We start from the raw sequence: 126,402 nt of genomic DNA on the forward strand, positions 1-126,402 counted from the left end.
TTACATGTTAAAACACAGTCACTTCATTTCACAATAATTTCTGTGGAGAGCTTTAACATGTCCTTCTGATGTGATAATGTGATAATGCGCTATACCAAATGATCCTTGCATTATTATTAATAATAATAAGTTTAAATTTCATTTTTGCCTTATAACTACTTTTGAAGAAATATTATTGAATGCAGTCCGTTTCACACTTATTTGAACATGAGAAAGGGGAAATATTTCATAAATTTATGTAAAACGTATCTAGCAATAAAAAAAGTTACCAATGGTTTAAAAGTTAAATAAGCACTGCTATTTATTTCAGTCCCTTATATACAACATATCAACAACAACTTGCATTTATATTGCACCCTTCAAGCAAGGTAGTGTCTTCGTGCGCTTAATATACAATAAAATTCAATTACTGTTCTAAGTGGACAAAATCAGTTGTATATAATCAAACTTGCATCCAAAAGAAATAGTTACACCATCACAAATGGGTTTGCAGAATAAATAAATTGGGCCTTTTATTTAAAAGGGTACCTAGCTTACAGCTGTTCACTTAAGTTGGTACCTAATTGAGAATAATTCTGTTGAGTGAACAGAAACGAGACATTTTCTTTTTATTTCCACTATATTCACTCCTACTAACTGAATTAGTAGGCTTAGCCGTAAATTCCTGTTAATGTATTAATTTTTGCTTCTATGATATGTTTATTACATATTCAAGCTAAATTACACAGCTACCTTCTGTCCAGCAAAATTGTGTGACTTTTATTGTTTTGAACATCTGCCCAGTTACTAAATCAAAAGTAATTTTCTGAGTTTAGTTCAGCCATCTGCTGAAGATGATCATTACAGAATTTAGAGAAGTTAGTTTTTGTGACACTTTACTGAGAATATGGAAATTCTTTTCGAATATAGCAGGGCTGAATAATTAGAAGTTCAAATGCTTTGTCCTATCTTTGTCGTGTTTATTAAAGGAAACGGTTATCATTGGCTAGCATACAATATTGCTCTACATCTTAAAACCCCTCACACTCATGGGCCAGTTGTAAGAAAATAACATAAACAGGGAATCCAAAAGGCCATCTGGCCCAATAAGCTCGCTCTGAATACAGACTGACCAATATCTATTCCCCCAGCCGCTTCCATTGAATCTCCTGGAGGGAATGCTTTGCACAAATTAACCTTAATCAAATAATTAGCTCACCTCCCCAGCAGTACAGATTCTATAGTGCCAATACAGTATTTTCTTAACTGAGTATACATATTCCTACAATCACCATTCCTGAAAACGTGTTGAGTGATAATGAATTTCATAATAACAATAATAATCTTTGCATTTGATATAATGCCACATCATTGTGATTTAATCTCAGGGACCTGATTTCTAATTGTCTCCTCTCTGCTAATTTCGATGTGTACTGTATGAAATGGGCAGCTTCAAATAGGTTGCTAATGGGTGTTAACGCACAATAGAAAACTGCCCATAATTTAGTATTAATTAGCACCTAGTTGGCACTTTCATTTAAGAAGGTCATGCTTATGGTTAGTATGGCGAGAGGAACGTCTGCGCTGATAGGTGTCACAAAGAGTCACAGGTGCTCTTCTGCATTTAGGATTGAAGAACGTACTTGGGGCAGATAAATGAAGCTTTATTCTGCATTTGGTCATGTTATCTGCATTTGGCCTTGTCTTCAAATGCCTCCACTCCCCTGCACCCCCCGACCTCTCTGATCTCCTCTCTCCTCAAAACAGTACCCGTTGCCTTCGTTCCTCCGGGTCTGGCCTCCTCCTCGTCCCCCGAGTCCTCCGCTCCACCCTCGGCGGCCGTGACTTCAACCACTATGCCCCGAGGCTCTGGAACTGCCTTCCTCACTCCCTTCCCCTCGCTCCCTCCCTTCCTATTTTCAGGTCTCTGCTGAAGACCTTTCTTTTCGACCGCGCCTTTGGTCACCTTCCCTCCCCCTCCCACTGGCTCGGCCCCGGGATCCGTTACTGTGAAGCTCTGAGACGCCGTCTGATGTGGAGGGCGTTATATAAATCCAAGTTGTTGTTGTTGGTGTTATACCAAACCTGGAAATGCTTGGTGCTGACAATGCGTACCTACACTAGAAAAAATGTGTAGCTCCTGCCGGCACTGACAACCTTCACTTTGATGGGCATGATAGATATTTTTAAAATATACTGTAGCACTATATCCTTATCACCTGCCTAATTAACATATTTCTAAATAAAAAAAACTCCAGCAATATTCTCTAGAACTCATGTAACAACCTGTGTCAATAATAAGTACGTTACTGAATTTAATAACAACAAATGTACATTTGTATAGTGACATTCACGTTGCGAGGACTTCCCAATATGCTTGGGAATGGAATGTTAAACGATCTTACAACATGAATTGGTAAACTGTTCTTCCTTAAGACTTTAGGACGTATTCATAACTTGTCTGCATGTACTCTATTTGCATATTGTGTATACTATACTGTAGTATCGGATTGGGATTTTTCAGTAATTAGCCGTATTGTACAAACATAAGTCTTAGATAAATAATTAAACTGTCACAAACAATCAACAAACGGGAAATGTTTCAGAACCATTTGGATTGGTTAGAAAAAGATCTTGCACTTTTATAACATAGTAGCATTACAAAGTGCTTCAAAGTAAACACTGTCTCCAACAAATAGTTGCAGCGTTGGAGGAGCCATCCTTTGCATAACTCGTCCTTAGCAGGAGGCAATAAGGTACCAACTGCTTGAAGGAGTTCAGCACATTAAATGAATACTAATGGAAAAGAAGAGGTTTCTCTGGTGTCTTGGCCAACAATTGCTCGAATCAATTCATGTCTGTTTGCGGGATCTCACTGTGCACCAACTGGCTGTTGCATTTGCCTACAAAAATAGTTATTGTAATTAAATGTCAATTTTTTTTTAGAAATGTGCATGTTTCAAGCTCTATAACAGATGCTTGTGACCTTAACAGAGGCTATTTAGAGCCCACGCTCTTTGGTTGAACTATTACATCCAATTGGTGCTAATTAGTCAGAAAAAAACGACCACCATGAGAAAATAAAATCCAGATGTAGCCTCCTCCACAAAAACAAGGCACAAAGTCCTCTAAAAATAGAAGCACCCTTTTCAGAACTTGTGGTCCTGTGAGGCTGTAAACGTTTTAATTTGCTTATTAAGTTCCTTTCAGGTTGATTTGTCAGTAGTAGCCTTGCTTTCATTTGCCTGCATCTAACTTTGTGTATCAACTATACACACTTTGTTCAAACACTTACCCTGTGGATTTACTTGTGACATCTAAATATTTGGAAATATATCCACCACCAAAGATCAAATAAGTAGATGAATCTTTTGGATCATAATAGAAATCCTTATTAATAATAATCCTTGCATTTGATGCAACGCCTTATCATGTCGTCAAAGAGCTTTACAGGAGTTGCTATAAAGTGGAGTGACTGTGTATTTTGTGGACAAAATGCATTTGATATAGTGCTTAATCCAACTGAACATCAGCAAGACCGAGGCCCTCCTGATTGCCTCCGCACCTCGGGCGCAGCATCAGCCTCCACGGCTGCACACTCAACCTCACTAAGTCAGTCAGGAACCTGAGTGTCTTGTTTGACCCTGAACTGTCCTTTCGCTCCCACATTCGCACCATGACTGGCACTGCCTACCACCACCTCTGCAACATTGCCAGACTCCGCCACTGCCTTACCACTCAGGCCCCCAAACCCTCACCCATGCATTCGTCACCTCAGGGCTCGATTACGGGAACTCCGTCATCGGCCTTCCCAACTCTTCCCTTCACAATCTGCAGATCATCCAAAACTCTGCAGCTCGTGTACTCTTACGCACCAGGCTCCGTGACCCCATCACTCCCACCTTCGCCTGACTCCACTGGCTCCCCATCCCTCAGAGGATCGAGTTCAAGATTCTCGTCCTCACCTTTAAGGCTATACATGGCCTTGCCCCCTCCTACCTCTCTGAGCTGCTGACTCCCTACCAACCTGCCCACTTCCTCCGTTCATCGGGCTCCGGCTGCTCCATGTCTCCCGCCCAATCCGCCCTACCATCGGGGGCCGGGCTTTCAACCTCTCTGCCCCCACACTCTGGAACTCCATCCCGCGGTCCCTTCGCCTCGCTTCCTCTCTCGTATCCTTCAAGGCCGGTCTCAAGACCCTTCTATTTGACTGTGCCTTTGGTCTGCCTCCCACCTCTCTGCATTCCCTCACCCCTCCCCCATTCTCGGGCCCCGACACCTGACTGTCCAGCATCTTGGAACATCCTCCCGACGTGAAAGGCACTCTATAAATGTCATTTTGTTGTTTGTTGTTGCTGTAATCACGTCGTGGAAATGCCCAAACTTGCTCTCAGTATTTACGGTACAACAACCACAACTTGCACTTACACAGCGCCCTCCACACAGGGCATCATCTCAGAGCTTAACAGTTTGGAGCCTGACTCCAAGCTGGGGGGGAGGGGGAGGTGGCCGTAAACATGGTCGAAGAGGAAGGTTTTCAGGCGGGACTTAAAAAAGCGGACAGAGGGGACAAGGTGGAGGGATCGAGGGAGAGTGTTCCAGAGTTTCAGGGCGTAGTGGCTGAAAGCACAATCTCCGATGGTGGGACAAAGAGTGCGAGGGACGAGCAGGAACCGGGGCCAGTCGAGCAGAGGCACTGACCGGGTGGTGGATTGGGGGTGAGGATGGAGGGAGGGAGGTGCCAGGGAGTGAAGGGATTTGAATAGAGAGTGAGAGGATGTTGAAGTGGATGTGTTGGTGATGGAGAGCCAGTGGAGCCTGGGCCAGAGTTGGGGAGATGTGGGTAGGGAGTTTGGTTCGGGTCAGTATGTGAGCGGCAGAGTCTGAATGAGCTGATCTTGTGAATGATGGAGATGGGGAGACCGCGAGGAGGGGGTTGGAGTAATCCAGGCGGGAGGTGACAAACACATGGATGAGGGATAAGGCTGTGTTTGGGGTGAGGTGTGACTGTAAGGTGTATTTGTAGGAGAATATAAGAAAATGCAGATTGTGATGTGCATCAAGTGAAGGAAAGCCTGAGATGGTAAACATATTGTTCATCAGCCTTTCAGGCAAAATTTTACGCAATACGTTGTTTGATTAGATTGGTGGGGTTCATTCCTATGCGGTGTTTATTGTTTGTAAATGTGACCATTTCTTTTTTTTTGTCCCGAAAAAGATCCCATTCCAATAATAACGAGGATCGCACAATCCGCTGGAGCTGAACTGACCGCAGGGGAGGGCGGGGCTCGGACTGTCGGGGGATATGGGAGAATGATTTTAATGGCTGTGGATTCTTTAAATGAAGGGAGAGGTGTGTGTGAATGTGTGTATTGTGTGTGTGTGTGAGAGAGAGAGAGAGAGAGAGAGTGACTGAGAGAGAGGGAGAGAGAGAGAGAGCCCCACGCGTTTGGATTGGGATGGACAGTGCGGCCATGTGGCAGCGACATCCACTCCCCAATGCGAGTCTCACCTTTGGAAAATGAACAAAAGCCATTGATGTTGGAGGATTCGGTTGAATTGCTCGACAAGAAGTAAGTGTTTCGCTTCTCCTCTGGCGGTGACACTTCAGTTTGTGCAAAGCAGATGTGCGTTTATTGCAATTATTGGGCTTTTATGATTGACAATAAATGTACATTTGGTCTATGACAACGATCAGGAAGAGTGGGTTTTGTTTTGTTTAAACTGAGGATCTGGTCGCCGGATGGGCAATAGACTGTGTGCGATTGATGTTCAGGATTTTGCTCGATTGCTGTGAAAAATGTGTATGGTTTATATATCAGAAATATTCCCTGGTACCCGAACGCTGATTGAGCTGCTTTGAATGAGCTCTTAGGGCAAAATCGTTCAGAATTTCAATTAAAATGCCAATTTCTTCCTTAATTCCTCATAAAATATACAGCAACTTGCTTTTTTTCGCCGGGTGCATAATGTACAAATCCCCCCCCATCAGCCCTCCCCACTTTCCTGGGTTCAATCCACTCAGTGACTGATGTGCGTTAATATTATTTTTGAATGAGTGGATTGGATTTCAAATAGATCTTTGTAATAGCTGAGCACAGACAGACACACACACAGACAGACACACACATAGACAGACACACAGATAGACAGACACACAGATAGACAGACACCAGACACGCAAACACACACAGACAGACACAGATAGACAGACACACACACAGATAGACACAGACAGACACACACACAGACAGACAGAAGCACAGACACACACCAGCAGGTGATTTGAGGCATCTACAGATGTGCACAACAAAGACTATTCGGCAAAGAGGAATCATGGTGAAAATCTCCAGACACAATTTGTGATGAAAAAAAGTGTGTGAATTGTGCAGCTCCGACTCTCACAAAAACGTTGAATCTCATCATCTTTTTTTGAAAAAAAACATTGATTCACACATTTTTTTTCACAAGTATCGATCACAGCGGCATTTATTGTGTTGCGAAATACGTTCTGCATCTTTTATAAGGTTTACAATCGGGGATTTTTATCATATTCTCCTGGAGGCAAGAATTCATCTCAGTAATGGAAGATGATGAACCAGAACGAGTGTGTTTCTGTGTGTGGTGTTTTGTGTTCTCTGTTGTGTGTGTTCTCTTTTGTGTGTGTTTTCTGTGTGGTTTCTGTTGTGTGTGTTCTCTGTGTGTTTTCTGCATGTTTTCTGTCTGTTGTGTGTGATTCTTAGACCAAAACCTTTTCCTATTTACTCAATAATTTGTCTCTTATTGTGTGTTGGCCAGTGGCAGCGCCTGACTTGCTGGACCCGAAATCTGCGACTCAGAATGCTAAACCAAGGCTTTCCTTTTCTACGAAACCTATAGTGTTAACCCCAGGGGATGACAGCGACCTGACCCCCACTGTGATGAAATGGAAGACAGTCTCGGCTATTTTTCTGCTGGTGGTGCTGTATTTGATTGTCGGGGCCACTGTCTTTAAGGCACTGGAGCAACCGAATGAAAGCAGTCAGAGGACCACTATTATAGTGGAGAAGCTGGAGTTTCTGGAAAAGCACCTGTGTGTGGATTCCATGGATCTAGAACTATTGATCCAGGTAATAAAATAATCTCCTGCTTAAACTGTGATTGCGATCTGGTTGACGCTTGTTTCAGGAGGTTATGCAATGAGACATTGCAAGTATGTATGAGAGAATACATTCCACATGGTTAGCTATGACATCCAGGTACTTTTCATCGAGAATTGTTTCGAGAGGTTTTCACTATTGTTTTGGTACAACCCCAGCTCAGGGCTGAAATGCTGTCACTGTCCAGCGCCTTGGGACATCCTCCCGACGTGAAAGGCGCTTTACAAATGTAATCTTGATGCTGTTGTTGTTGCTTTACCAATAGTTTTATTGTGCATATGATAAATACCGAGGTGTGATTCAGCCTCACACAGCGTCACCTGGAGTCAGTAAGTTGTAGGTTCAAGACCCACGACTGGACTTGAAATCACATAGTAAAGCTGAGGCTCCAATGCAGTGCTGGGTGAGGCGGGGGTTGTTGGAGATGCCGTCTTTCAGGTGACACGTTTAAACAAAGTTCAGGTGGATGTTAAAGATTCCATGGCACTATTTGAAAAGAGAAGGGCGTTTCTCCCTGTGTCCTGGCCAACAAGCCCCCAAATAAAAATAATTGGTCATTCGCTTCATGGCTGTTTGTGGGACATTGTTGTGCGCAACTGGCTGCCACATTTTGTTCACAAAATACACAGTCCAAAGCACTTTGGCTTGTATTCCCTTGAGTTTAGAAGGTTGAGGACAGATCTAATTAAGGTATTTAAAATGAAAAAGGGATTCAATAAGGTAGAATCATAGAACTGTGAATCCTACTCTTTCTCATTGTTGTAGTCTGGCATAATGTCCTCAGTCAGGATGAATGGAAAGTGAAACATAAACTATGGTATTAAGAGGATACTTTTTAAACTGTCATTGTATAAAATATATTTTTACACATCTGACACCAAGAGAATGAAGCTCTTAGACAGGGAGCCTGGGAGTACTATCTCGCCAGCTTTTTGGCCCTCGCCCCAATAAAGCCCTCCTTGCTTCTAATATTGCATTCACAATGCAACTTGATTTGCCACTGATGTCATGGAATCATTAGAAATTATATGTTTAGAGACATGTACTGAATACAAAGTAAATGTTTAGGTTTAATGTCAGAAGCTGAAATGAAATTCAGTACAATGTTTCTGCTTCTCTTCTGAGCAGTCTGCGAGCTAATTATGAAATGACCACACCACGAAACACTAACTACCGTATGGTACACTTATTACGATAGCAAACTACAGTGATGGCCTGCTGTGTAAAACTGAACCTTGAGGTTTAAACATGCTAATTGAATATGCAACTTAATGGAGATCAATATCAGGCCACAGAACTCAAACGATGTAACGCGTTTTATTGTTAAGCGCTCCGAGACGCCATCTGGCACAAAGGATGCTATTAAATACAAGTTGTTGTTATTTTATGGGTCACCACTGAGTAAAAATTGGACTTGGAATGAAGATGATGCTTTAAATTTAATAATTAATTTCATTAAAGGGATTTTAAAATAGCAATCACCTCTAATTCTGTCTGGAGAAACGTGAGACTCAATGTTTTTGCATTAATTGGGTTGCTTTGATGTACAGCCCAGGTCTGTCGTGTAAAACACTACTAAATTTGAAGGTTAGGAAAGAAGAAAGCTAAATCAAGAAGTATTACCTAGCTGATGCAGTGCTTGGAATTTAAAAGCCTCTAGGATCTTTGATGGAAGGAAGCCATAGAGAGATAAGATTGAGATTCCTGAGGTCCCATGCAAGAATGAGTTACATAACAATAATAATAATCCTTACATTTGATATAGAGGCTTATTTTGACTTCGAGACATCGCACAGCGCTTCATGTAAAGCTGTAAAGTGAATTGACTATATTTTGTGGTGAAACGCGGCAGCCAATTGTGCACAGCAGTGTCTCATAAATAGTCGTGGATTGAATGATCAAATTATTTATTTATTTACTTATAATTATTTGGGGAGGACAAGTTTGCAGGGCAATGGAGAGAGAGTGGGGGAGTGGAATTGACTTGGAAGTTCTTTTAAAAGAACCGGCATAGACACAATGGGCCGAACGGCCTCCTTCGGTTGTATAATTTTATGATTCTATGATTCTATTTTGAAGGGATTGTTACCCCTGGAAGGGATTATAGACTAGGAAATGATCAATGAGATTGATGTGTGGAATGGCATACATACTTGTAGTCTAGGAGGACTTATGGAATGGGATAAATGACCTACTCTTACTTTCTTAAGGTCGGAAAGGTTCAGTAAAGCATTGATTAAAGCAATATCGATAAAATAGAGAAAGAAAACAAAGAGTGCATCGGAAAAGAAAGCAAGAGAAAGAGAGGATAGAGTCTAAAGGTGAGAGATGATGAATGCAGAGCGGTTTAGCAGGAAAAATAATGAATGCGGTTGGCTGATGAGTGGGAGGAATGTCATTGATTTGGAAAGGAGCAAAGTGGGAGAGTCAGAGCTTTAGGAAAGCCTTGAGTTGACCTAAATAGGAGTCAGAGAATGAAACACCAACTAAGGCAGCGCTAGAATGATTTGATAGGAAAGCAGATAACATGGTGACTATAACTATTAAACTGGTGAATGCGGAGTGGAGTTATCAGTGATGATTGGAGGTCACTGACATGGAGAATGACAAGATATGGGAGAAAACACAGTCCTGGAGAATAGCTTGATTTGAAGAGGATGAACCATCCATTATAAAATGTGGTCATAATTGACACTACAATTGAATTAAAATGAATTATTCAGTCAGCAAATATTTGGATGTTTATTTACTAAGCAAATGGAATTAAATTTCTATTAAATTCGCAAAATGTAAACTATATCGCTCAGCAAACTATATTCAGCAATTACATTACCTAGGACCCGATGATTGAGATCACTATTATGAAAAAATTGTTACATTTTGTTGAAAGAATTTGTTTTTTGAATGCATTGTCTCAAGTTTCACTCACATGCAATCAAAATCCAATCCAGCTGAATGCCTCTAGATGTGTGAAGGATTCACAAGACTGCAGGACAGAATTTCTTAGGGTTTTTTAATTATGAAATCTAGTGGGGATTCAGCAATTGGAGGAATCTGACACGCATTATACAAACCTAAAAGAGCTTTGCTTCTCAAATAAATTGTTACAGATGCATAGGAATTTAGGCTCAAAAGAACATTTAGCTCACTGAGCATGTGCTGCCACCAGTTATGTGGCTCTACTTTACTTACTACCACCCCATAATCCCATTTCTCTGCCTTCTTTTCATATTCTTTAATATATCTACTTCACTAATGTCTATTTATAAAGGAAGTGTCCTCAGCAGGACTTCCTGTTGCTGCAGTGAATGTGAAGCACGCAGAAAGTGATGTTAGCAGCGCCTCCTCCACATAGCATTTATGTACGCAGCAAAACGCGGCAGCCAATTGTGCACAGCAGCGTCCCCACAAACAGTCGTGGATTGAAGTGACCAATTTATTATTATTTTTTTGAAGGAATTATTACCCTGGAGAAGCAATCCGACAATCGACTAACAACTAGGTTCCTACTTACTGCTAGGTAAACAAAGGCGTGTTGAGTAAGCAAACTTGCCCAACGTTTCGACATGCTTCGGAAATCGAACACAGGTGTCTCGCTTGCACTAGCCCGCTTCTAGCTGGAACCATTGAGCTACAGGACTCCACTGTACGACTCACTCACAAAGCAGCCTCTAAAACATTGGACGCAGCTGATCGTACTATAATAATCATTGCTTGAAACGTCATCTCTAAATGCACCAGTAGATGCCACCATTTGCATCTACGTGGACTCTAAAGCTACAATGGCACTATTTGTGGAATCCTGTAGCTCAGTGGTTAGAGCACTCGCTTTGCAAGGGAGAGTCGTGAGTTCAATTCCAGGCAGAGGGCGAAACCTTGGGCAAGTTTCCTTACTCCACACAGAGCCTAATAATAATCCCTCCAAAACCAAAAACAATAATAAATTGGTCATTTTCAGTCTATGACTGTTTGTGGGACATTGCTGTGCGCAATTGGCTGCCGCGTTCGCCCACAAATATACAGTCAATTCACTTTACAGTGTGTTCTGTGAAGCGCTTTGGGACGTCCTCCCGACGTGAAAAGCGCTATATCAAATGCAAGGATTATTATTATGCTTCAATGATGTGATAAGGTTCTATATTAAATGCAAGTATTATTAGTATTATGTACTTCTAGTGGTTGCTGCAATGTAGAAGTAGGTTCTATCTTGGGGTTTATTTGAGCTTAGGCACTTTGTGTGCCTGAAATTTTGGTTTATAGAAAGATTATGTGCCATCATTTCACTGTTACTGAAAATTCTGAGTTATGGATGTTTCAGCAATGCTGGCGATAACTCTCTGAAGTTTTGTTGTAGAAACAAGAAAAGATGGTTTCATTTTGTAGTATTTCTTGACATGGAGCAAAACCAGGAACACAACTCATACAAGTCAGCTTGTGCTGGATTCACCAACTGCGTTATAAACAGAGTGTTAAAAAAAAGCCGACTTTAGGTTGTCAAGTCACCTCTGAAGCCACCTCCTGCATTCCTATGTGCCGGAAGCCTGCTATGTTCCTTTGCCAGTGATGCACCTTGTGTGTAGGCACGTGCACAGTGAACAGGACATGGCATGAGTTGCGACCTGATGATCTGGAAGGCGCCTTTGTTTTATTGCGGGTAGACATTGCCACAAGCCAGGTGTACTGTGCTTCCTGTTGATGTGAAGACATAGGAGTTCTTTAAACGAGTCAGCATTCTACCAGAGGGCACTAGAACTGGGTACTTCTTCAGCTAAAACTATTTTTAAAAAAGTGAATAGGCAAGTTTCTCTGAATTGGATCCGATTGCAGTATCTCTTCAAGAACATAACAATAAAAATAATCCTGTTGCAAAGTGTGAAGCAGATCAGATTGGGCTGCAATGAAAAGTGGGCGGGGGGAGGGGCGGGAAAGGAATACTGTATGGGCCAAAATTGCAGTACAATGAGTCTTTTACCACAAGCATTGTGGTGACCACCCCCCCCGCCCCTCCCCCAGGTTAAAAGTGCGGTTCACTGTTCTTACCAGAGTTTTGGATGTGGAATTATTAACTGTGATAGTATCATACGTTGAATTCCCTCTCTGCGTCCCGCTTCCACTTTAACTACAACCAGTAAAGATTTGCTTTTTTTTAGAATAAAGAACATTTGGAAAACCAGCCAAGTGACATTTTAGTAGATGTAAACCTTTGTCATCTCTATAATCTCCATTCCTCTTCATTAGTTCATTACTGCCTTATTGTTTGGTATCCATTACTATGTATATACTGTGTTAATGTGTTTATGAGATGAAGTCAGACAGGCAATATTTCCTGCTGAGGTCATTGTTATTATGTTGTGCTCTTTTCCAAATTACCTTTTCCTTCCTAATTATTGTGATCTCACTCATATAACAGGAGGCAGAAATGTTTGTATATCCAAGTGCGTAGCCACAGGGCACATTGTGATGGTCACTCTCATGGAAGGTCATGTACAGAAGCAGTTTTTTTTATAAACCTTTTATGTAATGCCACTGTGCATATACTTAAGACATTATACATTAGAATCAACAAAACCATATTTGATATCACTTCTCTCAGATTTGACCTTTCTGTTTGACTTGTTCTAACAAAATAATAGTTGCTCTACTGAGCATTATTTGGACCTCGCAGTAAGGATTGTCATCCACAGGTCTGTTGACAGCGCAATGATTACTGTTTGAGATGTACATTTCCAAAATGCAGTATCACAATAACTGTAGAGTTATTAGCTGAGCAGTAAGGCATTAGCTAAACAGTTCTTGTATATTCTGTATTGTAAAGCCTTGAGATATAACACTGTCAGTGCGCACTTCTGATCACACTCAAGAAGTTCGTACAATTCCTCACAATCATGAAGCTTTGCAGCGAAATCCTGTTGAGACATCTTGACGATGTGATAAGTCACTGGATAGAATACAATGATTATAATAATCATTATATTATATCAGTGACATCAAATGATCATTTGTATTTTACAAACATTATTAATATTCATAACTTAATTGTATATGAGATACTTATATTGTGAATGAACCGTGTTTATCATATCAAGAGCTCCACTACTCCAATTACAGTCAGACCCGGGTTGTCTATGATTATTAAAACTGAATGTTTTCTTTGATGCCGAAATTGTTTCCATTATAAATATACTGGATATTCTCATAGCCTTGTGCCCTTCGTCCAAATTAAATCAATGTAATACCATTCAGCAAATCTTTATTTTATCTGCTCAATAAACTGAAAGAGCTGCTCATTAGCCTGAGCTCTCTTAATCCTTCTTCCAAGACTTCAGAGGCTCCAAATTCCCATGGTCATAATAATAATAAAAGTAATCATCCTTGCATTTGATTTAGTGCCTTTCACATTGTCAAGACGTCTCAAAGCGCGTCACAGGAAATACTGTAAAGTGGAATCACTGTATTTTGTGGGCAAAATGCAGCAGCCAATTTGCACATAGCAATATTCCACAAACAGCCAAGGAGTGAGAGACCAATTTTATTTGTGGGATTTATTGGCCAGGACATCGGAAGAAATCCTCTTCTTTTTACAAATAGTACCATGGGATCTTTAATGTCCACCTGAACAGGCAGACGGGACCTCGGTTTAAGGTCTTATTATAATAACAATAATAATAATCCTTGCATTTGATTTAGTGCTTTTCACGTCTCCTTGACGTCTCAAAGTACTTCACAGGATAGAATGTAAAGTGAATTGACCGTATATTTGCGGGCGAAACGCGGCAGCCAATTGCGCACAGCAGTGTCCCACAAACAGCTGTAGTTTAAAAATATCAATTTTTTTTTGTTTTTGGAGGGATTATTATCAGGCATATAGAGTAAGGAAACTTGCACAAGGTTTCGCTCTGCCTGGAATTGAACCCAGGTGTCTCGCTTGCAAAGCGAGTGCTCTAACCACTGAGCTACAGGACTCCAATTATATGAAGGATGGATTAAAGTCACCTTAGCCTTAAAGTCACCATCTTAAAATCTAACACATGCAGAACTGACTGAAACTCTTGAATTCACTCTTGATTTCTAAGTCAGTTTTCCACTGTTCTTCTTAAGAAAGCTTGTTTCCAAAATTGAGGCTGAATTTAGGAATTTTCCCAAATTGTGTATGGTCTTAAATTTGAAAATAACCATCTTAAGGCTAAGATCATAAAGGTTTCAAGCCCCAGGCTTTAGCTTCATATCAGAAGAGATTATCGAAAGTATGTTCACACCTAGATTTCTGTGGCACAGAAGTGGTGCGTGTGTTTGAAAGTTAAACAGATAACAGTACTGGTTTTCTGGTGGCATTCAGTTGGAGGAATGTTTGAAGCAAAATGCCCTGCACAACATGTACAGCCTAAATAAATCTGTCCTTTTCTACTGACTAGGCCCCAGTGCTACATGAGCATGTGCACTGATCGCAGGTATGTAGAAGTTGAAGTGTTTGACTGTTATTCGCTGCTGAAATGCTGATGGTTTTGGGAAGAGAAAAATCATCAACAACAACAACTTGTGTTTATATAGCCCCCGTCACGTGGAGTAGCATCTCGAGCGCTTAAGGGTGCCAGGTATGGTCGGAGGTGGGCGATGTGGCAGAGGTGGAGTAAAGCAGTTGTGTTCAGGGACTGGATGTGGGGTAGGTAGGATAGTTGTATATCAAATCTGACACCTAGGTTACGTATAGGTTCAATAAGTTTAAAGGATGGTTCTGGGAGGTTAAGGAGATCAGAGCCACATATGAGAAGACGTTGACAAAGAGTATGGCTTCTGTCTAGTCAACGTTCAGCTTCAGAAAGTTACGCCTTATCCAGATCTTGATATCTGACAGGCAAGAGGACGACCCAATGTGATTGTCAAGTGTTTCACACCACTGTGTTATAGATTTCTATGATTCTGTGATCCAGAAATGTACGTAGACACAATGTAAATGGAAAGGCACAGCAGCAGAGTTCAATGATTGACTACAGGAGTTTGAGCGCTCAGCATGTCTGCAGTAACAACATGATTGTGAATAGCTTATATAGCTTCTCAGAACATCACAACCTAGCCAATTTGTGCCTTCACTAGTGACTTTCCACGAAACACTACATTACACAAAACAAATTTTGTGTCTGCACTTTTTGCAGGGCAGGAACTTAAAATTACTGTTTGCTCAGCCTCCCTGTTTATCTACTGTTTTAGGCTATCTGTGACTTTCACTATGGTCGATAATGGCTGGCACATCACACCAGCTTCAGACACTGAGTCAGATGCAAAGCTTACATCCAAACTGCTTGTCACTGACAGAAGTACACAAATTAATCCAGCAAGACAACAAACAGGGCACTACAGGGATGATCCCAGATTGTGTTCAGTTGATCTTTTCTGTCCACAGAAACAAAGTGGAAATGAAAGATACCAACAATTGTGTAGGTATTTGCTTTCTAACATGCCACATATTCCCTGCTTAGTTCAGTGAAACACCTTTCCTTCAATCAATAAAATTCTGACCTTTTAAATGGGGGATTTTTTTTAGTACAAAAGGGTTTAGCTGTTAAGATCAACATAGAATTGTTTCTTGAAACTGGAAGATGAGAGAGAAACGTTTGCGATCTTGACATTAAGCTTTTAGATGCTGTTCAATTTGACGCAGCTTTGTTTTGCCAAGTTTCATTGTCTGAAACCATCTCTTTGACTAAGCCTTCTTTTTGAGTAGTGCCTTGGGATCTTAACGCTAGTAATTTATTACACACAAGTGCCATGTTTACAATACAACACAATTTACATTTATACAATACATTTAACATTGGGAGGACGTCTCAAAGTAGAGTTATCCTCGCTCTCAGTAGGTATGGTAGTGATCCCGGACAACTTTTTTTGTTGATTGGAAGTCACTTGATTTGTGGGCTTTCCTCACAGATGGGAGAAGATCTGTTGCAGAAGAAATGTTGTGATTCAATGCATGAATAATTCTTGCATTTGATACAGTGCCTTATCACATCTTCAAGACATCTCAAAGTGCTTCACAGAATATACTGTAAAGTGAATTGACTGTATATTTTGTGGGCGAAATGGGGCAGCCAATTGCGCACAGCAGGAACTCTGATAGATACGATTGTTTCCAGGATAGGGCAATATTTCAGATTGCACCTTAGTATTAAATGAGGGGAAAGGATTGCATTGGTAGTACTTCAGAATATTTTTGAAAATATAAGCAAGGTAATACGGTTAACTTTGCTAGTCCTTCTATATCTCACATTGGATCCGATTTGTAATCTTCTTTAAAGAAAGATTTTTATGACTTGTGTATCATGATCTCTTTCACATTTCAGTAACACACTATTAACATTTGTTATTCTACTCCATGGGTGACTCACTTTTATCTTTGGAATTCATGATTGAGTGAGAAGAATTCATTGCACTGAGCTGTGACATTATCATTCATACTCTTCAGGGAAGCAATCATTTTTATTTCAAATGTTCTTCAGTTACAGTGTTTTGTCAAACATTATTGCTGTAATAATAATCCATACGTTTGATAAAACGCCTTTCATGTCGGAGGATGTCTCAAAAGTGCTTCACAAGATTTTATTGTAAAGTGGAGTGACTGTGTGTTTGTAAGTGAACACGGCAGCCAATTTGCACATAGCAGTGTTCCACAAACAGCTGTGAAGTGAATGAACAATTTTACGTGGAGGTTTGTTTGCCAGGACACAGGAGAAACTCTTTTTTTAACAGTGCCATGAGGTCATTAATGATCATTAATGTCCACCTGAACAGGCAGATGGAACCTCGGTGTAATGTTTCATTCAAAGGATAGCACCACCAACAATGCAGTGTCAGCCAAGACTGCGAGTGCAAAGATTTTCAAACAAGCAGCACTGAATGCACAGAGAGTAATAAGCAACTGGAATGAGCAACCAGGCCACAAGATTCATTTATGAAACAATTTGATTCTGGAGGCAGAAGATGGTAATGTGGACATTTAAATTGTCTGAAGGGTGTTTTAAAGATCCTGTCTAACTGCTCTTTCGGCGCTATTATATTGGAAGTTATCTTAGTATTATGCATTTTTAATTACACTAAATGCTTGCCCAGAGAAGCCATTACCCATTCTGCCTTCCCCCACATCCGCAACATTGCCCACTTCTGCCACTATCTCTGCTATCGGGCTGCTGAAACCCTCATCCACACTTTCATTATGTCCAAGTCTGACTATGTTCTCCAGACTTCCCAACTCCTCCCACCACAAGCGTCAGATTATTCAGAACTCTGTAGCTCATGTCCTCTCCTGCACCGATCACCCTCATCCTTGTCCAGTTTCACTGGCTCCCCATCCCCAGAGGACCGAGTTCCAGATCCTTATCCTCACTTTTGAAACCCTCCTCATTCTTGTTCCTCCCTAGCTCTGCGGCCTATTAAAACTTCAGTCTGCCCGCTCCCTCCACTTTGCAGGCATTGGCCTGCTCCATGTACCCTTGCGCTGCCTGGTCCACTATCGGCAGTTTGGGCTTTCAGCTCACACTCTAGAACTTCGTCCCGGAGCCCCTCCGCCTTGACCCTCATTTGCCTCCTTCAAGGCCCACCTCAAGACCTTCCTTTTCGACCATATCTTCGGCCATCTTCCCTTCTCCACCTCCCTTGCTCTCCACCACTCTCTATTACCCACTCAAACACAGGTGGAAACCCCTCATTGTCCAATGCCTTGGGATGTTCCCCCAATGTGAAAGGGTCTATATAAGAGCCATTTGTTGTTTGCTGTTGTTGGAGTCCTGTAGCTCAGTGGTTAGAGCACTCGCTTTGCAAGCGAGAGACCTGAGTTCAATTCCAGGCAGGGCGAAACCTTGGGCAAGTTTCCTTACTCCACACAGAGCCTAATAATAATCCCTCTAAAACCACAAACAATAATAAATTGGTCATTTTCAATCTACGACTGTTTGTGGGACATTGCTGTGCGCAATTGGCTGCCGCGTTCGCCCACAAATATACAGTCAATTCACTTTACAGTATATTCTGTGAAGCGCTTTGGGACGTTCTCTCGACGTGAAAAGCGCTATATCAAATGCAAGGATTATTATTATTATTACACTAGAAAGTGCTGACAATTTTACGGGAGGTTTGGATAATTCATTGATGATGGTGGAGATTGGCAGTAGGAGAGATACAAAAAATATTTAGAAATAATTGGGTTAGAACAACAGCACTCTCTGATTAGAGAAGAGTTGATCAATAACAATAATTTTTAGATTCCAGGTAGAAAAATGTCCTTGCATTTTTTAACTACTTACAAACTGGACATTGTATTACGTAGTGAGAAGTTGGGAGTCTCTGTTGGCTAAGGATGAGCTGGTAATGATAACAAAACAGTGCACAATCTCCACTTGAAATGTGTTCTTGTTCATAATAAATAGCTCCTGTAAAGCAATAACATTTACACCTCCAAGAGTTGGAAAAGAACAATTTAGAGAGGAAATTGTTAGGTTCAAGGTGGAGGATGATATGATATACTGGAAATCATGTTCTGAATTATCTCCTCCTTGCTTCATTGCCATGGAAAATCTATTTTCAATAGAAGTGAAATTTCAACATGTGACAGACCCTAATATACACACAACAGATCAAAGTGTTTGGCTTCACCTCACCCACTTGAATGGTCAGCGCAGATCTGATACTGTATATATGCTTCTAATGAATTTAAAAGATCTGTGTTTAATGTGGAAGTGCAATTCCAGGTCTGTCAGATATTGAGTGGAATGGTTATGTGCTAAGTATTCAATTGACTACCTTGTTGACAGCAGAAATGATAGTGGATGCAAGCCAGCATGATCCTCAATTTAAGGGCAACCTTGGATAAACTTGCCACTGATCTTCATCAATTTTAATGAGATTCAACTTGAACTCATGGTCTGTGAGATGTGATCTGGCAATTGTCTGAGATCATCCTGCATTCTTAACAGGAAGCCTCAATGCCTTGGGATGTCCTCCCAACGTGAAAGGTGCTATAGAAGTGTAATTTGTTGGTGGTGTTGAATAGCCTTGTATCTGGCCAGGGCCAATTCCAGTACTCACTTTGTGTGCGGGGAAAGGATTGGCTGTATAATGTGTGTGGGAGGTGTGAAAAGAGACTGGCATTGAGGGGAGGGAGAGAGTTAGAGGGGTTAGTACTAAGGGGAGAAGAAGGGCTAGGAATGAGAGGAGCAGAACTACAGTATTTATCTTTTGTATTTCCTGTTTATTTTGGTTTATGAACTTTGGACAAAATATGTTTTATTGACAATGCGTATGACACTCTGACGGCATACATTCTTTTGGAAGCAAAAGGGGGAATGGTTGTTTATTGGAATTGTTGAGCTTCATGTGAGAAGGGTAACAAACCATCAGGGATTTGTCGTGAGGCCATGCAAGCTTATTAACACCACCATAGGCAAAAATCAACTTAAGTAATTTATTTTGTAGAAAACAATGCTGCCTTTGTGTAATCCAGAGAGAATTGGATCTAAAATTTGGCTTATTACTTGATTTGATAAAAATACCATGTTATTGCCATCTTAAAACTATAATAATAATAATAATCCTTGCATTTGATGTAGCGCTTTTTACGTCTTTTAGACGTCTCAAAGCGCTTCACAGAATATGCTATAAAGTGAATTGAATGTATATTTGTGGGCGAAACACAGCCAATTGCACGCAGCAATTGAAAATGACCAATTTATTATTGTTTTGTTTTGGAGGGATTGTTATTAGGCATGTGGAGTAAAGAAACTTGCCCAAGGTTTCGCCCGGCATGGAATTGAACCCAGGTGTCTCGCTTGCAAGGCGAGAGCTACAGGACTCCACCATGCGACCATGGTACCATGCACTACCATGCGATCCTTTGGATGAGACGTTAGACCAAGGTCCTATCTGCCCGTCAGGTGGATATTAAAGATCTCTTGGCACTATTTGAAAAGAGAAGATAATTTCTTTCTGGTCAACAGAAGCAAAATTGAAGCGATCTAAAGATCTGACAAAAGGCTAGAAAGCAAAACAGTATAAAACATGGTGATTTTTTTCCCTCAAAATTTGGTACTGAAATGAATCGGGCAACTTTAAATTGCAGATGTTCTTGGCTAGAATTGGTTAGGAAGCAGAGCACTAGACCTAATCACATCTTCTGGTCTATCACTGTCATAATATGACTGAAATTAATTCAATACATGTAGGGCGACTGTGTAAAGATCGTCAGTAAACATTGGACTCTGTCTACAGCAGTGTTTCTCACACACTTTGATCTTTTTCAGAAGCAGATTATTAGAGATATAGCTGTTTCTCTGTGTTGTGCAGATTAACATTGTCCACGTTAGTACATGGAAGCTTACGTTTTAAACCGTAATGTAATTTTGTTGTTGTTGTTATTACTATGAGATTTGTAAGTGGAATTACCTAACATGCTTAAAAACTGGGTGCCAAGAGAACAGTGAGATTCATTAGCCATTTGATGATTTAGTCTTAGATTCTGATTTGATTTACAACATGACTTAAGATTTTAACATGTTTCATTAATGTACAGGTTAGGGCAATTTTGACCAAGGTTTGCTCTGAGTTCCCTGAAAACGTTAAAGGAAGAAGCTCACTGGAGGAATCTAGGCCCAAAATAATGAATTGAATACATTCAACTTCACTGGATTTAAATGTCAAAGTTCTGTTGTGTGCTTCTGTAGGTCAGTTCATGACAGATACTGCGTGTTACAAGAAGTTCCATTTCAGTGCCTCCCTGAAATAAGAAATAACAGATCGAACAAAGGCATCCTTTCCTTTCCTGCAGCCAGTTACTAATCCATGTCCATTTCCTATCCTTGATACCCACTAACATTTAGTTTACTAAGGAGTCTCTCATATGGTACTATATCAAAGACCTTTTGAAGGTCTATATGCATGTTATATGGCTTGCTGTACATTGTCCAGTGCCTTGGGACATCCTCCCGACGTGAAAGGCACTATACAAATGTAATCTTGTTGTTTACATCTCCCCATGAGGTTGGTCATAGAAGATTTATTTGACTTTTTTCACAGACACTCTTCAACTTTGTTTCTGATTATTAATTCTCTTAAAGGTTTCTAATTATTGAAGTAAAAGGCACAAGTCTCTGTGGTTGTCAGGTTTGCTTGTCACTTTCTTGAATACGGGACCCATAAGCAGTCTGTGGGGAACTCCCCAGTGCTTACCCTATTCCTTCAAGATGTCACTCAATATGATGGGGAAGAATGTTCAGCAAGATGTAGCTGTAGCTGTAGTCCTGTAGCTCAGTGGTTAGAGCACTTGCCTTGCAAGCGAGAAACCTGGGTTCAATTCCAGGCAGAGCGAAACCTTGGGCAAGTTTCCTTATTCCACACGTCTAATAACAATCCCTCCAAAAAACAAACACAATAATAAATTGGTCATTTTCAATCCAATTCATTTGTTTGTGGGACGCTGCTGTTCGCAATTGGCTGCCGCGTTTCGCCCACAAATATATGGTCAATTCACTTTACAGTATATTCTGTGAAGCGCTTTGAGACGTCGATAAGATGTGTAAAGCACTATATCAAATGCAAGGATTATTATTATAAAAAATGTTGCTGCACAAATGTTGACCCACATGCTGGGATGTCATTTTTCCGATATTTTCAGGAAATGCTAAAAGCTAAACGCAGAGAAAGCTCCACAAGGTGCATTTTGCTCCCCATTCATTTTCGCCCTTCGCAGATTTTTTAAATCAACCCCAAATCAGCCCCTCAAGCTGACAGAGGTAATCTCCGTTTTGCACATTTCTATTGAGAATATTACAATTCATTGTGATTAAAACAATATCATCTTGTCAACACCCTTTCTTACCCTTGAAATTTTCATAATTATGAAAGTTGAAGGGCAATAATATTCTGGAGAAGTTGCCTACATCTGTCTGTTCAGGTTTGGGTGCTTAGGATCCCATGGCATTATTTGAAAAGAGAAAGGAGTTTCTCCCAGTGTCACAATCCCCCAAATCAAATTGTTCATTCACTTCAGAGTTGTTTGCTAGAATTTCTGGGTGCAAATTGGCTCCAACATTTGCCTACAAATACAAAGTGACCACTTTACAGTAATTCGTGTGAATTGCTTCAAACGTCTCAACAATGAGATAAGGCGCCATATCAAATGCAAGTATTATTATATAACATGTGGTCACATCACTGTACTTCAAATAAACTTATTTTTGAAATGACTTGACACCTGTCAGCGTGATAAGAATATATATCAAATGCAACTACTGTATTACCAATTTTATGTTTCAACCGGGTAAAATAAACAGATTGTGTAACATATTGAAAGGCAGCTGTGCATTTGATATCAATAAACAAAGCAACTTTATTTTACCTTGTGTTATAAATTGAGAAAAACAAAAATGATTCAAATTTTTAACCTTAATGATAATAATCCTTGCATTTAGTATAACGCCTTTCGTGTTGGGAGGACGTTTCAAAGGGATTCACAGGATTTATTGTAAAGTGGAGTGACTGTGTTTTATGGGTGAATGCAGCCCTCAACTTTATACACAGCAATGCCCCTCAAATAGTTAATAATTAGTGGAAACAGAAGGAGCATTACAGTGTGTGCAAGTGTTGTCTTGCACTTCGAAACTTGCATTTTAATTTATAAATACAGGAAATAGAGAGGGTGAAGGACTCCTGAAATAGTTGCTAAGACATTTCAGACTTGAAGAGTTAATTCAGGTTCTTTGTATTAAGAGGTACATTCTATTTTGCACTGGCTTTTGAGTACAGGAGCTGCTGTCATGCCTGGGCATTTGGTGGTGTCCTTGTGAGATTTGGGTTAAAGAGAATGACCATGGTACAGTAACTGAAATGAGCTCTTTATACAACGGGCTATAATTGTTGAAATGCCACATCACTGACTCGTAAACTCAGCGAGGCATTCATTTTCACAGCAAATTTCCAGGAAATGGAGTCTTTTTTTTAAAAAAAAATTTGAAATTTAAGTAATTTTGTTCTTGACAAGGAATAGAAGATAGCATTTGTTTTGAGTTCATGTTAAAATAAATGTAATAAAGAGGAAAAAAAGCAGGTTGTTTAATTTTGTGACAGCAGAATAATAAATACTCATGATGCAGGAACTTCTTTGATATCAATTAAGTTTAGTATTGGGTTTCATTATTATCCTTGGTATTTTGTGGCAGGTTCTCAGTTCTACATATTTTTGCACATGCTGGCAGTGTTTTGTTTTGCTTCAACATCTATGTGCTCCCTTTTGGTGACATCATCCGCAGACATGGGGTCAACGTCCACATGTATGTGGATGACACCCAACTCTATCTCTCTGACTCCACCCTCGACTCCAGGACCATTGCTGTCCTGACAGACTGTCAAAGCCCACCATGGTCTTGCTCCCCCCAACCTCTACGACCTCCTAAACCCCTACCATCCTGCCCATTCCCTCTGTTCAGTGGGCTCCAGCCTGCTTCACGACCCCACCTCGCCCACTCCACCATTGGCAGGCAGGCCTTCAGCCACTCTGCTTCCCCTTCTGGAACTCCACCCCTCAGTCCCTCCACCTCACCCCCTCCATTGCCTCCTTCAAGACACATCTCAAGACCCTCCTCGCGACTATGAGTTCGATCACCCTCCTGCCCCACTGCCCTCCACCCTCCCCGATCCCGACCTCCAGCTCGGGTCCGACACACTGATTCTCCAGCACCTTAGATCGTCCCCCGACGTGAAAGGCGCTTTACAAAAGTCATTTTATTGTTGTTTGTATCAGGACAGATACAAATTATGGTATCACTCTCACTTTTGAGTGAGAGGATTGTGGGTTCAAGGCCTACGTCAGAATTTGGAATCACATAGTCTAAGCTGACACTGCAATGGAGCGTGGGGGAGGGGGTGGTGTTATGTTTTCAGAGGTGCCGTACTTCAGATGAGACGTCAAACTTTGATCCATCTGTCTGTTCAGGTGAATGTTAAGGATCCCAAAGCTATATTTGAAAAGAGAAGGGCGTTCTCCTGGTATCCTGGCCAAAGATCCCACAAATAAAATTGCCAACTCACTCCATGGCTATTTGTGGGACATTGCTGTGTGCAAACTGGCTGGCCGTTTGCACACAGTACAATCAATCCACTTTACAGTATATCCTGTGAAGCGCTTGAGACATCTCGACAGCATGACAAGGTGCTATATCAAATGCAAGGATTATTATTATCATTGTGCCTTTTGTGTATACACATGTATGTATATGTATATATACCTCAGGCAGCAAAACCACTTGGCTGTTCAAAACCAGTGTAGTGAAGCAAAGTGGGAAGATGATGTTTTTTGGCCTATCAAACATTGCTTTGAATCAGGGCCCAAAAATAAAACTCCTCAAATAGTTCCAACTTGGGGTGTTTTATTTTTAAAAGTCATTTGAATACTGTTTAGAATGTGGGGGAGGAGCAAGATGGGATCTGCCCATTGGGCTCACACGGATGCACGGTCAATGTTTGAACCTAAATGTGATCATATTACCGAAAATGTTCAGGTTTGAGGCTGTTAATACTGCATAATGGCTGTACTGCTAATCTGTGCAAAACACGGTTCATACCATCGTTCCTTTTATTCTGTTTGAGTGAATTTTCATCTTGTGGGATACGCTGATGAAATATGTCTGCCTTTGAGCTAATTCTCCTGTTTCATAGTATTTTTGTAAAAAAAATTTGCATCTTTTGCTTATATGATATCTGTTGACATGTTTATGTCAAGGTTTATTGACTTTTTGCGCTGAACTTTCTACTTCAGTAAGTAAGTTCTCACGTGGGTTATGTAAGTATTATATTTGTTTGAGTCTGTTTCGTGCAGGGGATCTTAATTAAAGATAATACTAATGAAAAAAACAAAGGAGTGGTTCGGAGAATCATTTTTTGTACTCACATAGAGGGTTATTAGGACATGAAATGTTATTGCTATTTTGTGAATAGTTACTGGTTCAATAACTATTCACAAAATAGTTATTGAACCAGAATCTATAATAGATAAACATCTGAAAAGGAAAAAATATAAACAACTACGGGGAGAAGATTGGGACTAAACAGACCAATTACAGAGAGGCAACACAGGCACGATGGTCCAAATGGACACCTTCTGTGTTGCCAAATTATATGGTTCAATGGCGCTTCTCGGATGTTGTGCCTGCGTCTGTGCTAAAGGAAGGGGATCAAGCCTCCTGAATGTTATCTGTGTCTAAATCTGGGCTTTAACTAACATCAGATCTGTGGGCTCAACATTCTGAGGGATTATCTGTAATTAGTTCTACCCAATGGCATTTTCTGGAGAGTGGCCGAGGCAATAGGTGTAAACGCTTGAAAAGTTGTCCAGACCGCATTGGAAAATTAGTTGTGGAGCCCAGGTATCCACTTGGTGTGAAAAGTATACTGACACCCATGGTTAACATCAGCTCAATGTACCTGCTTCTCATGAAATATTTAACCACACAGGAGCGTCGAACAGCCTTTCACTGAAAGATTCATCTCTGCAAGGAGAAATCAGTGAGCAAGCATGATCTGTCTGAGGCATACTCCATTCTCCCCTCAGGCACCATCCTCTATAATCCGAATAGATTAAGTGCATAAATTTTCTGAAATAAAGCACCATTAAGATCAGTGCTTTCATTTTATTACAATCTTAGCTTGCAGCTTCTATTTCGAATACACCTGATGATCAGGTTATTTGTTCAATGCAAGTGATTTGTGTGCTCTTTCTGACTGTTATTGAGGAAGAACTTTTAAAACATTCAAGGTATTCTCCATTCATGTGAGAAATAGCTGCTGGAGTTTTGTACATAGCAATGTCAAGCACCTTGTATGAAATATACTTTGTGCCCTTAAAAAGGAAAAGTATCCCATTTCCCACTTCTATCCTTCAACTTGATTATTATTTGCCCACAAATATAGTGAATTCACTTTACGGTATATTCTGTGAAGTGCTTTGAGACGTCTAGAAAACATGAAAAGCGCTATATCAAATGCAAGGATTATTATTATTCATTATAATAATCTTTGCATTCGTTAATAAGGACTGCAGTAAATTCCTGATAACTCGACCCTGGCTTAATTTATCTAGTACTTCAATCAACATGCTGTCAATATTTATACATTTATACATATGCCTAACTTGCCAATCTGGATAGCACATCATTGAGCCCTTTTCCCTTGGAGTGGCAAGTTATCAGAAGTTCATACTCTATCATGTCAAAACATTTCAAAGCATTTAACACTTAATTAGTGAGCTGTGAAACGATTGCTTTTGTAGGTATAAACAGCAATCAGTTTGCAAGGACCCACAAATAACCATAAAATGAATGACCAATTTATCTGGAGAATTGGTGGCCAGGACACCAGGAGAGACTTTCTTCTCCTTACAAATAGTGTGTTGTCATCTTTAATGTCTACCTGAGCAGGCACGGGAACTCAGTTAACGTGTCATCCAAAGGATTGCATCTCCGACAAAGTAGCACTCACCAAGTAATGCAGCCTAGATATAGACAGATCAAATCCCAACAAAGGGTTTGAACTCATACCCTTTAGATCTAGAAACAAAGTGCAAGATGCACAGAAAGTCAAAATAATGTGTTTTATCTTGATACTGAGTATCACTGCATTAAGAAATAAACAGTATTGATATTTCTATTTCTCACATGATGGTGCCTTATTTTGTGAACTGAATCGAGCGTGAAGTAAATCTACAGGTCACCATACTGCACTGTGCGTGCACCTTATAATTTTAATACACTTGAAATTGATCCGTGGCTTTCTGTGTTGGTGCTGCGTAGACTTCATAACGCACGGAATGAAAGCCAGCACAAATCAAGCCAAAGATTGTCCTGACATTCATTACCCCATTCTTGGTAACACCATTACAAAATGATAACTTTGATGTACGGTATTATTAAATTTAATGTTAATTATATCATTGGACTTTACATCCAGTTTGTATTGCTGGAAGCAATGTGGCATTTCTTCCTGTCTTAGAGTGATCTGGAGAGGAAACTGAGTCCTTGTTTTTCACTCTCACATTTGGGGTTGGGAAAGAACTGCAGGCGTGCACCTAAGAATGAATGGCTTTTAAAACACAGGGCAAAGGAGGGTATGTTAAATTGGCATGTTAACAGTGCATGAGTGGTAGGAGTCGTGGTGGAAAGAGGGCGTGGGGTAGATGGTCTGGGGAGTGCAGAAGGGGACGTAGGGGAGGAGGATTCAGCCAAGCGGATATTTTCAGACACGAAGAAGTCCAGACTCATTTGGTGTTAGAAGTGAGGATGGAAGCAGCTTGGCGGGGTGGTGGGGGGTGGGAGGAGGTAATGGATGTTTTTTGGCCTCCAAAATGATTTTGGAGTAAAAAGCAGTTTTGGCCTGCGACAGGTGAGGAATAGCTGCGGAGATACTCGAGCCACAGCTGGCAGTGAATTGTGAGGCCGGGGATTTGTGTCATCTGCGCTCGAGCATCTGGGTTTTTGTTTTGAGGGAGCGGAAGTGACTGTTATACCAGGGGGGTGGGGAGGTTTGGAGACAGCCCTGGATTTCCGGGGGGGCAAGGGAGTTGAGGTTTCAGATAGATGATCGTTTAGCAGCTTGACAGCTGCATCAGGATCCCAGCAGGTGGAAGTCCAGTGGGAGAGAAGGTCCAAGGATGAACAAGCGTTTGTGAGGGACTTGGGCGGAAGCTTTTTCGAAGGGTGGAATTAGATGTTGGAGGAGGGCGGGGCAGTTATAATAATAACTTGCATTTGATACCGTGTCTTTCCTATCAGGAAGATGTCTCAAGAGATATGGGAGGAGAGGGAGATGAAGAAGTGGCCAGAGATGGCTTTGTCTGTAATGGACAGACCAGAGATGTCTAGGCCATGGGTGAAGCACCACAATATACAGTAAAGCCTGTGAAACACTTTGAGACATCTTCCTGATAGGAGAGACACTGTATCAAATGCAAGTTATTATTATTAATAAACTGCAAGAGTAAAGTTGGTTTTGATGGACATCCAAACACCAAAACAACAAATAATAAATAACTTGAATTTTTAATGCACCATATCGAGTCAAAACATCTCAAAGCATGGAATTCTTATCTTGATTTGGATACTCTTAAGCATCGTGATGGTTTCTGCATGTGTCAGACACCCTGCTGCCCCGCCCCCCCAAAAAAGTCCCAAACCAATAAGTGTTAATAAATGTAGTGACTGTTTGGGTAAGCAATACAACAGCCAAGATCCCCCAAAGAACCATGACATCAATCCTACTATTGTCACATGCATTACCTTGTACCAGTGCTTTATATTGTGGTCATACATTGAATTACCGCAAAGAGGATCAACGCACATCAGGTAGGAAGATGAACTCAGGGATGGAAGCGGCATAAGCGACATTACTGCTGAAGCAAGCACCAGGAGACATCAAAGAATAAGAACAATGATCAGGGAAATACAGAGAGGTGAGGAATGAGGAGCAATTAGACATAGAAACATAGAAAGGCGAGGAGAATGAGAAGCACTAAGCAGAATTGGAAAAATAATGATTCTTCCTGATTATTTGTAAATTTTGTTTTGCCCATTATTTGTTCCGATTGCAATTTATTTCCAAGATTCAAATGCTGCTCTCCTTTAGTCGTACCACATGTAACACAGCTCCTAAATGTAATCATTTGCATATTTGAATGAGTCCTGGAAATTTTAATTCATAACAATTTAAAACAGATAGTTGTGACCACTAATTAATTTAGATTAATAAGACCAGCATTTATTTAGTTCTTACCAAAGTTAACTTAGATGCCTGCTGATCACAGATATACTGAAAAATATTATCCCAACGTTAAGTCTGTGCTAACAGACTTTAACAACCAATGGACTGGGTGCTAAAGAAATCCATTTTAGTTAGTGTTAATATGAACTATGTCTCAGTGGATGAATATTTCATGTTTCTCTCAAGCATGAATATTTCATAAATATTTAATCCTTGAGAGAAACATGCTTCTAGCTTTGCTGGGCTGGGACCAACATACCCTGGGAATTAAAAGTCTCTTGGAACTTTTGACAAGAAATGCTGCATTTTTAGCTCATATACCTGCAATCTGAAAGAATGCAGCACAATCACATATGCTCTGACATGAGTGGGCCTGAAAATTAAAATTTCCCGGGACATATAAATTATCCGCAGGGTGGTTAGAGACGCCCAAGTGGAGATTTGGTCTTCTGAAGAGAGTCAGTGAACACGAGTGGTTCTGACAGACTAGAAGCAGACAAATGTAATTGCTGTATTCAAGTCTTACAATTAGAGACCTTTTAGCCTGACTTAAGATATTGGAAAACTAATGCAATCAATAGTACGAGGCAACATGTAAGTGTATCCATACGAAGACAAGACTGTAGCACTTGTAGGGGGTAAGACTCCTCTTCCAGAGGAGAATATTGAGGTCTATTGCTGAGGCTACAAATCTACTGCTAACTCTCGTAGCATTCTTGAAGATTTCCTGCGTGAGTATTTAACTTCGCCGGTTAGAATACTAATCATGTCTTACTGCTCCTGCACGGCTGCTTTTGAAAACTTACCATTGTTCTTTTGAAATTCACAGAACGTTGTGGAAGCTATAAGTGCAGGTGTTAATCCAGCAGGAAATTCTTCCAACCAGACCAGCCACTGGGACTTAGGCAGCTCCTTCTTCTTCGCTGGCACAGTTATTACCACCATAGGTAAGAGATTTACAACAAAGCTCAACATTCATCTTTCAGGGATTGTGGCCACCTAGGAGAGATTTGCACGAGAGTGGGATCTCCAGAGGCTCCTGTGATTAATATATTGCAGGATTAGCAAAATGGTCAAACGTGCTGCTGGCAGATTTGTTTGAAATATGAAGAGCTCTATGGAAAAATTAAATGGTTATTATCCTTCCCATACAATCTGGGTCTCACACAATTACTTTTAAACATATTGGACCCGTGGACCACCTGAGCCAGTCAGATACTGACACACATAGACACAGGCATACTTGAATCATCTTACTGATACATCCTATAATCTATAATTATGCTGTGTCATGACACTCTCTGCCTTGCCCCACCTCCTCAACATTGCCCGAATCTGCCACTGCCTCACCCCTCAGGTGGCCGAAACACTCATCCATACATTAATCACGTCTCAACTACGCCAACTCCCTGCTTGTTGGCTTTCCCAACTCTTCCCTCGACAAACTGCAGATTATCCAGCACTCTGTAGCTCGTGTCCTCTCCCACACCAGGCTCTGTGACCCTATCACCCCCACCCTCGCCCGACTCCACTGGCTCCCCATGCCCCAGAGGATAGAGTCCTCACCTTCAAGGCCCACCACGGCCTTGCTCCTTCCTACATCTGTGACCTGCTAACCCCATATCAACCAGTCTGCTCCCTCCACTCAACAGGCTCTGGCCATCTCCATGTTCCCCACCCGACCTGCCCCACCAGTGGCGGTTGAGTCTTCAGCTCTCTGCCGCCACCCTTTGGAACTCCATCCCACAGACCATTTGCCTCGCTTCCTCCCTTGCCTCCTTCAAGGCACGTCTCAAGACCCTCCTCTTTGAACCACCTTTGGCTACTCTACACCCTCCCTGGCCTCCACTCTCCCTGATCCCAATTCCCCCCACACCCACCACCTCGCTCGGATCCAAACCCCTGACCACCGCCTTGGGACATCCTCCCGACGTGAAAGGTGCGATACACAAATATAATTTTGTATTGTATAATGTCTGTCTTTGCATCATAAATTGTCTACTGACTAACTTTGAAATGCCAAACTTGATAAACATCAACCTTCAATAAAGCTGTATTTTTCACTGGCTGGTAGATTATCACCCAGTTTTACAATGACTTACTGCTCTTGTGTGTGTAATAATAAACTCCAGGCAATAGTACCACTTGCTTCCAAATTGAAAACTGATGAAAGGTTGGCAACAAATGGTGGGGAACGCGGTGGGGGGCGAAAGCCCAGTGATTATCATTATGTCACTTCTTTTCAATTAGATTTTTTTTATAAGGGCATAAAAAGGGATGAGTCGCGTCAATAGGTAGGATATCACCATATGTTTTCATGATAATAATTTTGATTTCAATACTCACAGCAAAAGTTCCAGCTAATAAAATAAATAATTCTAGATTCAAGTTAGGATGAAATGATCAAACTCATATATTCAGAGCATTCCAGCTGGATTTAAATTAAAATTTTAAAATGTAGTTTGTAAGTAATGGAAGATAAGGCGATAAATGTAAACTGAAACAAATATGCCAATATTTCTGGGCACAGAGGGGAAGGGGAAGGAGTGGTGTTGTTTGTGGAGGCAAAGGAGGCTGAGCTTAAATAGTAGATGTATGGGGATGGATAAATATTCTATAGATTTTGTTTATCTTAGGATATGATACATAGACTGGATAGTTTGATGGATGGACGGGGTAGGTTTTGAGTGAATTCTTCAATTCAGTCTTAAATTCGATTCTTTTTAAAAACAGTTGTTTGGAGATTAAGACTGAATTGAAGGCTTTTCTAAAATTGTGGAAGATCTTAACATTTTAAGACATTATGGCATTACTGACTTAGTGGAATTTTGGGCCTCCACTATAGAAACCCAGGAAAAAGGAAGGGAATGAACCAATTTCCTCCTTGGAACATTCAACAATGAGAGTTTGTTAATTTATTAGAATCTTGCTGATTTCTTCCCTTGTGGTTAGTCATTTACTCGACTTTGTAAACAAGCTGCAATTCAAGAAGCAGTTAGAACTGCTCGAATAGGTTGCTCATTGCTTCCTTGCTGTGAATATGCCCTGTTCATGCTGATGATTCCAGAGGTTTAAATTGCAGTAAATGTTAAGCCACAATTGTAAACTGTTGTAAACTGTATTGTATGTTTAATGTATCTATTCAATTACTTTTAATTTTATTTGGTTTGATTTTGTTTTTGTCCTAGGATTTGGCAACGTGTCTCCGAGTACTGAAGGCGGAAAAATATTCTGCATTATTTACGCTTTGTTAGGAATCCCACTGTTTGGGTTTCTGCTAGCTGGTGTTGGTGACCAACTAGGGACCATATTTGGAAAAGGAATTGCTAAAGTGGAAGATGTATTTCTTGTAAGTCTCATGTGTTACGCATTGTGCTACACAACAAATGTATATAAAACAATTGCATATTTTATAATTCATAAGCTGTAGCAATACATTTTCAAATCTCCTTCAATTTCAGCATTAACTCTGAATTTGCAAGGTGTTTTGCAGAGCATGTACTTCCTTCTCAAACTTGCAATGGCTTTTCAATTTCTACAAACAACATTTCTCTGCTCACCTTCCTTGTCCAAAGATATTTGGCTGGCGTTCCACCGGGGTCAGGCACCCTGCTGTACCTCGCCAATTGGTATGTGAGCTTGGCAGTGAGTTCCAGCAGTTCATTTCCCACTGGGTTAATAAAGCTGAACCCAATCTAGTCCTAAGTAGCAATCAACTGGAGGGTGAGGACTGGCTGAGTTCTCTTTCCCTAACCTGACCACCGAGAATAGTCACGTGCCTCCATGGCAGCTTATCAGCAAACTCAAAATAGACTAGAGATTGAACCTGGGACCTTTCCAGTCTGCTTGTTTCAGCTTTTCGTTGGATAAATACGATGAATCCTTTTGAATGCTGGAACAGAACAATTTGCTAAACATAAAAAGGGAACATGTCAATAATTTACCAAAGTGCCGAACCATAAGTGTTTTTAATCCCTTTAGGTTTTAGACTCTTGAAAAAAATTGGACTTCAATTGAGCAACCAAACATCAGCTATCTTTTAAAAATGATAACAATTCATCATTTTTAATGCAGCGTTCATGATGCGAGTACGATTTTTAAGTTGTAGTTGATTTATTACAATTAGCTTACACCATATGGTTCTTTAGTGCACAAGCTGCTACCAGAAGAAGTGGGTGGACAAAATGTATGAGAAAGCATTTGCAGCTTGTGGATAACTTGGTGGACTCATCAGATGTTCTGCAAAGGTAGTAAATCATCGATGTCAAAGGAAAGAAACAAGCTACAAAAGCTGGGAATTTTTACCCATTGCAGTTTAATTTCATGCATGCTACACGTCTCTGTTTACCTAGCACTGAGTATGGTCCCTAGCTGGTCACTGGTTATTAGTCGTTTGGCGGATCACTAATGGTTAGTAATAATCTTTCAGTCACTCAATCCACGACTGTTTGTGGGACGCTGCTGTACGCAATTGGCTGCTGCATTTCGCTCACAAAATATAGAGCAAATCTCCTAAAGGTATTGAATTAGGTTGTTTTTTGGTTCTGCAAGTGTCAGCATCTATCCATTTTTCACATTGGCACATGGTCAAGGAATTATTGGTGGGAACTTTTTAAACCATATGAGTGGGGGTGGAGAGGTGGACAACTGAATGTGAACCTGCTCTGACCCATTATCCATTAGCACAAATTTTCCATCAGGGAAAATGCTTGGTGTTAAATCTGTCCTATTCTGCCCCCTCGTAATCCAAGATTGCTCAAGCAGATTGTAACAGTACTCCGCCACCCACCCCTCCCATGAATCCAGCTGAAATGTCTAACTCAGCCAAGAAACTAGGAATCTGCTATCTTTCTAGTCTGTATGATTCTGTTCCACTGAACCACTGGAAGCAGCCTATTATTATATTTGGATTATATGATGCAGACATTTTTTCAACGATATTAAAGGTTCTTTTATTCGATAGGTTTTAAAATTGAACTGCGAAAAGCTGGTCTAAGTGTAGAAATGAAAGCTCACATATCCTTCCCTACAAGTCAAGGTGAATCTGGGAAGGGAGGAGGGAGGTTGGGGAGAAGTATTTCAGAGAAAAGTCCAACTTAAACTTGATAAAAACGAGAATATTCCTTCCATTTTATCTTTTAAATCCCAAATAAAATTTTCTGAATTCTACGTAAAATCGTTTGCTCTGAATAATGTGAATTTTGATATGCTCAAAACAAAATTGACAACAGAAGTGCATGGTTTAAGGTAAAACGTCAACATCTTGAATTCAATTTGGCCATACCAGCCACTGAAATGCTGACCTGTCTTTTACTCTTATTTGTCTTGAACCCTTCTCAAAGTCTTCCTCATCCACATCCAATGCAACCTACCAAACTGCACATTTCCACCACAGTCTCGATATAAGAAAATATGAGAAGAAACCGAGTCTCAGGCCTGGTTCTAAGCACCATTCAAAGTTCAGAGTTGAACGTTTGCAGGTACACATGTTTGTTACATATAAAGCATGATCATGTTAAGCCATATTAAATCCAAGGGATACCAAAATAATTTATTGTACAGCATTGGAAATGTGCCAAAAAATCAGGAAATTGCATATAAGATACAAGTTTACATTTATGTAGCTCTTTTCACATTTGAAGGATGCCCATAGGCTCTTAATAATTATGGTTTGACACAGGACCTGGGGGTATGATCCGAGGGGAGTGGGGAAGAGAAAGAGGACTGAAAGTGTGGGCAAAGAGGTATTATCATGCTATTAAGATGACTTTTCATTTTGTTTTTAAAAGTAGTTTTCCGAAAATAAAAATAAATTATTGCCCTTTCTGCTTTCGTGAGCCACACATTTGTACCTTATTATCGCTGCCATTGTCATTCTTTCTATCTGTCACTGACTGACATTGATCCAAGGTGAGACCAGTGCTACTGACTATTTTTTTCCTAACGATGGGATATTCCTCCACCAATGGCCATTGCTCAGAGAGTAATTAGTGACTTATAAACACAGCGTGATGCTGTGATGGGAGGAGGAGAGGGTTGTGTTCATTTTCCCTGATCCACACCTTATGCACTTGTTTGATGCTCGTTTATTCCTTTTTATTTTAACTTGGAGCTGCAAACCTGCATCTTATCTCGAGGAGAGNAAAAAAAACTAGATACAATTGATTTGGCACAGTCAGTATTATTCAGCAAGAATCAAAAAGAACATTGACCTCCCTTAAGGTAACTGTGCTGGGGACATTGCTTCAGATCTATGGTTTTGAATGTACGCCTCTTTGACCATACCTAGTGTCACCTCGCCTTTATTCCCAGCTCAGTCTTAAACTACAGAATTGCTAAGTGCTCTAAGACACTACATAAAAGCAACTTCTTGTTGTAAGCTTTCAACACACCCAAAGATTGATGTCCCAAAGTCCAGGTAGTTTTTCCAGTACAGTTTGCTAAATTAGTGAACATAAGTTTCTTTCCCTTTTACTTTATCCTTTTTAATACTAAAATTCAAAGATATTTGGAAATCTAGAAGTCTGCATTATTTCATCCCATCGTGATTTCTAAAACTTGCCAAATAAACAATAAAACTTTGACTGAGAAGTGGGTAATTTTCAATGACTTTGTTTTGATTCTCATTTGTGTTAGACAATCTGTTTGCAAAACCCATCAGTACATTATTTTACAACACTTGCTATTAGTACCCTGCTGCTATGATGAGCAATGTGAATTCTATTGTGGCTGGAGCCACAGGAAGAAAGATTTTATTCTAAAGGAATCCTTGTTGTTTAATTCTTGAGTTTCTGGTGGTTGAATGCGGGATGAGTGTCCAATCCATGATTGTTGATGTTTTGGTTAGTGTCGTTTTGTGTTTCACCTGTTAACTCGTGAACTGATCTGGATGCTGGCACCTGTATCTGATTTGAATCATTAAACAACTTACGGTGACTGTACACTCTACATTCTCTGGCAATACATTGAGAAATGTAGCTTTGCTCCAACAAACAATAAGGTGAAATTCTGCTGGTTGGTAATATGACTAATTTTGCCTGCTTGCCCTTATAATAGAGGAAAGTCACCAAGGTTGATTCCTTTAACAACTAGTGGAGTACCATTCCTTTAGGCAAGTTTGTGCATTGAATTCTTTTGAATTTGAGAGCAATTCTTTGAGTTTGATAGAATGTGAATACGTTTTTCACATTCTATAGACAAAACAATGTCAAAGTTTCCTCTCTGTTTCATCTTAAAAAAAGAGAAAAATAACTGAAATTAACCTGTGGAGAAAGTTGAGCTAAAAAAAATCTTAGAAAGCTTATTATGTTTTGAGAAACAAGTCGCTGTCACATTGTGAAAAGTCAATATTTCAGCTAAAGTTACAATTTGGCTGTTTAGAATATACCATTCCCAAAGTGGAGAATATTGCATCCTAACAATTGTATGACAGCTTTGTATGAGCATGTTTCCATCTATTGTGTCCGTAGGTTTGCAGTTCCATATTCACCATTATCTGGTTAATGCCTTTGCTATTACCTTGCTTATCTTGTGGGTTTCCAGCTGGTGGTTGCTTTAAGCTGGATGCGCAGCAGAAATAATGGAGTATAAATGGCCCACTCTGAAGTCTTACTGGAATTACTATAAAATGTGAGCAGACACCTATAGAGGACAGAGAATAGGAAGAAATAATTATGTTTTTTAGACTTTTTTTTGTTCTGTTTCTCTTTTTCAGAAGTGGCAAATCAGCCAAACCAAAATCCGTGTGATTTCCACAGTTATATTCATCCTGTTCGGCTGCCTGCTGTTTGTAGCAATCCCTGCCATCATATTTAAGCACATAGAAGGTTGGACAACACTGGAGTCTATTTACTTTGTAGTGATCACCTTGACAACAATTGGATTCGGTGATTATGTGGCAGGTAAGACTATTTGTATCAACTGATTATGAAATAACATTGCCTGTATTTTTCCCAGTCTATCACCAGGGCGCATATTGGTACAATGGAACCTGATTCTGACTTGATGGATTGTGTCCATAAACTTAGACCCCAACTTGAATTGAACTGAGGAAAATTGGCCAAAATTCTGGGGTTGTCAGATTGCCACTAGCATAACTTCCTAGGCATTGTGCGTATGTGTGGTGTGCAGAAAAATAACATCAATGGCTATCTGAGGACTTGGAAGATGTATTTTTTTAGCAGGGAAGCTTCACAAGGTCACAAGATTGGATAGGCCAAGGGGACCTTCTTCACACAAACTAATCTCATTCTTCCAGAACACCCACTCTACCATCCCCCCATCACACATCAGGCAACTTTTTAAATGAGTCCAGTGTCCTGGCCTCAATTACCTTTCCTGGCAACCTGTTGCAGATTGCAAGTCAGCACTTGGAAGATGCATGTACTGTGTTTCTGGTATAGCACCATATTACAGGGTGACTAAAACGTTGTGAAGCTACCCTATTATCTAAACAAAAAATATCATTTATTTAAGACTTATTGGACATTTTAATTGTATTATGACTTTTTGGTCACCTTGTACATCCCTGCTTTAATTGGACCCATGCTAAACCATAACCCTTATACCAGGCTAGCCTGCAATTGGTGCATTTCGCTTCCAATATCAATGGTCCTTTAAACATGGATATCGTAGAATAATTTATGGACACACAATATGGGGGATAAATTAGATTTACAATATTCTGGAGCTGATAGTCATCAAATCTAAAGCGTTATGAAGCATCATTAACTTGGATACTCTTATTTAAAATGACTAATTTTGAATCCCCCTAAAATGTTTCACGGGAATTCTAAAATGACCTTCTGATGAATTAATTATTTGTGTTTCACCTTGGTAAGCACTGTCTCCGCTCTTTGCTCCTCAGTCTCAATGCTGCCTATTTTCTCAAATTAAACAAGTGTTTGGCTATTGCTGTAGGAGGTAGAGCTTTGCCACGTTCTTTTGCATGAGTGAAGTTACTCCACAAAATACAACGTGAAATAATGAAGAACGATGTCTGGAGGTGACACTTGCTTAAACGCACATGGAAAGAGTGATGGAACCATAGAATTTTAGAGGAAAGAAACACGTTCATTCCCTCGTGCCTGTGCTGTTCTCTTTGAAAGAGCAATGCATTCCATCCCATTTACCTGCTTTTTCCTTATTCACCTGCAAATTACTACTTTTTATATTTCTATCTAGTTTCCTCTTGAAAACTAAAAAGTATCTTGCTTCACTGCTGCTGCTGACTGGCCATTCCACATCTTATCAACTCTTTGTTTAAAGGAAATCCTCTTAATCTCCTTGTTGCTTCATTGTTAATTAACTTAAATTGATGTCCTCTTATCAATCACCAGTAGAAATAATTTCTACTCTTTTAAAACACTCAGAACTTTAAATACCCTCATCCTTCTGTGTTCCATCGAAAACAGACCAAGTTCCCCCAGTCTCTTCTCACAGGTTTAACCACTCAGCCTTGGTAGGAACCTAGTAGGACTACACGAACGTTCCATGGAAAGGGTGATCTTGATGAAATAAAACTAACATATTTGGCTCTTTCGGCAACTGAGAGAATTATTTGATAAAGTGATAGCTGGTATTGTTCATGTAGAATGAAGACTGCTGAGTATCCTGGAGATTGTTTTGGGTGATTAGACTACGCTGTTTCTATTTTCTGTGAATTATTGTCAATTAAAAACCTATCCTTCTAAGTAAGATGAGTGAAGATTAATTTGCTGATACAGTGTAAAGTAATTAAGTCATTTGTTTGATTTGCTATGTTGTAACTAATAGCAGCTCTGCCACCAATAACACATGTAAAATAAACAAAGTGGCCATGTTCTCTTGTAGAAGATTCTTCTTCAGTGTCCTGGCCAACAATCCCCCAGATAACATTGGTCATTCACTTCAAGGCTGATTTTGTGACATTGCTGTGTACAAATTGGCTGATGCATTTGTCTACAAATACACAGTCTGTACACTTTACAGTAAATCCTGTAAAGTGCTTTGAGGTGATTCGACGACATGATGATTTGTTATATTCCTCAATGCTGCCCTGAAGAGTCAGCCTGGACTCTGAGCTCAATGTCCTGATATAGGGTTTGTACCCATACCCTTCCAGCTCAGAAGGGAGAGTGATAGCTAGCCTGACACCAACTGAGCCAGGCTGAGGCTCTACTCAGTTGTTGAATACATTCTAATTAAATACTGTCCTTTGAAATGAATATGTACAGATTTCTATACTCTGAAATAGAATATGCTGCCACTTTACAAAAAAAAGTTGACTGTGTCAACAATGTTGACTATTCATCTGGCACAACAAGGTTAACTGGCTTGACATTGCCATGTAGGAGGATGTCATCTCTGTCTAAATAGAATTGTGGTGATACAACTGTACTTACAATTTGTGACACTTCTGACATGTTGTTTGGTCACTCAACAAGAAAGATTAGTGAATGCTAGAAAAGGAGGCATAGAAAAGGCATTTGGGATAAACTAAAAGGAATATTAGAAAAATCAAGAGTACCGATTGCAGCAAGTAGCATCCAAAGGATTTTTTTGAAACTATCATATTTGCAGCACGATATTTTAGAAACCAGATATGTGCTCTAAGAGATAATTTACAGAAAGACGTTATTAGAAGATCAGTTGTATTTTCATATCAGTCTTCATCAATAAAAGCTAAAGCTAGATTCCAAATGCTACCATCTTGTTCAGAAACACCTGATAGAAGTAGAGGTTAAAGCAAGTGGTATGCAAAATGTTAATTATCTGTAGTGATAATTATCACACCACATACAATATTTTCCTCTCATAGGACCATACAAATTTCGACACAGAAGCAAGACATTTATCCCATTGTCTCAATTTTGTTCTATCCTACTCGATTTCAAAAAAATCCTGCTTTTTTCTGCCTATATACTTTCATATCTACATTATTTAAATGTTTGCCTAATTCTCTTTTTTCTGTTGCAACTGATTTGACGCACTCCGTCCCTAATAAAAAAACTTCCGGATTTGTTCTTCGGTGAAGGATAACTATTAAACATTGAAGTTATGAGCAGAGCTCAATGAAGGGAAAATCAAAGAGAAACTAGGAAATAAAACCAAGGAACATTTGAAATAATTTTTAGGCCAACATAAAGGCAGAAAGAAAGTACTTTTCTGTAAAGATAAAGAGAAATATATCAAGGACAAGATCAAAATTATTGAATGAAGAGATCAAACCAATCTAAAGACCAAACAGGCAAAATGTAGTGTAGACTAATAGGTATCATACAAAAGGAAATTGAGGTTACCGAAAAGGATTATCAGAGAAACTATGAGGGAAATAGAAAAGCAGAATGCAGCAAAACAGGATCCAAAAATGNTTTTTTTACTCTTGTTAAAGACTAGATAACATTGTCCAATACACAATGGCTCAGCTTGCTGCTCTGTCATAAAATCTATGAGCTACAGCTTGGCCCAACATATTCTTTTAATATTTTTTTCAGGAGGGAGCCCCGCTATTGATTATTTAGATTGGTACAAGCCTGTGGTGTGGTTCTGGATCCTTGTAGGACTTGCTTACTTTGCTGCTGTTCTGAGCATGATTGGAGACTGGCTTCGAGTCATATCAAAGAAAACCAAGGAAGAGGTGTGTTGTACTTCATATATGTATGTTATTCATATAGTATTTTATTCATTTAGTATGTTATTCATATTGAATAACAATCGCTCAGCGAATACTGGCCTGCTTCATGTCCCCTGCCTGTCCATCCCACTATTTGTTGGCAGCCAAGCTTTCAGCCATTCTATTCCCACTCTCTGGAAATCCCAGAACCCCTCCAACTCACTTGCCCGCTCCCTCCCTCTCCTTATTCAAGGCATGTCTCAAAATGCATCTCTTTGACCACACTTTAGGTCACTTTTCTCCTCTCAGTTCCCACCCTGAGCTCGCGTGCCCATCTGGCATTGCTAAGCCCTTTGAGACATCCCAACCATGTGAAAGGCGCAATATAAATGTCAATTGTATTGTATGTTATTCATGTTCATATTTATTCATATTGTAAAGCATTACTTTTTTGTCATTACGTAGAATCTGAATTATCCGTTCACTGAAATTGTCATTCCAAAGGACACATAAAATATTAATGCAATATATTTATTCTCTTTGCATGCATTCTCTCCACAGCCCTGGCTTTAATATTAATTATGATAGAATTCCAAATGATCCACTATTTAAAAAGTAGTTGGGTCCTTCAGATTTTCTATTGGTGAGCAATTTTAGGATTTTGTTTTGACTCAAGTATTTCAGGACTCAACTCCAGTATTTAGAATTATAAGCATGGTTTTATTGGTGTGATATTATGCATGGCGTATCTATTTGAGCTTGTTGCAGAAAGAGCAAGGACAAGACTGAGCAATATATATTTTATATGTACATATTTTAAATTTTAGTAAAGCATTTGATACAGTATCAACAACAGCAACAAAAATGACACTTGTGTATCGTCGTTCTCGTCAGGAGGACGACCCAAGGCGCTGGACAGTCAGGGATCTGAACCCGAGCTGGTGGTTGGGATTAGGAGAGATGGAGAGCAGGGGTAGGAGGGTGACCGCAGATATGGTCAAAGAGGAGGGTCTTGACACAGGTTTTGGAGGGAGCGAGGCGGAGGGACTGTGGGATGGAGTTCCAGAGGGTGGGGGCAGAGAGGCTGAAGGCTCACCCACCTGGGTGGTTTGCAAAATTATAACTAACTAACACATTTGATTAACTAATGTTGTGCTGACATGGTATATGTTCAGAATTATTTAGTCAAAATATTTTCATTCAGCACTATTGGAATATTGTCACAGTGGTATAATTTGTTTGGTAATTGCTATTTTACAACTGTGAAAAACACAAAGAATTCACCATATGTGAATTAACATTGTTACTTTACATGTTAATTTATATACTAACATATGAAGGAGCAATCCTTCATTTAGCCTAAATATTACTTTTCTTTTTAAATAAAAAATCTATGCGACCAGCTGGGGTCAAATTCCAGTGATCGGAAAAGTTACCTACGGTGGTAGCTGGTCCTTCTTATGGCATTTTCCCTTTATACTCAAGTCACTCTTTACCAGTCGAATGTCTCACTCTTATTGATATCTTCACCACCTTTACTTTTGATTTTCTTTTATTTAAGTTTGAAAATCATCTTCCTGGCCCAAGAACAAGAGGCATTGTGATCAAACACATATTTTAAAAATTCTTCTTGGAACTAAATTATATTGATGATGTGCACTTAAAATGGGATTTCTCCACTATAAGAACAATTTGAGGTCTAATATGCGATTAGTACCCAAAGGATTCTCATTTAGTGAATCCTGGATTCACCCGGATGTGCCTCACATGGACCAGCTGGGGCTCCGTTTGGGCTCAATCTCTTTTCCGACTTCTCTAAGCGGAGATTCAGGGATCAGCCGCAATTTCAAAGTCATTGTCATACAGAAATATACAGCCACTGCCCTCTATGATAGTATATCCTGTGAAACACTTTGAGACATCATCCTGACATGAATTATAAAATTCAAGGATTATTTTATTATTATTTTTGTTTGTATTGACCCACATATCGAAGACTCCCATCCACCAACACTTCTGCAAAATAATAAAATAAAACAAACAGATTCCTGACAAAAGTGATAGAACAATTAAACGTCTCTTACAATTGCAATTGTACTTCAGTTATAGTACATTACCATACATTGTTTTGATAACTTAGTGAATATGATAGGTAATAAACACTTAAAATGGCTGCAGTCTTGGCAGTTCATTTTAGAAGGTGGTATTTATACTTTTATGTTTGTGCCCTTGGTTTCATTATTACTAGTTGCTTTTCCCTTTTTATATTTGTAGTGTTTTTACTTCTCCCTAAGTTATATGAACTGTTGATGTATCAGTCTGTCGTTGGCAGAATGCCAGGAACAAGAACAGTATTCAAAGAATTTCTCTTTGTTCTGTCTCAGTGAGATATCAGTCTCTCATGATGTTACGTGAGATATAAAATGAGTCTCTTTCGACTCAGCAACTAACCAGTTCATGGTCTAATCTTTTTGATAGACCAAAACCTTATTCTGAGGCAAAGCAAAATTATTTTGAGACATACTCCAGAGGCCCAAAGTTTCTAATGGCCTTCATGTTAAAACCTTAAAATGCATTAAAATTTGTATTGGTATAGAATTTTAGAAAACTCTTAAATTCAGTCCTAAATTAAAAGCCGGTTTTCCACATTTCTTACAGAAAGTTTAAATTTGTTTAAAACAGTGCCGCGAGACTCTGTCATGTGTGGAGTCCTGTTATATAAGGCAAGTTGTTGTTCTTAATACATATTTATAGCTATTAATGTCAAAACATATTGCAAATGAAATGATTTAAAATGAAATTAAACATAAATCACCTGCCTCAGATTAAAAAATGTTTTTGGGAAGGATCTAAAAAGGAGGAAATCGTTTTCCTGGAGTCTTGTGCTGCCAACTTGTAGTTTGTGCCAATATTAATTTGCACTGGCATTAAATAAGAAACACTGCTAATGTTGTCCCGATTGTGCTCCTCAGTCACAAGAGCACATGCTGAGAATCTCCGTGAATATATGGGCTCTGTTATTGTCAAATTATTTGTTCAATCATGATTGATTCTATAAACTATACTAAAGCACTTCCTCCTGACATAAAAGGCGCTATACAAATGTAAGTTGTTTTGTTAAAGGATGATTGCAGATCAACTAAATTACATATAACGAACATTCCTCCTCCATTTTCACACACACACACACACACACACACAAGTACACATTGGAAAACCAACCAATTCCCTTGCATGAAATTGCAATTTATGTAATAGTGTCACATAGTCTAAGATGACACTCCAATGCAGTGCTGGGATTTGCTGCATTATTGGAAGTGCCGACCATCGGATGAGGCATTAAATTCAATTCAGGGATGGGGTGAAACCTTAAGCAAGTTTACTTACTCCAGATGCTTCTGTTTACCAGCAGTAAGTAGGAACCTTGTTGTTAATTGATTCACGGATTGTTTTTCAGAGGTAATAACCCCTTCAAAAAAAGATTTGGTCACTCAATCCACGACTGTTTGTGGGACAATGCTGCGCAATTGGCTGCCGCATTTTGCCCACAAAATATACAGTCAGTTCACTTTACAGTATTTTCTCTGAAGCGCTTTGAGTGATCTCAACGATGTGATAGGGTGCTGTATCAAATGCAAGGATTATTATTATTAAATTTCCATGAGGTTCCGTGTTCCTGTCCAGGAAGATCCCTTGGCACTATTCGAAAAGAGAAGGGAGTTTCTCCCATTTCCTGGCCAACAGCTACCCCAAATAAAATTGGTAATTCACTCCATTGCTGTTTGACGTGTGCAAAGTCGGTTGCTGCATTCACCCACAAAAATACACAGTCACTCCTCAGTCCCACTTTGCAGTTTATCCTGTGAAGCACTTTGAGGTGTCTCGAAGATGTGATTGGGTGCTTTATGAAATGCAGAGATTATTATTATTTTTCTCCAGGTTGGAGAGATTAGAGCTCACGCTGCTGAATGGACGGCCAATGTCACAGCGGAATTCAAAGAGACTCGCAGGCGACTGAGTGTGGAAATTTATGACAAGCTTCAGAGAGCCACGTCCATCAAAAGGAAACTGTCCTCAGAGATGGGAGGGCAGCAAGCACAAGAGTTAACTCCAGGCAAAAGAACATTGTCAGTCAACCTGATGGATGAAAGAGACACTCTGCCAACTCTGTCAAAAAATGGTAGTCTTTATCTTAATGGCTTGTGCCCTCAGTATACTAGTGGAGAACTGTCAGTTATCGAAGACATCAAGTGAAATCAAGTGGAAAATATGAACTGTAACAAACAATTGAACTCAAAGCCAAAAAAGCAGACTTTTTTTCAAGGAAAAAAATTCTCAGATTAAACTGTCACCAGATAATATCTTTCCTAAAAACACAAGGTCACAAGGTAAAGGTGCTGCAAGAGAATGTAGTCTGAAGCTGATTAACTTCCATTTATATTAGGTTTGGTTTCAGTGTCAATCTGCTATGCTGCTTTTACACTATAGGGAATCAAATCAGTGCCTTAACTTTTTGGCAGGAGCAGAACCTAAAGCTCATGCACTTTGCATGTCTGCATGTCCATTTGGGATTGTTATACATTTCTAGCCGGAACCTTGAACAAGATTGTAAAGAGGGAAATCTGATGAGTCACAATCACCAGGTTGAAGCTGAACTCAAAAGAACATCAAAGCAACACTCATTTAGATGCACTAAAGTCACAGGCATTGCAAAAAGGTCCTTTGACAAGTACTGTAAATTACAGGAATTTAAATGTGTTTTGCACTTGGATGAAAATCTGCGGCGAAGCAGAGAAGCCTATGGAAATATTCAAAAGACCATCTTGCATTCGTGAAGTGCAGTTGCTATTAAGTTGTCTTAAAACTGCATACTAATGAGAAAAGTAAAAGGTACATTATTAAGAAATTGAAAATCCATTGCACTTTTTAAAAAAAATGTTTCAGCATTTAAAACAGAATCATATATATTGTAATAGTCACCATAGCTTTTACCTGCAGATCATTAATAATGCAATTCTAATTCATCATCTATTGGTATGTACACTTGCCACACAAAACCAAACCTCCCTGGTTTCATTTCTTGGTTGTTTTACATTTGAAAAATCATTTCCACAGGTCATATAAGCCACGCAGTGTTGGCTAAGGCAAAAGTGGTTGTTGGTTAATACGTACAAACATTCCTGAAATGCAAAGAAAAGGATAACTTCCAACTTATGCTTTTTCTCTTGTTTGTCTGAAGAAGGTAGCAGAGAATCATTTCATATCTTTATTACGTGACACGAATAAACGTTGCTCTGATGTATGTTTCATATTTAGATTCAAATATTTGTTACATTTGGATTTTTGGGTGGATGAATTACACTAGTGTAGGAACTGACATTGAGGTCTGTCATATGCCAATTACTAAAAATAGCAATCTTTTTGCTATGATTTTATAATGAGAAAGCTGTAATGAAAAGATCACAAGATTGGTCTGGATGAAGAAGCCCCTTTGGCCCATCCAATCTCATCTCTGCAAAACACCCAACCTACTGACCCCCATCACTATATCAAGCATTTTTTTTAAATGAGTCCAGTGTTCTGGCCTCTACCACCTTTACTGGCATCCTGTTCCAGTCGTTGATTGCCTGAATATTTAGTGATCAAAGTATGATAGACCCCATGTGAAAATGCCAGATCCAATGTGTGGGCATTATCAGTCTTCCTACTATAATGAAAAAGCTGCTGGACTTATAAGCTACGTAAAATAACCCTTGTTTACAAGGATAACAATCCAGGGGTTTATTTTGCTCTGAATGGAACTAACATCAGTCTGAATGCGATTGAGACATTAGCTGAATCCTATTATACCCGCGAGTGCCAGGATGGGCTAGCCTTGAATTCATCAGTGAGAGAGGTCATTGCCCATGTTCAATATTGAGTAGACGGAAACCCATGCAGAAACACAGCACCATGTAGGAAAAACTCTTAGCTTGGTTTGGATACTCTTAGGTATGGTGATGGGTTTCTGCAGATGTCAGACATCCACCTGCCCGAAAATAAATCTTGAAAAATGGTTTTCTGAAGTTCCCAGCCACCAAATTTGAAAATCACCCCATTGCACTAAAATGCAAATATTTGAAGCATATCTTTGACTGTCTCCGGGGCATTTTCACGTCAGGAGTTCTGCTTAAGTTTTAAGAGTCTTCTGAGAGATTTACATCATTTCTAACCCCAGAAAGAAAACAGCACTTAGCGGGAAGTTGCAAATGTTGTAATGTTGTGTGAAAAGACGCACATAAATAGGTTATAAGTTCCGAAGTGTACCATATGACAATTCACATTTTGCTTGAAAAACAAACTATTGCTTTTATTACATAAAATGACATTTAAGATGTTATAACCATTCTTTTGCTTTACAGTACTGAAGTCAAACATATAGGAATTAGTGGCATGTATTTTCTCTATGCTGTTGTCATATTCATTTTTGCTAATAAAATGTGGGTGCTTGAGAGAGCTTGGTTAAGAGAGGTTAACAGTGGATTATTTGTGCAATTACCAGCTGGATTTATGTAGTGGCCTTTTTTTAAAAAATACGCAGGTTTGTATAACATTGGAAATAATACTGTTTGCAAAATGTTTAGTATTTATATTTTAAAACAATTTTCATTTATTTTCCTTGCATTTCTGTCATTGCCATATATCCTCCAGCCTGGGTTGTCTGAGCATCGTGATTTCTCCATGTCCACTGTCAACCTGGGATAAGGTTGGACAATAAGAAGAACAGTTACCATCACTAATACAGATTTTATTTCCTCTGTCCAAGATGGAAGGCCACATCCCTGCAGGGCTCTCTATCGCAAGGCAAGGCTGAAACTGAGGTAGACTCGTTTGAGTGAGAGATATCCACGAGAGGCTCACCCAGTGCTTTCTGAGCACCGAGTGAAGCACTCAATCACTAGCTACCAGACTGCCAAGAGTGAAGGCTTCCTGGTTTTCAGAATTCTTTCAGTAAACCAATACTTGTGACACAGTCAGCCAGTGCCTGTATTTCAGAAAGCTACTGCAGAGCCTAAATGATTCAATGAACGTTTGTTTCAATAGTAAAAATGAAAGCTAGTATAAAATTCCATGCACTTTTATTTTTGGTCAGCCAAGTGTCTGACACATGCAGAAACCCATCACCATGCTTAAGAATATCCAAACCAGACTGAGAGTTTCACATACTCATTCCATCTTTTCCTGGAATCTTCCCTGTGTCTGGAATGAATTATGCACTCTCTCTCTCTCTGGAAGAACACACCCTACTTACCTAATTCTGGAGAGGTGAAGGTTGGCAAGAACCAAGCTTCAGGATAGCAGAGTAACTGTTAAAACCACATAGTTTGCCATTGAAAGCACTGTCTGGCAAGCTTCCTGCTGCCTGTCTGTCCAGAACCATGCTGTGTGTTACAGCTTTGACTTGCAGGAGCTGAGTAGGAAGAATTCCTGTTCCCAGCGACTAATATGTTTCTTCTTTAGAGTGCAAATCGTTCCTTTGCTATTGTTTTAGAAATCCAAATAAAATAAAATGAACTCACCTCCTTTCAGGTACAAAGAAACAATTCCCTGTTGGTGACAGCTCCACACTCTTATCAAATCTTTGCTGAAACCACCCTGGTAAATGCACAAGATCCACACTCAATTATTTCAAAGCTACCTCCAGTGTATTGGAATAATTTTCAAGTCACCACCCACACTTATCAAGGTTTAAAAAGAATGAAGATAGTCAGCTGCATATATTTGGTTATGTACCAACAATTAGGTTATGAAATTACAGAAACTAATGTCATCTGAAAATATTTACCTGTCTGCAATATTTTTCCTCTTTACTGTTGTTCAACAAAGCTACTTGATGTGTGGGCGTGCATGCTCTTTTGGTAAGAAGACTTTTAATTTATGTTGGCATATGTTTAGAATTATGTAGGTTTGTTGCAGTAATCTTCTTAGTGGGGAAATCTGAGAGGGGATTAATATTATTAGCCAAATATGTAAACTTGCTAGGATGTAATCCTCAAGAATACATCGCATTGAATACATATACAACTGCTGTCATCCAAGGCCTTGTCTTTCACCATGCAACCCATGCAACAACTGCATTAAAAATGGCAAACAGTTTCTGTTTAATTCCATTCAGATAGCAAGGATGTAATGTAATGTAGCTCACAGATATCTAACTATTCATACTGTTCTATACCTCACAGTTCCAATTGGGTAACTTGATATACCAAATGGTTGTTGGGGGTGGGGGGAGGGGGAGTTATTTTGATTGCATGAAGAGTAGTGGCCTTATAGGAAATAGCGTGTGATTTTTGCATTGTGAGCTAATTCAGTAATGCGTAAGTAGGGTTTCTGGAAAGCAGAGTAAGTGTTAGGATCTATTCAGAGGAGCAGTTTACATATAGAACAACCCTGTTTACAACAAGGTTGAAATTATAGTCTTTGCAAAACTCAGTATGAGTCACTACTTGCCACTTATAAATTTGGGATTTGAAAAATCTTGAATCACAAGCTGGCAAAGTCTGCAAAAACAGCCATTGAACAAACATCCGTAGGAAAACAGTTTGCAAATTCTTTATTTTCAACCTAATGTCAAAGACTGATTTTAAAAAAATGCTGTGTATATCACATTGGAATAGATCTCTCTGGCTGTAGAAAATGATGAGGACATTTATGCTTTTTGGGAAACAAATGCTATTCTCTCATATGAAATGCTCTTGGACTGGCTAAAATTAATCTAACATATCTAAGAAATGTTTTGGGAAGATCTTCAGGTCAAGGGAGATCTCCAAACAGAGGTCCACGTTTCTGAATTCCTAAAATTACTGATAGACAGGTGTTGTCTCTCTCTTATCTCTTAAGGTGGCCTTCATAGTAATTGATCATCATCACTTCCAATAACCGGAAAGCTTTTTTGGCTTAGTTTTTATACAGGTTTTACCATGGATTTCTCTCTAGGTATCCAGAATCTGATCACTCCCATCATCCAGTGCCACCAGAAGGAAAAAACAAAAAGGTGAATGTTGCATTTAAAACATAGCTCCTGTATTCATTGTGCATCAGTTATGTTAGACTGCTGACCTCTTTATGTGCCAAACATAATCTGTTCATTTTTGAATGGCTGTGTTCAATTTTTCCATGACTGTAAGCCATATTGCTTTATGTACTTTGCTTATAACTTGATTGTTCCATTCCAATTACCGCAATTAAAAAACTTTGAAATGAAATCTTGTGATTTCATAAGTACTGTAGATATTAAGGCAAAGTTTTCTGCCATGGATGGCATAACTCAAGCTGATGTATATAATAAATGCAAAGCAGTTCTGTAAAATATTTAGGGATCATTTTTATTTTACAGCCAGAAATTCCATTTAGTTTTAAGGACAATTTGCCTTAATGCGTAAGAGAGGCAGATTTGTGAAAAATTTATGAATTCAGCTTTAATCTGAACACAGTTCCTTTCTGAAAACTGTAAACATTGGCTCTAAAATAGGACAACAGTTCTGCACAATCTTACATTTAAAGATAATGTGGTTTTACAGACTAAGAATAGATAATGTTGTCCTCTGCTATTAAAAATAAGCCATATTTAAATATTTATCATTCAAGAATTAAGTTATATTGAGCTAGCGTCTTTGAATTCATTATATTCATTCGTAATTCATAGTGTCTTTCATATCAGGTGGATGTCTCAAAGCAATTCACAGGATATACTGTAAAGTGAAATGATTGATTTTTGTGGGCAAACACAGCAGCCAATTTGTGCACAACAATGTCTGACAAGCAGTTGTGTATATATATATATACTATTATTTAATGGCATTTTCTCTATGGTCGTGCATACGTCTTTATAGCTGTAAAGTTAGTGTTCCAAAGAGTTCAGTTTTGAGTGTACAGAGTTTAATGATATGATAAAGCATTAACTGTTCACCCGGTGATTCAGAAAATGTATTAAGTAGCTGAGCCATACAAAACGGATAGGTCCCAGATTCATTCTGTGATTACAGGGCTGAGTCGCACATTCTGGAGCAGAACCAGGGACAAGAAAATCATTGTGGTCTTTCATTTTAAAAAATGAGTGATGATAATTAACAATGAAGACACCGCTACTGCTAAAATATGAGAAACTTAGAAGGAATTAGAAAAGGCAATTCAGGCCTGACTGGTTCACAGAGTTGTGGCCTGTGGCACCAATATGTTCAGATCATTTCTATCGCCCTCTTGACTTCTTCTATAATTCGCACAAATAGGCTCTAGCAGAATTATTTTAACTTGAAGCAGCAATGGTCTGTTGCTGGGAGCAGGCATTTGGTCCCTGACAGAAAGACAATTAATATTCATATTTTTAGGAAATCCATAAGCAACGGAGCTGTATTCGTGGCTGGAAGGTAGCAGATTTTGTCCTGTTATTCACAACAGATTGAGAAATCAGTCTGCAAATTAAACAGGTCAGTGTAACATTTGCAATGGAGAAAACAATTGAGAGCATAATGCTGGAGGTTATCGATAAACATCCAAAAAACAGGCTGTAAACATCAACATCTATTGGATTGTAGTCCACTGGAATTCCTTGAGGAGGTACTGAAACAGATGGATGAGGGCTATCTTATGGAATGGAGCAGACTCCCTGAAAATAACTGGGTAAGTGCTGTTGGTTGTAGCAGGAAATCGTATTTTGTGGAGGGAAGCAGATAAGGCTTGAGTAGTGGATGTGGGCTGGGTGAATATTTGGGAGATTTGCTTGCTTACCTCTGGAATTCAGGAAATATTTATGTATATGTACATCAACAACAATACAACAATAACAACTTGCAATATATAGTCTAAACATTCAGAAGTAAGTAATCCTGTCACTTTGGATTTTCTATGCTATTTTGATGTCTTGATTGAAGCTTCACATACTCAGTTCTGCTTTTGTACTGAGTACCTTATTAAGATTTTGAGATGATGCAGGAAAATTCAGGATCCCTGACCAAACAAATGTAAAAAAAAGTACAACATTATGCTAAATAAAATTTCTTTCAGTCGCTGAATGGAATCATTAAACATTTTAGATCTAGCCTTACCCACCACAGTCACTGCTGAAGACCAAAGAGCAGGCAGAAACCTTTCTAAAAGACTTAGAGCTTTGTCCCACATGCAATGCACACAAAGTAGTTTACTGTGTACTGCATTATTTCTGGTTGCAAGAAAAATTGTCTTTCCCCCAGATTTAATCTGTAAAATGTGACAAAGGTAACTTGATGTTAATTGTTAATTCACCTATTCTACAATGTCTCTTTGTTGTATAACATACACAGTTACAATATATTGGAATAGTGGCAGGAAATACATGTTAATGAGAATATGCAGAAATTCAGAAACAAGGGTTTGTTGGTAAATTAGATAAATAACCTATATATTTAAGCAATCATAAATGTGATCATTTGAATCTTTGAAGAAAATCAAGCAGAATCATTAATAATGATCAGCATGATTTTAAATGAAATTGTGGGTTAGAACACTGTCCATTCACTTTGTCGATTTGGATCTGAATGATGGGTTGAATGTCGCCTACTAGCTTACATACAAATTTATTTACCCTTTTCAGGCCTGGAGGACATCTCAAAGTTCTTTACAGGATTCACTGTAAAGTGCAGTGGCTGTGTATTTTGTAAGCCAATTAAAATAGCTAACCTGCACACAGCAATATTCCCAAAATAGCTATTAATTTTTAAATGGGGAATGTTGGCAAGATGCCTGGGAAATTCGCTTCTCTTTTCAAGTAGTGCATGTGATCTTTAATGTCCACCTGAACAGGAAGACGAGACCTCAATTTAACATCTTATCTGATGGATGACACCTCCAACAATGCAGAGTTCTGACGTGAGACTTGAACCCAAATCCATTCTGAGATTATCTTGGAGGTAAAGGACAACCCCCGGCTTCTCTTTTCCACCACTATCCGTCTCCTCTGTCCATCTTCCCAAACCTTGCCTATCCTCTCCTCAAACTCCAACTGTGAGGAGATGCTGGACATCATCAAATCTAAAATCGAGGGGATACGTACAGCCACCTCAGCCCTGTCCACAGCCACCCCCACATCATCTCTCCCTCATGACCCACCTCCCACCCATCCCCCCCTATACTCCTTTGACCCTATCTCTCCCTCCTCCCTCACCACGACTGTCTGCAAACTCAAACCCACCATCTGCTCCCTTGATCCCATCCCCACCTCTCCCGTCTCCCAGATCCACCTTCTGGCCCCTCTCCTGTCCGATGTCATCAACTTCTCCCTGTCCACCGGTTCAGTTCCCACCCCCCTAAAAACAGCCGTCATCACCCCTATCCCGTAAAAATCTTCCCTGGACCCATCCCTCCTCTCCAGCTACCGCCCCATCTTTAATCTCCCATTCCTCTCCAAGATCCTGGAATGAGCCGTCGCGTCCCAGCTCCGCTCCTTTTTCTCTCACCATTCTCTCTTTGAACCCCTCCAATCCGGCTTCTGCATTGCCCACAGCACGGAAACAGCCCTGGTAAAGGCACTAATGATATTCTGAACATCTGTGATCAGGATTCCCTCTGCTTCCTTGTCCTCCTCAACCTCTCTGCCGCCTTCGACACTGTCGACCACGCCATCCTCATACACCCCCTCTCCTCTTTACTTAATCTTCATGGATCTGCCCTTGCCTGGTTCGATTCCTATCTTTCTCACCATCTCCACTTTGTTGCCCCTAAGGGTTAGGGTTAGGGTTAGGGTTAGGCTCAACCCTCCTTGAAGTCCCGCCTCAAGACCCTCCTCTTCAACCATGCCATCAGCCACCTCCCTTCCCCTCCCCCCCCCCCCCCCCCCAACCCCAGCTCGGTTCTGAAATGTTGTACTCTGTCCAGCGCCTTGGGACGTCCTCCCGATATGAAAGGCGCTATACACATGTAATCTTCTTCTTGTTGTTGAGGTAGAACCAAGGGGTCTACTAACTGAGCCAGCCTGACACCTAAATGGTCCTATATGAATTGAGCTTGGACAATCTGAACCCGTTCCTATCGGCGTAGCTTCACTGCATAAAAACACTCAGAAATCGTGACAATATTACTTAGAGAATGTTTCAGTGCTACTCTGATGTGTGAAACAGGATGATTCAGAGTATTTTACTTTTAGGTCTTTGTTTTCTAAAGTTGTTGAGAAAATCTTGAGAGAAACATTCCATTCCCAATTAGAAATCTTTTCTCAGTGGAGTTGGAAGTGCTTTGCAGTAAAACAAACCTGATTTAGCTTGATTTGTATGAGCACAAAAACACACATTGAAATAAGAAAATGATTTGAAATTTCCCAATGCATGCTAATTCTTAGACAATCCACAAAATAAATTGTTTCTTTTTAACTCCTAATTTCATATTTTCAGGCTCCAATCTCTTTCTCTCTGACTTTTAAAACTAGCTTACCTGTGTTGTTAATAGAAATTGTATTCTTCAATAGTTAATAAAAGCCTGCGCAGGCAGAATAATATGAATGGAAGAAATCGCAAAGGTAAGGAACAATGAAGAATTCAGCAGGATTGGTCCAATATCGGAAGCAAGCTGTGAGTAAGATCATCTATACTTACAATGTTCAACAACAAAGCTTCAATCTAAGCATACATCCTGCTATTGTTGAAATCATTACTATTGCTAATTATTTATTAATTAATCATCATTACTCCAAAAACAATGTCACTCAATGCCCGACTGTTTGTGGGACACAGCTATACGCAATTGACTGCCATGTTTCACCCGCAAAATACAGTCACTCCACTTTACAGTATATCATGTGAAGCACTTTGTGATGTCTCAACAATGTGATAAAGATACTGTATAAAATGCAAAGATTATTATTATTGCGTTAAATATTTATTTTGAGAAAACCCTTCAGAGGAACATCATTCATGGAGCCAAAGTAGGATTCTGCAGTTACGAACTGTGTATCCTCTACATACATACATATTATGGAGTGGAATAAAGAGAAAAAGACATGTAAGAAAGGACAAACTGAATGCAATGTTATGCAGAAAGAATTTCCAGTTTATGCCACTTTCACACTGAAATGTTTCAGAGCCATTTACTATCAGGTTTAGTGCTTGTTTTTGTGGGCAAACACGGTAGCTGTTTGCAACAACAAGCTCTCATGAATAGCCTGGAAGATTGTTGTCCAGGACTCCTTCTCTTTTCAAGTAATGTCTTGGGACCTTTAACATCTACTCAAACAGGTAGAGAGGACCTTGGGTTAATATCTCAAACAAAGGAGGTGAATCTCTGACAGTTAGCATTCCTAGCATAGACCAGAAGATGAATTCCTGACTTGAACCCATAACCTTTTGACCGAGGCAAGAATGCTACCATCTTAGTCAAGCTGGCACACAAATCTATATCCGTAAATTCAGTTTATGGTGGTGATGGCTTGACTAAGTAGCTTACGATGTACTGATACTTATACTTTGAAAGTGTATAATTTAAAAGTAATGTTTGTATTAATAACTTAAGATTGTATATTTCTTTTAAGTTTCACCTACCTAATACAGTCAATTCACTTTACAGTGTATCCTGTGAAGTGCTTTGAGACATCTCGATGAAGTGATAAAGACTATATCAAATGTAAGGATTATTATTATTTTATTATTTCCCAAATAATTAACAACATTTACTGTCTTTTGTTGGCACTCCTTTCCACTGTGTTTCTGTCTTTAGGCGATCAATTCACCCACTAGCATAAAATGTGCTGATGTCATTTAATTTTGGGTGCTGAAGTGGCAAAGACGATTTATTAATACCAAAGAAGGTTATGAGATTTATAGACTTTTCATTACATTGCCTGGCTAGGAGTATGAATGAATGATCTTTGCAAGTACATGGCCCATCAGGTCTAAATAAAGACCAGTGTCTAAATGAAAACTAACTCAAATGGTTACAGTTGATAAAGCTTTAGATTCTAACATCAATATTTTGCCGATCTGTTGCTGGTTAGCAAATACATATGATCGATGGCGCAGATGTCTAAATCTAAAAATCATAATATTCTTAACACTGTACTTATGTTTAAAGTTATTTATATAATAATAATCCTTGCATTTGACATAGCATCTTATCATGTTGACAAGACATCCCAAACGGCTGCACAGGATTTACTGTAAAGTATAGTGATTGTATTTTGAAGGCGAATGCAGCAACCAATTTGCACACAGCACTGTTCCACAAACAACCATGAAGGAAATTAATATTTTTTCCTGGGGAATTGTTGGCCAAGTGACCAGGCTTGAACACACAGTCTTGTGAATCAGCGATGAGAGAGCTACTAACTGAGCCAGAATGACACCTATACATTACAAATATATTCAGCGCAATGGAAAGATACACTGGTAGAAGCTAAATTGAGGCAAAATCAGAAGACACAATGAGAAACTTTAAACCTCACTTTTCACATGTGAGCTATGACGTTCCTTTCATTTGTGATAAGCTTTTTATTCTACTCTTCCAGCAATAACAATAGGACTATGCAAATAATATAATTTGTTTTGCTGGCAGCTATAAAGGTCAGAAGATGGTGAGGAATACTAAACACAGAAGGCCATGCATCTTTTGACTGACATGTTTTCATGCTTTTAACATGGTGAGAAAAATTACAATAACCAGATTACATTTTCACATCGGGAGGATGTCCCAAGGCACTGGACAGAGTACAGCATTTCAGACACGAGCTGGGGTCATGCGGGGAGAAGGGAGGGGAGGGGAAGGGGGGTGGCCGATTGCATGGTCGAAGAAAAGGGTCTTGAGGCGGGACTTCAAGGACGCTAAGGAGCGGGCGAGGCGGAGGGACTGGGGGATGGAATTCCAGAGGTTGGGGGCAGAGTGGCTGAAGGCTCTCCCACCAATGGTGGGGCGGGTGGGTCGGGGGACGTGAAGCAGGCCAGAGCCGGCTGAGTGGAGGGAACGGGCGGGTTGGTAGGTTGTTAGGAGGTTGCAGAGGTAGGGTGGGGCGAGGCCATGGAGGGCTTTGTAGGTGAAGACCAGGATCTTGAACTGGATCTTCTGAAGGATAGAGAGGCAGTGGAGTCGGGCGAGAGTGGGGGAGATGGGGCTTCTGAGTTTGGTGCGGGAGAGGACATGGGCTGCAGAGTTCTGGATTATCTGCAGCCTGTGGAGGGAGGAGTTGGGAAGGCCAACAAGCAGGGTGTTTGCATAGTCAAGCCTGGGGGTGATGAAGGCATGAACAAGAGTTTCAGTGGGCTGAGGGTAGTGGCAGAGTCGGGCGATGTAACGGAGGCGAGGGAAGGCAGAGTGGGTCATGGCTTGAATGTGGGGGAGAAAAGACAGTTGAGGGTCGAACACCCAGGTTCCTGACTGGCTGGAAAGTTGTAGTGTGTAACCATGGAGGTTGATGTTGCCAGAGCCTGAGGTGCTGAGGCGCTGGTGTGAACCAATCAGGAGGGCCTCTGTCTTGTTCACATTCAACTGTAGGAAATTTGCCGTCATACAGGACTTGATGTCCGACAGACAGTCTGTCAGGACAGCAATAGTCCTGGAGTTGAGGGTGGGGACAGAAAGATAGAGTTGTGTATCATCTTATGTGTTTCATAGGAAGGCAATTGGAACTGAAAAGTTGTGAAGAGTCATTCAATGTTCAAAAGTGTCCAGTGTTGCAGAGGGTTGGCACAGAGCAATAAAGGATCTGAATAAGGTTGCAAAAAACTGTACTTCTCCAAAAGAGATGGGGGAAGGGTAAATACTGAGCGAGAAAGCCAGAGGCTGAGAGAAATAGCTCACATAAGCTGAAGACCTGATTACATTATAGTTCATGTTAAAGTACTAAGATGGTACCAACTCTGCTACTGAACCCTAGCAGTGATAGCTTTGTGTTTGCACTTTTTGTAATCAGAAATAAATGCATTCTGTGTAATATCTTTAAGATCTTCTCCATTATGTTTGGAATGAAGTCTTGAAATCCACAGTGAATAATGATCCAGGGATATGGACTCAATCACAGAAGAGTGGGCAGGTGAACAGTTGAGATTTAATTACTTTACACAGAGAGCAGTGAATATGTGGAAATGCACAACCCAGGAAGGAAGTAGAGGAAGGCTGTGTCAGCCAATTCAAGATAGAATTAGGTAGTTATCTAGCAAATAAATTGATTGAGAACTATGAGATAGGATTATATTTGTAGATAATGTGATTTATTATATTGGTGGTTATAAAGGTCAGAAAATGGCAAGAAATACTAAACACAATTTTCTTTAATTAGGGTGACGGTGATATTTTTTAGACCTACATATTCCTACTTTATAATAATTTGTCTTGCTCCAAGTTAATAAATTAGGTGAAGATCCTTTCTCAGCAGGCAAATTGCACAAACTCTAGAACTTGAAATATATTTCAAAATCCAGCGATTTAATTTAGTGGCAGTACAACAGAGTAGTAATAACGATAATAAATCTTACATTCAGTTTTGCGCTTTTCACATTGGGAGAACATCTGTGAAGTGTAGTGACTGTGTATTTTTAGGCAAATGTAGCAGCCCACTTGTGCACAACAAGACCCCACAAACAGCTATGACATTAATGACCCATTTTGTGTAGGGAATTGTTGACCACAACACCGGGAGAAACTCCCTTCCCTTTTTAAGTAGGGCCATGGGATCTTTAACACATACCTGAGCAAGCAGATGGAATGTCGGTTTAACATTTCACAAACAACTTTTAGAAAAGCAGCTTAAAAAATAGGGCTGTATTTAAGAATTAACCAAATTCTGGATGATCTAAAATACTACATGACTAGAGTAAATCTAGACCCAGGTGCAATTTTCCCCTTATACAGAATATATATCTGTGATATACAGGTCACCTATAAAATATACAATCACTACACTTTGTCATAAATCCTGTGAACCACCTTGTGATGTCCTTCTAACACAAAAAGGCTTTATATCAAATGCAAGGATTATTATTATAGCATGATATACAATACAATTTGCATTTATGCAGCATCTTTCACATTAGGAGGACGTCTCAGGATGTTTGACACAGCTGGCTAGACACGTGAGCTGGGGACGGGGTAACTGAAGAGGATGGGGAGGGGAGAAATGACAATCAAAGTGGAGGTGACCCAAAGCGCAGCCAAAGAGGTAAGTCTTGAGGCAGAATGTGGGGAGGAAGGGGGCAGGTCGAGGGACACCAGGATTGTTGAAAGCTTTAAGAAAGCCAACGTGCGCTTTTTTTAGTATGTGAAGAAATGTCATTGGTGGAGGATTTGTGCTTTATTCTTCCGTTATGGAAAACAACAAGTATCAATGTGATATAAAGCTTGTATTAATCAGGGAATTTCAGTGCAGGATCATGTGTTGAGTGTAGTACTTCACTGAAATTGAAAAAAATGCTTCATTGCTATTCTACTCGGCTGCTCTGTAGAGCTTTGTTCCCATCAAATTCAGTGGAAACAAGTGAATTGAGTAACATAGGTCAAAGGATCATTTTGCAGCATGGCTGCCTCTTAACATTGTTGCTGATGGATTAGTCAGTTACTGGTTGCAGCTTGTCATTCCTTTTCAGTCTGTTGTTGAGCATTTACCAACATGTGGCAAATAGAAAAGGAGAGATGAAAATACAGATGTCAAGCAACCACTTTTTAATTACTCATCCCGCTGACAGCAGTTTTAAGAGGAAGAGGCAGTGCAAAGTGACTGATTCTCTTGACATAAGCAACTCCAGTGTATTCAATCCTGGCAAATCTTTTAATCTCGATGTCTTGAGATGGCTTTCAACGTAAACAAATATCTTTACAATATATCTTTATATTTAATACATAAATGAATATCTCCACTATCCAAGTCCTTTTCTCTTTTACACGTCACTTTGATTCCACCTCTATAGCTTTCTGGGCAGAACATTTTACACCTTCACAAACTTCAGTGGGGAGAAATGCTTCCTGGCCTCAGTTGTAACTGTCTTACTTCTGAATTTAATGTTGTGCCCCGTTTGTAATGGATCTCTTTGACAGAGAGGAGAGTGGTCCACTGTCCAACCTGTGAATTCCTTTGGTTATTTTAAATACCTAAATCAAATGACAGAGAGATAGGAAGTTAGAGAAACTAAAGAGACTCTGTTTCCATTGACTAGCAAGTTGGAGTGCGAACCCCCTTTTGTGACTAAAAAGCTGTCTACACAGTGCTTTGTGTGTTAGCCTCCCATTGTTAGGAAATGAGAACAACTCACAATCCATATTGACTGACTCTGGCTTGATGAACAGCAGCATTATTTGCATATCTTGGTACACCAATGTCAACATAAATGATATTTGGATAAATCGCACAGGATTGCTTGAATAGCTTAACAAGATATTTGTATAATCAATTGTTCAGTTAAGGACACAATTTTATATATTGGCATTTTTTCTCAGCATGTTTCAGAAAACTGGAGCCAGACTACACTGATGTCTGACGAAGGGTCGTGGACCCAAAACATTGGCTCACTTTCCATTCTCCATATATGCTGCCTGACCTGCTGAGTTTTCCCAGCTCTCTCTGTTTTTGTTTCGGATTCCAGCAGCTGCAGTATTTTGTGTTTTATACTGATGTCTAAGCAGAGTCTCTCTCAGCCTCATGTTCTTCATGCAGAACATCACCAAACAGACAGAGTGCTATTCATGTAGCTTTATATAGGAAGTAAAGCTCCTGTTTACTTTCGCCTCTGACACAAACAAATTTTGGAAAAAAATATTTGTAAATCACAGCTGAAACAAACTGATATAATGCAAAAATATATTGTCTCTAGCCCAGAGAGAGACAGAGGCATCCCTTTTAAGCAGGCCCAAGCTCTGTCACCCGCACCCCCCTTCTGAATTGTTGAACCAATGCATTTAGCTTGCGCCTCCCAAAGAAAATATATTAATGGTCTTTTGCTTTCTTTATTTGAAAGAAATGGGTGTATTAAAGATTAGTAATATTCGTCTTAATGCTCTGTGGGTTTTTTCCTCTTATACGTCCATTATTTTCAATGGAAGAAAATTCTACCAGTCGATTTCTTAAAAATAAATAAGTCAGATGGAAAACCTTTGCCAACACACAAAACTTGCTTTTTTAAAACATGGCATATTGAGTTGGAAATATCAACTAAATATATTATAAAAATGTAAGGTGTGATCTGCATGTTACAAATTTGAATGAAGAGGAAATATAAACCAATTTAACCAATAGAAAAATGTTTGTTTGTTTCCGCATGTGGCAGAATAGCAGTGGTGGGTAGGTCTCAATGTTCACTTGAAACATGAGGCAGATTAATGCCACAATCAAAAAAAGGGACGATGATCTGAAAACAAATAATAAACTAGTATTTAATATAAAATGTTATCTAGGCAAATGCAAATTGCGGTCTTATAAGGTAATATTAAAACATCTTGTGTTATGTTTATAAACTGAGAAATTCAGTTTCAAGCTGCAGGGCAGCTTCGAGTTTTCTAGTGACTGCATGAAACTTGTCAACCATGGTAATGAGTTTACTTGAAGCCAGAAATCCAACTGGTATCTGTTGCCAAAAAGCTTCAGTTGCATCCTTATCCTTTTGAATCTGTAGGGTGAAAACATGCTATAGTTATCAGGCGTGTCAATTACACACCATCATTGCAGGACTGATATTTCTTTTAACAAGCAGCTCAAAGATAAAAACAGATTGATGGCAGCGTTCAGATGTGTGTGACGACAGATTGCTGTGCTAAATTTACAGATGTCCTAAAACCAAGCTCCTCAGCTCTTCCATTCATCAATATTCAAGAGACTTCCTTTGCTCTGGGTCTTATTGAGGAAGAAACAAGAAATGTGTGTTTTAGGAGTGCCTATTTGAAGGCATTAACAGTTTTGTGCCTTGCATAACAGTTTAGATCCAAAGTAAAATCACAGTTTTAGGAGAGAGAGTTTAATAGAAACTCTTTGTACCTATGGAGTTTTTTGGACAGCCAGGTGTCTGACACATGTCAAGTGAGGTGGGTTGTAGCATGAGTCCTGAAGTTCAATTATAAATTTCATCTTCCTTAAACACCATAATAAACCATTAAAAATGCAAGTTTTTCTCATAGCCCAAACATTGGTTCAGTTAGTTGCATGTTCGCTGTGGGGGAGGGTTCAACTCCCACATCGGGGAATTGAGTTCACAGTCCAGGCTGTCACTCTGGGTGTGTGATGCCCTTTGGTTGAGATATTGAACTGAGGTCCTCTTTAGATGGATGTTTTGCTGTCTTGGCCCACCCAAAAGTTCCCATGGCATGGTTCAAAAAGAGAAAGGAGCTTTAACATCTCAAATAATTTACACCTAATTTGTGTCAAAATGTATCAAAACCTATTATTTTGTACACAACAGCCAATTTTAACACATTTTAACAATTCCACAATCAACTATGAAGTGAATGACCAATTTATCTGGTAGATTGCTGCCCAGGATAATGAGAGAAACTCCCTTCTCTTTTTAAACAGTGTCACAGAATTCTTTGACATTCACCCGAGGCAAATTTACTCCCAAATTCAAATTAATTGGCAATTCATCGTACTGTTATTTGTTGCTGGTGCAAATTAAATAATATTAAGAATCCTTGCATTTCATACAGCACCTTTCACATCAGGAGATGCCTAAAAGCGCTTCACAGGTTATACAGCAAATTGTGTATTTTGTAGGCAAACGCAGCACCCAATTTACACACAATGTCCCACAAAACACCATGAAGTGAATGTCCATTTTTATTGACCTGGACTCTGGGAGAAACTCCCTTCTCTTTTTGAATAGTGTCATGGGATCTTTAACACTGATCCGGGACCAGGGAAATGGAGGAGGGTCTTGGGATGGGTCTTGAAGGAGACAAGGGAGGGGGCAAGGTGGACGGACTGCGGGATGGAGTTCCAGAGGATGGGGGCAGAGTGGCAGAAGGCCCGTCCGGCAATAGTAGTGGGGCTAGCGAGGCGGGGAACGTGAAGAGGCCGGAGCCTGCTAAGTGGAGGGAGCGGGCAGGATGGTAGGGGTTAGGAGGTAATAGAGGTAGGGGAGAGCAAGACCATGGAGGGCTTTGAAGGTGAGGACCAGGATCTTGAACCGTAGCCTCTGTTTGATGGGAAGCCAGTAGAGTCGTGATGTGATGGGAAGCCAGTAGAGTCGTGATGTGATGGGAAGCCAGTAGAGTCGTGATGTGATGGGAAGCCAGTAGAATCAGGCGAGGATGGGGGTGATAGGGTCACGGAGCCTAATGCAGGAGAGGACATGGGCTGCAGAGTTAGTTCTGGATGATCTGCAGTCTTTGGATAGAGGAGTTGGGGAGGCCAACAAGCAAGGCGTTTGCATAGTTGAGCCTCAATGTAATGAAAGCGTGTAGGGTCTCAGTGGCCTGGGGAGTGAGATCGTGGCAGAGCCGGGTGAAGTTGCGGAGATGGGGGAAGGCAGAGCGGGTCATGGCACAGATGTGGGGTAGAAAGGATAGTTGAGGGTCAAACAAGTCCCCAAGGTTCTGGACTGGCTTAGTAAGGTGGAGGGTGCAACCATGGATGGTGAGGCTGTCAACACCTGAGGTGAGGAGGTACTGATGGGAGCCAATCAGGAGAGCCTCGGTCTTGTTGACATTCAACTGAAGAACGTTAGCTCTCATCCAGGACTTGATGAGTGGAGGCAGAGAGGTAGAGTTGGGTGTCATCTGCATACATGTGGAAGTTGACTCCATGTCTACGGATGATGTCACCAAGAGGAATTTATCCTTTAAAATACTGTTCTCCAAGACAGTCTTTATAAAGGAAGTCAACTACCTACAAAATACTCCAGTCACTATACTTTAAGTAACTCCTGTAAAACACTATGAAACGTCCTCCTGATGTGAAAAGTGCTGTAATCGAATGCAAGGATTATCAAGTTGATTATTCCAGTAATCAAGTTACAACAACAACAGCAACAACTTGCAATTATGTAGCACCCTTCATGCGAGGTGGGGTCTCTGAACACTTAACAATGGCCGTGGGGATAGGGGAAGGACCTGGTAATGATAGGCCCAGCACACAGAACATAACCGTCGGACTGATAGCTTAATGTTACAGTGTGATGCCCAGAACACTGATCTTTTTTGATCCATAGTTAGTCTACTTATCTATATGTCTAAGTACAGGGAAGTTGATCAATTTATAAAATGGTTATAAATATGAGGGGTTAGAGAGAACAGCATACAGCCAATTATAGATACAAAACAGACCTTTGCAACAGATTGCCTTGAATTTTCCTAGATTTTTTAAAATTCAATTGAACAAATCATTTATTGCTTATTCAACTGCTCATAAATCTTCATTTAGAATATTAACATGTTTAATTTAATGTCAAATCTCAGTATGTTCGTCTGTGCAAGTGTAACCTCAATCTACCAGATTGTCATGGCAACAAGAGCCAGCTGATCGGCTCATTGAGTCTTCTCTGCCAGACTGTCTCTGAAACCTGTCAATCTTTCATCAAAAAGCGAAAGTAATGACTCTCAGCGTTTGGTGAATTTACAAGCCTTGGAAAGCAAGTGGGTCTGATTCTTCGCAGCTTGGTATTCATAAAAATCAATATGTGTTCACATGGTATGTCCATATACATAAAGGTTTATGAAATACATATGCATAGATTTGACAGTGCACCACCCAAATATCATTGGTTCATGTGGTAAACTCTCACAGAAAGCTGGTAGAGCATTCAACAATGGGAGAGGGGGGGAAATCACAACTGAACTCAATCCCAGTCCTCAGTTGGGGCAGAAAATTTGTAATTTCTTTACAAATTAGGTAATTAACAACTGGAATAGGTTACCAGGAAGGGTGGTCAAGGCGTGGACACTGGACTCATTTAAGAAACAGCTTGTTGGTGTCATGGGAGGTTGGTAGTGTGGGTATTCAGGAAATTAAATAAAAATAGGTCTGAGGGGTCTTGTTCATCTGTACCTCTCTAGTGAAATCTTTACATTACATCAGATTGTCAACTTACCAACCAATCATGTGTCAATGTGTAACAAATATGCCCGAAGCAAAAACTAGCATGCTGAGCTAAATACATCAATGGGGTGAAATGCATACATCTGGAGTCCTTAACCATGAGATTTACTTCGGTCCTAGCCTTGATGTGTGTAAAACTAGTTTTAAATTAAAGCATGCATTTAAAATAAAATCCCAAATTGTGTACAATCTTAAACTTTGAGTTAATAGTCTTAATATTAAGAACATGAGAAATTTTAGGATTCTGGGTTCAAACTTGGCTCTGGAATTAAAGTGGGAAAAAGACAGTCTACCTGCCAAGAATTCAGATGGAAGCAAAACATAAAGGAAAACAAAACAGCAAAACTAGTTATAAAAACAATCATATATATCTGCACTCATCATTCCCTGCCAATCAATGTGATGCTGTTTCCTGTTTCCCTTTCGTTGCTTGTCAGTTTGCTACAGAGTAAGTTACCTTGGGTTTCTTTGCAGCTTAAAGCGCTTTTTTGATTCCATCTGTGCATTTATCAGAAATTAAAAGAAAGTGGGAAATACTTTAAGCAAATGGAGAAGTAAGATATAATATAATGAGAACATGATCCAGATGATTCTCAGAACTATGCACAGAGGGCTGTCATTGGCCTCGCCCAGCAGTGACTGAAGACTACTAGTAAGATAACCATGTCCCTGTCCCACCTGGTCACCTGTGGGGTACCCCAGGGCTCCATCCTTGGCCTTTTCGTTTCCTTATGTCATCTGCAGACACGGGGTAAACTTCCACATGTATCTGGATGACACACAAATCTACTTTGCCTCCTTCAGTTCCAACTCCAGGTTTGCCGATATTCTAACAGCTTGTCTGACAGACATCAAGGTCTGGATGAATGCAAACTTCTTGCAGCTGAATGCAGACAAGATGGAAGCCATACTCCTTGCCTCCTGTCAATGTCTTCACTCCTGTGCATCTGAACTCCTCAACGTCGCTGGGTTCTCCCTCACACTCACCGAACCAGTGCGCAATCTACCCGGTTCGACCATCAGCTGTCCTTCCTCCCCCACATCCAGTCCCTGACCAGGAACCGCCTTCTTCCACCTCTGCCACATTGCCCGCCTGCGACCATATCTTACCCCAAATGCAGCCAAAGCCCTCGTGCATGTTTGTCACCTCCCGCCTGGATTACTCAAACGCACTCCTCGCCGGTCTCCCCAGCTCCACCATTCACAAGATCGGCTCATTCAGTACTTCCCCACCTGCACACTGACCCTGACCAAACTCTACATCTCAACAGCTCTGACCCAGGCTCCAAGGTCAAGATCCTCTTCAAGATCGTCACTCTCGTGTTCAAATTCCTTCACTCCCTGGCACCTCCCTCCCTCTCCGACCTCCTCACCCCCAATCCACCACCCGGTCAGTGCCTCTGCTCGACTGGCCCCGGTTCCTGCTCGTCCCTTGCACCTTTTGTCCCACCATTGGAGATCGTGCTTTCACTAGGCCCTGAAACTCTGGAACACTCTCTCTCAATCACCTTGCCCCCTCTGTCCCCTTTTTCAAGTCCCGCCGGAGAACCTTCCTCTTCGACCGTGGTTATGGCCACCTCCCCCTCCCCCGCCAGCTCGGAGTCAGGCTACAAACTGTTAAGCTCTGAGAGGCTGCCTTGTTTGGAGGTCGCTGTGTAAGTGCAAGTTGTGGTTGTTGATGTCTTCATTCATTAAAAAGCGTAGCGTTACAGAGGAGCTGGTTTTAACTTAAAAAGCGCACATCTTTTTTTTCTGGCAAGGCCTTGCTGGTTATACCAGTGCTATCCCTCACTCATCACCTGGACTTATCAGCAAATATGATCCACTGAGAGCTGGATGGTGGAAGGCACATGATGAACCTTGGTGGGAGCCCCACAATCCTAAAACCACCACTGTATTTTCAGTTCATTTTATGTTAGCTGAAGGAATCATAACCTTCCCCTAAGCAAATACTTCATTCATAATATTATGTTTTACTGTGGAATTACGTTACCTGCAGTGATGGGGAATGTACTCCCTGGAAAAAGAGAAGTAACTATAGTTATTACTGAGCCATTATAATAATGTGTAGTATTGGGACTGAATTGTTTGGTGTGTGGATACCCACTTTTGACTTGGTCATTGTATAATTAATCTCATCCATCACAAGGCACCAACTAATTGTTCAATCTGTTTTCTGTAAGGCATTGAGTTGATAATGGAGTGTGTATTTTGTGCTATCTGAGGTCCCCTGAATACCAGGGCTTTCTGTACTTACTTCTGAGGAGCTGGTAATTGTTTTTGGGTCCAGTAATCTAATTCAAGAACTATGCTCATGCATACATAAAATCAAATGGGCTACAATGGAATACTGCATCACACACTGAAACTGACTCAGAACTGTCCACTACACTTAATGGGGACTGAGAAAGTAAACTCAAAACAATACACTAAGACAGCAGGACAAGAGGGCACAGGTAAGGATTTGTGAAGTGCAGTTTCAGGATGAATAGCTGGAAGTATTTGTTTATACACAGGGTGATTAATGATTGGCATAGATTATCAAGAAGAGTACTGGAGGCCAAGGCATTAGACTCATCTAGGAAACAACTTGATGATTTATGAATAGATGGGTATGGATACATACTCTGGTAGAATGAGATCAAATCTCCAGAAAGACTGTTTTCATCCACATATCTCTGGTGTACTTCGGAGTGCCTGAAAAGGCAGGCAAACGTGTGGTGCTTTCTGTAAGCAAAGCAGCGTGTTTCAGGAAACTGAATCCTGTGCACAAAACTCTCACCACTGGCCAAGATTTTCCCCTCACTCACTTGCTGCTCTGAGGCCAATTAGTCCCCTTACTGGTACCCTGACTGATATCAGGTAGGTCAGCACAGGCTAAGGATCAATTCTGCGACCTTCTCAGTTTGTAACCGCATCTTATTTTCATCCACTGGGAAATATGGAAGGATATCTGGATCCATGTTGCACTTTAAACATTCAAACATAATTGTTGAACATATCCAGCCTAGTTCCGAGATCCAGAGTTATTTCTGAATACAAAACACAATGGAAGTGATCGGAAGTTGAGCCCTTCACATTTTTACGCAAACATTTCTTCTTTGCTTGGGAGATTCCAGGTTCAACAACAAGTACTGTACTCCCCCTGAAGCTTTGAAGCTTCTCCACAGCTGCTCTATGGGCAGGAGAGGTGCTGAAGTTGGCTCATTATTGCAGGAACCAAGTATGCTGTCATTTCAAATTCCATCCCCATGCCGGTGACTCCACCCCATTCTACTGTCCCTGGCCCTTATGATAATAAATAATCCTTGCATTTGATTTAATTAATAATCTCGATTTGTTTTGGGTTGCAGGAACATTTTGATAGATTCTGCAAGAAAAAGTCACATGCAGAACAGCCTGATTTTAATCAAGCTGCTTAAAACATCCTAACTTATTTATGATCTAGTTCAATTACTTTTTAAGCTGTGGTTTGTACCTTTCTTTGTCTCCGTTTGATAAACCTGGGTATGATAATAAGTAGCCTCTGTTGCTTTCCTTGAAGTATTTACAGATGCTCACCATAAATGCCTTTGACAAGCACTGAACAAATCTTTTGTACCTCACCCAACAGGCTTTGCGGACATGATAATGAAGATACCAAGACATGTTTTCATTCCAGATAACTTAGCTGCTCAGTGATGGGATAAATGTTGTTGCTTATTATAATGCCTCTTATACCTCATGTCTAATCTAAAAGGAGCAGTTTAGAACCAATGCCAAATTAACCCTGATAGTCACCAAGACAAGTGAAACTGTATCTGGAAAAACTCAAAGTGCAATGTTGCGGTCAAATTTGCAACATCTAATAATAATAATCGTTGCATTTGATATGATGGTTTATCACATCGTTGAAATGTCTCAAATTTCTTCAGAAACTATTAACCTATTTCATAACCAGTCTGGCAAATAATAATTATTTCTTGCATTTGATATAGTATCTTATTGTGTCACAGAATTTACTGGAAAGTGCAGTGACTGGGAATTTATAAGTGAATGCAGCAGCCAATTTGCACACACAATGTGCTACAGTTTTATCTGAGGGATTGTTGGCCAGGACAGGGAGCAACTTTTTTCTTTTTTGAATAGTGCCATGGATTTTTGATGTCCACATCAACAGGCGGATGGGACCTCAGTTTAACATCTCATCCAAAGGAATTGATGATTACATTGAATGCATTATAATGTACTACAAGTGTCATCTTTTAATTAATGTCATCTTTTAATTTGTTTACTAGCCTTGGAAAACATACAGCATTATTTTGCTGGTTTATAATATCTAATATAAAAGTGTCTTTGGCATAATAATAATAATAATCCTTGCATTTGATATAGCGCTTTTCACATCGGGAGGACGTCCCAAAGCGCTTCACAGAACACACTGTAAAGTGAATTGACTGTATATATTTTGTGGGCGAACGCGGCAGCCAATTGCGCACAGCAATGTCCCACAAACAGTCGTAGATTGAAAATGACCAATTTATTATTGTTTTTTGTTTTGGAGGATTATTATTAGGCTCTGTGTGGAGTAAGGAAACTTGCCCGAGGTTTCGCCCTCTGCCTGGAATTGAACTCAGGTCTCTCACTTGCAAAGCGAGTGCTCTAACCACTGAGCTACAGGACTCCACAGGCATGGTGAGATACTGAATAAATATTCGTTAAACTCCCAAGAGTTGAGGAAGTTACAGGATAATGTAATTAAGGTATTTGAAACAATGAAAGGAATTGACGAGCTAGGTAGGGGATGACTTTTCCTCTGGTAGAGTGATTCAAAACAGCAGAACAGAGTCCTAAAAATGAAAGCTTTAACTAGTTATATAAGTGAAAGCATTTCCTCAAACAAATGGTTGTGATAGCTAAAGCGAGAGACCCAGGTTCAATTCCCGGCCCACAAATATACTGTCAATTCACTTTACAGTCTATTCTGTGAAGCGCTTTGAGACGTCTTGAAGACGTGAAAAGCACTGTATCAAATGCAAGAATTATTATTATAGTGTGGAATGCACTCCTCCTGGAGGCCTTTAGATGTAAAAAAACAGCTGGGATGTTTTAAAGGGAGATGAATAGATAACTGAGAAGTAATCATGAAGAAAAGATATAGAAACTGGATTCAAAGATTTTCCGTGATTGAAAAACTGGTGAATCAGGCATGACGTGTAAAATAAAATAGAGGGTTTGGTGATACGATTGGATATCATTTGGAGCCTGGAGTTGTATATTACTAATGGCAACAGCAAATAAACAAGGAAATGTATTTTTAATTTAAAGTCAATGAATTCTGTAACTAATGGCAAGACTTCTTCTAAGGCATGTTGTTTATGAAAATACTTTTTAGTTGTATATTCGTGAAACTATTTCATTAGTTCTTGAAATACAAGGTAGCTTAAAAGTCCTCAGGAATTAGTCAGAACTAACGAGTCAAGCAATATTAACGGTGAGTTCTTTTGTAATGATAATAATTTGAGTAAAATCCCATGAGACGCATTGAGATGCCTTGACAACATGATAAGGTACTATATCAAATACAAGGGTTGTTATATTATTTTTATTATTATTTTATTTTAGTAGTTACTTGCCTATACTTAGCAACAAAAATGTATCCATAACCACTGAAATAGTGTATCCTTCTGCGCTTGGTATCCGTAGATTGATCAATACTTATCTTTTCTCCACTGTTTGTATTTATTTGAAGTAAAGATAAGGTGTATGGCAATTGATATTAAGGTGGAGATAAATTATTGGCTCAGAGATAAAGTATTATTGAAGTGTATTAAGTAAAACTGTAACTATTGCAGAGAACTGCATATCTGAAAAGTGTCGGACTGCTTGGTTGATCTATTACAAGGCCTTTCTTGAATTCCAGCCAATTGAAGCTTGTAAACAATCTGAAAACAGATGGTAAAGAATATGACAACGCTTTACAGTATTTTCAAATTAATTTCACTGACAGGGTGGTGATGATGACTCTCCACAACTGTTTGGCAGTTTTAGTACTGACTTGGATTGCTGCCACTGAATTATTGATTAATTTTACATGTCATTAGTCAGTGGCTTGTGATACCTTCATAAACTACACATCTAAATGACCCTGTTTCAATCCATCCGTGCTTTGGGTGATATATTAAGGCAAAGGTCCTTGAAGGTGAATGATGTTTACTCTGTTCTTCACGTGGATGCTAAAGATCCCGTGGCACTGTTCGAAATGAGAAGGGAGGTTCTCCAAGTGTCCAGGTCTACAATCCAAATGAGGAAATGTGGGTATGAAACTGCTCAGTAGCTATCTGGCTTCATGAATTGAGCACGCAACTAATGCACGCACATCGATTTGACACAGCAGCTACCAAAGCTTGTTGCCTCACATTCTCAGAAAATTATCTTCAGCGATTATATAATCCCATAATATATAATAATAATAATCCTTGCAGTTGATACAGCACTTTACCACGTCTTCTAGACGTCTCAAAGCGCTTTCTAGAATATACTGTAAAGTGAATTGACTGTATATTATATAATATAATCCTTGCATTTGATTTAGTGCTTTTCACATCTTCTCGATATCTCAAAGCGCTTCACAAGATAGACTGTGAAGTGAATTGACCATATATTTGCGGGAGAAACGCTGCAGCCAATTGCGCACAGCAGCGTCCTACAAAGAGTCGTGGATTGAAAATGACCAATTTATTATTTTTTTGTTTTGGAGGGATTATTATTTGTGGATAAAATGCAGCAGCCAATTGCACACAGCAGTGTCCCACAAATAGTCGTGGATTGAGTGACCAAATTATTTTTTTTTTTGGAGGGATTATTATCCCCGGAAAAGCGATCCACCAATCGACTAACAACCGGGTTCCTACTTACTGCTAGGTAAACAGAGGCGCGTGGAGGAAGGAAATTTGCCCAACATTTTACCCGGCCAGGATCGAACCCAGGTCCTCTCTCTTGCGAGGCGAGCGCTCTAACCACTGAGCTACAGGACTCCACTGTCCACTGATCTGAAGAAACATTTCCGATTAGACTCCATTGCAGACCGTTCCCTTTCTGGCGATGGAATGGAGAACAGTGTGAAAGATAATGAGCAAGAGACAACAGCCAGTGAAGACATATTATGTTTCACACTGAGTAATTTGTAGAATATCCTGTTTGCTTTAGGTATGTGTGACTTACTGGCATCTGATTTAGTGTATGTCGCACACTTGTGCTGAATATTGAACTGGGTTTCAAGATGCTTCTTCGCAATGATTTTAAAACTTACTGTGTGAGCATATTATAGAATGTATGAGAGAGAGCTTTCTGGAACAGTATGCTGAGTAACCAACTAGGGGACAGGCCATCCTAGACCTTGTTTTGTGTAATGAAACAGGGCTAGTCGGTAATATAGATATTAAGGCTCCTCTTGGGCAGAGTGATCATAACATGATAGAATTTAGTATTAAGTTAGAGAGTGATGTAGTCAAATCCGAAGCAAGGGTCTTAATAATAATAATAATAATCCTTGCATTTGATATAGCGCTTTTCACGTCGGGAGGACGTCCCAAAGCGCTTCACAGAACATACTGTAAAGTGAATTGACTATATTTGTGGGCGAACACGGCAGCCAATTGCGCACAGCAATGCCCACAAACAGTCGTAGATTGAAAATGACCAATTTAATTATTGTTTTTTTTTTTGGAGGAATATTATTAGGCTCTGTGTGGAGTAAGGAAACTTGCCCAAGGTTTCGCCCTCTGCCTGGAATTGAACTCAGGTCTCTCACTTGCAAAGCGAGTGCTCTAACCACTGAGCTACAGGACTCCACACTCTTAAATTTAAATACAGCTAACTTTGCAGGTATGAGGGAAGAATTAGCTAAAATAGACAGGGGAATTAGATTAATGGATATGACAATAGACCAACAGTGGCAAACGTTTAAAGAGGTAGTGCAAAATTCTCAGCGGTCACATATTCCTTTGAGGAATAAGAGTACCACAGGGAAAGCAGTTCATCCTTGGCTAACTAGAGTAGTTAGAGAAAGTATAAAACTAAAAGAAAAGGCCTATAAATCTGCCAAAAAGAGAAGCAAACCCGAGAACTGGGAGTGTTTTAGGGACCAACAAAGGAAAACAAAAAAGCTCACTAAGAGTGAGAAAATGGATTATGAGGGCAAGCTAGCTAGGAACATTAAGACAGATTGTAAGAGTTTTTATATATACATTAAGAGGAATAGGCTAACAAAAGTAAATGTGGGTCATTACAGGCAGAGACAGGAGGAGTTATAATGGGGGATAAGGATATGGCAGAGTCCCTAAATAAATACTTTGCTTTTGTCTTCACGTTCGAAAACACAAGAAGTTTACCAGAAATAGAGATGAACTAAGGGGCTAATGACAGGGAGCAACTTAAAGAAATTTACATTAACAAAGAACTGGTGCTAGGGAAATTGTTGGCATAAAAAATGACAAGTCCCCTGGACCTGATGGTTTGTATCCTAGGGTTTTAAAAGAGGTAACTCATGAGATAGTGGAGGCCTTGTGTCTGATCTTCCAAAATTCTTTGGATTCTGGAATGATTCCCATTGATTGGAAGATCGCAAACATCACACCACTATTTAAGAAGGTGGGAGAGAAAAGATGGGGAATTATAGACCAGTTAGTCTGACATCGGTGGTAGGGAAAATTCTAGAATCCTTAATTAAGGATATCGTAGTGGGATACTTAGAGGATCACAATATGATTAGACAGAGTCAACATAGCTTTACAAAAGGGAAGTCATGCTTAACAAATCTTTTAGATTTTTTTGAGGACATATCAAGTAGATTAGATAGGGGGGAATCAGTGGATCTAGTGTATTTAGATTTTCAAAAGGCATCCGATAAGGTACCGCATAAAAGGTTGATTCACAAGATTAGGGCCCATGGAATTAAGGGGAATATATTAGCATGGATTGGAGAATGGCTAATGGGAAGAAAACAAAGAGTAGGGATAAACGGGTCCTTCTCAGATTGGCGGGATGTGACTAATGGAGTGCCACAAGGCAGTGCTTGGGCCTCAACTATTTACAATCTACATCAACGATCTAGATGAGGACATTGAACTTAATATATCCAAATTCGTGGATGACACTAAACTAGGAGGGAGAGTAAACACCGAGGATGACATTAAAAAAATGCAACGAGATATAGATAGGCTAGGTGAGTGGGCAAATAGGTGGCAGATGAAGTATAATGTAGGGAAGTGTGAAGTCATCCACCTAGGTGGCAAAAACAGTAGAGCAGATTATTTTTTAGAAGGGGAGAGACTAGATAGTGTTAGCGTTCAGAGGGACTTGGGTGTCCTTGTACACCAGTCACAAAAAGTTAGTTTGCAGGTACAGCAAGCAGCTAGGAAGCTAACGGTATGTTGGCATTTGTTACAAAAGGGTTAGAATATAAGAGTAGGGAAGTCTTGCTGCAACTGTATAGGGCCCTGGTGAGACCGCACCGAGAGTATTGTGTGCAGTTTTGGTCTCCTTATTTAAGAAAGGATGTACTCGCCTTGGAGGGGGTACAACGTGGGTTCACTAGGTTGGTACCAGGGATGAGGGGATGAGTTATGAGGATAGGTTGAGCAATTTAGGCCTATATTCTCTAGAATATAGAAGAATGAGAGGTGATCTTATAGAAACCTATAAGATTATTAAGGGGCACAACAGAATAGATAGTGGGAGACTTTTTCCCCTGTTTGGAGAAACTGTAACCAGGGGTCACAGTCTTAAAATTCGGGGTAAGCCCTTTCGCACTGAGTTGAGGAAAAGCTTCTTCACTCAGAGGGTAGTGAATATATGGAATTCTCTACCCCAAAGGGCTGTAGATGCTCAGTCCTTGAACATATTCAAGACTGAGATTGATCTTGTGGACAAAGGGATTAAGGGATATGGGGATAAGGCGGGTAGGTGGAGTTAGAATAGATCAGCCATGATCTTATTGAATGGTGGTGCAGGCTGGAGGGGCCGAATAGCTTACTCCTGCTCCTAATTCTTATGTTCTTATGTTCTATTTGTGATGCACCAGATATCTCTATCACTGGTGAAAAATATTCTTTTAAGAAAACACAGCTGTTATACAGGCAGTTACCTTATACGATTTACTTTGCATTCTATAGTAAATACCTACATGTCAGTTGATAGCACTCCAACTTTTGCACCAGGAGTTGTGAGTACAAGTCCATTTAGAGCTCACAGTCTGGACTGACATTCCAGTGCAGTGCTGGGCGAATGCTGCATTGTTGTAGGTGCTGGCCTTTGGATGGGTTGGTAACCGAGACCCCAACTTCCCGTTTGGGTGGATGTTAAGCTCTCCGTGGCACTAATAATAATAATAATCCTTGCATTTGATATAGCGCATTAAACATTGTTGAGACGTCTCAAAGTATTTTACAGAATATATTGTAAAATATAGTGACCGTGTATTTTGTGGGTGAAACACAGCAGCCCATTGTGTACAGCAGTGTCCCACACACAGTTGTGGATTGAGTGACCAAATGTTTTTATTTGTGTGTTTGTTTTTTCACTATTCAAAAAGAAGAGTTTAGATCGTCAGCAGTCTTTAAATCCATGTTAGTAATGTAGATATGTGCGGTTTGTAATTTAATGTTGTTCATTCCAATAAGTAAAATAATACTAAAAGCTGTAATAAAGGAACACAATCTTGTTCATTCTTCTCTGACTAAGCCATCTTCTGACATAACTCAATGGGCTAAAGCTTTGATACATGGAAAGATACATGGCATCAAAACAGATGCTGCAGAAATGGTATCCTTTAGAATATTGAGGTCAAATTTGCAGGATTTCTTAATAGAATTCCTGTGAGATCTCTGGTCTGGTCAGGAAGGAAATTATAGTAAACAAGGATTCCCATGGTTCGGTGTGGTGGATTTCATTAAAAGTTGTCCCCATTTGTGTGACTCGGTTCCTTATTTTCACAGGTGAACTATATAATTTCCTGTATTGTATTCTCTGGTTTTCATTTGCCGACTCTTTTCTTTTTATCTGTTTCATTATTTAATGAGCATCGAAATGACAAGAAATGTCAGGATAATTTAACATTAAAAGTGTCAGGTCTTCTATGCCCAAATATCTGGTAAATTTTTACAGTGCTAAAGAGAAAAAACAATCACCTCCGCCCTCCCTGAAGGAACAGCTAGAACTGGGACATTGACTCACCAACATGTCGGGAGGACGTCGCAAGGCACTGGATAGTCAATGTTTCGGACCCAAGCTGGCGGTCGGCATTGGGGAGGGTGGAGTGCAAGAGGGGAAGGAGGGTGACCGAACCCACGGACAAAGAGAGTCTTGAGATTGGTCTTGAAGGAGGCAAAGGAGGGGGTGAGGTGGAGGGACTGCGGGATGGAGTTCCAGAAGGTGGGGGCAGAGTGGCTGAAGACCCGCCGGCCAATGGTGAGGCGGCGAGGCGGGGGACGTGAAGCAGGCCGGAACCCACTGAGTGGAGGAAGCGAGCAGGTTGGTAGGGGATTAGGAGGTCGCAGAGGTTGGAGGGAGCAAGGCCATGCCAGGGCTTTGAAAGTGAGGATCTGAATCTCGAACTGTATCCTCGGTGCAATGGAAAACCAGTGGAGTTGGGCGAGGATGTGGGTGATAGGGTCACGGAGCCTTGAGCTGGAGAGGACACGGGCCGCAGAGTTCTGGACGATCTGCAGCCTATGGAGGGAAGAGTTGGGGAGGCCGACAAGCAGGGAGTTTGCATGATCAAGCCTGGATGTAATGAAGTCGTGTATGAGCGTCTCAGCGGCCTGCGGTGTTAGACAATGGCAGAGCCAGGCAATGTTGCAGAGGTGGGGAAGGCAGAGCGGGTTATGGCACGGATGTGGAGTAGAAAGGACAGTTGAGGGTCAAACAAGAGAGTAAGTTTCTGGATTGGCTTATTAAGGTAGAGTGTGCATCCTTGGACAGTTATGCTGTCAGTGCCTGATGAGTGGAGATGCTGTTGGGAGCCAATTGGGGAGGCCTTGCTCTTGTTGATGTTCAGCTGTAGAAAGTTAGCTCTCATCCAGGACTTGATGTCTGATAGACATTCTGTCAGTACAGCAGTGGTCCTGAAGTCAAGGGTGGAGGCAGAGAGATAGAGTTGTGTGTCATCCGCATACATGTTGAAGTTGACCCCATTTCTGCAGATGATGTCACCAAGAAAGAGCATATCAATATTGAAGAGGAGTGGACCAAGGACAGAGCCCTGAGGAATACCACACGAGACAGTCCGGGGGCTAAAGAAGCCGCTTATGAAAATGGAGTGGAGACGGTGTGAGAGGTACGATCTAAACCAGTCAAGGGCAGAACCATCAAGGTTGAGGTGAGAGGAGAGACGGTGGATGAGGATCGAGTGGTCAACGGTGTCAAAGGCAGCAGAGAGGTCAAGGAGGACGAGGAGGCAGAGGGAGCCCTAGACACAGATGGACAAAATATAATTTGTCACTTTGACCAAAGATGTTTCTGTGATGTGGGCGGCACAGAAACCCAATTGGAGCGGTTCGTGAAGGGAGTGGCAGGAGAGGAAGGAACAAAACTGGGAAGCAACGTTTCATTCCAAGACTTTAGAAAGGAAAGGGACGTTGGAGATGGGGTGGGATGGATCACGAATGATTCCAAGGAGCGTTTTTTCAGGATAGGAGGTGATGACAGCCGTTTTTAAAGGGGTGGGTACAGTACCAGTGGACAGGGAGAGGTTTATGATGTCTGTGAGTAGAGGGTCAAGGAGGTGGAGCTGGGAGGTAAGGGGAGGGGTAAGGATGGAGTCGAGGGAGCAGGTGGTCAGTTTCATGTGGGTTATTGGTGGTGAGAGAGGAGTGGGAGCCAGGTTTGAAGGTGTGGAGGGAGGGATGGGTAGGGGCCGGGATGTGAGAGAGAGATGGGGAGGGTGTAGTATTTGGAAGGGCAGAGGCAGCTGAGTGGATCCCCTCGACTTTGGTTTTGAGGAATTCCAGCATCTCCTCGCAATTGGCGTTGGAGGAGAGGATGGGGAAGGTGTGAGAGAGTGGGCGGAGGAGCTGGTTGGTAATGAAGTAGAGGAGCCTGGAGTTGTCCTTGGCTTCCAAGAATGTCTTGGAGTAAAACGACGATTTAGCAGAGGCGAGTGCAGAGCAGAAAGTTTTGATAAGGTCCAGCCAGATCTGCAGGTGGACTGTTAAGTTAGATTTGAGCCAGATATGTTCGGCAGCACGCACCTGTGCCTTGAGGGAGCAGGGTGTCTTCCATGAGTAGGAGGAAGTTTGGAAAGTGAGGGGAGCAAGGGCATCGAGAGTGTTGGAGAGGGAGTTGTGGAGGAGAGTGACTGAAGAGGTTAGGTTATTGCGGAAGGAAACCCAGAAGGGGAAGAATTCAGATGACTCCAAGGCAATGGGGGAGGGTAGGAGATTTTATTCCAGGGGCGGTAGGAGATGGAAGTGTGTTGGGTGGCGGTAGGGAAAGGGATTGAGGACTTAAGAGAGATGAAGTAATGGTCCGAGATGGTTTTGTCAGTGATGGTGAGGTCCGAGATAATCAAATGGGTGGCCATCAACGTGGGTGTCGGAGTGGGTGTGGAGGGAATGTTGTGAGAAGAGAGAAGATAGGAGAAGTCAATGGAGAGAGAGCAGAAGGGGTTGAAGTGCAGGTTGAAGTTGCCTTCAATGCGTGACAGTCCATTTACTCCACCACCTAAGTAAAAAGCATCATCCAATCGGTAATTATTCCACTTCAGGAATTCAAATGAATAAAATTTTTCCCTTTTTCCCACAGCGAAGCAAATGCATGATTAATTTCCATTAAAAGTAATTAATCTAATGCTAATTATCTTTTTCCCAAAGAAACCGGATCACTGGCTAACATCTGGTTAACAGCGAGATTAGAGGCAGTAGTTTTCGATTTAGCTATTCAAAAACTCAATGGAACACTCAGTGCAGACCTGCTGGGACCTTGGCAAATGTCAATTGTTAAATAATGCAGATTTTAATGTTAAATTTATATCCTGCAGGGTTTTTTTCAATCACTTTTGTATTCCTATGAAATTTCACAGAATTGTCTTTTTTACCTTGCAATTCAGGACCCCTTAGCAGCTGAGCTAAATTAACAATGACGTGATCTAGTGGAAGGAATTATAATATAATAATAATAATCCTTGCATTTGATATAGCACTTTTCATGTCTTCGAAACGTCTCAAAGCGCTTCACAGAATATGCTATAAAGTGAATTGACTGTATATTTGTGTGCGAAACGCAGCAGTCAATTGCACACAGCAATGTCCCACAAACAGTCGTGGATTAAAAATGACCAATTTATTATTGTTTGGTTTTGGAGGGATTATTATTAGGCTCTGTGTGGAGTAAGGAAACTTGCCCAAGGTTTCGCCCCCTGCCTGGAATTGAACCCAGGTGTCTCGCTTGCAAGGCGAGTGCTCTAACCACTGAGCTACAGGACTCAATGTGGTGAATAAGTTTTTTATGTACTATGGAAAGATTAAAGTGTAATTAATAAGTTACCATGTTAAATAATAAGCCTGGTCAACAAATTTCTCTAGCTTCTAAGGACAGTGATGAAGAAGAATCCTTGCATTTGATATAGAGCCTTATCACGTCTTCGGGACGTCTCAAAGCGCTTCACAGAATATGCTGTAAAGTGAATTGACTGTATATTTTGTGGTTGAATAACTATGGGAGGGTAATTGTAATGGATCAGCCTGACTGCGCCCCCAGTTTTTGTGGCTTAAAAAGTCAACGGAAACCTTAACTCTAAAACATTTTTTTTCTTATCGCTGCATTAACTGAAGTGCTGCTCTTTGGATGAGACGCTAAACCAATGTCCCTTCTGCCTGATCAGGTGGACATTAAATATCCCATGGCATTATTCTAAAAGAGAAGGGGTTTTCCCCTGGTGTCCTGGCCAACAAACCTCTGGATAAAATTGCCCATTGGACATTGAAGTGTACAAATTTGGATATGTGTTTGCCTACAAAATTCCTATTCACTACACTTTACAATAAAAATATTGTGAAGCATTTTGAGACATTTCAATGACAAGATAAGGCACTATATCAAAATGCAAGGAATATTATTATTCCATAGTACATGACAATCTAATGTTTGAACTCGTTCATTCTTATTTTTCTGCTATGGAATATCTCCATTGTTACAGCCCTTAACTGGTATGGCCACAACCTCTTTTAATCAATTTATCTATTATTTGTGCATATTAAAAGCTAATAAGTGTTTTTGATCTTGAAATGCTCATGCAGTCAATTCTTCCCAGTCTGTGCAGATGTGTATATTACTAGTGTTTCCTGCTGAATAAACAGAAACTTTATCAGAATTAGCTTAGCAAAAGCTGGGATCAGCACTGGGATCAGCTTAATTAGCTCTTGTAGCTTTCAACACATTCAGTAGTAATATTGCTACACGCTGGTACCTTTTGCTTCTATTTCTGTAAATGTCAATAAATATATATTTTAATTCCCTGTGTGATGATTCACACGTCAAGTCACCGTAATCTGGAAAGGTTAACTGCTTCAACAAAAGATGAATTACTGTAGGAGAGCAGATTATTAATGGTTACCACTACGTTGCAATGTAGTTCGCAAAAATAAGAAAGAAGATAATTATATATTGAAATTAAGACCAAATACATTTATCAACTCTCCTGTAAGACGGGGTGGTAAAAGGTTATTAATTATGCTGAAGGATAACATTTGAGCTTGTGTATCATTCTCTTCCCTGCATATACAAGTAAAGTAGAATCCAGGAATGAAGTTCCTCCTTCCTTTGCACTAGTCCCTCATCTTTCCTTTTTAAATCAATTCTTTGTGTTCAACAAGTGCAGGAATCTTCGTGTTGCTGAGTGGAAAATGTTCTGCTTGTTCCACTTCATGGAAGTGTTGAGCATTGAGAGTCAGATGTATATCTTATAGGTATTTACAAGGAAACTTGATGCATACGTGAGGGGAAGGCAATGTAATAATAATCCTTGCATTTTATATAGCGCTTTTTACATCTCAAAGCGCTTCACAGCATATGCTGTAAAGTGAATTGACTGTATATTTGTGGAAGAAACGCGGCAGCCAATTGCGCACAGCAGCGTCCCACAAAGGGTTGTGGATTGAAGTGGCCAATTTATTATTTATTATTCTTTTTTTTTCTTGAGGGATTGTTATCAGGCGTGTGGCGTAAGGAAACTTGTCCACGGTTCGCCTGCTGGGAATCAAACCCAGTCTCTCACTTGTGAGGCGAGTGCTCTATATAGAGGCTCCGGTCTGCTCCACATTCCCCGCCCCAACCTCCCTACCATCGGTGGCCGGGCCTTCAGCCTCTCAGCCCCGAGGCTCTGGAACTCTATCCCCCAGTGCTTCCTCCCTTTCCGCCTTCAAGGCCGGTCTCAAGACCTTTCTCTTTGACCGTGCCTTCAGTTCCCCTCTCGACTCTCTACTCCCTCCCTCCCTTCCCTCCCCTCACCCTGACCATTTCCCCCCTGCTCAGGTCCTGCCCCAACTGTACAGCGCCTTGGGACGTCCTCCCGACGTGAAAGGCGCTCTATAAATGGAATCTTGTTGTTGTTGTTGTGGCATAGATGAGGAGAATAGGATGTGTGGAATCTTCTGTACTGAATAAAGACCAGCATAGACTAGTTGCACCATGTTTCCATGCCATATGCAACTATGAAACTCTATGAAAACTTTCTGAATCTCTGCAGTATGGGTTGGGTGCAAATGAGCACTCCCTCCACTCTGCCACGTTGAAGACTAAGAATCTCTTTTATCAGTAAAACAAAACCATGGGACATAAATGTTTCCCCAGTGAGGCATTAGAGTGGTAACTGGAAACAGGCCATAAGGTCCAACTAGAGGTTATAATGATAAAGTTTAGCCCAGACTATGAGCTCAAGTCCAAATGTGAGGCTTGAGCCCACAACCTTCTGACTTAAAGGTAGGAATGCTATCAGTATGGCCAGGCTGACCCTAAGTTTACATTATCTTCTATCTTTCTATTATATATCTTCGTATATACATATACTAACAGAATGTCTATGTCTGTCTGCACTTCTCAATAACCAATTGGCGTAGAGACATGATTTATACCTCATTGGAAAGGTCTTGCATCTAGGCATATTTGTTTTTAGGTATCTACTATCGTTCATGAGTTATTTTCTGTTTTGTGTTTTTTGCTGCAATTACACCTGGTGGCCGCGCTGGCTGACTGTGATGTTATAATATAATAATAATAATAATAATCCTTGCATTTGATGTAGCACTTTTCATGTCTTCTGGACGTCCCAAAGCGCTTCACAGAATATACTGTAAAGTGAATTGACTGTATATTTGTGGGCGAAGGCAGCAGCCAATTGCGCACAGCAATGTCCCACAAACAGTCGTGGGTTGAAAATGACCAATTTATTATTGTACGTTGTGGCATCGTGGGTCACAGAGCGCGCGAGTAGCCAAGCAGCAGAAACAAAATAAAGACCACAGACAAAGCTAAGCCATGGCAACAACAACAAAATTACTTTTTTAAAGCGCCGAGTCCTCCCATTGAATTCACCCAAAAGGAGTCCTCCAACAGGAGTCCTCCCAGATGAGGATAGATAAAGACAAAATATCTGTCTGTGTGTCAATCTACATTCCATATTGGATCCTTTGGTTGCAAGCGAAGCTGCAATGGGTACAGTTAGTATATAATAATGAACAACTGGAAGGTATATCTACAATACTAGCCCTCTGCAGGTGTACACAGACCACTGAAGCAGCAACCCGGCATGGTTTATGAAGTCATCACAAAGGACAAATTGAATTTCAGCCTCATATCTCACTATAATTGTCTTACTTCGTAAAAAGCGTAAATATGAATAACGTTCAGTGCTTGGGACTTAATAAAAAATTTTCTCTTGCCTGGTACACTGCATTTGAATCCCGGTGTCCAGGCCAACAATCCCACAACTAAAGTGGTAATTCACTTCACGGCTGTTTACGGAAAGACACCACGTTCGCCACAGTCACTACACTTCACACTAAAATCCTGTGGAACGTTTGAGATATCTCGACAATGTTACATAAAAAAAACCTTGCTTTGACGATAGATGAGATTGCTAATAATAATCCTTGCATTTGATATCGCGTTTTTTATGTCTTCTAGATGTCTCAAAGCGCTTCACAGAATACACCGTAAAGTGAATTGACTGTATATTTTGTGGGCGAAATGCGGCAGCCAATTGCGCGCAGCAGTGTCCCACAACAGTTATGGATTGAAGTGACCAATTTATTATTTTTTTTCTTGAAGGATTATTATTGGGCGTGTGGAGTAAGGAAACCTGCCCAAGGTTTTTCCCTGCTGGGAATCAAACCCAGGTCTCTTGCTTGCCAGGCTAGTGCTCCAATCACTGAGCTGCAGGACTCCAGTGTGAATTACAGACACCCACCAGATTGGGTGCTGACAAAAATCCATGCTAGCCCATCCAGGTCCATGGACAAAACTCTTCAGGCCTCCACAATCGAGGGCCCGTTCCATCCGTGTCCTGGGCTGCCCTCTGGCTGCACTCTACAGGTTTAACACTCATGATATCTTTGCATTGAAAACTCAAATCTTATCAATACTGTATTTTGGTTTGTCCGTTTAAAGCCAGAGAAAAATAAAAGTTGAAACAAGGCTTTTTTAAAAAAAAATCAATTGGCTCTTCTGCACTCAAGTGAGAATAATTTTGTAATCGCTTTGCCTGTGTATCGAGAGTGGATATGTGCTTCGCAATAAACAAAAACCTAATCAAAGTTTTCATTTGCACCCCATTTCTTTTACTCAGAGAAAACATTTCAGATCTTCTTCCTTCCCCACCGTTCCTTTGTATATGCTATGTATCCAATATCAATAAATGCTTTTCCAAAAAGTGTTTCAAACATAGTTAAGGAGCTGTTTGAAGTTAGTGGGAGAAAGCTAGTTTTTTTCTGCAGCCAGCAAATATCATTTTGTTTGTATCCACCAAATTAATGATCTTTAAATGTTGCCCATTCTTTTATTACCTGCGATTTTCTTTGTTTGCCACACATCAAATATCATTTGTGCATTTTCAACACACCTTTGGTTTACTTTCCTTCTGTTGGTGTTACTGAAAGTGAACATCGCTTCCAGCAGTAGAGCAATGTGTTAAGAAAATCCTAATTTATATCTCCAGCTCCTCTTTGCTAAAGAATATAACAACTCAAATCCATGTTCTTACTGTTCTGCGCATGCTGAAATTGAATGTTAACGTTTTCAAAGAAAGAAGAATTTGTTTTTATAGTACCGTATTACGTCTAAACATCTAAAAGTGCTTCACAATTACTGTCGAGTATAAAGGCTGTTTTTGCAGAAATTGTGGTAGCCGTTTGCGCTACCAAGACCCTATGACTAGCCACCAAATGAATGTCTAATAAGTCAACAGAACTATTGGCAAGGACACCTGCCTTCTCTTTTTCAATGGTATTGTGGCATCGCTGACATCCACCTGAGATGGGAGGATGGAACCTTGGTTCAATGTCTGATCTGAAAGTCAGAGCACTTCTTCTAGTACAGCACTAGAGTCTCAGCTTAGACTGTGAGTTTAATTAGCGATGGGGAGGCTTCAATCCAGAACCACCTGAACCAGATGTGATAGTGCTACCCATGAGCCAAACTAACAAATTGTTTGTGCGAGTTGATATTGCAGCAAAGTCCCAAATGTAAGTTTTATCAAAATTAGCTACTGACTTTGAATTGGGCAATGAATTACATTGCTTGAGCAACTCTGTAAAATCAACTCACTTATATTGCCCAATTCAAATTCGTTGAAACTCCCTCCCTCTTCCTTTTCACCTGTCTCTATCTCTCTCTATCTCTCTCCAGCTCTATCTCTACCTCTCTATTAGTCTTTAATCCGCATCTTAAAACCTACCTACCTCGTGACTGCACCACCTTTCCTGTCTCCCCCTTTCCAACAATAATCTCTCTTCTATTTTCAAACAGTGCTGTGGGATCTTTACCATCCACCTGAACAGGCAGAAGAAGCATTAGTTTCATTCAAAGGATAGCATCTCCAATGATGTAATACACCTCAACTCCAGCACTGCATTGAAGTGTCAACTTAAATTTGAACTCAAAGCCTCAGCATAGGGCTTGAACCCACAACTTTCGGAAGCGACAGTGGAAGCAATTGAGCCAGGCTGATAATTGATTTGTCCGAAACTACCATTAGTAATGGTAATTTTCAAGTTATTTGTTTTCAGCAAGGCACACATGGGTGCATGAGGACAGCAGCAAATACAGAATGAACACTCTGTTCCATTAGGTTAATTTCCCTTAGATGCACAAATGACTTTAGCTTGTTTATTATTAGATAAGATACAGTAGCTGTGAGTGCATAATGGAGAATTTCATATTTATCAGCTTCAACATCAATAATCCAGTCTTTTGAATTCAAACTTAAACCTGTCGATGATGTAAGTCCTTTGGAGATATCTTCCAGCAATGTTTTGGGCGCCTATCTAGGATGTTTCATTCAGTTTTAATTGCATGACTAAACACGTTATTAGGTTAAAGCTTTGAAAAATTCATTACAAATGACAAATTTCCAGAGTCACAAAGTAGTCGAGCTGAATCATTGTTGTGTTATTTACATTGACTGGTGTAATCTTTGTTCTGTGTCTGTGTAATGAAATGCATGATCCAGAAGCTTCATTGAGCTCATTGATCCGGGGTCATCCGACCATATGTGATTACACCGTCGAGGACTCTTTGGAGGAAAATTCTGCAATAGATGTTCCCTGACCCCAAATGGTTTAGCAAAATTTCAGGCTATCTATACGAGGTACCAGGTCACCAACTAGGAGAAAATGCCTTGTAATATAATTTATATCTTCATCAGGGAATCTCACGTATGTCAAATCGACTGGTGAGATATCAGCTTTATTTATGGAATTCACTCCCCCAGAAGGCTGTCGATGCTCAGTCAGTCCTTGAACATCTTCAAGGCTGAGACTGATAGATTTTTAAAAAACAGAGGGATTAGGGGATATGGGGATATGGGGACAGGGCGGTAATTAGATAAGATCACCCACGATCTTATCGAATGGCGGGGCAGAGGCTTGAGGGCGAATGGCCTACTCCTGCTCCTAATTCTTATGTTCTTATGTTCTTAACCCCCACATACATACAGCCCCTCCACGCACATACAGCCCCCCCGCCCCCCAGACACTCACAGCCCCCAACCCCACACAAACCCAACCACCCCCCCACACACACAGGCACACAGGCGCCCTCCCCCAACACACACATACACACAGCTCCCCTCACACCCCACACACACCTCCCCCCGCACACACACCACCCTCCCCCACACACACAGCCCCCTCCACCAATACATACACAGCTCCCCTCCCACACGCAGCACCTCCCCCAGGATCTTCTGTTGGGATTGTTTTGCCTCATCTTTTCACTCTACAATTAAGTTTGAAATTATCTTAACTCTTCACTTGCTGCTGTCTTTCATTGCACGCATTTTTGTATAAAGTGGCTGACACAACTGTCCAGCGCCTTAGGAAGTTTTCCCGATATGAAAGGCACTCTATAAATGAAATCTTGTTGTTGTTATAGATTTCATTCAGAATAAAATTTATTTCATTCCTTCTATTTGCTTTCTAACCTATCTTAACAACTCCAACAGTATTGCTTCTACAATTGGCATTGGACTTGCAGCCTGTTTCCCTCCACTATATGAATGTGAATTTGTTGTAAGAATGTTCTGCCCTCTGCTGACATTGTCACATCACTTTGGAAATGTGCTGTAATGGGAAGCATTTGACAGGACTGAAAGAGCAAAGGTATCTAAGATCAACCTCTTACCCCAGCTGTTGCTGTGCCTGAAATACATGAAACAAACCTGTAGATTGTATGTGCAGGTCACACATGTAACATATGAAAGCACAATCCAGTCACTGGGGCCAAGCAAGGTTTCTTCCCACTCAGCTCCCCTTAACGCTGTAGGCCAAAGCCCTAACAGATAGGGTGGTTTTAGCTGGACAAGCAGTGGGAAGCTTGCCAGGCAGTGCTTTCAATGGCAAGCTATGTAGTTTCAGCTGGTTAGACTCCAGCAGTTATCCCAACTCCAGGATCCCCAAGCCTTGGCTCTTGCCAACCTGCCCCTAATACTTCCTGGAATTAGCTCAGCACAATGGGAGAAAGTGTACATTCTATTCTGATAAATATCTCTGGAATTTCCGTGTGGGAAAGAGCTCGGTTTAGTTTGGATACTCTTAAGCAGGTGATGGGTTTCCACATGCAAAGACACCCAGCTGACCTCCCAAAATGGAACGAGTGCCATTTAGAAATAAAGTTTGTAAAGTACTATTTCTTCTTTTATTAGTGAATAATGCTAGAAATCGGAATTGCAAGTGTGTGTACAGATGGTTGAGAAAACCAGCTGGTAGGTGAGATTGTTTTTGAGTGGCATGTACTTTAAAATGGCCTTTGCTTTTTCTAGGAGGCAACAGCATATGGGTGCAAAGGGCAAAAGCAGAGAAGAGTTAAAGATGGAAAAGATTTCACAGTTTCAGAAGGAGTTTGCTGAGCAGAGGAAACTGAATGAGGAGACATTGAAGGCAGCCATTTGTGGTACAAGTATGTGCTTGGATTGTATTGTCTATCTGACATGGGAGTGAATGATGCTGACAGTAAAGTAGCACATTTTTACATCTTTTCACACATTGTGTTGAATTTTTTTTAAAAAGGAATTTGTTGATGACTGAGTTGTTTTGCATCAGAGTCTCTCGTCTCCCCCTGTACAGTAGTCTCTTAAATGTGTGTTCGTTGCTATTGAATTATCATTAACAGCAGAATGCTAGGGTTTTGCATTGCCAATGCTGGAATTTGATGGTGTTTTTATTGATGTAAAAGGACCAGCCATAGAGCTCTGGGTGGACTTAAGTACACAGTTAATTAATTTGTTTAAAACTTTTTTCTCAGGTCAGCACACTAAACTGATGCGCATTCCAGGCACCTCTGTGTCAGAATATCAATTCATTCAGAGTAAAACTACATGCTCTATGCATTCCCATTAGGGCGGCGTATTCTCCTTGAAATATTGTATTGACAGGCATTCTTTTACATTTCTGTGTCTATTCGGATGATTAGCTTTTTAGTTCAAAAAACGGTGTGAACATAATTGACATTTAATAATATAATAATCCTTGCATTTTGATATAGTGCTTTTCACATCTTCCAATTGTGCATAGCAGTGTCCCACAAACAGTCGTGAATTGAGTGACCAACTTTTTATTTAATTTTTTCTTGAGGGATTCTTATCAGGTACGTGGAATAAGGAGACTTGCCCAAGATTTCGCCCTGCCGGGAATCGAACCCAGATCTCTTGCTCCGACCACTGAGCTACAGGACTCCAAAAAATATTAATATACCAAAACATTTAATTTCCAAATATGCACAATTTCTGTAGTAATGTTGACAGCTCACCATTCCAGGTGCGTGCACTGAAGGGAAGTACTGTACCAAAGCCTTTCAACTTATCTTGTGGGAGTCAAAGAAAACACACAGACATGGAGAGCAAAGCATATGTCTCTGTTGCACAGCAGGTGGAAGAATTTCAACGTTGCACACCATCAAGTTATCATTTGAGAAGCAAGCAACTTGTGGAAGAAGGTAAATGGGATTTCAACCAAACTCAGTGATGTTTGTATGATTGCCACCATATCTTCAGCTCTGTGGTTATAAAACTATGCTAGTCTGTCATTGCAGGATCCACCAGCTGAATGGAGGGGAGGGGGGGTGGGAGAGTCACGGGTGACATTGACTAGCTCGGCCCAACCTTATTGAATGTTCAAAGGTGACATGTCAGTAGAACCATTCGTACTGCTGAATCACCATTAATGTGACACTAACTGGCTCCTTGATGATGAAGGAATTGCTTTCCTCTAATCTAGAGTGGGAATCCTTTAGGCTATAATGTACTCTATACAATTCAGATATCTTTCTAAAGACAGCTTGTTAGCATCCAGGAAACTCTTGTACTGTCACTTGGATAGTCTCATTTCTCCTCTTCAGCCATGTCAGGAATTGAGCTTCTCCTTGGTGCTGTCACTCCAGTGCAATGCTGGAGTCTGTATCATAACATAGTTATATTCCATGACACTACTGGAAAACAGCAGAGGGCTTTTCCCTGGATGCTGGCAACAATCCTCAAACCATTTGTCATCCACCTTATGGCTATTTATGGAACTTACTGCTGCAGGGGTCTGTTTGTCTACAAAAATAGCCATGACAAGACCATAAATTTGTGAGTGGGTTTCAAGATTTTACTATAAAGTTTTATTTCTTTTCCAACGTGCACCATTGAAGCCTTTTCTTCCGCCCCCCCCCCCCCCCCCCTCCCCCCGCTGATTTTAGGTCCTCGTAGGGTCCCTATGAAGATGAAACTGACCAAACCTCTGACTCCTTTGCTCCTCTGACTCCACCAAAGGCCGTGCTCGGGAGGCCACCTGTAAGAGCACAGCTGAAATTGAGGCTGAAGAGGTGGAGAAAATACAGTCGTACGTTTTGAGCCATCTCTTTGTCATCTCTTTAGGGTTGTTTAATTTCTACAAGCCTGTGGTGGAGGGAAGAAAGGTGTGAAAGCGCTTAGAAAAGATTGATGGAAAGGGGAAATCCTTCCTCAATCTTCATTTGTACTGAGGGTTGAAATTCTGAATTAGTGATCTTTCTGACCTGTTATTTCTGTGAACTAATGCACTGGTTTGTATCTATAACTATGTTCATTGCTATATTCTAGAACATGCATAAAGTTTAGTTTGTCAATTTTCTTGCTTTTAAATTCCAACTGTTGGCGATGTCGTGCCATGAGCTCCACTGTCAGATGGTGATGTTTTGTAAAGGCTTTTAGAAATTGCTAATGTGCCCATAATTCTCAATCGATTATTGATTTTCTGTGCGGCTCCCAGTCTCAGTTTTGAACATCAGTATTGTTCAATTGACACGTTTTAGCTAAGTTAACCGATTATTAATATATATACGCATACACACTAGACAGCGAGAGTGAGATTCTCACACGTGGTTCACAACTTGTAGGATGGGTATGATTTGCCATGGCAGGAAGTGATAGTAATAATCCATGCATTTGATATAGAGCTTCCATCATTTTGTTGAGATGTCTCGAAACATTTCACAGAATACATTGTAAAGTGGATTGACTGCATATTTTGTGGATGAAACGGCAGCCAATTGCGCAATGTCCTACAAACAGTCATGGATTGAGCGACTTTTTTGCGAGGCAAGTGCGCAGGACTCTAGGAATATTGAAATTTAACAGTTATAGATATACAATTTCCTGTATGCTCTTATGTCTATCTTTCCAATATGAAAGCGCTAAAGAAAGGTTAAAAATTACTTGTTAACGTACCAATTCTTTGGTTAGCAGTGAATGGTTTGGTTTCCAAGTTTGCTTCCTGAGGTTTCAATCACTTGAGTAACTTCTGTAGTTTTCTAAAGCACTGATTTTGGTCATTGCTGCTGCTTCAGTTACAGATTCAAAGCTCAAGAACTAAACCCCAGAATCCTGGAAGGTGGTCCCAGAGAAGCCACCGGTGAACGAACCCCCAGAGCCTATTGGCTTTCGCTTGGAGACCGACAATCGTATCAGGAAAATTGCAACCCCGAGGATCAGGAACAGTACCTTTTCCATCCCTGTCCGCGCCCCATCTGGATACTAGAAGATGTTGTGGTGAAGATATTATGAGCTGAGATGCATTGCAGAATAGGAGCTATTGTTCCTATAATTCAAGAGATATGCATTTAGTTGTAATTTTTTTTACATCCTAAAAACTGACTTGGTTTACTTCCAGAGGGAGTTCCAGAAAAGAGGAAACTTCCACTGACAGTGCCTCATTCTCCAGTTTTTGCGGTGAAAAGCCGTATAAGAATTCCACTTAAAGAGGAGCAGAGATGGCGCTGTGACACTCTGGAAAAACAATCCTGAGGTTGTGAGTAGAGGGAAAGAGCCCATTGCTATGACTATAATCCACAGCGGTGCAGCAAACAGCTGTCACTAATTTAATTTGCTTCATGTACTATAACATCAAAGTGCTTCTTTCTATTAAACTTATAGGAAGAAAAGCTAATAAAGCAGATAAGATAAACACTATACCCTAAACCCCGGCCCCGCCCGACACTAAACCCCGACCCTAAACCCCGACCCTAAACCCCGACCCTAAACCCGACCCGAGGCCCCGACCCTAAATCCCGACCCTAAACCCCGACCCGAGGCCCCGACCCTAAACCCCGACCCTAAACCCGACCCGAGGCCCCGACCCTAAACCCCGACCCTAAACCCCGACCCTAAACCCGACCCGAGGCCCCGACCCTAAACCCGGACCCTAAACCCGACCCGAGGCCCTCACCCTAAACCCCGACCCGAGGCCCTGACCCGAGGCCCTGACCCGAGGCCCCGACCCTAAACCCCGACCCTAAACCCGACCCTAAACCCGACCCGAGGCCCCGACCCTAAACCCCGACCCCAAACCCCGACCCTAAACCCCGACCCTAAACCCCGACCCGAGGCCCCGACCCTAAACCCGACTATAAACCCCGACTATAAACCCCGACCCGAGGCCCCGACCCGAGGCCCCGACCCTAAACCCCGACCGTAAACCTGACCCGAGGCCCCGACCCTAAACCCCGACCCTAAACCCGACCCGAGGCCCCGGCCTTCACTGACTCCGCGGTACCGGAGCTGTGGGCGGGGCTCGGACTGAGGGCGGGGCTGTGGGCGGGGCTTGGGGCTGTGGGCGGGGCTTGGGGCTGTGGGCGGGGCTGTGGGCGGGGCTGTGGGCGGGGCTCGGGCTGTGGGCGGGGCTCGGGGCTGTGGGCGGGGCTCGGGGCTGTGGGCGGGGCTCGGGGCTGTGGGCGGGGCTCGGGGCTGTGGGCGGGGCTCGGGGCTGTGGGCGGGGCTCGGGGCTGTGGGCGGGGCTCGGGCAGTGGGTAGGGCTCGGGGCTGTGGGCGGGGCTCGGGCAGTGGGCGGTGCACTGGGCAGTGGGAGGGGCTATGTGCGGGGCTCGGGGCTGTGGGCGGGGCTCGGGGCTGTGGGCGGGGCTCGGAGCTGTGGGTGGGGAGTGGTGTTCGGGTGATGGCTGTTGGGGTATAACTGTAATGTAAAGCACTGACTGGAGGGCTCATCCCGCGCGGACCCCCAGTTCGGGCTTTGGCCTCAGAGGGGTAACAGGAGCCGAGTCCGGAATGTAGTAGTAATCTTTGTGTTTTCTTTTAATTTACAATTAGTTGTAGCAATTTAATAAAACCTTTTCTGCTTTGTTTAATCACCGATTGGGCATTCGTTTGCTCCAAGAAATTGTTTATAATAATAATCCTTTGCATTTGGAATAGTTCCTTATCAGGTCGAGAGAATGTCCCATTGCGCTCCATAGGATGTACTGTAAAGTGTAGTGACTGTGGGTGGTGGCCAAACTTGGCAGCTAATGTGTGCAGAGCAATATCCCACAAACAGCCATGAGGTAAGTGAACCATTTTATTTGGGGGATTCTCGGACGAGACATTGGGAGAGACACCTCTTTTTCGAAAAGTGCAGTGGGAGTGTTAACGCGACAGCGCCGCGATTTAACATCTCATCTGAAGGACAACACCTCCGACAGTGCAGCACAGCTCCACCACTGAATTGGGCAAAATATGACAGCTAATTGCACACACCAGTGTACCACAAACAGTTGTTGATTGAGTGACTAAGTTATTATTTATTTTTGAAGGAGTTATTAACCCCCGAAAAGCGATCCGCTACTCGACTATAACCAGGTTCCAACTTACTGCTCGGTAAACAGAAGCGTGAAGCAAGGAAACCTACCAAACATTTTGCCCTGCCGGGGGAATCGAACCCGGGTCTCTCGCTTGTGAGTGCTCTAACCACTGAGCTACAGGACTCCATTCATTGGAAAATACTGTATACAGGTATACATACCTGTCTTTCACAAGCAAACTGAAAGCAAAAGCAGGAAGGAAGAAATTGTGTCCTGGCCAACAATCTCCCAAATAAAATTGGTCACTCACTTCTTGGTTGTATGTGGGATATTGCTGCGGTCAAATTGGCTGCTGTGTTTGCCCCCAATAGTCAGTCACTACGCTTTATAATAAACCCCGTGACGCACTTTGAGATGTTCTGACATCATAATGTGATATATCAAATGCATAGATTATTGTTATTAGAACTTGAGTTGGATAAACAGTGGTCATATTTATTAGCTTTCTCTGTAGAATATGAAGATCTTAGAGTGAACTGTTGAAAATGTCTGTTTATTAGTCCACATGATGTGGAATTTTCTGGATTAGTCAGTCTTAATTTGGTAAATTTTAATTATTTTCTCTTTGTCTGCAGTGCAGAGAACCCTTCCAAAAAGATGATGTGATTTTCCTGAATGGGAGTAAAGAAGAAATGGAAATTCTTAAGAGAAGAGTGGAGGAACGGAAATTGAAAGCCAAGCTGGAGAGGGTAACTGCGCAGTAAACTTCACACAAGGTGTATAATTTGGGACCCAAACATTTAGTATAACTTAACTGACGTCCGATTTCCAGGCAAACTGTATAAATAGTATAAAACCTAATTTAATCAATAATCTATACTGTGCATGAGTAATTCAATGCAGCCGCTAAGTGTAGAAGGAATAGAGGGTAGGGACACGGAGTTCCAAGTTAGGAGGTGATTAATACAACCAAGTGGTTTTGATAAGAAACTGAATGGAACTCTGGTAAGTGAATGTACGCTTTGGTCGTTTATACGATTTATAAAGATCAGACTTGTGTGAGTTTTACTGTGTTTGTGTGTTTGTGAAGAGATATATATATATTGTCCCTTCACTTTGAACTTGGGCAAAAGGTTAAGATTCAAGGAGTATAAATCAACTGAATCCTAATAATATGCACAAGACCAAAAACGATCGTCCCAAACCCTCGGGGCACTTCCATAATTCAAACAACAACAACTTGTCCTTGTATAGCGCCCTCCATACAGGGCAGCATCTCACAGCGCTTAACAATGGCGGAGCTGAACTCCGGTGGGGGGTGGTGGAGGTGACCGTAATCATGGTCGAAAAGGAAGGTTTTCAGGTGGGACTTGAAAAGGGGGAGAGAGGGGGCAAGGCGGATGGATTGAGGGAGAATGTTCCAAAGTTTGGGGGCGTAGTGGCTGAAAGCGTGACCTCCGATGGTGGGGCAGAGGGTGCGAGGGACAAGCAGGAGGCCGGTGCCAGTCAAGCGGAGGCGCCGGGTGGTGGATTAGGAAGTGAAGAGGTCGTAGAGGTAGGGAGGTGCCAGAGAGTGGAGCAATTTGAACACGAGAGTGAAGATCTTGAAGTCAATCCGTACGGTGATGGGGAGCTAGTGGAGCCTGGGCCAGAACTGGTGAGATATGGGGACGGAGTTTGGTCAGGGTCAGTATGCGGGCGGCAGAGTTTTGCACGAGCTGATCTTGTGAATGGTGGAGCTGGGAGACCGGCGAGAAGTGCGTTGGAGTAATCCAGGCCGGAGGTGACAAACGCATGCACGAGGGTTTTGGCTGCATTTGGGGTAATGTACGGTCGGAGACGGGTAATGTGGTGGAGGTGGAGGAAGGCGGTCCTGGTCAGGGACTAGATGTGGGCAAGGAAGGACAGCTGGGGTTCGAACCAGACGCATGGATTGCGCACGGTTCGATGAGTCTGAGGGAGAGTCCAGAGAGGTTGAGGAGTTTAGATCTGTAGGAATAAAGACTTTGACAGGGGCCGAGGAGTATGGCTTCCGTCTTGTCCACATTCAGCGACAGGAAGTTTGCACTCATCCAGGCCCTGATGTTTGCCAGACAAGCTGATAACACATCAGCGGATCTGGAGTCGATACTGGAGGAGGAAAAGTAGATTTGTGTGCCCTCCGCATACATGTGGAAGTTTACCCCGTGTCTGCAGGTGACATCACCCAGAGGGAGCAGATAGATTAGGAAAAGAAGGGGGCTAAGATTGGAGCCCTGGTGTATCCCGCAAGTGACCGGGTGGAGAAACCATTTGCCGAAATGAAATGGAGACGGATGGTTAAGTAGGACTCAAGCCATGGGAGCATGGTACACTAAGGTGGATGAGGGAGGAGAGGCGGTAGAGGAGGATGGTGTGGTCAACTGTGTCAAAGAGAGAGATCCAGGAGGACGAGGAGGCAGAGGAACCCTAATCACAGATAGAGAGGATGGGAAGTCGTTTGTGACTTTGATAGGCACTATCTCTGTGCTATGGGCAGTCAGGACAAAAATCAGACTGGAGGGGCTCGAGGAGGAAGTGGAGGGAGAGGTGTGATCAAAGTTCACTGCAACAATGTGTTCCAGTGTTTTATGTGGGTGATTGTAGTTGAGAGGGAGGAGGGAGAAATGGGGGTTTAGGAGTGGCAGGAGCCGTGGCGGAGGGAGAAGGCGGTGTGGATGGTCTGGTTGAGGTGGAAGGGGACATTGTTGGGGTGGAAGGAGGATGCAGCCATACGGATGTTTTCAATTTTTGAAATCTAAGACCTGTCAGAATACCGTATATAATTTAGGACACAAGATGTCAAGTGACTGCCAGGATGGTGGAAGGCGACATAGATGGATCTTGGTTTTTTTTTGCCTAGCAAATTCTTATTTTCTTATTTCTCACCCCAGGTTGCAGATTGTGGCTGCATATTATTCACATATTCATAAGATTGGAGCCCTGGTGTATCCCGCAAGTGACGGGTGGAGAAACCAATTGCCGAAATGAAATGGAGACGGATGGTTAAGTAGGACTCAAGCCATGGGAGCATGGTACACTAAGGTGGATGAGGGAGGAGAGGCGGTAGAGGAGGATGGTGTGGTCAACTGTGTCAAAGAGAGAGATCCAGGAGGACGAGGAGGCAGAGGAACCCTAATCACAGATAGAGAGGATGGGAATGGGGGTTTATTAAAAATCAATAAAGCGAGGGGCTTAAATCCAATAAATCATTCTGTAAAGGACAGATTTCTGTTAAAGTTGCTTATTAGAAGCTGGTGCTTAATGAAAACTGTGTCCTGGAAGGAGGAGACATAAAAACATAAGTACATAAAAAATTGACCTCATGGCTGCTGGTTGGATATTAGACATTGATTAGTATCGGGTGGTTTGCTGTTGTATCAAAATTAAGGATTCTTGTATTGTTCCTATTTTCTTCCCACATGAATCCTGCTCGGTGCTTGCTCCCTCATACCCGCCCGCCTCCTCTCCTGATCTCCCAGCTCTATTGCCTTGCCGTCTGCTAACAGATGTTATCAATCTCTCCATGTCCACTTGTGCAGTTCCCACTTCATTTGAATCTGCTGTCACCCCCTCTTCACAAAAATCCCTTCCTTAATTATCATCCCACCTCTAACCTGCCAACAACATTCTCTCCTCATTATTATCTGTAACCAGGGCTCTCTGTATCTTCTTGTACTCCTTGATCTCTCTCCAGGCTTCAATGTTGTCAACCACTATCCTTTTACACCACCTCACCTCTCAACTCCACCTTCACAGTTTGGTCCTCTCCTGGTTTCACGCTTACACATCCCAACTTTGCCTACCCTTTCACAGTTACTTCAGGGCTCTGTCCTCAGTCCTCTTTAATATCTACATGCTCCCGCTCGGTGATGTCTTCTACAGACATGGGGTTATCTTCCATATATATGCAGATGACACCCAAATATGTGGTGAATGGATGGATGAAGGTTTCAGCAGCCTGATGGGAGAGATGTTGGAGTAACCGGGCGATGTTGTGGAGATGGGGAAGGCAGAGCGGGTCACGGCATGGATGAGGGGTAGAAAGGACAATTTGACAAGGGTCAAACAAGATGGGAGAGTTCCGGACTGGTTCAGCGAGATAGAGTGTGCATCCCTGGATGCTGCCAATGCCTGAGGTGTGGAGGCACTATCTTGTCCCCTCCCACCTGTGCCATCTCAACTCATACCGATCCGGCTGCTCTCCACACAAAGCTTCCTCTGCAACATCGGGCTTTTCTCCAAATACACTGTTACTACACTTGGTAGCAATTTCCTGAAATACTTTGAGACAAAGTCACTGGATCAGATGCAAAGAGGATTGTAGTATTAGGAATTAAAGCCATTAACCCTATTGTCTCGATCTTTTGCAGGTTTAAATACTTTTGTTACTTTGTGCATAGAAATTCCAGAGTCATCAAGCACAAAGTCCGAAGAAACAATCACCAGTGAGCAGTGAGCACACTATTTCTGAAACAGACAGAACCAGATACGATCACCGCCTACTTTAGTTGTAAATCCAGGAGATTAAATTTCTTTCCTCTATGTGGACTTTTTCTCTAGGATCTCTTCCTAATTCTGCCGAGACTCCAGTGGCACTTGTGTGATTTTAATCCTGGTGGTATTGAAAGTGAAAATGTTTAATTAGTGATGGGATCAGACTGAAGTGGTGAGACTTACCTCAGGCCCAGAGCTCACACTAATTATTGCTCAAACGCGCTTCCAATTGTCTACTGGTGGCTTTACTCTCATGAAAACTCTTCATTTTGCTTAATAAATCTCACAAAGGATTCTTCATTGTCATCTTCTGTAGCAACACATCTAACAGCAGCTCACACACATGAGGAAACAATCAGCAAGTGCACCAGCGAGGCCCAGAGCACAATCATTCTGTCAGGAAAGCAGTGGTCCTGGGGTTGAGGCAGAAAGATAGTTGTTTGTTACACACATGCAGAGCACAGCACCCCCCCATGCACACACACACTTTTCTGTAACTTAGGGTGCAGTTATTTGTGTTTTTTAGCAGCTGATTCACACCACATCCTACAAACAGCTTCTCAGTGAATAATCCACTCTGCAGTGATGGCGGGCGGTGCTGCACTTTATTTTGTTCCACCAAGCGCTCTAGGACTCTGCCCTGCGCGAGGGGCGCTATATAATTGCAGATTATTGTTACTCATTACATTTCAAAGTTTATTATTATTTTCTAGGTTGTAGCTCTTGCAGCTGAGCCCGGCTCGTCAATGCTGTGTGAAACATCGATTATGTTGAGATGTGGGATACGAACCGACTGTCTGCTTCTGTCCAGACCAGTTTAAACTCATTGATTTGGAGTCAGAACATGTTTGTGTGGTTCGGGGTCTGTGTGTGTGGGACCTGTGTCTAGGGGGGAGACTATGTTTGGAGGCTTGTCACACGCATGGAACATGCACGGATGTGGGGTCGAAAGGACAGTTGCGGGTTAAACAAGACGCCAAGGTTCTGGACCGGCTCAGTGAGGTGGAGTGTGCATCCCTGAATGGTGATGCTGTCAGTGCCTGAGGTGTGGAGGAGCTGACCTGAGCCATACACACAGCCACACACACCACCCCCGGTGTAGCATCCTGTTAGTGTAGGAAAGGGTTAACCTGTAAATCAGGCACTCAGCAGGTAATATCAATGACATGATTGGCCACCAGACAGTCTGGGCTATGGTGCAGATATAGAAAGGTACCTTTTCTACCGGATGTGCTGAAACAGTTGAAAAAATCATCTGCCCAACCTGGTTCAACATATAAACATGTAGATACTTGAAGCTTCAGTTGTGTTGATTCAGGACCGAGAGTTGGTTTCTTTTTGGGGGTGCTATGGGGAGAGAATGGGGTTGGACTATTTGGCTTGAATGGCAGCCTCCTGTGCTGTATAATTCTATGATTCTGCCCCAAACCAGGAATGTTATTGGAAACCAGCTGTTTATTTAAACGGAGGCAGAAGCTGAACCGAGTGGCTTCGACCAACAGCTGTGATAAGGGTTGGGGTTCAAATCATAATAATAATCGTGGCGTTTGACCCAGAGCCTGATCACGTCATTGAGATATCTCAAAGCGTTTCAGAGGACATGCTGTAAAGTGTGGTGACTGTTTGTGTTTTGCAGGCAAAACAAAACATAAGCAAGAAAACTGAATCTGTAAATCTCTGAACCAGCAGCTGATTCGCTAAACGAATCAATAGAAAATTGTGTGATTATTGTAAACTAATCAATATAAAACCATGTGAAGTCTGTGAACCAGTCAATAGCAAAGAAACCCATGTGGTGATACTGGTTACAGCTGTGAAGAGTAGATCAACTGGACCTTGTGAGGAATGGGATTCCTTTATTGGCCACATGATAGAACTGACCTTTGGGTATTTAACCCAGAGGCTGAGCGCAGTAACAGTCCTACCGTCGGAGGAAGGAGTCACCTCATCAGCTCAGAGAAAGCAGATGAGTTGCTGGAGGCTTGTGGTTCAGAGCAGTGAAATGGTCAGTTTGTGTGTGGTGGATTGGCTCGGGACGGTCTCTCCATGGACTATATAAGGTAAGTCTGTATTTGTGAGAACCTTCAGGTGGACTGTAAACTACCTGTAATGTTGATTCTCCTTAAAGTGGTGAAGGGAAAGTGTCCAAACCTTGGGTGTTGTCTCCTGTGAGATTCAGAGACATTATCACTGTCCACCTGTCCTTGATGTAAATTGTGACTAACCCTTAGCCAGTTTGGCTTTTCCTTTTATTGTATAATGTGTCTCAAAAACAATTGCTATTATTTAGTTCCTATCTGGAGTCTGGAGACATCTCCCACCAGAGCCTGCTTTGCTGTTCCTTAATTCTACCCATAGTGTTTCCACAGCCTGATCACTTTACTAAATTCCTTTCTATCTACTGCTGTACTTGAGTGTTATCCATATTGCTCTTCCTCCTTTCCCAATTTTCCTGTCCTTTCTAAAGATCTTACAGCCTGGACTATTTAGCTCCCACTAATGCCCGGCTTGTAGCCAGGTCTCTGTAATGGCTACTACATCAGACCCTTTCAGCTGAATTTGTGTTTCTAACATGTTTTATTTTTTATGCTATGTACTTGTGGATAGACACTTAAGATAACTGTCCTCATTTGCCCATATGGCCCAATGGTGTTTTTCTCGTTTTTTTTGTTTATTTCCTAAAAAAACATTTCTCTTTCTGGAGAAATTGATATCACTTTGTTTTCTAATCTTCGCTCTTCTTTCTTTAGTTTACTGTTTCCACTTGAGTCAGAGGTTGTTAGTGGACATCCTCGACATGAAAGGCATTCTATAAATGTAATTTTGTTGTTGTCCTGGAACCAGTGCAGGTTTGTGTTGATCTTGAACGCTGGGCTAATGTTCGTTCGTACCACATGAGAGCTGGATTTCCATATGTCAATGAACTTTGGAGACCTTGTCCCCATCCATCTGTTTGATGTAGATTGTGACCACTCTTGGCCAGTCTGGACCAGGGTTCTCTCTATCGCACTCTCTATTACAATCATTCTCCTCTTTTCTGTCACACTTTCTCTTACAAACTTTTCCCTCTCTATTAGAATCTTTCTCCTCTATTACACTTTCTCTCCATTGCAATCTTTCTCCTTCTCTGTATCACACTTTCTATTGCAATCTTTCCTTCTGTATCACACTTTCTCTCTATTGCAATCTTTCTAACACACTTTATCGCATCTTTCTCCTCTATTGTAATGTTTCTCCTCTCTATCATACTTTATCTCTATCACACTTTCGCTCTAACACAATCTTTCTGCCTCTCTCTTTCAGTTTCTTTTTCCTTCATTCTAACACACTTTCTCTCTATCAGAATTTCTCTCCATCTCTCTATCAAACTGTCTCTCTATTGCAAAGTTTATCCTCTCTATCGTACGTTGTCTCTCTCTATTAAAATTATCTTTCTTTCTGATACACTTTCTCTCTCCATTAGAATATTTCTCCTCTCTATCACACGTTCTCTCTCTTAAATCTTTGCCCTCTCTATGACTATTTCTATCAGAATCTTTCTCCTCTCTATTACAACCTTTTCCATCTGTCACTTTCTATCAGAATCTTTCTCCTCTCTATCACACTTTTTCTCTGTTGCAATCTTTCTCCTCTCTATCGCAATCTTTCTTCTCTGTATCACACTTTCTCTCTACCGCAATCTTTCTCCTCTCTATCACACTTTTTCTCTGTTACAATCTTTCTCTCTATTGCAATCTCTCTCATACTTTCTCTCTATCACACTTTCTTGTGCAATCTTTCTCCTCTCCATCATACTTTGTCTCTCTCTATTCCAAGCGTTGCCCTCTCTCACTCCTATCAGAATCTTTCGCCTTCTCTCTATTACAACCTTTTCCATCTCTGTCGCACTTTCTGTGTATCATAATCTTTCGTGTCTCTTTCACTTTCCCTCTATTCCAAACTTTCTCTTCTCTATCACACTTTCTCTCTATTTTAATCTCTCCAATCTATCACTCTTTCTATCAGAATCTTTTACGCTTTCTATCTATTACAATCTTCTCTCTATCACACTTTGTCTCTGTTGCAATCTTTCTCCTCTCTGTCACACTTTCTCTCTCTATTACAAACTTTTCCCTCTCTGTCACTCTTTCTATCAGAATCTCTCTTTTACACTTTCTCTCTATCGCAATCTTTCTCCTCTCTATCACACTTTCACTCTCTAATGCAATCTTTCTCCTTCTCTCCATCATACTTTGTCTCTCTGTATCACAAACGTTGTCCTCTCTCTCACTCCTATCAGAATCTTTCACCTTCTCTATTACAACCTTTTCCGTCTCTGTCTCACTTTCTGTCTATCACAATATTTCTCATTCTCACCATCGCAATGTTTCTCCTTCTTTCTAACACGCTTTCTCTCTATCACACTTGCTCTCTCTATTACAACCTTTTCCCTCTATCAGAATCTTTCTCCTTACCACACTCTCTATTACAATCTTTCTCCCCTCTATCACTGTTCCTGTCTATTGCAATCTTTCTCCTCTCTATTGCGATCACTGTCCTCTCTATCAGAATCTTTGTCCTCTATTACAACCTTTTCCCTCTCTATCACACTTTCTCTCTATCGTGATCTTTCTCCCCTCTTTCACACTTTCTCTCTCTGCATTGCAATGTTTCTCCTTTCTAACACACTTTCTCTACTTATCACACTTTGTCTTTATTGCAATCTTTCTGCTCTCTATCACACTCTCTTCTCTATTGCAATCTTATCTATATCACACTCTGTCTCTCTCTATTCCAATCCTTCTAACACACTTTCTCTCTCTATCGCTCTTCTTCTGTTGCCCAATTTTCCTCCTCTCTCTCACATTTCTTCTTTATTGCAATTTTTCTGCTTCTCTCCATTATACTTTCTCTCTCTCTACCACAATCTTTCTCCTTTCTGACACAATTTCTCTCTCAATCGAATTCGTTCTATTTCTCTATCACATTTTCTCTCTATTGCAATCATTCTCCTTCTGTGTCACACTTTCTATTGCAATCTTTTTCCTTCTCTCTTTCACACTTTCTCTCTATCGCAAAATCTTTCTCCTTCTGTATCCCGATTTTCCTCCTCTCTCACATTTCCTTTTTTTGCAAACTGTTTCCTTCTCTCTGTCACAATTGCTCTGTATCTGTTGCAACCTTTCTCATTTTCCCTTTCACACTTTCTCTCCCTCTATCACAATTATTTTTTTTTCTATCGCACTGTCTAATGCAATCTTTCTGCTCTCTATCGTACTTTGTCTCTCTCTATTCGAATCTTTCTCCTTCTTTCTAACACGCTTTCTCTCTATCACACTTGCTCTCTCTATTACAACCTTTTCCCTGTCTATCACTCTTTCTCTCTATCAGAATCTTTCTCCTTACCGCACTTTCTCTCTATTTCAATTTTTCTCCTTTTGATTACAATCTTTCTCCTCTCTATCACACTTTCTCTCTGTCACAAACTTTCTCCTTCTCAATCACATTTTCTCTATCAGACTTTCTCTCTACTGCCATCTCTCTCCTCTCTATTACACTTTCTCCTAACAGAATCGTTCTTCTCTCTATCACTTTCTCTCTATTGCAATCATTCTCCTCTCTATGATATTTTGTCTCTCTATTCCAATCTTTCTAACACACTTTCTCTCTCTATCGCAAAGTTTCTGCTTCTCTCTTTCACACTTTCTCTCTCTATTCCAATCTTTCTAACACACTATCTCTCTATCACAACCTTTCTCCTTTTGTCCATCACACCCTCTGTCTATTACACCTTCTCTCTGTTGCAATCGTTCTCCTTCTTTCTCACACCTTTTAGTGTTCGTAATCTGATTTGATGTTGTGTTTGATGAAGCATTTAATAGGAAATTCTAGAAAAGGGTAAATGCTTTAAAGTAATGAATATAAAACCTGTGAATTCTCTGAACCATCCAATAGCCAATAGCCCATGTGATGATACTGACTGTTTCCAGCTGTGAAGGGAGGACCTTCAACTGGACCTCGTGAGGAATGTGATTCGCTCATTGGCCACATGTCAAACCTGAACCTTTGGGTATTTAACTCGAAGGCTGAGCTCAGTCAAACAATTGGAGGAAGGAGTCACCTCATCAACTCAGAGAGAGCAGATAAGTTGCTGGAGGTTTGTGGTTCAGAGCAGTGAAATGGTCAGTTTGTGTGTGGTGGCGCTTGGCTCAGGCTGGTCTTTCTATGGATTATATCAGGTAAGTCTGTATTTGTGGGAACTTTCTGGTGGGCTGTAAATTGTCAGTAATGTTTGTGAAGGGAAGTTGTCCAAACCTTGGATGTTGTCAGCCCTGTGAGCTTCAGACATTTGCACTGTCCACCTGCTCTTCATATAAATTGTAAGCAACTCTTGGCCAGTTTGGCTTCTCCTTTTATTGTGTAATTTGTCTCAAAAACAATTGGTTATGTTTCTCTCTAGAGTCTGTAGACAACTCCCATCAGAGTCTTCCCTCCTTTGCTGTTCTTTAATTCTACCCATAGTGTTTCTACAGCCTGATCACCTTTACTAAAGTCTTTTCTATCTACTAGTGTACTTCAGTATTATCCATATTGCTTTTCCCAATTTCCTTATCCTTTCTGAAGATCTTACAGCCTGGAATATTTAGCTTCCAGTAATTTCTGGCTTGTAGCCAGGTCTCTCTAATGGCTACTACATCATATGCTTTAAGCTGAATTTGTGTTTTTAACTTGTTTTGTTTTTGTACTATGTGTATTTGTCACAGACACTTATTGGGGTAACTCTCCTCACTTGCCAATGTGCCCAATGGTGTTTTTGTTCATATTTTTGTTTATTTTCTTAAACTGTTTATCTTTCTGGAGAAACTCAGTTATTTATCACTTTTTGTTTTCTAACCTTTGAACTTTAAAGACCTTGTTGCCATCCATCTATTTAATGGAGATTGTAAACTACTCTTGAACAGTCTGGCTTTTCTTTTTATTGTCCAACTCGTCTCAGAGATGGCGATGACAGAATTGTTATGTAGAATTATTATTTTGCAGTGTTAGTCTTTAAATCATCATCTAGATTTTGGTCAAAGATGTCCAACTAGGAATCGTTTGGAGATGAGATGCAGCTGAAAACCATGGGAGATATAAGTGATTAATGGGCTGAGCTCAGTTGCTCGGTGGAATCCTGCAGTTCAGTGGTTAGAGCGCTCGCCTTGCAAGTGAGATACCTGGGTTCAATTCTAGGCAGGGTGAAATCTTGGATAAGTTTCCTTACTCCACAAGCCTAATAATAATTGCTCCAAAAAACAAAACAATAATAAATTGGTTATTTTCAATCCACGACTGATTGTGGGACGCTGCTGTGTGCAATTGGCTGCTGCGTTTTGCCCACAAATAAATAGTCCATTTGCTTTATGGTCCGTTCTGTGAAGTGCTTTGAGACATCAGACATGACAAGTGCTATATCAAATACAAGGTTATTATTATTGTCACCAGAAGCCAAGTCTGTACTAATGAGAACCAAAAACTGTCGACTGAAACCAACGCTCTGTTTCTCTCTCTAGCACCTTGGGATTCAAGGAGGGTAAGTAAGTTAAGTCTGTAGTGGGAACCCTGTAATGACGGCAAAGGTTGTATATTGTTCTTTCCTGCACTATTCCACACTACAGAGGTTTGGCAACACTGTGTGGACTTCATGCAGGATGTCTGACAACCAAACATACGAGTCTTAACTCTGATTCGCACTGGAGGTTGAGATTAGAAGTCGTTAATAAAAGAGACTGGGGTTTGAGAGGGACAGGATGGAGGAGATCTTGCTGGATTAATGTGTTAAGCTCACAGTTTGGGTTGAGGGTTTAATTCATCGACACAGATTCTAGGAATATCAGAGATTGAAGATATACTTTTGTTAGATGGTGTAAAATCAGATTTGATGGTACCTGTTTAATCTTCGGATTAGACAGTGAATTTGCTTGGTTTTGGGTAATCTCGAATAGCTGTGTGAAGGTTGGTTTTGTTTGCCCAGAGCCAGTGTCTGTCCAGGTAGGTTCAGTTTACTGGTTGAGCATCAGTTTATGCAACAGATGGTTTGGAGCACTTGTCGATCATTAGTTTGTGTCCAAGTTGGTTCAGTGCAGGTTGTGAGGGAGTAAAGGGCTCATCAAAATAAGGTGAATGTTTGTGATCATAGAGAGGGGTCCCAGGTGCTCAGGATTGATTGGGTNAAAAAAGTGTCTTTGGCACATTTGAGGTATAAAAGGGAGGAGGTGGAGATGAACCAGAATTGTTGAGGTTTGGAGTTTTCACTGACACTTGACTCTAACATTACTAATTATGCAAACTCTGAATTTCAGGAACTTGTAAGAGTTTTGGGATAATGTTACTCTATTGGTTACTGCCTCACAACCTGGAAAATTGTGAAGAGAAGGATCGCTCTTTCAGAGTGCACTTAAACATTGTGTAATTCTCACCCAGAGATAAGATACTGTGACAAGGTGTGGAGTCAGTGTCTGTTGAGGTTGGTTCAAGGCAGTTGTGGAGTTAATCCATGTCAGAGAATTGTATTATTAATGCATTTTATCCTGAGATTGGTTCAGTGTTGAGTTGTTTTGTGTCTGGGCAGGTTCAGTGTAGATCATGAATTGGTTAGTGTTGAGACTGGTTCAATGTAGGTAAAGGGCCTTTTAGTTTATAGCTGAGTCTAACTTAGACGTGTTGCACTACATTGGACTCTATGGAAAGCTTAGGGTGACAACTGAAGCTCATGCCCTGTTTCTCTTTCTCTAGCTTCTTGAGACTCGTTGAGAATAAGTAAGGCAAGTCTGTGCTAGTGGGAACCCTGTGATGATGGCAAAGATTGTATCTCTTTCTCTCTTGCACTCTTCCACACTCCAGAGGTTTGGTAACATTATGTGGACTTCATGCAGGATGTCTGACATCCAACCACATATGAGCCAAACTCTGGTTCACACTGGAGGTTGAGACTATAAGTTGTTAGTATCAAAGACTGGGGTTTGAGAGGGACAAGATGGGGAGATGTTGCTGAGTTAACATGGTGAGGTGATAGTTTGGGTTGAGGGTAGAATTAATTGGTACAGATTGTATAAATCGCAGAGGTTGAAGTCCAACACTGTAATTGGTGTAAGGTTTGATTTGATAACTTCTATTACAAGAGTTTGATCTGAGATCAGAGAATTTGTGTGTCGTCAGTGTGGCTGCCACGAGTCAGGTTCTGTTCAGACTGGTTGAGTCAGTTTATGCTGAGATTGGTTGAGAGTTGTATTTGTCAGGGTGAGTTCAGTCCAGTTGTTGAGAGTTGGTTTTAGTTGAGAGGGTGATTGAGTTAGCTTGTCAGGGCAGGTTCAGTGTAGTTTGAGCCAGTTGGTGTCAGGGTTGGTTACTAGAGTCCTGTAGCTCAGTGGTTAGAGCACCTGCTTTGCAAGTGAGAGACCCGAGTTCAATTCCAGGCAGAGGGTGAAACCTTGGGCAAGTTTCCTTACTCCACACAGAGCCCAATAATAATCCCTCGAAAAAACAAATTGGTCATTTTCAATCCAAAACTGTTTGTGGGACGTTGCTCTGCACAATTGGCTGCCGCGTTTGCCCACAAATATACAGTCAATTCACTTTGCAGTGTGTTCTGTGAAGTGCTTTGGGACGTCCTCCCGACGTGAAAAGCGCTATATCAAATGCAAGGATTATTATTATCACACTTTCTCTCTATTGAAATCGTTCTCCTCTATCACTCTCTCTATTGCAATCTTTCTCATCCGTATCACAATCTTTCATGCTTTCCTTCTATATTCCAAACTTTCTCTTCTCTATCACACTTTCTCTCTATTTTAATCTCTCACCTCTCTATCACTCTTTCGATCAGAATCTTTCTCCTTATCTCTATTGCACCTTCTCTTTATCACACTTTCTCTCTCTATCGCTCTCTTTCTCTCGCCTAATTTTCCTCCTCTCATATTTCTTCTTTATCGCAATTTTTCTGCTTCTCTATTACACTTTCTCTCTATTACAATCTTTGCCCTCTCTATCACACTTTCTATCAGAATCTTTCTCCTCTCTATTACAACCTTTTTCGTCTGTCACACTTTCTCTCTATCAGAATCTTCCTCCTCTTTATCACACTTTTTCTGTTACAATCTTTCTTCCTCTCTATCTTAATCTTTCTCCTCTATCACTTTCACTCTATTGCAATCTTACCTTCTCTCCATCATATTTAGTCTCTCTCTATTACAACCTGTTCCCTCTCTATCGCTCTTTCTGTCTATCACAATATTTCCCCTTCTCGCAATCGCAATGTTTCTCCTTCTTTCTAACACACTTTCTCTCCATCACACTTTCTCTTTCTATTACAACCTTTTCTTTTCTATCAAAATCTTTCTCCTCTCTATTACACTTTGTCTCTAATGCAATCTTTCTCCTCTCTATCAGTTTTCCTCTGTTGCAATCTTTCTGCTCTCTATCATACTTTGTCTCTCTCTATTCCAATCTTTCTAACACACTTTCTCTCTATCAGAATCGTTCTCTTTCTCTCTACCACACTTTCTCTCTCTCTATCACAATCTTTCTCCTCTCTGTTACAACCCAAGCGCCTTGGGACGTTCTCCTGACGTGAAAGGCACTTTTTAAATGGAATCTTGTTGTTGTTTTCCGTATCTGTCACTTTCTCTATCAGAATATTTCTCCTCACTATCGCAATCTCCTCTCTATCACACTTTCACTGTCTAATGCAATCTTTCTCCTTCTCTCCATCATACTTTGTCTCTCTATTACAAACATTGCCCTCTCTCTCACTGCTATCAGAATCTTTCACCTTCTCTATCGCACTTTCTGTGTATCGCAATGTTTCTCCATCACGCTTTCTCTCTCTATTACAACCTTTTCCTTTCTATCAGAATCTTTCTCCTTCTCTCTATTGCAATCTTTCTCCTTTCTATCATACTTTGTCTCTCTCTATTCCAATCTTTCTAACACACTTTCTCTCTATCAGAATCGATCTCTTTGTCTCTATTACAATCTTTACCCTCTCTATCACTTTCTATCAGAATTTTTCTCCTCTATCGCAATCTTCTCTCTTGTGCAACCTTTCCCCTATTCTCAATCACAATCTTTCTCCCTCTAATGCAACCTTCTCTCCATCATACTTTGTCTCTCTCTATCACTCCTATCTGAATCATTCGCCTTCTCTCTATTGCAACCTTTTCCGCCTCTGTCACACTTTCTGTGTATCACAATATTTCTCCTTCTCGCCATCGCAATGTTTCTCCTTCTTTCTAACACACTTTCTCTGTCACACTTGCTCTCTCTATTGCAATATTTTTCCTCTTTATCACACTTCCACTCTATCGCAATCTTTCTCCTTCTGTCACACTTTTTCTGTATTGCAATCTTTCTCCTTCTCTATCACAAGTCCTCTCTCTCTATTCCAATCTTTCTAACACGTTCTCTCTCTTGCATCCTTTCTCTTCTCTACCACACTTTCTCTCTATTTTAATCTCTCCTCTTTCACTCTTTCTCCTCTCTAATAAACCTTTTCCGTCTCTGTCACAAACGTTTCCCTCTTTCACTCTATCAGAATGTCTCTCCATCTATTACACTTACTCTCTATTGCAATCTTTTTGCTCCCTATCATACTTTATGTCTCTCTATTCCAATCCTTCTAACACTTTCTCTCTGTTGCTCTCCTTCTCTCGCCCAATTTTCCTCCTCTCTATTATACTTTCTCTCTCTCCATCACAATCTTTCTGCTTCTTTCTAACACACTTTATCAGAATCGATCTCTTTCTCTATATCACAGTTCTCTCTATCAGAATCTTTCTCCTCTCTATCACACTTTTTCTGTTACAATCTTTCTTTCTCTCTATTACAATCTTTTCCCCTCTCTATCACTCTTTCTCCTTCTCTTTCACTTTCTCTCTCTGTTCCAATCCTTCTCCTTTCTAAGACTTTCTTTCCCTTTCGCACTTTCTCACTCAATCGTATTTTGCCTCTGTATATTACAATCTTTCTCCTCTTTATCACTTTCTCTCTATCGCAATCTTTCTCTTTCTCTCCATCACACTCTCTCTCTTGCCGTCCTTCTCCTCTCTATTACAATCTTTCTCATCACTATCATACTTTCTCTCTCTCTCTATTCCAATCTTTCTAACACACTTTCTCTCTATTGTAATCTTTCTCCTCTCTTACACTTTTTCTCTATTGGAGTCTTCCTCCTCTATCACACGTTGTCTCTCTCTATTCCATTCCTTCTAACACACACTCTCTCTCTATCGCTCTCCTGTCACCCAATTTTCCTCCTCTCTCACATTTCTTCTTTACTGCAATTTTTCTGCTTCTCTCTATTATACTTTCTCTCTATCACAAAATTTCTCCTTCTTTCTAACACAATTTCTCCCTCTATCGGAATCTTTCTCTTTCTCTATCACACTTTCTCTCTCTACTGCAATCTTTGCCCTCTCTATCACTCTTTCTATCAGAATATTTCTCCTCTCTGTTACAACTTTTTCCCTCTTTTACACTTTATATTGCAATCTTTCTCCTCTCTTTCGCACTTTCTCTCTCTATTCCAATCTTTCTCCTTCTTTCTAACACACTTCCTCTCCCTCACACTTTCTCACTATCGTACTTTTCCTCTGTATATTACAATCTTTCTCCTCTTTATCACAACCTCTCCCTCTATTCCAATCTTTCTAACACACTTTCTCCTCTCTATCACTTTCCCTCTCTATTCCAAACTTTCTCTTCCCTATCACACTTTCTCTCTATTTTAATCTCTCCTCTCTATCAGAATCTTTCTCCTGTCACTTTCTCTCTATCAAAATCTTTACCCTCTATCACACTTTCTCTCTATCACACTTTTTATGTATTGTAATCTTTCTCCTCTATCACTTTCTATTGCAATCTTTATCATACTTTCTCTCTCTATCATTGTCCTTCTCTCGCTCAATTTTCTCCTCTCTCACATTACTACTTTAACACAATATTTCTCATTCTTTCTAACACATTTTCTCTCTATCACACTTTCTCTCTTGTGCAATCTTTCTCCTCTCTATCACACTTTCTATCAGAATCTTTCTCCTCTCTATTACAACCTTTTCCATCTCTGTCACACTCTCTCAATCAGAATATTTCTCCTCTGTCACACTTTCTCTCTCTATCACTCTTTATCAGAATCTTTCTCCTCTCTATTCCAATCCTCCTAACACGCACTCTCGCCCAATTTTCCTCTTCTCTCTCATATTTCTTCTTTAGCGCAATTTTTCTGCTTCTCTCTATTATACTTTCTCTCTCTTTCTATCACAGTGTTTCTCCTTCTTTCTAACACACTCTTTCTCTCTATTGTAATCTTTCTCCTCAATATCATACTTTGTCTCTCTTAATTCCAATCTTTCTAACACTTTCTATCCGAATATTTCTCCTTCTCTCTACCGCAATCTTTCGCCACTAACACAGTTTTTCTATCACAAGCTTTAATAATAATAATGATCCTTGCATTTGATATAGCACTTTTCACGTCGGAAGGACGTCCCAAAGCACTTTACAGAACACACTGCAAAGTGAATTAACTCTATATTTGTGGGCGAACGCGGCAGCCAATTGCGCACAGCAATGTCCCACAAACAGTCATGGATAGAAAATGACCAATTTATTATTATTTTTGGTTTTGGAGGAATTATTATTAGGCTCTGTGTGGAGTAAGGAAACTTGCCCGAGGTTTCGTCCTGCCTGAAATTGAACTCGGGTCTCCCTCTTGCAAAGTGAATGCTCTAACCACTGAGCTACAGGACTCCCCACCTGAGCTGCAGGACTGATTATATTGCCAAAAGTGACACCAATACAACATGGTGTCACAGCTCAAATAGGTAGTTCCTATTTCTGAGAGACTTCACATAGAAATACGAGTATAAGATAGTGACTGGAGAATTTAAATGAGAATTTAGAAGGAACTGCTTCAGACAGAGGGCAGCACTATGCGGAACTCACTCCCGTAAGCAATAATTGAAGCAGATAATACAGATAAATTTACATAATAATCCTTGCATTTTGATGTAGCGCTTTTCACTTCGGGAGGACGTCTTAAACCGCTTCACAGAACACACTGTAAAGTGAATTAACTGTATATTTGGGCGAACGCGGCAGCCAATTGTGCACAGCAATGTCCCACAAACAGTTGTAGATTGAAAATTACCAATTTATTATTATTTTGGATTTTTGGAGGGATTTTTATTAGGCTCTGTGTGGAGTAAGGAAACTTGCCCAAGGTTTCGCCCTCTGCCTGAAATTGAACTCGGGTCTCCAGCTTGCAAAGCGAGTGCTCTAACCATTGAGCTAAAGGACTCCGCTCCTGAGCTGCAGGACTCATCACTTTACCACAAGTGACACCAATACAACATGGTGTCACAGCTCAAATAGGTAGTTCCTATTTCTGACTGAGACTTCACATAGAAATACGAGTATAAGATAGTGACTGGAGGATTGAAATGAGAATTTAGAAGGAACTTCTTCAGACAGAGGGCAGCACTATGCGGAACTCACTCCCATAAGTAGTAATTGAAGCAGATAATACAGATAGATTTACATAATAATAATCCTTGCATTTTGATATAGCGCTTTTCACATCGGGAGGACGTCCCAAAGCGCTTCACAGAACAAACTGCAAAGTGAATTAACTCTATTTGTGGGCGAACGCGGCAGCCAATTGCGCACAGCTATGTCCCACAAACAGTCATGGATTGAAAATGACCAATTTATTATTATTTTTGGTTTTGGAGGAATTATTATTAGGCGTGTGGGGTAAGGAAACTTGCCCAAGGTTTCGCCCTGCCAGGAATTGAACTCAGGTCTCCCACTTGCAAAGCGAGTGCTCTAACCACTGAGCTACAGGAACCTGAGCTGCAGGAACCAAAACACTGGCACAAGTGACACCAATACAACATGGTGTCACAGCTCAAATTGGTAGTTCCTATTTCTGACTGAGACTTCACTCAGAAATACGAGTATAAGATAGTGACTGGAGAATTGAAATGAGAATTTAGAAGGAACTTCTTCAGACAGAGGGCAGCACTATGCGGAACTCACTCCCGTAAGCAGTAATTGAAGCAGATAATACAGATAAATTTACATAATAATCCTTGCATTTTGATGTAGCGCTTTTCACTTCGGGAGGACGTCTTAAACCGCTTCACAGAACACACTGTAAAGTGAATTGACTGTATATTTGCGGGCGAACGCGGCAGCCAATTGTGCACAGCAATGTCCCACAAACAGTTGTAGATTGAAAATTACCAATTTATTATTGTTTTGGGTTTTTGGAGGGATTTTTATTAGGCTCTCTGTGGAGTAAGGAAACTTGCCCAAGGTTTCGCCCTCTGCCTGAAATTGAACTCAGGTCTCCAGCTTGCAAAGCGAGTGCTCTAACCACTGAGCTAAAGGACTCCGCTCCTGAGCTGCAGGACTCATTACTTTACCACAAGTGACACCAATACAACATGGTGTCACAGCTCAAATAGGTAGTTCCTATTTCTGACTGAGACTTCACATAGAAATACGAGTATAAGATAGTGACTGGAGGATTGAAATGAGAATTTAGAAGGAACTTCTTCAGACAGAGGGCAGCACTATGCGGAACTCACTCCCATAAGTAGTAATTGAAGCAGATAATACAGATAGATTTACATAATAATAATAATAATCCTTGCATTTTGATATAGCGCTTTTCACATCGGGAGGACGTCCCAAAGCGCTTCACAGAACACACTGCAAAGTGAATTAACTCTATATTTGTGGGCGAACGCGGCAGCCAATTGCGCACAGCTATGTCCCACAAACAGTCGTGGATTGAAAATGACCAATTTATTATTATTATTGGTTTTGGAGGAATTATTATTAGGCGTGTGGGGTAAGGAAACTTGCCCAAGGTTTCGCCCTGCCAGGAATTGAACTCAGGTCTCCCACTTGCAAAGCGAGTGCTCTAACCACTGAGTTACAGTACTCCCCACTTGAGCTGCAGGAACAATAACACTGGCACAAGTGACACCAATACAACATGGTGTCACAGCTCAAATTGGTAGTTCCTATTTCTGACTGAGACTTCACTCAGAAATACGAGTATAAGATAGTGACTGGAGGATTGAAATGAGAATTTAGAAGGAACTTCTTCAGACAGAGGGCAGCACTATGCGGAACTCACTCCCGTAAGTAGTAATTGAAGCAGATAATACAGATAAATTTACATAATAATCCTTGCATTTTGATGTAGCGCTTTTCACTTCGGGAGGACGTCTTAAACCGCTTCACAGAACACACTGTAAAGTGAATTGACTGTATATTTGCCGGCGAACGCGGCAGCCAATTGTGCACAGCAATGTCCCACAAACAGTTGTAGATTGAAAATTACCAATTTATTATTGTTTTGGGTTTTTGGAGGGATTTTTATTAGGCTCTGTGTGGAGTAAGGAAACTTGCCCAAGGTTTCGCCCTCTGCCTGAAATTGAACTCAGGTCTCCAGCTTGCAAAGCGAGTGCTCTAACCACTGAGCTACAGGACTCCGCTCCTGAGCTGCAGGACTCATTACTTTACCACAAGTGACACCAATACAACATGGTGTCACAGCTCAAATAGGTAGTTCCTATTTCTGACTGAGACTTCACATAGAAATACGAGTATAAGATAGTGACTGGAGGATTGAAATGAGAATTTAGAAGGAACTTCTTCAGACAGAGGGCAGCACTATGCGGAACTCACTCCCATAAGTAGTAATTGAAGCAGATAATACAGATAGATTTACATAATAATAATAATCCTTGCATTTTGATATAGCGCTTTTCACATCGGGAGGACGTCCCAAAGCGCTTCACAGAACACACTGCAAAGTGAATTAACTCTATATTTGTGGGCGAACGCGGCAGCCAATTGCGCACAGCTATGTCCCACAAAGAGTCGTGGATTGAAAATGACCAATTTATTATTATTTTTTTATTTTGGAGGAACTATTATAAGGCGTGTGGGGTAAGGAAACTTGCCCAAGGTTTCGCCCTGCCAGGAATTGAACTCAGGTCTCCCTCTTGCAAAGCGAGTGCTCTAACCACTGAGCTACAGGACTCCCCACCTGAGCTGCAGGACTGATTACATTGCCACAAGTGACACCAATACAACATGGTGTCACAGCTCAAATAGGTAGTTCCTATTTCTGACTGAGACTTCACATAGAAATACGAGTATAAGATAGTGACTGGAGAATTGAAATGAGAATTTAGAAGGAACTTCTTCAGACAGAGGGCAGCACTATGCGGAACTCACTCCCGTAAGTAGTAATTGAAGCAGATAATACAGATAAATTTACATAATAATCCTTGCATTTTGATGTAGCGCTTTTCACTTCGGGAGGACGTCTTAAACCGCTTCACAGAACACACTGTAAAGTGAATTAACTGTATATTTGCGGGCGAACGCGGCAGCCAATTGTGCACAGCAATGTCCCACAAACAGTTGTAGATTGAAAATTACCAATTTATTATTGTTTTTGGGTTTTGGAGGGATTTTTATTAGGCTCTGTGTGGAGTAAGGAAACTTGCCCAAGGTTTCGCCCTCTGCCTGAAATTGAACTCAGGTCTCCAGCTTGCAAAGCGAGTGCTCTAACCACTGAGCTAAAGGACTCCGCTCCTGAGCTGCAGGACTCATCACTTTACCACAAGTGACACCAATACAACATGGTGTCACAGCTCAAATAGGTAGTTCCTATTTCTGACTGAGACTTCACATAGAAATACGAGTATAAGATAGTGACTGGAGGATTGAAATGAGAATTTAGAAGGAACTTCTTCAGACAGAGGGCAGCACTATGCGGAACTCACTCCCATAAGTAGTAATTGAAGCAGATAATACAGATAGATTTACATAATAATAATAATCCTTGCATTTTGATATAGCGCTTTTCACATCGGGAGGACGTCCCAAAGCGCTTCACAGAACACACTGCAAAGTGAATTAACTCTATATTTGTGGGCGAACGCGGCAGCCAATTGCGCACAGCTATGTCCCACAAACAGTCATGGATTGAAAATGACCAATTTATTATTATTTTTGGTTTTGGAGGAATTATTATTAGGCGTGTGGGGTAAGGAAACTTGCCCAAGGTTTCGCCCTGCCTGAAATTGAACTCAGGTCTCCTACTTGCAAAGCGAGTGCTCTAACCACTGAGCTACAGGACTCCCCACTTGAGCTGCAGGAACAATAACACTGGCACAAGTGACACCAATACAACATGGTGTCACAGCTCAAATTGGTAGTTCCTATTTCTGACTGAGACTTCACTCAGAAATACGAGTATAAGATAGTGACTGGAGGATTGAAATGAGAATTTAGAAGGAACTTCTTCAGACAGAGGGCAGCACTATGCGGAACTCACTCCCGTAAGCAGTAATTGAAGCAGATAATACAGATAAATTTACATAATAATCCTTGCATTTTGATGTAGCGCTTTTCACTTCGGGAGGACGTCTTAAACCGCTTCACAGAACACACTGTAAAGTGAATTAACTGTATATTTGGGCGAACGCGGCAGCCAATTGTGCACAGCAATGTCCCACAAACAGTTGTAGATTGAAAATTACCAATTTATTATTGTTTTGGGTTTTTGGAGGATTTTATTAGGCTCTGTGTGGAGTAAGGAAACTTGCCCAAGGTTTCGCCTCTGCCTGGAATTGAACTCAGGTCTCCAGCTTGCAAAGCGAGTGCTCTAACCACTGAGCTAAAGGACTCCGCTCCTGAGCTGCAGGACTCATCACTTTACCACAAGTGACACCAATACAACATGGTGTCACAGCTCAAATAGGTAGTTCCTATTTCTGACTGAGACTTCACATAGAAATACGAGTATAAGATAGTGACTGGAGGATTGAAATGAGAATTTAGAAGGAACTTCTTCAGACAGAGGGCAGCACTATGCGGAACTCACTCCCGTAAGTAGTAATTGAAGCAGATAATACAGATAGATTTACATAATAATAATAATCCTTGCATTTTGATATAGCGCTTTTCACATCGGGAGGACGTCCCAAAGCGCTTCACAGAACACACTGCAAAGTGAATTAACTCTATATTTGTGGGCGAACGCGGCAGCCAATTGCGCACAGCTATGTCCCACAAACAGTCGTGGATTGAAAATGACCAATTTATTATTATTTTTGGTTTTGGAGGAATTATTATTAGGCGTGTGGGGTAAGGAAACTTGCCCAAGGTTTCGCCCTGCCAGGAATTGAACTCAGGTCTCCCACTTGCAAAGCGAGTGCTCTAACCACTGAGTTACAGTACTCCCCCCTGAGCTGCAGGACAATAACATGGCACAAGTGACACCAATACAACATGGTGTCACAGCTCAAATTGGTAGTTCCTATTTCTGACTGAGACTTCACATAGAAATACGAGTATAAGATAGTGACTGGAGGATTGAAATGAGAATTTAGAAGGAACTTCTTCAGACAGAGGGCAGCACTATGCGGAACTCACTCCCGTAAGCAGTAATTGAAGCAGATAATACAGATAAATTTACATAATAATCCTTGCATTTTGATGTAGCGCTTTTCACTTCGGGAGGACGTCTTAAACCGCTTCACAGAACACACTGTAAAGTGAATTAACTGTATATTTGCGGGCGAACGCGGCAGCCAATTGGGCACAGCAATGTCCCACAACAGTTGTAGATTGAAAATTACCAATTTATTATTGTTTTGGGTTTTTGGAGGGATTTTTATTAGGTTCTGTGTGGAGTAAGGAAACTTGCCCAAGGTTTCGCCCTCTGCCTGGAATTGAACTCAGGTCTCCCTCTTGCAAAGCGAGTGCTCTAACCACTGAGCTACAGGACTCCCCACCTGAGCTGCAGGACTGATTACATTGCCACAAGTGACACCAATACAACATGGTGTCACAGCTCAAATAGGTAGTTCCTATTTCTGAGAGACTTCACATAGAAATACGAGTATAAGATAGTGACTGGAGAATTGAAATGAGAATTTAGAAGGAACTTCTTCAGACAGAGGGCAGCACTATGCGGAACTCACTCCCGTAAGCAGTAATTGAAGCAGATAATACAGATAAATTTACATAATAATCCTTGCATTTTGATGTAGCGCTTTTCACTTCGGGAGGACGTCCCAAAGCGCTTCACAGAACACACTGCAAAGTAAAGTAACTCTATATTTGTGGGCGAAGGCGGCAGCCAATTGCGCACAGCAATGTCCCACAAACAGTTGTAGATTGAAAATGACCAATTTATTATTATTTTGGGTTTTGGAGGGATTATTATTAGGCTCTGTGGAGTAAGGAAACTTGCCCAAGGTTTCGCCCTGCCTGAAATTGAACTCAGGTCTCCTACTTGCAAAGCGAGTGCTCTAACCACTGAGCTACAGGACTCCCCACCTGAGCTGCAGGAACATTACTTACACAAGTGACACCAATACAACATGGTGTCACAGCTCAAATAGGTAGTTCCTATTTCTGACTGAGACTTCACATAGAAATACGAGTATAAGATAGTGACTGGAGGATTGAAATGAGAATTTAGAAGGAACTTCTTCAGACAGAGGGCAGCACTATGCGGAACTCACTCCCATAAGTAGTAATTGAAGCAGATAATACAGATAGATTTACATAATAATAATAATAATCCTTGCATTTTGATATAGCGCTTTTCACATCGGGAGGACGTCCCAAAGCGCTTCACAGAACACACTGCAAAGTGAATTAACTCTATATTTGTGGGAGAAGGCGGCAGCCAATTGCGCACAGCTATGTCCCACAAACAGTCGTGGATTGAAAATGACCAATTTATTATTATTTTTGGTTTTGGAGGAATTATTATTAGGCGTGTGGGGTAAGGAAACTTGCCCAAGGTTTCGCCCTGCCAGGAATTGAACTCAGGTCTCCCACTTGCAAAGCGAGTGCTCTAACCACTGAGTTACAGTACTCCCCACTTGAGCTGCAGGAACAATAACAATGGCACAAGTGACACCAATACAACATGGTGTCACAGCTCAAATTGGTAGTTCCTATTTCTGACTGAGACTTCACTCAGAAATACGAGTATAAGATAGTGACTGGAGGATTGAAATGAGAATTTAGAAGGAACTTCTTCAGACAGAGGGCAGCACTATGCGGAACTCACTCCCGTAAGTAGTAATTGAAGCAGATAATAATAATAATAATAATCCTTGCATTTTGATACAGCGCTTTTCACGTCGGTAGGACGTCCCAAAGCGCTTCACAGAACATACTGTAAAGTGAATTGACTGTATATTTGTGGGCGAACGCGGCAGCCAATTGCGCACAGCAATGTCCCACAAACAGTCGTAGATTGAAAATGACCAATTTATTATTGTTTTTTTTGGAGGCATTATTATTAGGCTCTGTGTGGAGTAAGGAAACTTGCCCAAGGTTTCGCCCTCTGCCTGGAATTGAACCCAGGTCTCTCGCTTGCAAAGCGAGTGCTCTAACCACTGAGCTACAGGACTCCAAAATGACATTTAAAAAGGAAGTGGAGACACTGAACCCGAGTCCTCTCGCTTGCAAGGTGAACGCACTAACACTACAGGACTCCACAAATCTAATACAGATAGATTTACATAATAATAATAATAATCCTTGCATTTTGATGTAGCGCTTTTCACTTCGGGAGGACGTCTTAAACCGCTTCACAGAACACACTGCAAAGTGAATTAACTATATCTGTGGGAGAAGGCGGCAGCTAATTGCGCACAGCAATGTCCCACAAACAGTTGTGGATTGAAAATGACCAACTTATTATTGTTTTTGGTTTTGGAGGAATTATTATTAGGCGTGTGGGGTAAGGAAACTTACCCGAGGTTTCGCCCTGCCTGAAATTGAACTCGGGTCTCCAGCTTGCAAAGCGAGTGCTCTAACCATTGAGCTAAAGGACTCCGCTCCTGAGCTGCAGAACTCCTTACTTAACACAAGTGACACCAATACAACATGGTGTCACAGCTCAAATAGGTAGTTCCTAATTCTGACTGAGACTTCACATAGAAATACGAGTATAAGATAGTGACTGGAGGATTGAAATGAGAATTTAGAAGGAACTTCTTCAGACAGACGGCAGCACTATGCGGAGCTCACTCCCATAAGTAGTAATTGAAGCAGATAATACAGATAGATTTACATAAGAATAATAATAATAATCCTTGCATTTTGATATCGCGCTTTTCACATCGGGAGGACGTCCCAAAGCGCTTCACAGAACACACTGCAAAGTGAGTTAACTCTCTATTTGTGGGAGAAGGCGGCAGCCAATTGCACACAGCTATGTCCCACAAACAGTCGTGGATTGAAAATGACCAATTTATTATTATTATTGGTTTTGGAGGAATTATTATTAGGCGTGTGGGGTAAGGAAACTTGTCCAAGGTTTCGCCCTGCCAGGAATTGAACTCAGGTCTCCCACTTGCAAAGCGAGTGCTCTAACCATTGAGTTACAGTACTCCCCACTTGAGCTGCAGGAACAATAACAATGGCACAAGTGACACCAATACAACATGGTGTCACAGCTCAAATTGGTAGTTCCTATTTCTGACTGAGACTTCACTCAGAAATACGAGTATAAGATAGTGACTGGAGGATTGAAATGAGAATTTAGAAGGAACTTCTTCAGACAGAGGGCAGCACTATGCGGAACTCACTCCCGTAAGTAGTAATTGAAGCAGATAATAATAATAATAATAATCCTTGCATTTTGATACAGCGCTTTTCACGTCGGTAGGACGTCCCAAAGCGCTTCACAGAACATACTGTAAAGTGAATTGACTGTATATTTGTGGGCGAACGCGGCAGCCAATTGCGCACAGCAATGTCCCACAAACAGTCGTAGATTGAAAATGACCAATTTATTATTTTTTTTTGGAGGCATTATTATTAGGCTCTGTGTGGAGTAAGGAAACTTGCCCAAGGTTTCGCCCTCTGCCTGGAATTGAACCCAGGTCTCTCGCTTGCAAAGCGAGTGCTCTAACCACTGAGCTACAGGACTCCACAATGACATTTAAAAAGGAAGTGGAGACACTGAACCCGAGTCCTCTCGCTTGCAAGGTGAACGCACTAACACTACAGGACTCCACAAATCTAATACAGATAGATTTACATAATAATAATAATAATCCTTGCATTTTGATATAGCGCTTTTCACATCGGGAGGACGTCCCAAAGCGCTTCACAGAACACACTGCAAAGTGAATTAACTATATTTGTGGGAGAACGCGGCAGCCAATTGCGCACAGCTATGTCCCACAAACAGTCGTGGATTGAAAATGACCAATTTATTATTTTTTTGGTTTTGGAGGAATTATTATTAGGCGTGTGGGGTAAGGAAACTTGCCCAAGGTTTCGCCCTGTCTGAAATTGAACTCGGGTCTCCCTCTTGCAAAGCGAGTGATCTAACCACTGAGCTACAGGACTCCCCACCTGAGCTGCAGGACTGATTACATTACCACAAGTGACACCAATACAACATGGTGTCACAGCTTAAATAGGTAGTTCCTATTTCTGACTGAGACTTCACATAGAAATACGAGTATAAGATAGTGACTGGAGGATTGAAATGAGAATTTAGAAGGAACTTCTTCAGACAGAGGGCAGCACTATGCGGAACTCACTCCCATAAGTAGTAATTGAAGCAGATAATACAGATAGATTTACATAATAATAATAATAATAATCCTTGCATTTTGATATAGCACTTTTCACATCGGGAGGACGTCCAAAAGCGCTTCACAGAATACACTGCAAAGTGAATTAACTGTATATTTGTGGGCGAACGCGTCAGCCAATTGCGCACAGCAATGTCCCACAAACAGTCGTAGATTAAAAATGACCAATTTATTATTGTTTGTTTTGGAGGGATTATTGGCCCCTGCAGCTCGGAGGCCCCTGAATAATAATAATCCTTGCGTTTGATATTGCACTTTTCACGTCGGGAGGAGTCCCAAAGCACTTCACAGAACACACAATAAAGTGAATTTGACTGTATATTTGTGGGCAAACGCGGCAGCCAATTGCGCACAGCAATGTCCCACAAACAGTTGTAGATTGAAAATCACCAATTTATTATTGTTTTGGAGGGATTATTAACCCTAGTGTTTACATTCATTACTTTACAGCATTCACACTTTCCTAGAATTTCCTATTGAATGCTTCAGAGACACTATCAAACATACCATCAAATCAGATCACAAGCACTAATAGGTGTGAGAGAGAAGGAGAAAGATTGCAATAGAGAGAAAGTGTGATAGAGAGGAGAAAGTCCTGTAGCTCAGTGGTTAGAGCATTCACTTTGCAAGTGAGAGACCTGAGTTCAATTCCAGGCAGAGGGCGAAACCTTGGGCAAGTTTCCTTACTCCACACAGAGCCTAATAATAATCCCTCCAAAACTAAAAGCAATAATAAATTGGTCATTTTCAATCTACAACTGTTTGTGGGACATTGCTGTGTGCAATTGGCTGCCGCGTTCGCCCACAAATATACAGTCAATTCACTTTACAGTGTGTTCTGTGAAGCGCTTTGGGATGTCCTCCCGACGTGAAAAGCGCTATATCAAATGCAAGGATCATTGGATTCTCCCAATCTTTCTAACACACTTGATCGCATTCTTTCTCCTTCTCTCTATTGTAATCTTTCTAACACAATTTTTCTCCTCTCTATCATACTTCGTCTCTCTATCACACTTTCTCTCTAACACAATTTTTCTCCTTCTCTCAATCAGTTTCTCTCTATTGCAATCTTTCTCTTCTCTACTCTTTCTATCAGAATCTTTCTCCTTCTTTCTAATTCGCTTTCTCTCTCTATCACACTTTCACTGTCTGATGTACTCTTTCTCCTTCTCTCCATCATACTTCGTCTCTCTCTATTACAAACGTTGCCCTCTCTCTCACTCCTATCAGAATCTTTCACCTTCTCTCTATTACAACCTTTTCGGTCTCTGTCGCACTTTCTGTGTATCACAATATTTCTCCTTCTCGCCATCGCAATGTTTCTCCTTCTTTCTAACAAATTTTCTCTCTATCACACTTGGTCTCTCTATTACAACCTTTTCGCTCTCTATCGCAATCTTTCTCCTTCTGTCTTTCACTTTCTCTCCCTGCATTCCAGTCTTTCTCCTTCTTTCTAACACACTTTCTCTCTATCAGAATCTTTCTCCTCTACCACACTTTTTCTCTGTTACAATCTTTCTTTCTCTCTATCGCAATCGTTCTCCTCTCTATTGCGATCATTCTCCTCTCTATCAGAATCTTTGTCCTCTATTACAATCTTTTCCCTCTCTACCGCACATTCTCTCTATCGCATTCTTTCTCCTTCTTTCTAACACACGTTCTCTCCCTCTCACACTTTCTCACTCTATCGTACTTTGCCTCTGTGTATTACAATCTTTCTCTTTATCACTATTGTAATCTTTCTCCTCTATCACACACTCTCTCTGTTGCAATCTTTTTCCTCTCTATCACACTTTCTCTCTATCAGAATCTTTCTGCTTTTCACTGTCTCTCTATTGCAATCTTTCTCACTATTGCAATCTTTCGCCTCTCTATCTCTCTCTCTATTACCGTCTTTCTCCTTCTCTCTATTCCAATCTTTCTAACACACTTTATCGCATTCTTTCTCCTCTCTATTGTAATCTTTCTCCTCTCTTTCACAGTTTGTCTTTTTCTATGACAATCTTTTTCCTTGTTTCTAACACACGTTCTCCTATCAGAATTTCTCTCCATCTCTCTGTAAAACTTTCTCTCTATTGCAATCTTTATCCTCTCCGTCGTACGTTGTCTCTCTATTAAAATCTTTATCCTTCTTTCTAATACACTTTCTCTCTCCATTAGAATCTTTCTCCTCTCTATCACACTTTCTCTCTCTATTAAATCTTTGCCCTCTCTATCACTCTGTCTATCAGAGTCTTTCTCCTCTCTATTACAACCTTTTCCCTCTCTATCACACTTTCTTTCTATTGCAATCTTTCTCTCTATTGCAATCTTTCTCCTTCTCTCTATTACAGTCTTTCTCTATTGCAATCTTTCTAATACTTTCTATTGCACTCTTTCTCCTCTCTTATCACTTTCTCTCTATCACACTTTCTCTCTATTTTAATCTCTCTCCTCTATCACTCTTTCTATCAGAATCTTTCTCCTCTCTATTCCAATTCTTCTAACACACTTTCTCGCTCCATCGTTCTCCTGTCGCCCAAATTTCCTCCCCTCCCTCACATTTCTTCTTTACCGCAATTTATCTGCTTCTCTCCATTGTACTTTCTCTCTCTCTCTCTATAACAATATTTCTCCTTCTTTCTAACACATTTTCTCTCTCCATTACAATCTTTGCCCTCTCTATCACTCTTTATATCAGAGTATTTCTCCTCTCTATGACAAGCTTTTCCGTCTCTGACACTTTCTCTCTTACAATTTTTCTTCTCTCTATTACACTTACTCTCTTGTGCAATATTTCTCCTTTTCTCTATCACAATCATTCTCCCTTCTGTCACACTTTCACTCTCTAATGCAATCTTTCTCCTTCTCTCCATCATACTTTGTCTCTCTCTATTACAAAGGTTGTCCTCTCTCTCTATCACAACCTTTCCCACTCAATCACACTTTCTCGCTATCAGAATCTTTCTCCTTCTCTTTCACACTTTCTCTCTCTATTCCAATCTTTCTCCTTCTTTCTAACACACATTCTCTCCCTCTCACACTTTCTCACTCTATCGTTCTTTGCCTCTGCATATTAGTCTTTCTCCTCTTTATCACACATTCTCTCTATCGCAATCTTTCTCTTTATCACTGTTGCAATCTTTCTCCTCTCTATCACACTCTCTGTTGCAATCTTTCTCTTCTCTATCACGCTTTCTCACTATCACAATCTTTCTTCTCTTTCACACTTTTCCTCTCTATTCAAAACTTTCTGTCACACGTTCTCTCTATTTTCATCTCTCCTATCACTCTTTCTATCAGAATCTCTCCTTACCACTCTCTCTGTTCCAATCTTTCTAACACACTTTCTCTCTGTCGTATTCTTTCTCCTCTCTATCACACTTTCACTCTCTAATGCAATGTTTCACCTTCTCTCCATCATACTTCGTCTCTCTCTATTACAAACGTTGCCCTCTCTCTCACTCCTATCAGAATCTTTCACCTTCTCTCTATTACAACCTTTTCGGTCTCTGTCGCACTTTCTGTGTATCACAATATTTCTCCTTCTCGCCATCGCAATGTTTCTCCTTCTTTCTAACAAATTTTCTCTCTATCACACTTGGTCTCTCTATTACAACCTTTTCGCTCTCTATCACAATCTTTCTCCTTCTGTCTTTCACTTTCTCTCCCTGCATTCCAGTCTTTCTCCTTCTTTCTCACACTTTCTCTCTATCAGAATCTTTCTCCTCTACCACACTTTTTCTGTTACAATCTTTCTTTCTCTCTATCGCAATCGTTCTCCTCTCTATTGCGATCATTCTCCTCTCTATCAGAATCTTTGTCCTCTATTACAATCCTTTCCCTCTCTACCGCACATTCTCTCTATCGCATTCTTTCTCCTTCTTTCTAACACACGTTCTCTCCCTCTCACACTTTCTCACTCTATCGTACTTTGCCTCTGTGTATTACAATCTTTCTCTTTATCACTATTGTAATCTTTCTCCTCTATCACACACTCTCTCTGTTGCAATCGTTTTCCTCTCTATCACACTTTCTCTCTATCAGAATCTTTCTGCTTTTCACTGTCTCTCTATTGCAATCTTTCTCACTATTGCAATCTTTCGCCTCTCTATCTCTCTCTATTACCGTCTTTCTCCTTCTCTCTATTCCAATCTTTCTAACACACTTTATCGCATTCTTTCTCCTCTCTATTGTAATCTTTCTCCTCTCTTTCACAGTTTGTCTTTTTCTATGACAATCTTTTCCTTGTTTCTAACACACGTTCTCCTATCAGAATTTCTCTCCATCTCTCTGTAAAACTTTCTCTCTATTGCAATCTTTATCCTCTCCGTCGTACGTTGTCTCTCTATTAAAATCTTTATCCTTCTTTCTAATACACTTTCTCTCTCCATTAGAATCTTTCTCCTCTCTATCACACTTTCTCTCTCTATTAAATCTTTGCCCTCTCTATCACTCTGTCTATCAGAGTCTTTCTCCTCTCTATTACAACCTTTTCCCTCTCCATCACACTTTCTTTCTATTGCAATCTTTCTCTCTATTGCAATCTTTCTCCTTCTCTCTATTACAGTCTTTCTCTATTGCAATCTTTCTAATACTTTCTATTGCACTCTTTCTCCTCTCTTATCACTTTCTCTCTATCACACTTTCTCTCTATTTTAATCTCTCTCCTCTATCACTCTTTCTATCAGAATCTTTCTCCTCTCTATTCCAATTCTTCTAACACACTTTCTCGCTCCATCGTTCTCCTGTCGCCCAAATTTCCTCCCCTCCCTCACATTTCTTCTTTACCGCAATTTATCTGCTTCTCTCCATTGTACTTGCTCTCTCTCTCTCTCTATAACAATATTTCTCCTTCTTTCTAACACATTTTCTCTCTCCATTACAATCTTTGCCCTCTCTATCACTCTTTATATCAGAGTATTTCTCCTCTCTATGACAAGCTTTTCCGTCTCTGACACTTTCTCTCTTACAATTTTTCTTCTCTCTATTACACTTACTCTCTTGTGCAATATTTCTCCTTTTCTCTATCACAATCATTCTCCCTTCTGTCACACTTTCACTCTCTAATGCAATCTTTCTCCTTCTCTCCATCATACTTTGTCTCTCTCTATTACAAAGGTTGTCCTCTCTCTCTATCACAACCTTTCCCACTCAATCACACTTTCTCGCTATCAGAATCTTTCTCCTTCTCTTTCACACTTTCTCTCTCTATTCCAATCTTTCTCCTTCTTTCTAACACACATTCTCTCCCTCTCACACTTTCTCACTCTATCGTTCCTTGCCTCTGCATATTAGTCTTTCTCCTCTTTATCACACATTCTCTCTATCGCAATCTTTCTCTTTATCACTGTTGCAATCTTTCTCCTCTCTATCACACTCTCTGTTGCAATCTTTCTCTTCTCTATCACGCTTTCTCACTATCACAATCTTTCTTCTCTTTCACACTTTTCCTCTCTATTCAAAACTTTCTGTCACACGTTCTCTCTATTTTCATCTCTCCTATCACTCTTTCTATCAGAATCTCTCCTTACCACTCTCTCTGTTCCAATCTTTCTAACACACTTTCTCTCTGTCGTATTCTTTCTCCTCTCTATCACACTTTCACTCTCTAATGCAATGTTTCACCTTCTCTCCATCATACTTTGTCTCTCTCTATTACAAACGTTGCCCTCTCTCTCACTTCTATCAGAATCTTTCAGCTCTCTATTACAACCTTTTCCCTCTCTATCACACTTTCTTTCTCACTATTGCAATCTTTCTCCTTCTCTCTATTGCATGCTTTCTCCTTCTCTCTCGCACTTTCTCTCTATTTTAATCTCTCTCCTCTCTATCACTCTTTCTATCAGAAACTTTCTGCTTCTATCACACTTCCTCTCTATTGCAATCTTTCTCATAATAATCCCTCCAAAACCAAAAACAATAATAAATTGGTCATTTTCAATC

General features: G+C 40.9%; 1 protein-coding gene and 1 long non-coding RNA gene across 2 annotated transcripts; both read left to right on the forward strand.

The window, feature by feature from the left end:
* Window positions 1–5,511: 5,511 nt before the first annotated feature.
* On the forward strand, window positions 5,512–44,779 carry LOC103186169 (potassium channel subfamily K member 2). Its single transcript, XM_007905036.2, has 7 exons — window positions 5,512–5,552; window positions 6,859–7,088; window positions 29,731–29,848; window positions 32,090–32,250; window positions 36,616–36,802; window positions 40,376–40,518; window positions 44,434–44,779. Coding segments are annotated over exons 1-7 (1,155 nt in total). The 5' UTR covers window positions 5,512–5,551; the 3' UTR covers window positions 44,749–44,779.
* Window positions 44,780–58,523: 13,744 nt separating this feature from the next.
* LOC103186170 lies at window positions 58,524–87,114 on the forward strand. Its single transcript, XR_488716.2, has 3 exons — window positions 58,524–58,642; window positions 76,681–76,814; window positions 87,009–87,114. It is a non-coding gene; the product is annotated as an uncharacterized LOC103186170 (long non-coding RNA).
* Window positions 87,115–126,402: the final 39,288 nt, after the last annotated feature.

The sequence above is a fragment of the Callorhinchus milii genome, unplaced genomic scaffold (assembly GCF_018977255.1).
Source record: "Callorhinchus milii isolate IMCB2004 unplaced genomic scaffold, IMCB_Cmil_1.0 Scaffold3, whole genome shotgun sequence".
NCBI classification, from domain to species: domain Eukaryota; kingdom Metazoa; phylum Chordata; class Chondrichthyes; order Chimaeriformes; family Callorhinchidae; genus Callorhinchus; species Callorhinchus milii.

What these genes read in the sequence shown, in the direction of transcription:
- LOC103186169 (XM_007905036.2), top strand. An exon ending in AAGTGGAAGATGTATTTCTT is followed by an intron (nt 32,251 to 36,615) that starts GTAAGTCTCATG and finishes TCTCTTTTTCAG; the next exon opens with AAGTGGCAAATCAGCCAAAC. An exon ending in ATTCGGTGATTATGTGGCAG is followed by an intron (nt 36,803 to 40,375) that starts GTAAGACTATTT and finishes TATTTTTTTCAG; the next exon opens with GAGGGAGCCCCGCTATTGAT.